Genomic DNA, 144,179 nt, shown 5'->3' with positions numbered 1-144,179 from the left:
TCTCTCTCTGTCTGTCTCTCTCTGTCTCTCTCGGTCTTTAGTCCAGACGCTGTCACCTTTGTGTAATTGTGGCAAGTGCCGGGTGCGGTATTTTCTGTGGATGGTGGAAGCCTGCTTCTGCATGTAAGGCTGCTCTCTTGCTTGAACGTCCTGGTAATCCTTGGTTACCAACCTTGGCATGAGATTTTTTGACAGGATTGGAAGTTGTGTGTGGAGTTTCCTGCCCAGCAGGAGTTCGGATGGTGACAGGCCGCACTGTAACCGACCTGTAAGTTAGCATTGCCGTGGGGAAGCCCTCACTCTTTTTTTAGGAGTGTTTTTACTGCATGGACCCCTCTTTCAGCCTCCCCATTTGACTGGGGGTATCTCGGGGAGCTGGTGATGGAAGTGATGGCCAAGTGCGCGAAGCACTCGTCTGAAAACTGTGGGCCGTTATTGGACACGGTCTCGTCTGGGCTGCTGTGGCTCATGGACATCTCTTTTAGTGCCTTAGTTACTGCCTCTGTGGTCGTCATATATGGTTGTTTCACCTCAACCTATCTGGAGAAGTAGTCCACCACCATAAGGAATGATTTGCTGTTGAAGATGAACAGGTCAACACCCAGCCTCTCTCCTTGCCTGCTAGGGGATTGTGTGGGGATGAGGGGCTCTCTTTGGTCCTGTCTGTGCAGCACACACACCTGACAATTTGTCTTCCATCACCTTGGAAATGCCTGGCCTCCAGACCGCAGACTGGGCCCATGCTCTGCACGTGGTGATGCCCAGCTGGCCCTGGTGTACTTTTTGAAGGATCTCCGGCCACAGGGAGACTGGGCTGGCCAGTCACTCATCACAGACCAGGAGGTCGTCTGTAATTGTAAAGTGTGTTTGCTGTTCGAACCAGGTTTTCATGGTCCCTCCGTTTGGCCTCTGCTGAGGCCATCCTTGTCGGCAGTATCTGTGGATGTGGGCACGCTCCTCCTCACACATTTGTTCCTGGCAAATCTGTTGGAGTTCACTTGTGGTCGCTGGCAGGTGTCTCCTGGTCAAGTGGGAGTTCGCTTCCAGTTCCTCGATGAGATTGACATCCTGTTTTGTCGGGAGGCCCACTGTGAACTTTGAAAGTGCGCTTGCTGTTGTCTGGTCTTTACCTTGCATGTACAGCATCTCACAGGTGAAACTCATGAGGCACAGGCAAAACCTCTGGATTCTGGGAGGCATCTTTGCTAGGCCCCCTTCATCCAATAAGGAGACTAGTGGCTTCTAGTCCATTTGTAACCTTGAGGCTGACGATGTGGTTTGAAAACTTCTAGCATGCCCACCTGACTGTAAGGTCTTCCTTTTCTATGATGGCGTACATTGTCTCCGTGTCTGACAGCCTTCTGGATGTGTAGTATACTGGTCAGCAACTTCCATCCAACTGTCCCTGGAACAGGACCACTCCCAGGCCTGTGAACGAAGCATCCACTGCTATGGTGGCAGGCAGGGCTGGGTCATAGTGGGCCAGAGTGTCCATGGAGAGCACCATCACCTTGATGCGAGTGAATGCTTGCTCTTGATATGAGTCCCTGCACCGTGCCTGGTCTGTTAAATAGGTCCCTCAAAGGACTCTGTGATCTATGTTAAACCCGGTAAAAATTTTGCTAGCTGATTCGCCGTCCCCAAGAATCACTGGAGGCCTGGAATTGAGGATGGGGTTGGGAAGTCGCTGATAGCCTTGGTGTTTTTGTGGGTCGGGCATGATACCTATATTTCTGACCATGTGGCCCAGGAATCAAAATGATGTTTCGGGAAACTCACATTTGTTATTCAGCATCAGCCCTGTTTCCAGCAGGTACTCCAAGACTGCTGGAGGGCGGGGAGGGGCGGGTGATTCTCTTGTCATGCTCGCCCCACAATTGCACTGTGAACCAATACATCATCCATGTAGCAAATGACCCACTGTAGGCCCTGCAAAATGGCCGACACCGTACGGTTGGAATATTTCTGGCGCTGAAGTGATTCCAAGCGGCAGGCAGTTAAAGCAGGATCTGCCGAAGAGGGTAATAAATGTTGCCAGAAGCCTGGACTCTTCCACTTTTGAAAATAGGTGCTCTTCGAGGGTTTAGTTAGGCTTTCGCCCAACGGGGACATGGGATGTACGTCTCTGGCTACAACATTATTGAGCTGTGTCAGGTCGACGGAGATGCCGATGGGCCCGTCCGGTTTTGGGACTGGGACCGTCCCAGAATACCATGGAGTTGGTCGTGTGACTGGGGAGGTGACTCCCATGTTTATCATCTGGTCCAGCTGCTGCTCCTCATTAGTGGGTGGGGGACCTGATGTGGTGGAAATAGGCACTTAGGCTTGGCATCCTCTCCCAGTGCGATTCTTGGATATGTTCTTCAGTCGCCCCGGTTCTGTGAAGAGTTTCGGGAACTCGCTTCTATCCTTGGAGCCAGGCCCTTGCTGGCTGACCTCGTCAATCTTCTGCAACAGGGTTAAGTTCAACACGGGCTTTGCGGCTTAGTAATGAATGGAGCTGGTTGTGGAAAACAAAGAGGGTCTCACAGGTTGTCTTATGCTTGTATCTCAGTGTCACCTGCAGGGGGCCTTTTACCAGGAGCTTTAAGCCTGTGTGTGTTTCAGAGTTTTTGTCTTGCGCAGTTTGCCCTAGTGCCCAATCCTGTTGCACTGAAAGCATTGGGCAGAAGTTGCAGGTCATTGATCTCGCCTACGGGGTGGCTTTGCTCCACAGCACTGGTATGGTCGCTCTGCTGGCCAGTTTGGGTATTGCTTTCCCTGGGCTGCAGCATCCCTGTCTCTTTGTTGCTTAACTAGCTGAACTGTAAGTTGGCATCTGCACCACAGTTTATTTTCTCCCCTTAAAATGGGTCTGTGCTGCTCACAGAGCTCTGACCGCCTAACTCTCTGGACTGCCTTTTCTAGAGTTAGATCTTCCTCTGTTTGCATGAGGTCAGAGAGTGCATCGTCCGCTACTCCTACCACTATTCTGTCTCTGAGGAATTCAGAAGTTAAGTCTCCATTTTTGCAACCTCCTGCCCTCCCGTACAGATCTTTGAGGGATGAATCAACGGGTTCTCCAGGATGCTAGACTCGCTTGTTAAATTTACCTCTTTTGAGTATTTTAGATTAAAATATAGGTCCAATAATTTTAGTACTTCTTTAAATTTAGCAGATGATTCATTGATTCCCTGTTTTGCAATAACATGATCTGCAATCGGGCATCACCATTCACTTGGAGACAAAGGGGGTTTCCCACGCTTGCCAGTTTTGCTGGGCTTTTGTTACAACGGTGATAGTGCTTAGCATGAAAAGAAAATTCAACAATGGCTTCCTGGATTGGCTGCCCGCAGAGTTTTCTTGCTCAGCGTTTTACTTTAAAGTCGCGAATTTGTTGAATCCTGGCTTTTGCTTTTTCTCAGCTGAGTTTAAAAGTCGCAATTCTCCTCGATTATTTCATTAATTTTTTTTCTGATTTGGAGCGAGCTCAGGGATTAGGTTTTACAGACAGATTTTTTTCAAACTGCACTTCTAACTCTGAATTATTGAAAGATTTTTCAGGACATGCTGTAGCCTGGAGCTTTAAAAGATTTAGTTCACCCATGCTCGGTCTCAATGGAGCCTTCTGATGCAGTAAGGAATTTTACATTTCTGCCTCCAGTTTCCAGGCCTTTCTTTGGAGCCTTTTTCTGGCAATTATTTTCTCAGAGCCTCTGCTGCTGGAGCCTCCTTTCCAGTCAGGCTGCATTGCTGAATTTTTTCCTCAGTCTTCAAGCATTTCTGTTTGTCTCTGCGTTTTCTGTATCAACGGGATTAGACAAAGTTAACATGGGTTTAAGAAAGGGAAATCATGTTTGACAAATCTACAGGAGATTTTTGGGGGCGTAACTTGCATAGGATTGGAGGTAATATATTGGATTGAGAATTGGTTAGCAGACAAGAAACAGAAAGTAGGAAAAATTGGGTCTTTTTCGGAATGGCAGGCAATGACTAGTGGGATACCGCAGGGATCAGTGCCTGGGCCCCAGCTATGCACAATATATATATCAATGACTTGGATGAGGGAACCAAATGTAATATTTCCAAGTTCACTGATGACACGAAACTTGGCGAGAATGTGAGCGATGAGCAGTGCGTTAAGAGGCTTCAAGGCGATTTAGACAGGTTGAGTGAGTGGACAAATGCATGGCAGATGCGGTAAAATGAGGATAAGTGTGAAATTATCCACTTTGGTCAGAAAAACAGAATAGCAAAGTGTTATTTAAATGGTGATACATTGGGAAACGTTGATGTACAAAGGGACCTGGGTGTCCTTGTACACCAATCACTGAAAGCAAGCATGCAGGAGCAGCAAGCAGTTAAAAAGGCAAATGGTATGTTGGCCTTCATTGAGAGAGGACTTGAGTACAGGAATAAGGATGTCTTACTGCAGCTGTACTAGACCTTTGTGAGACCACACTGGAGTATTATGTACAGTTTTGGTCTCCTTACCTAAGAAAGGATATACTTGCCATAGAGGGAGTGCAGAGAAGGTTCACCAGACTGATTCCTGGGATGGCAGGATTGTCGTATGAGGAGAGATTGGGTTGACTAGGCCTGCATTCACTGGAGCTTAGAAGAATGAGTAGGGATCTCACTGAAACATATAAAATTCTGACAGGGCTGGACAGACTGGATGCAAGGATGATGTTTCCTCTGGCTGGGGTGTCTGGAACAAGGGGTCACAGTCTGAAGATATGGAGTAGGCCATTTAGGACTGAGATGATGAGAAACTTCTTCATTCAGGGGGTGGTGAACCTGTGGAATTCTCTACCACAGAGGCTGTGGAGGCCAAGTCACTGAATATATTTAAGAAGGAAATAGATTTCTGGACTCTGAAGGCGTCAAGGGGTATGGGGAGAGAGCGGGAGCATGGCATTGGGATAGAGGATCAGCCATGATCATACTGAATGGTGGAGCAGGCTCGAAGGGCCGAATTACCTACACCTGCTCCTATTTTCTATGTTTCTATGTTTCTGCGAGGTCTTGGGTTTTTCCACAAGCTGCCACCATGTTGTAGGGTGTTGGTTGCCACTCAGTATGGCTGAAGAAGTCTTCGTAGACATATGTAGGTTAACTGTAAGTCTTCATTGACTCTTGGAACTAGTTACAAACATACTGTAAAGGGTACAAGCTAGGATCTGCTTCTTACTTGCTGGTACACATGGCTCTGTCCAATACTCGACTGACCCTGGGTGTGTGTCATGTGCGTTCTTACATCACTAGATCACTGTGTGGACAGTATTATACTCAACCCCACATTAACCCTATGTGTGCCAGGCATTTATACTACACACAGGAGGACAATTGGCCCAGCCTGCTTCTGCTGTTTCTTCAAAAGAGCCATCCAATTAGTTGCACACCTCTCTTCACTTTCCTCATAACCCCGAAATATTCTCCCCTTCAAGTATTAATCCAATTCCCTTTTGAAAATTACTAATGAATCCGCTTCACCAACATTTCAGAGTTCAACAACTCACTACTATCTTCCCAATAATCTTGGAAATATGCTGAGTTTTGGCAACATGATATAATTTCACCCATTCCCAAGCAGCAACATCCTGCAAGGAACTATAAGAAGGGCTTTTCTTTCTCTCACCCCTCCTCCGTCTCCTCAGTTCCAGAATTACATTGTCTCATCATGATGTATTTTCGTCTCCTTTGGCCAAGTTTCTACAGGCTAACTTTCCCAAGACACCCACAGTCCCAAGCATTTTTTCTTTGCTCTTCACATCAGCAATCATAGAAAGTTCTGGATGAACCAAACCGCTCCTTGGAGAGGACGGAGGGGGGAACTAAGGTCAAAACTGCTTGATCCTTGATCCAATCAATCTGTGGCTGTTACAAAATAATCCTTGGGAACAAACGACCTTGCACAAGTCTGTTCGCTGGCTTTGTGCCTCCCACCCTGAAGCTCTGCTGAAACTCTCAACTCCAGCAGGGGTGCAGGTCAATGATTAAAAGAAAGAATTTGTATTTGTATCGCATCTTTCATGGCCTCAGGACATTTTGCAGCCAATGAGGTACTTTTTTTTCATTGTAATCAAATGTTGTAAAGTAGGGAGCATGGCAGCCAATGCATGCACAGCAAGCTCCCATGAATATTAATGAGATAATGCCTGGATAATATATTTTTTTGTGATGTTGGTTGAGGAATAGCTATTAGCCAAGAGACTGTCGAGTGTACATTGCTGAGTAGCCACTGTTCCTGCATGATAGTTAGATAGCTTCACTACAATGGGAGGGTGAGGAGGCCAGAATCCAAATTGAAGTTATCATCACTTTGTGTCCACTGTCTGGTTGGGGACTACATGATGTTCAGGAGCAGGAAACACTGATCTGATTCTCCTTCCCTAGCCCAGAGCAATTGAGTTCAGCTGGAGCACCCCAGATGCTCCTCCACATGAAGCCAGCAATTGGCACATAATTGGACCTGGAGCCTTATACTGCACAGATTATCCATCAGCGCATTGACCCTCTTGTGAATTTTAATGAGATTAGTGATGTAAATAAATGACTTTATAACTTGTAACATGTGAAAATAGCGAAGCGCGATCCAAAAAGCATATGGGAGGAACTATTAGAAATTTTTTTATCCACTTTTGAAATGTGAACATCGCTGACTAGCCCAACATTTGTTGCCCATCTCGAAATACCCTTGAGAAGGTGGTGGTGAGCTGCCTTTTTGAACCGCTGCAGTCCACATGGTGTGGGTACACCCACAGTGCTGTTAGGAAGGGATTTCCATGATTTTGATCCAGCGACAGTGAAGGAACAGCGATATATTTCCAAGTCAGGATGGTGAGTGGCTTGGAGGGGAACTTGCACATGGTGGCGTTAACACAAAGGTAAAATACTGCAGATGCTGGGAATCTGAAATATGAACAGAAAATGGTGGAAACACTCAGCAGGTCAGGCAGTAGAGAAAGAAAAACAGAGTTAATATTAACTCTAGATCCTGCTCTACAGTTGCTTCCAGGTTTGTTGAGTATTTTCAGGTTTTTCGATTTTTATTTTATGTTAGAAATGAATTTTGCATTGAGCGTCTAATGAAGATGGAGGACAATGGGAGTCAAGGGTACCTTGTGAAGACACACCTACTTAACCCAGAGAGCTTAAGCGCAGGCTAGTACCAATGATTGAACTGCAAGTGTGGGATGAGTGTAACAAAGACCATTAACACTTATTGCTGAACGACAGTAGAATGTGTGGACTGAGATAGCCTTTTAACTGTGACTAGGAATGCAAAGAGGGTGCAATGCCAACAGTGAGAAACTTACAGAAAACGCAGTACTTTTCTCAATAAAAGCGAAATACTGCGGCTGTTGGAAATCGGAAATAAAAACATAAAATACTGGAAAAACTCAGCAGGTCTGGCAGCATCTGTGAAGAGGAAACTAGAGTTAATCGGCGGGATTTTCCACACCCACCCACTGCCGCGATCTTCCGGTCCCGCTACAAGTCAATGGACTTCTCGCTGGGGCACTGCCTCGCCCGCAGTGGGTCCCGACCGTGATGGGGCCGCAAAACCCCAGCCAACGTCCCAAGTCCAATATGACTCTTCTTCAGAACTGGAGAGAGGTGGAGAGGTAGAGCTACCTCTCTTCAGTTCTGAAGAAGAGTCATATTGGACTCGAAACGTTCTAACTTTTCTTTGTTAAATTCTGTCTCTCCCTTTCAGTTTACAATAGGAGTTATTTGTGAAAATTCATTCTCAAAATGTTGTCATCACTGGCATTTATTGCCCATCGCTATTTGCTCTTGAGAATGTGGTGGTGAGCTGCCCTCCTGAACCGCTGCAGTCCATGTGGTGTAGGTACACCCACAGTGCTGTTAGGGAGGGAGTTCCAGGATTTTGACCCAGTGACAGTGAAGGAACGGCGATGTATTTCCAAGTCAGGATGGTGAGGATGGTGAGTGGCTTGGAGGGGAACTTCCAGGTGGTGGTGTTCCCATCTATCTGCTGCCCTTGTCCATTCCAGGTGGTAATAGATTGAGGGTTTGAGAGGTGCTGCAACAAGTAGGAGGGAGCAACACCGCTGTGTTGACCAAACAGGATATTTAATTTGTTTAAACATGAGTGTAGATCACCTGAGCAAACAATTGTCTGCTCCCCAAACAGAATTTTAAAGAAATCTTTTCATATACAGCCAGGAAAGAAAAGTTATGGTGAAGTGATGGCTCTGGAATTTATCCTGTGGGTTGCATGGTACAAAAGGGTTCATTTGGACAGGAAAAAGCCATTTTAGGCCCAATAAGTTCAGTCCTCTTTTGAGTGAAAATATTTTAAGGGGGGCTTACCACTTCTGGTCTACTAGTACTAGCCGCGAATGTTAATGAGAGAATTGCAAACCTTCCCGGCCTGTGGCTTTTCCAATCTTCCACACTCCGTGAACTTGGAGCACATCCAAAACCGTTTTCTAACACTTGCTCATCCATCATTCCTGTGTTTGCTGACCTATATTAGCTGTCATTATGGCATTGCCTCAATTTTAATCCTTGTGTTCGAATCTCTCCACGGCCTCCTGCTTCCTTATATCTATAACGTTCTGCACCTGCCAGAGGCAGCCATGCCTTCACCAGCCTTGAAGCTTTGCAATTCTCTCCCTCAACCTCCATCTCACTACCTCAATTCTCCTTCAAGGCGCTCCTTAAAACCTACCTTTTTGACCAAGCTTTTGGTCACCTGACTTAATATCTCCTTCACAAAAACAAAAATACCTGGGAAAATCTCAGCAGGTCTGGCAGCATCTGTGAAAGGGAGCACAGTTGACGTTTCAAGTCCGAATGACCCTTCAACAGAACAAAGTAAAAATAGAAGAGAGGTGAAATATAAGCTGGTTTAAGGGGGTGGGGGGTTGGGACAAGAAGAGCTGGATAGAGGGCCAGTGATAGGTGGAGATAACCAAAAGATGTCACAAACAAAAGGACAAAGAGGTGTTGAAGGTGGTGATATTATCTAAAGGAATGTGCTAATTAAGGGTAGAAAGCAGGACAAGCAAGGTACAGATAGCCCTAGTGGGGGTGGGGTGGGGGGAAGGGATTGAAATAGGCTAAAAGGTAGAGATAAAACAATGGATGGAAATACACTTAAAAATAATGGAAGTAGGTGGGAAAAGAAAAATCTATATAAATTATTGGAAAAAACAAAAAGGAGGGGGAAAATTGGAAAGAGGGTGGGGATGGCTATCTGTACCTTGCACGTCCTGCTTTCAACCCTTAATTAGCACATCCCTTAGATAATATCACCACCTTCAACACCTCTTTGTCCTTTTGTCTGAGACATCTTTTGGTTATCTCCACCTATCACTGGCCCTCTATCCAGCTCTTCTTGTCCCAACACCCCCCTCCCACTCCCAAACCAACTTATATTTCACCTCTTTTCTATTTTTCCTTAGTTCTGGTGAAGAGTCATACGGACTCGAAACGTCAACTGTGCTCCTCTCCGCAGCTGCTGCCAGACCTGCTGAGTTTTTCCAGGTATTTTTGTTTTTATTTTGGATTTCCAGCATCCGCAGTTTTTTGCTTTTATCTTAATATCTCCTTCCGTGGTTTTGTGTCAATTTTTTTCCAGTAACCTATCTTGGCTCCCAGTCAATCAAGATCATGATTTTAAAATTCTCTCTTGGTTTCCAATCCCCCCATGGCCTCATCTCACACTATCTCCGTAATCTCCTCCAGCCTCACAATGCTCCGAGATATCTGTGGCTCCTCTAATTCTGGCCTCTCGTGCATCCCCAGCTTTAATTGCTCCACTGTTGGCGGCTGTGCCTTCAGTTGCCTGGGCCCCAAGCTCTGGCATTCCCTCCCCAAACCTCTCCACTTCCCTTTCCTCTGTTAAGAAGCCCCTTAAAACCTGCCTCTTTGACTAATCTTTTGGTCATCTGCCCGAATATCTTCTATGCGGCTTGATGTCAAATTTTGTTTTTGTGTGAAGCACCTTGAGAAGTTTTATTATGCTAAAGATGCCATATAAATGCAAGTTGTTGCTGATAAGTGTTCCTGTGAAGCATCTTGGGACTTTTTACTATATTAACTGTGCTAAAGAGATGCAAGTTGCTGTTGTTGGGGTGGAGAGGAGATCACAGGTTGGCGATGCAGTTATATTGGAAAAGTCTTCCCTTGCTTTTTCTGAACTGGAATCAAATCCATGAGCGTTCCGAGGATCTCCAGCTGTCTCCCTCACCCTTCCCAAGCTCTTTTTGCACGTGCTGGGATGGTGATGGTCAGCAGGGTTTAAAACCATGAAAGGCGTCACAACCTGAGTCCAATATCACCATCTGCCACATCCATGATTCAATCCATCTTTCCTTTCCATTTTTACCACATCAGATGATGCAGTTTCCAACTCAGGCATTTCAAAACACAAAACATTTTGGTAGTCATGGCTATAATTTGTGTCCTGGCCAACGTTTATCCCCTGAACAAAATCCAAACCATAGGATCTGGAATTTGATAAAGTGCTGCACAACAGACTTGTGAGCAAAGTTAGAACTCATGGAATAAAAGGGGCAGTAGCAACATGGATATGAAGTTAGCTGAGTGACAGGGAACAGAGTGGTGATGTTTTTTTACACTGAAGGAAGGTTTGTAGTGGAATTCCACAAGGGTCAGTGTTGGGACCCCTGCCCTTCCTGATATATATTAATGACCTAGACCTTGGCCGCAGGGCACTGTTTCAAAACTTGCAGATAATACGAATCTCGGAAGCATTGTGAACTCTGAAGAGGATAGTGTAGAACTTCAAAAGGATTTGGACTAGTTGGTGAAATGGGTTGACTGGTGGCCGACGAAGTTCAAGGCAGAGAAATGTGAAGTGATTCATTTTGGTAGAAAGAATGCAGAGAGACAATATGTATTAGAGTACAATTCTAAAGGGGGTGCAAGAGCAGAGGGACCTGGGTGTTTATGTGCATAAATCATTGAAGGTGGCAGGACAGGTGGAGAGAATGGTTAATAAAACATACAGTATCCTGGGCTTTATCAATAGAGGCACAGAGTACAAAAGGAAAGAAGTTATGATGAACCTGTATAAAACGCTAGTTCGGTCTCAGCTGGATTATTGCATTCAGTTCTGGGCACCACACTTTAGGAAGGATTTGAAAGCATTAGAGAGAGTGCAGAAAAGATTCATGAGAATGGTCCCAGTGATGAGAACTTCAGTTACATAGAGAGATTGGAGATGTTGGAACTGTTCTCCTTGGATAAAAGAAGATCTGAGAGGGCATTTGAAAGAGGTATTGAAAATCATGAGGGGTCTGGACAGAGTAGATAGGGAGAAACTGTTCCCATTGTGGAAGAATCGAAACCAGAGGACCCCAATTTAAGGTAGTTGGCAAAAGAAGCAATGGCAATATGAGGAAAAACTTTTTCACGCAGCGAGTGGTTAGGGTCTGGAATGCACTGCCTGAGAGTGTGGAGGAGGCAGGTTCAATTGAGGCATTCAAGAGGGAATTAGATAGTTATCTGAAAAGGGAGAGCATGCAGGGCTATGGGGAGAAGGCAGGGGAGTGCAACTAGATGAGTTTCTCCAATGGAGAGCTGGCACAGACACAATGGGCCAAATGACCTCCTTCAGTACAGCAAACATTCTATGATTCATCTCATTGCTATTCATGGGATCTTCCTGTGTGTAAAATCAGCTGTTATGCTTCCTATATTACAGAAGTGACTATATTTCATTGGCTCTAAAACGCTTTGGAACTTGTTTATATAAATGCAGACTTTTCTTTTCATGAGAATTGGTGTATGTTAAACCATGCCAGTTCCTTACAAGGTACCAATTTACTTGAAGAATGGCACATACCTTAAAAACCTGAGAGAATTATTTGTGGAATAAATTACATACCTACACCATTGGTACCTGACAGGAATTGTCCACTTTTACCACAAGTGTACTGGAATTATAAGATAATTGAGTGTTCATCATTTCATCATTGTATAGAAAAAACAGAGAGACAGTTCTGAGTTTTGAGTGAACAGCGAAACCAACTAATAGCATTGTGTAAATTACTTGTGTACATTATATTGTGTAAATTACTTGTGTACATTACATTGTGTATATTACTTGTGTATATTACATTGTGTATATTACTTGTGTACATTACATTGTGTACATTACTTGTGTACATTATATTGTGTACATTACTTGTGTACATTATATTGTGTAAATTACTTGTGTACATTACATTGTGTATATTACTTGTGTGCATTACATTGTGTATATTACTTGTGTACATTACATTGTGTATATTACATTTGTATATTACTTGTGTACATTACATTGTGTATATTATTTGACTTTTGTTCCTTCATAATTTCTAGTTGTATTGTTTTTCTACATGGACTTTGCTGATAAGTTGATCATGTGGCAACAGGTTTCCTTTAAACCATTTTTTCAACCAATAATGAGAAAATGATGGCTTTGCTCATTAATTAGTCACTGATTTCAGGGAATCTTGTCAAAAAACACTGAAGCATGGTTGGCTAAAGTAGCTTGTGGCTATCAACAGGAAATGATGACTCAGTGTTTATGTGGGATTAAGGAAACTCAGTCAACAAATGAAGAACAGATTATTTCTACAGTATAGTGAGAACAGAAATTATTGAAGGTGGCAGGGCAGGTTGAGAAAGCAGTTCATAAGGCACACAGGGTTCTGGGTTTTATAAATAGAGGCACTGAGTGCAAAAGCAAGGAAGTTACAATAAACCTCCATAAAACACTGATTCTGCCTCAGTTGGAGTACTGTGTCCAGTTGTGGGCAACACACTTTCTGGAGGATGTGACGTCGCTGGGAGGGTGCAGAAAAGATGAAAGGCTCCAGTGATGAGGAACTTCAGTTAGATTGACGAAGGTGGGATGCTTCTCCTTAGAGAAGAGGAGATTTGATAGAGGTGTTCAGAATCACGAGGGGTCGTGACAGGGTAGATAAGGAGAAACTGTTCCCATTGGCGGAAGGATCAAGAACCAGAGGGCGCGGATTTAAGAAGCAATGGCTACAAAAGAGGAAACTTTTTTACACAACAGATGGTTAGGATGTGGAATCATAGAATCACAGTGCAGAAAAGGCCCTTCGGCCCATCAAGTCTGCACCGACACGTGAGAAACACCTGACCTACCTACCTAATCCCATTTACCAGCACTTGGCCCATAGGCTTGAATGTTATAACATACCAAGTGCTCATCCAGGTACTTTTTAAAGGATGTGAGGCAACCCGCCTCCACCACCCTCCCAGGCAGTGCATTCCAGACCATCACCACCCTCTGGGTAAAAAAAAGTTTTTCCTCACATCCCCCCTAAACCTCCTGCCCCTCATCTTGAACTTATGTCCCCTTGTGACTGATCCTTCAACTAAGGGGAACAGCTGCTCCCTATCCATCCTGTCCATGACCTTCATAATCTTGTACACCTCGATCAGGTCGCCCCTCAGTCTTCTCTGCTCCAACGAAAACAACCCAAGTCTATCCAGCCTCTCTTCATAGCTTAAATGTTTCATCCCAGGCAACATCCTGGTGAATCTCCTCTGCACCCCCTCCAGCACAATCACATCCTTCCTATAATGTGGAAACCAGAACTGCACACAGTACTCCAGCTGTGGCCTCACCAAGGTTCTATACAACTCCAACATGACCTTGCTACTTTTGTAATCTATGCCTTGATTGATAATGGCCTTTTTCACTGCCCCACTAACATGCCCCTCTGCCTTCAGAGATCTATGGACACACACACGCCAAGGTCCCTTTGTTCCTCAGAACTTCCTAGTGTTATGCTGTTCATTGAATACTTCCTCGTCAAATTATGGAATGCACTGCCTGAGTGTGTGGTGGAGGCAGGTTCAATCAAAACTTTCCAAAGGGAATTGGATAATCATCTGAAGAGAAAATATTTGCAAGGCCACAGGGTAAAGATGGTGGTGGTGGGGGACACTGAGTTGCTCTCGCTATCCAGCCAGAGGGTACTAGCTTCAATCTGTTATTCACTCAGAATGCCAGTCTTGATTTCCATCTCAGAGCCCCTGTTGGTGGAGGTTGGGCTATAATGGCCCACATCAGGGGCAAGCAATCCACCATTACTCACCATCTAATTGCTCATTGGGAAAAGTCAATCCCTAATTGCCCTTGAAATGATTGACTTGCTCAGCCATTTCAGAGGGTAGTTAAGAGTCAACCACATTGCTGTGGGTCTGGAGTCACACTTGGGCCAGACCAGATAAGGAAGGCAGATTTCCTGCCCTAAAGGACATTAGTCAACCAGATGAGTTTTTATGACAATCGACAATAGTTGTCATGGTTACTATTACTGAAACTAGCTTTCAAACCTAGATTTTATTAACTGAATTTAAATTCCACCAGATGCCATGGTGGGATTTGAACATTAGCTCAGTGACATTACCACAGCGCCACTGTGTCCTCATAAAATAGTGGCCGCAGGATCTTTTAAGTCTACCTAAGAGGATAGACAGGGCCCCTCAGTTTAGCATTTCATCTGAGAGACAGCATTTCCAACAGTGCAGTAATCCCTGAGTACTCCAGCGGAATGGCAACCTTAATTATGTGTTTACATTCCCGGTGTGGGGTTTGAACCCACAACCTTGCGGCTCAAAGGCAAGGGAACTACCCACTGGAAGATAGTGCCCTCCTGTGGCAAAAATTAGTGTACAATTTAACCTGTTGGTGCTTTACTGCCAAAACACACCACAAATCGCACAAGTACAGCCTTATAATTGGGCCATTCCAGCAAAAATTGTCCACAAGCCTGTCCCCACCAACAACCCGCTTCCCCCACACTCACATTGGACAGGTCATCATGGCTAGACATGTTCTGCTTCCCAGCAGCTATGTAACCTACGGGAAAGACAAAATAAACTAAAGGAAAAAGCAAATGGCCAATAAGGAAATAAATATTCCTGAAAGTTGCTGCGCCGCACTTCTTCAGTTCTTCTCTTCCCACACTCCTCCCATTCACACTGATAACTTTCCCTCTTTTCCGCTCTAATCCATGCAGTTGGCATGAATGTTAGGCTGGCCCATTCCAATTACCGCTTTCTATGCCATCCTCTCAATGAAGGCTGAATAAAATTCTTTCTCATCAAGTTGCATGGTACCTGAGTGGATGCCTTGGTTTCACATCTGTCGGTACTTGCGCCGAGTGCCAACCTAGATTTATGTCCACAAACTCCTCACCCCAAGACAAGAGTATCACCAAGTGAGCCACAGCCAATTCTTTTGCGCTGAATGATCACAGGAAGCTGATACCGAGCTGCACTTGCAAAGAGCCACAAGACATTCGTCTCACCGCTGCTTTTGTACGTTTAGGATTTAAAAAAAATATCTTTTGGTTGACGTTTGTGCATTTTTTAAGATGGCAGAAACATCATAGGCAACAAGTTCCTCGGCAGCTAATACACAGAGCTTCATCATTCAGGGCAAGACGAGGCTCTGTCTGCAATTGGTTTACTTTGTGTGTCTTTTTTAAATCAATATGCAAAGTTTACCCTCAACAGTATTTGTTTTATCTTAAAATAAAAAAGTCTCATTAAAAAAGTACATGAGGTTCAGGTGACCATTTCTCCAATGTTCTTACCAGTTCCCTTTGAGATGTACACAACTCCCCCTACCCCAAAAAAACATACTGGCAACTGATGTGTACAGAAGAACAGACAAAAGTCAGTGATTCAATGGTTAAGATTTTCTTATTGTGGAAGTACTTGTTCAGCAACATCTTTGGGTTGTGCTGTCCATGACCAAGAGGAAGTCAAACAGATGTGGCACTTGCAAACGACAAGAGAATTGAGCAGGATGTCAACATTTGGATTGAAGAGTGAAGTGGGGAGGCAGGGCTGCGGCATTTGGAGTGGAGGGCCACATCGGTAACGTCAAAATCCGTAAGACTTGCAAATGGACAAACAAAAAGCCCAAGGCAAATATACGTTTTCAAAGGCTTTTCCCACGACAAATCCGGACTCATTCTATTCACTGCCCTTCAAGCAAAAAGTCAGTATTGAAACACAAGTCATTCAGCTCCTTATGTGGGCCATCTACAAGACAGCACCTTCCAAACCAATGACCACTACCATCTAGAAGGGCAAGGGCAGCAGGCACAATGGGAACACCACCACCTGGAAGTTCCCCTCCAAGCCCCTCACCATCCTGACTTGGGAATATATCGCCGTTCCTTCACTGTCGCTGGGTCAGAATCCTGAAACTCCCTCCCTAAACAGAACTGTGGGTGTACTTAAACCACAGGGACTGCAGTGATTCAAGAAGATGGCTCACCACCTCCTTCTCACGGGAAATACGGGTTGAGCAATAAATCTCGACTTTGCCATTGATGCCCATGTCCCCTCCATGAATAAAAAAAAATGATCTCATGGTATAATGTGTTGCCTGTTTTAAGGAAATGTAGTTCCCAGTCATAAGTCATTGGAGGATCAGTTCCAGCCAGATCGACAAACTACTCCAGCTGTGTTCTCATGGTTTATAACATCATTAAAACAAGTTCAACTGAACTCAGATTCCCTCTCAAGCAGCCATTGTTTTCAGTAGGATCTATCCCAGGGGGACAATGGGGAGGGACCTGAACAGTTATTTCCACCTTCTAGCATGAACAGCAAGTTTCTTCCTATATACATATTAACGAGAAATTTCTAAAAATGAATTTTCTTCCACCCTCCTGAGGTGAATAAGGAGCCAAATCTGTTCCATATCAAGGTCCTGGAAACAGTGAAAAAAAAATCTTTCCAGGCAGCGGACGAGACACTTTTAACGCAGCCACATTATATTCCTTTCTTGGGCTGATTTATTAGTTGTTTAAAGAAAATATGCAGAGTCTGAAAGCTCGAGGGGACATTCAAAAATCACTATTTATTCTTCTTCATTTCACTGTAATATTTCTGCATGATCTGTGTATTTAGTGAGTGGGGCGAATTGGAGGGGGTTGGGGGTGGTGGTGTCGAGGGCGGTGGGGGGGTCATATTCTTCCCTGATAATGAAAGAGAGAGTGTGTTGTAGCCTTTACTGCATTACCAGCCTCATCTGATGCTACAAGGAAAGGTAAAAGTCTTAGAGACTTTGTGACACAGCAGGAGGCCATTTTGGCCTATCCTGCCCGTGCTGATTGGTGGAGAGCTATCCTGCCCATGCTGATTGGTGGAGAGCTATCCTGCCCGTGTTGATTGGTGGAGAGCTATCCTGCCCGTGCTGATTGGTGGAGAGCTATCCTGTCCGTGCTGATTGGTGGAGAGCTATCCTGCCCGTGCTGATTGGTGGAGAGCTATCCAGCTGAAGCCCACCTCCATGCGCTCAGTCCGTAGCCTTGGAGTTCCCGACTCTTCAAGTAGACATCGAAATTTTTTTCTCAATGTGGTGAGGGTTTCTGCCTCTACTGTAAGTCCTAGGTCCTACTACCATCTGCATGAAAAATAGCTACACTAACAACAGGTTTAAGATAATCAGTTGAGCTCATAACATGGCTCATTTACACATGCTAGAAGTGACGTACATTAATACACAGGGACCCATTCTCTGCAAACAAAAGATACACGTTCAAGCCTTGCACCTTTTTTGAATTACCCAGGAGCTTGGGGAGCCTATAGGCCATAAGACCATAAGACATAGGAGCAGAAATTAGGCCATTCGGCCCATCGAGTCTGCTCCGCCATTCAATCATGGCTCATAAGTTTCTCAACCCCATTCTCCCGACTTCTCCCCGTAACCTTTGATCCCCTTACCAATCAAGAACCTATCTATCTCCGTTTTAAATACACTCAATGACCTGGCCTCCACAGCCTTCTGTGGCAATGAATTCCATAGATTCACCACTCTCTGGCTAAAGAAGTTTCTCCTCATCTCTGTTCTAAAAGGTCTTCCCTTTACTCTGAAGCTGTGCCCTTGGGTCCTAGTCTCTCCTACTAATGGAAACATCTTCCCCACGTCCACTCTATCCAGGCCTTTCAGTATTCTGTAAGTTTCAATCAGATCCCCCCCCATCCTTCTAAACTCCATCAAGTATAGACCCAGAATCCTCAAATGTTCCTCATATGTTAAGCCTTTCATTCCTGGATCATTCTCGTGAACCTCCTCTGGACCCTCTCCAGGGCCAGAACATCCTTCCTGAGATACGGGGCCCAAAATTGCTCACAATATTCTAAATGTAGTCTGACCAGAGCCTTATAAAGCCTCAGCAGCACATCCCTGCTTTTATAATCTAGTTCTCTCGAAATAAATGCCAACATTGCATTTGCCTTCCTAACTACCGACTCAACCTGCAAGTTAACCTTAAGAGAATGCTGGACTAGGACTCCCAAGTCCCTTTGCACTCCAGATTTCTGAATTCTCTCCCCATTTAGAAAATAGTCTATGCCTCTATTCTTCCTACCAAAGTGCATGACCTCACACTTCCCCACGTTGTATTCCATCTGCCACTTCTTTGCCCATTCTCCTAACCTGTCCAAATCCTTCTGCAGCCTCCCCGCCTCCTCAATACTACCTGTCCCTCCACCTATCTTTGTATCAGCTGCAAACTTAGCCAGGATGCCCTCAGTTCCTTCATCTAGATCATTAATGTATAAAGTGAAAAGGTGTGGTCCCAACACTGATCCCTGCGGAACTCTACTAGTCACCGGCCGCCATCCTGAGAAGGACCCCCTTATCCCCACTCTCTGCCTCCTGCCAGACAGCCAATCTTCTATCCATGCTAGTACCTTGTCTCTAATGGCATGGGCTCTTATCTTACTGAGCAGCCTCCTGTGCGACATCTTGTCAAAGGCCTTCTGGAAGTCCAAGTAGATAACATCCATTGGCTCTCCTTTGTCTAACCTACTCGTTACCTCCTCGAAGAATTCTAACAGATTTGTCAGGCATGACCTCCCCTTGATGAAACCATGCTGACTTTGCCCGATTTTACCATGCACTTCCAAGTATTCTGAAATCTCATCCTTAATAATGGACTCTAAAATCTTACCAACGACCGAGGTCAGGCTAGTCGGCCTGTAATTTCCCGTTTTTTGCCTCACTCCCTTCTTAAACAGGGGTTCCCCGTTGATTTCCCTATGGCCACGCCTCGGCCGATCAGAGTCATCTTGCTAACCAATCGCACCCTTTTCTCCTGTGGTATAAATTGTTGTGGTCGTTTGGAATTTGGCATTCTTGCATTTGTCCTGATGAGTGCAAGAGGAAAAGCTTCGACAACATGCCTCTCTTTTCAGCGATATTGCAAAAATGTCTTCTCATCTCCCTTTTAATCCTTCTGTCAACTACTTGAACTATGCTGCCTGATTTTTGACCCCCTACTAAGTTTGTCCCCCCATAAATTTACGCACCTCAATTAAGTCACTGCCTTCTTGTTGCAGCCTATCCAATCTTTCCTCTGGCAGGAATAAATGACTTTTTTTTCTTAAATTCAAATTAATTCTCAGGATGTGGCCATCACTGGCATTTATTACCCAGCCTCCGAGAAGGTAGTGGCTGACCTTCCTTTTGAACCACTGCAGGTTTAGCAGTTTGATACAACTGAGTGGCTTGGTAGAACACTTCAGAGGGCAGTTGAGTGTCAGCTGTGGGTCTGGAACCACATATGGCCCAGGCTGGCTAAAGGCAGAAGGTTTCTTCACTTAAGGGATATTGGTGAACTAGTTACATTTATATGGCAATCCAACACCTCCTTCTTCCCATACTTTAAGTATTATTCAAAATCCTGAAATAAGAGACATGCCAAAGCTTTTTGCCTTGCACTCATCAGGACACTTTGCAAGAATACCAATATAAGGGGGAAAACAACAATTTATACTGTATGAGAAGTGAATGCTGATTGGTTAATAAGTGGACTCTGATTGTTAGAGATGTTTCCATGAAGAATGCACCAATTGATGGTGACTGACAGTTAACTGCCAAGTATTGTTTGAAATTTAAACCAGACAGGCTGACCCTGATCGCTCAAGGCATTGCCCTGAGGAATGAGTCAGCAAATGGCTGCCATTTATTTTGTTTAGCTGAAACAGGCTCAACATGTGTACAGGTTCTTTCTCCCTGCAAAGAGCAGAGCCTTGTGTATTAATAAATGTAGCTTCCAGTACATGTAAATGCACCAGGGCAATGGCTTGACCAATCAGGGTCAAGCTGCCTGGTTTAAATTTCAAACAATGATTGGCAGTTAACTGTTAGTTAACATCAATTGGTGCATTCTCCATGGCAATGCCTTTACCAATCAGCGTTCACTTGCCAAACAGTCAGCACTCACTTCTCATACAGAATAAATTGTTGTTTTCCACTTATATCGGCATTCTTGCAAGGTGTCCTGATGAGTGCAAGATGAAAAGCATCAGCATGTATTTTTTTTCAGCAATACTCAAATTCTGCACTACCAAACGACTTTTAATATTCAAATTCTTGAATGGTCACAATGGAAATTGAAGTCAAGTTCTATGGATACCAGCACTCTGAACGAAAGGTTGAAACATTTGAAACACTAACACTGCTGCTTCTCTCCCAACAGATATAAACTGACCTGTTGAATATTTCCAGTGTTTTCTGTTCTTAATCATTAGTCAGGTTGTGGGGTGGGTGGGAGGGGGTGGTGTAGGGTAGGTAATCAACCATAGTCTGCGAGGGATCATAGGAATCTCTCTCTGTAAAAGGGAGACAATTGGTTATATATAGCTTGAGGGACACCACTCCGCAAGTGTGGTACAAGGCAAGGAGACAGCCTTCCATGAACTCCCACAGCTAGTAACTGGGATTGAACCCGCACCATTAGCTTAATTCCAGGTAGCACCACCCTATCCATGAACTGGCAAAAACATGAACAGTGAACATGACTCAAAAACCACCTTGAAACAGGAGACACCAATTTACAGTTGTTAACATGGCAATCTTTCAGTGAGCTGATTCTACGCACAAACTACCGAGATCTTATCACTCAGGTATGATGTACATTTTTCATCCTAAAGATAGAGTGAAGGGAAAAAATCTCTTTACTTTGGCACTGTAATCACCCTCAACCTTCGATAAGTGCCTCAGCCTCACTTAGAGCAATAAGAGCTCAAGGCGTCTGTGAAGAAAATTATAAACCATTGACAGTTTGTTGGCATTTGTTCATCACGGGAGACAATGGACTGCACCCAGAGTGTGTGTCACTTCTGTACTGGACACAGTCTGTTGTGGCTGTAGAGGCCGATTCGTGAGTACCAGTCCCTTCCGCAGCTGGCATAGGTGAATAGTGTTGGCCCAAGGTTGACTGATGTTCTTTCCTTCCAGTGGGCTCACTTTTCCGCCATCCGGTCAGTTATTTTGTCCTCTGTTTTCTTCATGTCCTTCCTGATGGTTTGTCTCCAGGCACCTCTGGTCAGCAGCGAGGGCTTCCCCCATGCATTGACTCTGACCCCGGTACAACTGAGATCTCACTTGCAGACATCCTTGTACAGCTGACGTGGGTGGCCTGTTGGTCTCGCGCCGATAGCCAGTTCGCCATAAGAGCATGTCTTTGAGGGTGCGGCCCTCACATCAGCTCACATGGCCCGGCCAACCGCTGACTCAAGAGGTCAAAGGTGCTGGGGATCCCTGCAGGCTGGTGTACTTCCATACTCGTCACTCTGTCCGGCCACGAGGTGAGAATTTACATCTCTCTTTAAAAGCACGAGTACACGTGTGGACACACCAGCCAGGATGTTGCAGCAGGAGCCTGCACGCCAGGGGCAGCCCCCACCTTGGCTGTTCGTGGGACCCCTGGCCACATTTTACCACCATCCAGCGACTAATTATTTGCCGTCGGGCTCCCAGCCCTTTAAAGTATGAGAGCCAGCCTTTTGAGAGCTGCCAGCCAATTAGAGGGGGAGAAAAGCTCTCTTGCAATGAGGTGAGTGGGGTGTGAGTTCACCGAGGCCAGTCAGGCAGGTCCCAGAGAGGGGTGGAGGATGGGTGAAGCAGTTGGTTCTGGCAGCAGGCAGCAGGGGAGGGGAGGGAGGGTGGGGAGGGGGGGGTTGTGGGGGGGTTGGGGGGGGGGGCATTTCCGGGGTACAGCCATGTCTGCCGGTACCCCTCCATGAGCCACAGAGTGCCCGATTAAGGCTGTCCTTTCCCTCCCCCACCCCCGAGTCCACCAGGGTTCACCAGGCAGTCTCCCTAGGTGGCAGAGGGCCCACCCAGTGTTGGTAAAATGCCAGTAGCAGTGGGGAAAGGCGCCTAATAGTGGCTCAATTGGCGGGAGGGCTGTCCTCCACCTTTCCTGCCCCTGGTAAAGTGCCATGGCAGTGGGAAGGCAATGAGCAATCCACCCCCACCTTCCTTCGACATTTTGCAGCCCCCCCCCAACCCCCGCCCCCCTGCTTCCCCTGTGGTCCCCAGGAGACTAGTAAAATGCAACCTATAGTATTACCCCACCCCTTGGTCTGCCCACTCATTCAGAGAATCATCCCTAAAGAGGCGATGATGGCACACACTTCCCAAAAATGGCCTTCTCACAGTGCAGTGCTTTGTTCCAAGGGAAGGGAGCTGACAGCCGTAGTTCAAGTGTAACAAGATTGGCAAAACACTCCAACAGCATTCCCATGGTTCACACAATCATCGGAAACCCTGACCAGTGTTTGATTTCCACATCCCACCCTAAGCATTCTCGGAAGTTCTCCAAGGGAGGCCGTTAATACTGTGCCAAGCTCTGGGTAGGTTTTTGTTGGCAACCCTTGCTCCATGCTGATTGGTCAAGAGATCCCCAAACTTCTACTTTGAATCCTTATCTGAAATTCCTAAACCAGCTTTTAGTACAGTTAAACTGCAGCAAATAGGCTGTACCAGTGGCAAGGGTGCAACACTGGATTTGAAGTCATTACGGATAACACCTAATTGTGAATTTTATGCGTTCCACAAGAGTGTAGTGAACTCTGTAACACATAGCAATAAGACCATAAGACCATAAGACATAGGAGCAGAAATTAGGCCATTCGGCCCATCGAGTCTGCTCCGCCATTCAATCATGGCTCATAAGTTTCTCAACCCCATTCTCCCGCCTTCTCCCCGTAACCTTTGATCCCCTTACCAATCAAGAACCTATCTATCTCGGTCTTAAATACACTCAATGACCTGGCCTCCACAGCCTTCTGTGGCAATGAATTCCATAGATTCACCACTCTCTGGCTAAAGAAGTTTCTCCTCATCTCTGTTCTAAAAGGTCTTCCCTTTACTCTGAAGCTGTGCCCTCGGGTCCTAGTCTCTCATACTAATGGAAACATCTTCCCTACATCCACTCTATCCAGGCCTTTCAGTATTCTGTAAGTTTCAATCAGATCCCCCCTCATCCTTCTAAACTCCATCGAGTATAGACCCAGAGTCCTCAAACGTTCCTCATATGTTAAGCCTTTCATTCCTGGGATCATTCTCATGAACCTCCTCTGGACCTTCTCCAGGGCCAGCACATCCTTCCTGAGATACGGAGCCCAAAATTGCTCACAATATTCTAAATGTAGTCTGACCACAGCCTTATAAAGCCTCAGCAGCACATCCCTGCTTTTATATTCTAGTTCTCTCGAAATAAATGCCAACATTGCATTTGCCTTCCTAACTACCGACTCAACCTGCAAGTTAATCTTAAGAGAATCCTGGACTAGGACTCCCAAGTCCCTTTGCACACCAGATTTCTGAATTCTCTCCCCATTTAGAAAATAGTCTATGCCTCTATTCTTCCTACCAAAGTGCATGCCCTCACACTTCCCCACGCTGTATTCCATCTGCCACTTCTTTGCCCATTCTCCTAACCTGTCCAAATCCTTCTGCAGCCTCCCCGCCTCCTCAATACTACCTGTCCCTCCACCTATCTTTGTATCATCTGAAAACTTAGCCAGGATGCCCTCAGTGCTTTCATCTAGATCATTAATGTATAAAGTGAAAAGTTGTGGTCCCAACACTGACCCCTGCTGAACTCCACTAGTCACCGGCCACCATCCTGAGAAGGACCCCCTTATCCCCACTCTCTGCCTCCTGTCAGACAGCCAATCTTCTATCCATGCTAGTACCTTGCCTCTAATACCATGGGCTCTTATCTTACTGAGCAGCCTCCTGTGCAGTGCCTTATCAAAGGCCTTCTGGAATTCCAAGTAGATAACATCCATTGGCTCTCCTTTGTCTAACCTACTCGTTACCTCCTCAAAGAATTCTAACAGATTTGTCAGGCATGACCTCCCCTTGATGAAACCATGCTGACTTTGCCCTATTTTACCATGCACTTCCAAGCATTCTGAAATCTCATCCTTAATAATGGACTGTAAAATCTTACCAACGACCGAGGTCAGGCTAATCGGCCTGTAATTTCCCGTCTTTTGCCTCACTCCCTTATTAAACAGGGGGGTTACATTAGCAATTTTCCAGTCCTCTGGGACCCTCCCTGACTCCAGTGATGCCTGAAAGATCACCACTAATGCCTCCACTATCTCTTCAGCCATCTCCTTCAGAACTCTGGAGTGTAATCCATCTGGTCCAGGTGATTTATCCACCTTCAGAACTTTCAGTTTTCCTAGCACCTTCTCCTTGGTTATGGCCACCATACTCACCTCTGCCCCCCGACTCTCTTGAACTTTGGGGATCTTACTCGTGTCTTCCACCGTGAAGACTGACGCAAAGTACCTATTCAATTCCTCTGCCATTTCTTTGTGCCCCACTACTACTTCTCCAGCATCATTTCCCAGCAGCCCAATGTCCACTTTTGCCTCTCTCTTACCCTTTATATATCTAAAAAACTCTTGTAATCTTCTTTTATATTACTGGCTAGTTTACCGTTATATTTAATCTTCTCCCTCATTATTTCTTTTTTAGTTGTCCTCTGTTGGTCTTTGTAGGCTTCCCAATCCCCTGGTTTCCCACTGCTCTTCGCCGCATTGTATGCTTTCTCTTTAGCTTTTATGCTGTCCCTGACTTCCCTTGTCAGCCATGGTTGCCTCGTCCTCCCTTTAGTATGCTTCTTCTTCCTAGGGATAAATTTTTGCTGTGTCTCCCAAATTACTCCCAGAAACTCCTGCCATTGCTGTTCCACTGTCTTTCCAGTTAGGCTCATCTCCCAGTCAATTCTGGCCAGCTCCTCCCTCATGCCTCTGTAGTTGCCCTTATTCAACAGTAATATCGTTACATCTGATTCCAGCTTTTTCCTCTCAAATTGCAGGGTAAATTCTATCATATTATGGTCACTTCCTCCTAAGGGTTCCTTCACCTTAAGCTCCCTTATCAAATCTACCTCATTACACATCACTAAATCTAGAATTGCCTGTTCCCTAGTGGGCTCCACCACAAGCTGCTCCAAAAAGCCATCTCGTAGACATTCCACAAATTCCTTTTCTTGGGATCCACTACCAACCTGGTTTTCCCAGTCTACCTGCATATTGAAATCCCCCATGATCACTGTAACCTTGCCTTTCTTACACGCCTTTTCTATCTCCTGGTGTATCTTGTGCCCCACATCTTGACTACTGTTCGGAGGCCTGTACATAACTCCCATTATGGTTTTTTTACCTTTGCGATTCCTCAACTCTACCCACACAGATTCTACATCATCTGACTCTACATTGTTTTTTGCTATCGATTTAATTTCATTTCTTACTAACAAAGCAACCCCACCCCCTCTGCCAACCTGCCTATCTTTTCGATAGGTTGTATATCCTTGGATATTTAGCTCCCAGTCCTGATCCCCTTGCAGCCATGTCTCCGTGATGCCCACCACATCATAACTGCCAATTTCAATCTGCGCCACAAGCTCATTTACCTTATTTCGTATACTGCGTGCATTCAGATACAACACCTTCAGTCCTGTATTTCCCGTCCCCTTTCTCATTGTTGTCCCTTTATCTGATGTGCTTGAAGTTAGATTCCTAGCCCTTTCCAGACACTCTGTCCTATTTTGTGTTCTGGGGACTTTAATAGCCTCTCCTGGGCTCTCCTTTCTTTTCAGTTTTTGCATAATTTTCCATGAAGTTGAATCCACCCCCCCTCATGCTAACCTGATGCTTTGTTTCCCATTAGTCATACTTCTTGAAGTTTTACCCTTCCCCCCCCCCCCCACTTTCTAGTTTGAAGTCCTGTTGACCACCCTATTTACCCTTTTCGCTAGAATATTGGTCCCAGATCGGTTCAGGTGGAGACCGTCCCAACGGTACAGATCCCTCCTGTTCCAATACTGATGCCAGTGCCCCACGAAATGGAACCCCTCTTTCTCGCACCACTCCTTTAGCCACGTGTTTACTTCCCTTATTCTCACGTCCCTATGCCAATTTGCACGTGGCTCGGGTAGTAATCCGGAGATTATATCCCTTGAGGACCTGTTCTTTAATTTAGTTCCTAGTTCTTGATAATCCCCAAACACGTCCTCTTTCCTAGTCTTAACTATGTTATTTGTCCTGACGTGGACCACAACAACTGGATCCTCCCCCTCCCTCTTCAATATCCTTTCAAGCCAGTCAGAGATGTCCCTCACCCTGGCACCGGGCAGGCAACATACCATGTGGGACTCTTGATCCTGCTTACAAAGGATGCTATCAATTCCCCTAATTATAGGATCCCCTACAACTACCACTTGTCTTTTTGCTCCCCCCTCTTGAATGGCCTCCTGTGCCACGGTGCTGTGGTCAGCTGGCTCATCCTCCCTACAGCCCTTCAGGTAACTCTGTAACGCATACCAAGGAGGTTGTTTGGTAGTACAGAGCTTGAGTGTTACTGAAAAAGAGTGCGTGTTGTCGAAGCTTTTCATCTTGCACTCACCAGGACAGGTGCAAGAATGCCACATTTCAAAGGAAGGGCAACAATTTTAACCGCATGAGAAAGGAATGTTGATTGGTTGGCAAGTCGCCTCCGATTGGTCAAGGTGTTGCCATGGCGAATGCAGCAGGGAGCCCAAAAGCATGGGTGATCTTGGCTCTCTGGTGCATTCCCCATTACAAGGCCTTGATCAATCAGAGTCAATTTGCCAACTAATCAGCACCCATTTCTCATGTGGTATAAATTATTGCACCCTTTAAAATTTGGCGTTCTTTCATCTGTCCTGATGAGTGCAAGGTATAAAACGTCGGCAGCATGACTCATTATTTCAGTAATACACAAGGAAGTTTATAGCAACAGGAGGCCATTCGGTCCCTCAAGCCTGTTCCATCATTCAGTTAGATCATGGCTGACCTGTATCTTGATTATATCAACTCATTTTTGTTCCATAACCCTCAATACCCTTGCCTAACAAGAATCTATCAATCACAGTCTTGAAATTTTCAACTGGCCACCTCGCCTTTTGAGGGAGAGAGTTCCAGATTTCCAATGCTCATTGTGCGAAGTCCTTCCTAACCTCAACCCCCAAAACATCGAGCTCTTGTCCTAGTCTCCACCACCTGAAGAAATGCAACCACTGAACCACCAGGGAGAGTTAAAAAATTAGAAAAGTTACACACTGAAAACGTTTACCGGCCAGTCCTGATAAAGGGTTCCCGGTTGAAATGTGAGCTACCTCTTCTCTCAGCTCCTCTGGCAATGCTGAGAGTATTTCTAGTACTTATTCTCTTACATACATCAGGAGCTTTATCATTCTTGCAATGGTGTAAATGCGGCAATTGTGTTACGCCAGAGGTGTAAGTGTCTCTTCCTCACCCTTAGCAATTGGAGGATTTTGTGACTGCATTTAATCTGTCGGTTTGGCTCAGCTGGGAGCACTCCCACTGCTGGGTCAGAGGCTTGTAAGTTTCGAGGAATGTACTAAAACCTTGCAGCTGCACATGAGGTGGAGGCGATGGCGTAGTGGTATTGTCACTGGACTGGTAATCCAGGAACCTGGGTTCAAATCGCACCACAGCAGATGGTGCAATTTCAATTCAATAAATATCTGGAATTAAAAGCCTAATGATGAGCATGAAACCATTGCCGATTGTTGTAAAAACCCATCTGGCTCACTAATACCCTTTAGGGAAGGAAATCTGCTGCTCTTACCTACATGTGACTCCAGACCCACAGCAATGTGGTTGACTCTTAATAAATGCCCTCTGAACAAGGGCAATTAGGGATGGGTGATGCCCACAAATGAATAAAAAAAACATCTTTATGCCAGCTTGTTTCCAGCAGTGCCACCACTGGCAAAAAGATGTAATTACAGCGTGACTAGTTTACATAGGCTGTTTCAATTATAAAGGTGAAATTTATCATGGATTTTTTTTTAAATGGACGGAATGCAAAGACTTTAGAATGGGTATGAATTAGATCCGAAAACCCTGGTTCCCTATTCTCTACCCTCACCCCGAGAATGAATTTGTATTTATATAGCACCTAACACATCATCATGATGTTACAAAGTGCTTTACAGCCAGTGACAGACTTCTGAAGTGTCGTCACTGGTATGAAGCAGGTACACATGACAGGAAATTTGTGCACAACAAGCTCCCACAAACAACGAGGTACATGACCAGATAATCTATTTTAGTGACATTGGTTGAGGAATAAATATTAGCCACGACACTGGGGAGAACTCCCCTACCCTTCATTGAAATAATAATTGAAATAATGGCCATCGGATCTTCTATAACCACAAGTTTAACATCTCATCTGAAAGACAGCACCTCTGGTAGTGCAACACTCCCTCAGTACTGCACTGTAGCATCAACTTAAATGATGTGCTGGCTCCTTCGACAGCACCTTCCAAACCCATGACCACTGCCATCTAGAAGGATAAGGGCAGCAGATAGATGGGAACACCACCACCTAGAAGTTCCCCTCCAAGTCACTCACCACCCTGACTTGGAAATATATTGCCGTTCCTTCACCGTCACTTTGTCAAAATCCTGGAATTCCCTTCCTAACAGTACTGTGGGTGTACCTACACCTCAGGGACTGCAGTGGTTCAAGAAGGCAGCTCACTACTACCTTCTCAAGGGAAACTAAGGGTGGGCAATAAATGCTGGCCCAGGCAGTGAAGCCCATATCCCATGAATGAATTTTTAAAAAAGTTTTGAATAGACAACTCAGATTTGGAGGCAAAAACCTTGGTGACTGCGCCAAGCTGACACGGTTTAAACTCTATGTGCGCAAGGTCATAGAAACATAGAAACTAGGAGCAGGAGTAGGCCATTCGGCCCTTCGAGCCTGCTCCGTCATTCATTATGATCATGGCTGATCATCCAACTCAATAGCCTGCTCCCGCTCTCTCCCCATATCCTTTGATCCCTTTCACCCCAAGAGCTATATCTAACTCCTTCTTGAAAACATACAATGTTTTGGCCTCAACTACTTTCTGTGGTAGCGAATTCCACAGGCTCACCACTCTCTGGGTGAAGAAATTTCTCCTCATCTCAGTCCTAAATGGTCTACCCCATATCCTCAGACCGTGACCCCTGGTTCTGGACTCCCCCACCATCGGGAACATCCTTCCTGCATCTACCCTGTCTAGTCCTGTTAGAATTTTATAGGACACAGGAGATCAACAAATAATAATAAACAGCAGAGACATTGGAAATATCCAAGTGGAAACATTAATGAGTGTGATGGTCACTGAGCAACAACAGCCAGCTTTATATTCTAAGCTGACAGAGCGATGGTGACTGATTCACACTATCAGCTAATCAATGGTCACTGCGCCAAATATAAATGCCACTGGCAAAACATCTCTTAAAACTTATGTTTTGCATTAATAGGTTTCCAAGGTGAACGTTTCTTTTTACAAAGGGTTCATGAAATATTAAGCAAGGTTTTCCCTTAAAAAAAAATCTAACCTTCAACTCCCCTGAGCTACTTATTCACAAAACTTTCCTTGGATTTATTTTTTTTGCTGTTAAATTACACCAAATCACAACTGCAAAGATTCCCTTTATTGGGTCTCGCCTGACAATTCATTTTTTTTTGGAAAGAAAAACACATATATTAACCTTTTGTAACTTTGTGTTGAACTATTAAAAGCATAAATCAAATCTCAGTGTAGCAATGTTCTGATTAGACTAAACATTCACTCACATTTCCCTTTTCAAACATTGATACCACATGCGAGCTCACTGGACATGTGTTTAATTTTGAAACAGGGGACGAAAAACATCAAAAAGGGCATTCATTTTCTGCTGCATCGATTTCCTTGTTGAATTATTTCTCATCTCCAACTGACTAGCTACAATACGCCTCCGATTGGAAACACCTCAAACCTGAAGCCCTCGCTTCAGGCCGCAGGCTGGCGATGTTACGATGTAACTTTCCTTCTGAGCCCTCGCACCATTCTCTACACCCCCCATGAGAAAACGGCCGTTCGTCAAACAGTGACCTTCCGATCTTTAACACTCATTCGAATCCATAGAGGGGCCCTCGGTTTATCATCTCATCTGGAGGTCGGCACTTCCAACAGTGCAGCACTCCCTTGGTGTTAATGCTCGAGTGTCAGCCTAGGCTATCAGCTCGAGTCGTGGCTCGAACCTACAACCTTCTCCCTCTGAGACAAGTGCGCAGCTACTAAGCTAACGGGTGCTTATTTCTGAAAAAGAAGCGCAGGCCAGAATTTTACGTTCGTGGGTCAGGCGCGCGACTGACCCGACCAAACGTCAAATATCGTCAAATGACATCGGGCGTGCTTCCCGACGTCATTGAGTACGTGCTCCAATTTCGTGGTCAGCAGCCGCGTGGATGAATCGGATCCACGCGCGCCGGTATTTAAAGGGCCAATTAAGGCCATCCACAAACCAATAGACAGCGATTTTATGCTGCCCATGCGATTTTTAGCTCGTCGCACGGGCGAAACTGGTGGGCAGGAATCACGTAATAATCATTTCCTCATCGACGGGTGGGATAAAAGGCCCCCGGGTCAGCAGCACTTTCCCTGTCTTTGCCAGTTCATTGCTGGGTGAGTACAGACTCACCCAGAGTTTCTTTGCATCTTGTCTGATTGTCAAGCCTGCCTTTCAGCATCTCAGGTCCCCATCTTCCCTGGAAGGTTCCCCTGAGTATTTCATCCCGTCTAATGGGGGTATTGAATTCCGCCAGTGGAACCTCCTCTGAAGAGGAAGGGGGTGGGGGGGCGGCAGGAGGGAGAGGAGGCCAGAAGAGCACGGGCAGTGCCTCAGGGACAGAGGAGGGGCACGGGCTCAGTGGGTGATGGGCCAGCAGGGAGTCCAAGGCGGGAGGGCGTGACCCAGCACCTAGAGTGTTCAGGGAGTGCTCCAACTACCTCCAGATGTCTGAGGTCCAGTGCCTCAGGAGACTCCGCCTCTCCAGGGTCACAGTGACAGCAACATGTCACATGACAGGTCCGGAAATCGCCTCCAACTGTGTGGGCGGACACCCCATGCCCCTAGCTTTGAATGTCACAGTGGCCCTGACCTTCTTTGCCTCCAGTTCCTTTCAGATCTCAGTGGGGGATCTGTGCAGCATTTCTCAAACAGCTGCAAACAGTTATGTCAAGCTCATCATTGATGCTATCTTGAGACACATCCGCACATTCATCCACTTCTGGACAGACGAGGGGAGCCAGGCGGAGAGAGCACGAGGCTTCACTGCGATGGCTGGGTTCCCTCGCGTCCAGGGGGTCATCGATTGCACTCACGGGGCTATCAAGGTCCCAGCAGGTGAGCTGGGAGCTTTCATTAACAGAAGGAGGTTCCACTCAATGAACGTTCAGATCGTCTGTGACCATAGGGCATAGATTCTCCAAGTTTGTGTCCGTTGCCCTGGGAGCTCACACGATGCTTACGTCTTGCGGCCCTCACAGGCACCAAGGCTGTTCCTGGCTCCTGGCTGACAAGGGCTATCCCTTGAAGAGATGGCTGGTGGCCCCACTCCGTCACCCAAGAACTGAGGCCGAGGAGAGATACAATGGGAGTCATACCTCCATAAGGGCGGTGGCGGAGAGGAAGGTTGGGCTGCTGAGGATGCGCTTCAGATGCCTGGACTGATCAGGTGGAGCATTACACTATCCTCCAGAGCGTGTCTCCCTCATAGATGTCGCATGCTGCGCCCTGCATAACCTGGTTCTGGCAAGGGGGGCCCACTGGAGGCTGAGGAAAGCGAGGCAGCTCCACCAGAAGTCAGTGCCTGTGTGAGGGTTTGCAGATCCGAGCACAGCCCCAGGAACCCCTGCGTCTGCTCCTGAAGCTCTCTCTCCATGAGGGTCGCCACTCTCTCCATGGAGGAGGCTGGGTGCTTGGTGTTAAGGGTCAACAAAGAATTCATGTTCCGCATGGACTCCTCCATGATGGAGGCCATGGCACGCAGACCCTCATGGATCTCCACCAGATCTCCTCACGCATCCTACTGGACATCCAGCATCTGCTACCTGATGGACGACTCCATAGGCTTGTCATCTGCCTCGGACGCGTGGTCCTGGTCTCCAGCTGTGCTCCCACTGTCAGCTCCCTGGGACCTCGCTGCCTCTGCCAGCTCCTCGTGCAAGTGTGACGTTCCCTCACCACTGTGCATTACCCGTGGAGCCGAAGAACTAATGCCCACCGACGTGTCAGTATCTGCGCTGCTGCCTGGTTCAGAGAGACGCTGTGAAACTAGTGCAGATGTGATGTCCTCCTCAGGGCTCAATGGTGGGTCCTCAGGGTCACCGGCGGCTCCTGTGGATGGTGCATCTGCGGGAGGAAGGCAAAATATCAGTACATTCAATCATCAAAGTCACATCGTACATGCTGGGTGGGCTGAGGAGACAGTGGAGACCTGTTGCATGGTGCCATCTGCATTGGAGCTTCAATGGGCTCTCTGGCTACAACAGTTCAGTTTCTGATGAGAGGAGACCCATTACGTTTCCAGTACCCACTGCACACAGATCCGTCACCTTCACCGTCACTCTTACCTTCATCCCGAGACACCACCTCATCGCGACCGGAGGAGCGAGCAGGCCACTGGCGTTCCAGCTCCAGTGCATTGCTTTTGTGCTTTGTGAGGGTGCACAGAGTTGGCACTCCTCCACCTGCTCTGCGGCGCTCCGCAGTGTCATTCTCCTGGCAGGGTAAAATAGAAAGCCTCATTATTGCTCCGTCTCCCTGAAGGTCCTTTCCAGGTTTCCCCCCCACCCCACCCACCTCCCACCCGGGCATTAGGCAGGCCTCGTCACTGTGGCACATCTCACCCTACAATGCGCAGAGGCCAGTGGTGCTGGCATCCCAGCCTTGGCAGGGCAGGTTTCAGTGCCAGTTGGCCTACACACTATTAGACCCCTGAACAATCTGAGCAACGGGCTCCCAGCTAAAGTTCTCCCCATGGGTCCATGCCATTTCTGCACTTACCCTCGCTGACCGCAGCAGATCACTGAACCTTGTGTGGCACTGAAGCCACTCGCGGCGCCACACATCGTACCCACTGCCTGAATGGCGACCTCTGTCCAGGCCTTCTTGATCAGGGTTGGGTGGCCTTCTCTCGCTGTCCCTGGGCATTAAGATATGCCGCCTGGCACTGACCACCTCGACCAGCACTCCCAGGAACTCGTCTCAGAAACGTTGGAGGGGGGGGGGGGGTTGGTAGAGTGCCCATCCAACTTGCCCTCCCGCCTTCCATGACCACCAGGTGTTGAGGCCGTGACTGCACACCAGGACACTTCTTGGATAGCTTCGAAACAGCTCCCTCAACCTCCCCCCACAGCTCCTGCCAGCCTTCAGGGAGCTGCCTCTTGTGTTTTTGAACGTGCCTCCGGGTCCCCACCGGACCAGGAGCCTGACGCATTTCCACCCCTTCACACGGAAAATCCAGCCGGTAGCTGCATTTGGCGCTGGGCGGGCCTTAATTGGCCACCCAGCGTAACATCGCATTCACCATGCAATCTCGGCCAGGAGCGGGATTTACACCCATTTCCAGCCGCGCTGACTTCGGGCGCGCCTCGGGGTGGGGGGGGTAAAATTCAGGCCGGAAAGTGCCGTAACACTCAGCAGGTCTGGCAGCACCTGCAGTGAGAGAAACAGAGTTAACGTCTCAGGTCTGTGACCTCTCTTCATTTCTATTTCGTCCTCCCACAGCCACACAAAAGTGCTTCCATCTGCACATCATCAAAAACAGCTCAGAAACCTTCAGCAATATATTTTAAAAGTATCGCGTTTCATTAGCACCATTACGTTTACGAGTTGCTTCGCTATTTTTAAACTCTACATATTTTTCAACTCATGCTTCTCGAGGTGAGCTTGTATTTAGGTAGCACTTCTTAAATCCTCAGGATGTCCAGGAACACTTCACAACCAATTAAAAATAAAATGCTACATTGAGTGTACAGAACAGAGACAGACCATTCAACCCATGTTCTATGTATTAATCCCCTACCCTTCTTCATCTCACCCTTCGATTTCTTTCTCCATCATGTGTTTATCTCATTTCCCCTTAACTGCACCTACACTATTCAGCTCAGCGATTCCTTGCAGCAATGAGTTCCACAATCTTACCACCTGTTGTGTAAAAGGAGTTTATCTTGAATTGCCTTTTGAATTATATTTATGGTCTCTATTTTTTAGCTTCCTTCACAAGTGGGGACATTTTCTCCAGGTCTACCCTATCAAACCTTTTCATTCTCTTAAAGGCTTCATCAGGTCAGCCTTCAGCCTACTCTTTTCCAGAGAAAAGAGCCCCAGCCTATTCAATCTTTAGGGATGGTCATAACCTCTCAGTTCTGGTATTAGACATGTCAATATTTTTGCACTTTTTTTCACTGATTCGTTATCCTTTTTGTTTCGTAGAGAAGAGAACTATGCACAGGTACTCCAACCGTGGTCTAACTCAGGTTCCAGTTTAACGTCGTCACTACCGAATTGTAGGAGATGCAACAGCCAATTTGTAAACTGCAAAGTCCCACAAAAAATGATGAAAAGTGAGGTGGTTAAATGTTGGGATGAGCAATTGTTTTGTGCAGGTACCAAACATTGGCCTGTTTTACTAGCAAAGTCCTGACACCTAACACTTTGCGGTTGCCAAACTCTTGGGGCAGGATTTTCCGCGCCCGCCCGCCGCCACGATCTTCCGGTCCCACCGCAAGTCAATGGACTTCTGGCTGGGGCACCGCCTCACCCACAGCAGGTCCCGCCCGCCATGAGACTGGAAAATCTCGGCCTTGATCTCAAAGTCCTTGAGGGCTTTGATTTGAACAATCAACTACTTTTTTTTTAGAAGAATTAAGACTCCAGAGATCAACTAAAGGTAGTAGAAAGACTACAAGGGAGTGTCAGGAAGATATAATAATGCTTTTGGAATTTATTGCAAAATAGTGGTATCTGTGTCTGTAATGTGTGTGCGTGAGACTTAATTGGATTAAAGGCAGCTGGCCTGAGATGAGATGAGCTAGGTTTGAAATGTTAAGGAGGTAAACATGGGTGTAAAAGAACATTTGCATTTTTAAATAAACCAAACTAGATTGATTTCAACGAAGGGGTGAAATGTGTCACCTAGCCAGGTGAAGTTCAGAAACAGTGTGTTTATTTTTCCCAAAGATTACTGGTAAAATTAGTGCTATGAGACAGTTTTATTATTAGAAAGTTAAAGTCCAAAGACATAGTGAAACAATAGGAATTTGCATTCAAAGGGCAAAGGGCATATGTGTAAAGGAGCGAAGGCTGTGTGAAAGGGTAGGCATTTTAAGTTCTAACAAGTGTGAAAAGCCTTCAGCATCTAAGCCTCAAGCTGCTGTCTACAACGAACTGAAGTTAAGGAACTTTGAATTCAACTGGTTCAGGGTATTGTGTGTCACCTTGTCTTGGTCTTTCAAAATCTACATGTTTTAATGTTGCCTTAACAAAAGTGTAACTCGGAGTCAGGTTAAGTAGGGGATTAAGAAATTATTATTGTAGTAATTTATAGACATATGTGTGTGCTTAAAAATCATTTCTTTTTGTTAATAAATGTTTCATCTAGTTTTGTAAAAACTTATAAAACTTGGTGCTATTATTACTACTGAATTCAAGGCCCATATCTCAAAATTTATACAATTGCAAAACAAGTTGTGGCAGCTGTTTCAAGTTTCCCTTTAGGATTTGAACAACTCAGCATTTACCATCAGCTGTGCCATAACAGGAGAAATAACAGCCTCTGCACCGTTAGTAATAATCACTTACATTTACAGAGCATCTTTAATATAGAACATCATAACGCCTAAACCATGAGTAATCAGTCAAAAATGGATGGAGAGCCAAAAAATACCAGGGGTTATAAGGGGGGTTGATCAGAAGTTTGGATCCATACTATCAGGTTAAGAGTTAAGGCAGGACGGGTGATGGGAAGTATACACAGGTGGGGAGGCTTCAGGTTTTGTTATCTGTAAGGCAATTTTCAGTCAAGTCATGAAGCCAATGTCCAGAGAAAAGTGGCAAAATGGCAAGGCCCTTGTTCAAGAGTGAAAGATCATCCCGGAGACCAACGCAGAGGGCAATGATGATGTCCATCTGTTAGTAAGAGTCTAAGGAGATGGTGATAGGGGCAAGCATATTGGGAAAGAGGTTGGGGAGATTAACCTCCAATGGGGGTTCTGGGCAGGAAGGTTGATGAAACTGGAAGATGGGGTAGTTGGAGATAACAGCTTGTAAGAAGGAAGTGCTAACAATGACAGGGGTCACTGTTTAAAAATAAGGGGTTGCTCATTTAAGACAGGGATGAGGAGGAATCTTTTCTCTCAGAGGGTTGAGTGTCTTTGAAACTCTCTTCCTTAAAAGGCAGTGGGAGCAGAGTCTTTGAATATCTTTAAGGCAGAGCTTGATAGATCCTCGATTAACAAGGGGGTGAAAGGTTATTGGGAATCAACAGGAATGTGGGGTTGAGGTTACATTCAGGTTAGTCATGATCTCATTGAATGGCGGAGCAGGCTCGAGGGGCCGAGTGGCCTACTCCTGCTCCTAACTCGTATGTTGGTATGTAACTGCCTCAGTAGGCTCTTCGGAGGATGCCAAACACAATACACACCTTTAGGGATGGTGAAACTAGAATTTTGAGGAAGCCATTAGCTATTACGTGATAGTATGTCACCCAGGAAGACCAAGATATTCCTATTTCCACTGTCTGGTGGAACAAGTTTCCAGCCTGAAATCTAGCTTTGGGAAACATTGCTCTAAAACACCTCTCACCAAGTGGAAAATACAGCACAGAAACAGGCCATTCAGCCCAACTGGTCTATGCTGGTTTTTACACCCCACAAAAGCCCACCCTATACTTATCCTATACTTCTCTTCCTTTCTCCCTCATGTACTTAACTAGCTCCCCACACTGAAAGCATCTATGCTATTCACTTCAACCACTCCATGTGGCAGTAAATCCCACATTCCCTGAAGAAAGAAGAATCTTCTGAATTCATTATCAGGTTTATTAGTGACCATCTTATAATGAGATCCCTAGTTTTGGACACTCCCACATGTAAAAACATTATTTCTACCCTACCGACCCTATTAAACTAAGATTTATAGTTTTAAAGATCTCTATCAAATCCATCACCTCTATCAAATAATAAAAAAGGACATTGTTTTTATCCAAGGCACCTATAAGTTGGACTAAAACAAAAACAGAAACAGAAATACCTGGAAAAACTCAGCAGGTCTGGCAGCATCGGCGGAGAAGAGTACAGTTGACGTTTCGAGTCCTCATGACCCTTCAACAGAACCTGCTGAGTTTTTCCAGGTATTTCTGTTTCTGCTTTTGTTTTGGATTTCCAGCATCCGCAGTTTTTTGTTTTTATAAGTTGGACTAGTCTCTATCACTGCATGCAGAGTTATTTACACATCTCATCCATGCAATGGCAAATGACCGTGGAGAGGAAAAGGACTATGAATAGCTCATCAATCACAGCCACATCCTCAGTTCCAACTAGAAACTAAGGAAATATATAATGTGCCAATTGCTGCTCAGTATTACGACTCTCATCTGAGTTAGAAGGTCATCGGTTCCAGACCCACTCCAGAGAAATGAGCATAAAAACCTAGGTTCACACTGGAGAAGGGAGTACTCCATTGTTGGAGGTGCAATCTTTCAGATGAAACATTAAATCGAGTCCCTGTCCACCCTCTTAAGTGGGCGTAAAACTTCCCTTTGCACTATTTTGAAACAAAGCAAGGGAGTTACCCCTGGTGTCTTGGCAAATATTTATCCCTCGACCAACATCACCAAACAGATTATCTGGTCATTATCATATTACTGTTTGTGGGAGCTTGCTGTGCACAACTTGGCTGCTGCATTTCTTACATGACAACAATGAACTCACTTCAAAAGTACTTCATTGGCTAAAACTGTTTTGAAACATAAGAACATAGGAGCAGGAGTAGGCCATTTAGCCCCTCGAGCCTGCTCTGCCATTCAACTAGATCATAGTGGATCTTCTACCTCAACGCCATCTTCCCACACTATCCCCGTATCCCTTAATGTCATTTGTATCTAGAAATCTATCGACCTCTGCTTTGAACATAATCAATGACTGAGCCTCCACAGCCCTCTGGGGTAGAGAATTCCAAGGATTCACCACCCTTTTTTAAAATTCGTTCACGGGATGTGGGCTTCGCTGGCTGGGCCAGCATTTATTGCCCATCCTCAGTTGCCCTTGAGAAGGTGATGGTGAGCAATCTTCTTGAACTGCTGCAGTCCATGTGTGTAGGTACACCCACAGTGCTGTTAGGAAGGGAGTTCCAGGATTTTGACCCAGCGGCAGTGAAGGAACGGCGATATATTTCCAAGTCAAGATGGTGAGTGACTTGAAGGGGAAATTCCAGGTGGTGGCGTTCCCATCTATCTGCTGCCCTTGTCCTTCTAGATGGTAGTAGTCATGAGTTTGGAAGGTGCTGTCTAAGGAACCTTGGTGATTTCCTGCACCGCATCTTGTAGATTGTACACACTGCTGCTACTGCGCGTCGGTGGTGGAGGGAGTGAATGCTTGTGGATGTGGTGCCAATCACATGGGCTGCTTTGTCCTGGACAGTGTCAAGCTTCTCGAGTGTTGTGGGAGATATACTCATCCAGGCAAGTGGAGGGTATCCCATCACGCTCCTCATTTGTATCATGTAGATGGTGGGCAGGCTTTGGGGAGTCAGGAGGCAAGTTACTCATTGCAGGATTCCTATCCTCTGGCTTGCTCTTGTATCCACAGTATTTAAATGGTTAGTCCAGTTCAGTTTCTGGTCAATGGTAACCCCCAGGATGTTGACATTGGGGGATTCAGTGATGGTAATATCATTGAACTCCAAGGGGTGATGGTTAGATTCTTTCTTGTTGGAGATGGTTGTTGCCTGGCATTTGTGTGGCACGAATGTTATTTGCCACTTGTCAGCCCAAGCCTGGATATTGTCCAGGTCTTGCTGCATTTGGACATGGACTGCTTCAGTATCTGAGGAGTCACGAATGGTGCTGAATGTTGTACAATCATCAGCGAACATTCCCACTTCTGACCTTATGATGGAAGGAAGGTCACTGGTGAAGCAGCTGAAGATGGCTGGGCCAAGGACACTACCCTGAGGAACTCCTGCAGCGATGTCCTGGAGCTGAGATGATTGACCTCCAACAATGCAACCATCGTCCTTTGTGCTAGATATGACTCCAACCAGTGGAGAGTTTTCCCCCCCAATTCCCATTGACTCCAATTTTACTAGGGCTCCTTGATGCCACACTCGGTCAAAAGTGGCCTTGATGTCAAGGGCAGTTACTGTCACCTCACCTTGGGAGTTTAGCTCTGTTGTCCATGTTTGAACCAAGACTGTAATGAGATCAGGAGCTGAGTGGCCTTGGCGGAACTCAAACTGGGCATCAGTGAGCAGGTTATTGATAAACAAGTGCTGCTAGATAGCACTGTTGATGATCCCTTCCATTACTTTACTGATGGAGAGTAGACTGATGGGCCAGTAATTGGCTGGATTGGATTTGTCCTGCTTTTTGTGTACATTACTTACCTGGGCAATTTTCCACATAGCTGGGTAGATGCCAGTGTTGTCGCTGTACTGGAACAGCCTGGCTTGGAGCACAGCAAGTTCCGGAGCACAAGTTCTGTAAGGTATGATTCCGTGAGGATGACGATGTCAGGCTGTTGCTTGATTAGCCTGTGAGACAGCTCTCCCAATTTTTGCACTAGCCCCCAGATGTTAGTCAGGAGGACTTTGCAGGGTCGACAGGGCTGAGTTTGCCGTTGTCATTTCCGGTGCCTAGGTCAATGCCGGGTGGTCCATCCGGTTTCAATCCTTTTTTGAGACTTCGTAGCAGTTTGATACAACCGAATGGCTTGCGAGGCTATTTCAGAGGGCATTTAAGAGTCAACCGCATTGCTGTGGGTCTGGAGTTTCTTGTCAGCCAGACCAGGTAAGGATGGCATATTTCGTTCCCTAAAAGACATTAGTGAACCCAGGTGGGTTTTTACAACAATCGACAATGGTTTCATGGTTGCCATTAGACATTTAGTGGCAGATTTTTATTGAATTCAAATTCCACCATGGTGCAGTAGTGGGATTTGAACCCAAAGCATTACCCTGGATCTCTGGATGACTAACCCAGCGACAATACCACTACATTATCGCCTCCCCTTCAAATGTGGAATTTGAAACACAAACTGATCAGCATTGATCTTATTGAATAGCGGAAAAGGCTCGAGGGGCCGAATGGCCTAATCCTGCTCCTTTGTTTGTACGTTCGCAGTTTACATTCACAAGACTATCCCTAAAGAGTACGAACAAGTCTGGAACGTGTTAGAAAGGTACAATGCACTGTATCAAGGAGCAGAGCTGAAACAATTTTGGTATCTTGCCGAGAATCAGTTCAATTACAGATTTTCTGCATTAGCTCACAGTTCCAGCATTCATGGGTAATTGTTCCATGCTGGCTAGTTGATTTCCACAGGTGACATTTCCATCTCCTCTGTAAAAAGAGAACAATGTAGTAGTACTGAAAAGGCCTCACTATACATATTTTTCCATCTATTACTGCTGTATGGGAAGCGTGGGCGAGCAACACGAACAGCTCAGTTTAAATGGTATAATTGGGCATGTAACTCAGGAATTTTTAAGCCCCAGACCTCAAGGCAACTGAGTTACAATTTGTAGTGGCGGATCAATTATCATTGGAGTTTGTGCAATTTTGGTCATTCCAAATTGTATATGTGTTAAAATTCACTTTTGCATCAAGTCAAGGAACTTTGACTCATTCCCTTAAAAAAGCTCATCAATCTTCATATTTCTTGAAACAAAATCTGCAGGAATAAACACAAAAGGATATAAGTCAGTGATCATGTCATGGGTTTTGAGACTCCATCTTTTGACAGGTTTTGACACTGCTGCCAGTGTTTAGCTCTGGTGTCCACAGAACATCAATATTTATATTTAATTAAATTTCACAAGCTTGAGAGAGCATTGTGGGATGTTCGGATTATAAGGCCCGGGTTTTGCAGTCAGTGGTAAAACAAGGGCGCTCGCCTCTGTCCTCAAAGAAAGATGCTCACGAAGATCTTTCACTCTCCGTGGTGTGGTTTTTCCCCTTTTCCTGGCATCAGTTTAAATCTGGCACCAAGTCAAGGTGATGTCTTGACATGCAGCCGCAGTGATGTCAGCCAGCAGATCGGCAGCCAAGTAAGACTGAAGTATTCACACACAGCAAAGCAGGAAATTAAAATCACTCACTTTTCTCTTGATCTAATTTTCAAATAGCGAAATAAATAATGATTGGATTAAGATGGAAACTTAAATGATAAACCAGTGCTTAAAAAGTGATTTCTTTTTTAAAAAGAAATTTTTTAAACTTTTTAACAGGAAGTTCATCATTTTTTAAAAATGTGGATTTTTAAAAAAAAATGATTACCAGGAAGTTCATCATTCCACAAATATAAAATTAGCTTTTCAGGGCCAATAAGGGGTTCTATATCCATTCATGGGATGTGGGCTTCACTGGCTGGGCTAGCATTTATTATCCATTGTCCACCTCTAATTGCCCCTTGAGAAGGTGGTGGTGAGCTGCCTTCTTGAACTGCTGCAGGAGGTGTCAGCTGTGGCTCAGTTCATAGCACCCTCGCCTTTGAATCAGAGGGTTGTGGGTTCATGTCCCACTCCCGGAAACCAAGAACTGTGATTGTGCTCGAAAGAGTTGCAATCTGTGACTGATAACTCGAAAGAGTTTGAACTGCTGCAGTCCATGTGGTGTAGGTACACCCACAGTGCTGTTAGGGAGGAAGTTCCAGGATTTTGATCCAGTGACAGTGAAGGAATGGCCGATATATTTCCAAGTCAGGATGGCGAGTGGCTTGGAAGGGAATTTCCAGGCGGTGGTGTTCCCATGTATCTGCTGCCCTTGTCCTTCTAGGTGACAGAGGTCGCGGTTTGGAAGGTGCTGTCAAAGGCGCCTTGGTGAGTTGCCGCAATGGATCTTGTAGAAGGTACACACAACTGCATCGGTGGTGAAAAGACCCCTGATCAAGCACGCTGGTGTCGAGCTGCACTCATCCAGGAAAGTGGAGAATATTCCAGCAGACTCCTGACTTGTGCCTTGTAGATGGTGCACAGGGTTTTGGGAAGTTGGAGGCGAGTTCCTCACAGGGTCTAAATTACTAGTCAATGGTGACCCCCCCAATCCTCTAGGATGTTGATGTTGGGACGTTCAGCAATGGTAATGCCATCGAATGTCAAGGGGAAGTGCTTAGATTCTCTCTTGCTGGAGACAACCTTTGTTTGGCTAGTGTCTCAAATCTTTCTTGCCACTTATCAGCCCAAGCCTGACTGTTGCGAGGTTTTGCTATATGGGGCCATGGGCTGCATCAGTATCTGAGGAGTTACGAATTTTGTTTGGCGGTAAGTTATTACGCCGTTAGAAAGCCCAGTCACAATTCACTCAACAAGCTGTAACTTTTCTCAAGGGCAGGATTTTATGGCTCCCAGGCAGCAGGTTTGCAGTTGAGGGGCCCTCTGGGTGGTCTTCACGCCACTCACCCCCAACCTGTCCGTAGTGGGAGAAAGAAGCTGGCAGATCACTCTGCTCAGGCCTCAGGTGAGAAAGGAGCAACTCGGTTGCCTTTGTTACTGGCTCCATTTGGAGATCAAGCATCCCTTCAAAGTTTGCCACACCACACCAACCACCCCACCCTCCACTGCACTCTCCCCACCTGGTCTTCCCATCACCACCCCCTCCCCCCAAGTTACCTCCATCCTGGGCTCAGGGACTTCTGGGGACTGTTTGTAGTCCCAGGAGTGACCACTGCTGCCAGTGGCGCTGCTGAGGCTACAGATCTGCCAGCAGCTCTCTCCGTGAAGAGAGAACTTCCTCCTGAGTGAGGGGCAGAAATCCTGTCTCTGGCCAATTAACTCTGCTTAGATTGTTAAATGGCTGCGGGGCAGCCGGCATCAGCGGTGATGCGTTCCCACCGGAGCGGACGCCGAGAGATTGTATCTACTGGTCAGGGGGCACGGTCTTAGGATAAGGGGGCCGATCATTTAGGACAGACATGAGGCGAAATTACTTCACGCAAAGGGTTGTGAATCTTTGGAATTCTCTACCCCAGAAGGTTGTGGATGCTTCATTGTTGAGTATGTTCAAGGCTGGGATGAATAGGTTTTTGGTCTCAGGGAATTAAGGGATATGGGGAGCAGGTGGAGAGTTGAAGCTCAAGGTCAGCCATGATCGTATTGAGTTGTGGAGCAGGCTCATTGAGCCACGTGATCTGCTCCAGCTCCTATTTCTTGTGTTCTTAGGGTGGCAGGGCAGGAAACTCCACCGCCATAATATTTTGCCCCAATTACAACAACCTAACAGCGTAAAAATGGAAGTTCTTGTAAATTCAATTAATTTCCAATGATAGCACAAGGTATAAGGAAGTGTAGTATCACCGACAGAAACTTCCAGATTTCTGCATTACTCTGCACAGGCGTAGACTCAGATATTGCTGAAAGTTTCAGTGGAGTACAGCGAACGCTGACCGTTGGGCCATCATTACCGCTGCAAAATTCAGGCCAAGAATTCTTGCAATAAATGGCAAATCAGGAGGACCTCTAGTCAATTTTCTTATTACTCAAGCTCATTTTCGCATCTCTGTAGCTATCTTGATGGGATTAAATCAGTCCAGGCTGAATCACTGGAATCATTTCTACCTGTAAGTGTAATGAGATGGAAGGGACTGGGTGCAGATAAGAACAAAAATATATAGCTTATCATGTGTCTCAAATGTCCGAAGCCAATTAATTACTTTTGAAGTTAGGGATGAGGAACTCAAAAACCTGTGGCACTTCTTCTTAGAGAAGGTTGAGAGGAGATTTGATAGATGTGTTCAAGATCATGAGGGGTCTAATCAGAATAGATAGGGAGAAACTGTTCCCATTGGTGTAAGGCTTGAGAACACCAGAGGACATTCATTCAAAGCCAAAGAAGCAATGGCAGCAGGGGGACAAACACTTATACTCAGCAAGTGGTTAGAATCTGGAATGCACTTCCTGAGTGTGTGGTGGAGGCAGATTCAATCATGGCTTTCAAAAGGCAATTGGATAATTATCTGAAAGGAATTGCAAGACTACACAGAAAAGAGTTGCTGTTATGCAGAGGCAGCATGAACATGACTGCTTTCTGCGCTGTAGCTATTCTATAATTCTTTGAAGTCATGTATAGTCAAATGTGGCAGCCAATATCCCACAATCAGATATGTATCCAGTTAATCAGTGTTGGTTAAGGGAGAAATGTTTAACAGGATACTAGAAATCTCTGATCTTCTTTGCCTGGGAGGGACGTGTAGCATTGGTTACATTCTGGAACAAAGTACCTTAGCCAGTTTTAGGTTTGCAATTCTGCTTTGATCTAATTTGATACATGCCTCCCCATACAGCCCTTCCAAACCCATGACCACCACCATCTAGAAGGACAAGGGCAACAGACACATGGGAACACGACCACCTGGAAACACGACCACCTGGAAGATCCCCTCCAAGTCACTCATTATCCTGACTTGGAAAAATATCGCCATTCCTTCACTGTCGCTGGGTCAAAATCCTGGAACTCCCTCCCTAATAGCACAATGAGTGTACCTATAACACATGGACAACAGCGGTTCAGGAAGGCAGCTCATCACCAGCTTCTCAAGGGCAATTAGGGATGGGCAATAAATCCTAGGTTAGCCAGCGACACCAACACCCCAAGAATGATTTTTTTAAAAACACATCAAGGACAAGAAAAGATGATTTTGTGCTTTGTATCAATTTTTGAGGGTGCAAGAGGTACAGCTTTTCCTCAATTAAAAATGAAAATTAACTCGAGGTTAAAAGGGATTTCAAATTATAAAGCTTTGGAATTAACAATTACCTTAATTTCATCACTCATTTGAATTAAGTTGCTTTTCTATTACAAAAAAGCATAAATTAATGTATAAACAAAGAAATTTGCACCATGTTAAGGAGTGCATGAGAATTGAGCTTTTGTTGTGAAATGCTGGAAACATTCAGCAGGTCAGGCAGCACCTGTGGAGACAGGTTCAGTCGATGACTTTTTCTGATGAGAGGTGTCTCCTTTGGTAAACAGGGAGAAAATGGGAAGCAGAGAAATGGTTGATGAACCTTCCTTTTCTGCAGATTGAAGCGCTGTCGAAATTGAGGGAGTTTAATAAAGCCTGATGAAACGTCTTTCATAATAACAAACACCTGCCTTGTAACAGATTACTGTAATTTAAACGGGCTGAGTCATTTCATGGCAAACTAATCAACTGTAATTGTTTTGGCTCCTCACAAAAATCACCTGACATTGACAGCAGTTAGATGAGCTGCCAAAGAAGAAGAAAAGCAGGAGGTCTTTCCTCCCAATCAGTCTGTGACAAAGTAGTAAAAGCAAAACTTCTGCTCTGGCTCCATCAGTTTATCATAACAAGGCTTAAGGAAATAATGTTTTTTGTTAGTTAATCATAACAGAGATGTCTGTGGTTTTATTTGGTGATGGCTGAAAGCCAAATGATCATTGGGATAAATGCATTGAGAGGAACATTGTCATCCTGAGGCTATGATAGCCTATATACTGGCACAATTAACATTAAATTTGCGCGCACTGCCTGCTTGACTGAGATATTATATGCACCTAGTGCCATTACAGAATGATTACAGCATAGGAGGCAATTCAGCCTATCATGTCCATGCCAGCTCTCTGCAAGACACTTAGCTGGTCCCATTCCCCTGCAAATCTTTTCCTTCAGATAATTATCCATTTCCTGCTTCCACCAAACTCTCACATAGTGTACTCCAGATCCTAACCACTTGCTGTGTAAAAAAAAGTTTCATGTCGCCATGGCGTCTTTTGCCAATCACCCTAAATCAGAGTCTGCTAGTTCGCAACCCTTCTGCCAATGGGAAGAGTTTCTCCCAATGGGAAGAGTTTCTCCCTACCCACTCATGATTTTGAACACCTCTATCAAACCCCCTTTCAATCTTCTCTGAAGAAAACAGTCCCATCTTCTTCTAATTTATCCACATACCTTAAGTCATTCATCCTGGAACCTTTCTCACCATCTCTAATGCCTTCACATTCTTCCTAAATAGTGGCGCTCAGAATTGGACACAATACTCCAGCTGAGGCCAAAACAATGTTTTGTAAAGGCTCACCTTAACCTCCTTGCTTTTGTACTCTATCCCTCTTATTCAGAAAGCCCAGCATTCCATATGTTTTATTAAAACTGCTTTCCCAATCTGCCCTTGGCTGATTTGTGCATACATACCACCTACTCCCACACAACCCCCCTTGGGCCTCTCTGTTTCTGTACCCCTTTTAGAATTGTACGCTTTATTTTATATTCCCTCTCCTCGTTCTTCCGACCAAAATATTCAACTTCACATTTTCTCTAGATTAAATTTCATCTGCCATGTGTCCACCCATTCCATAATTAGTGCTTCAGGAGCTGTTTGCCTTTATAAGCTGACATCTCCCAAGGGAAAAACGATGTTTACTGAAAACTGCATATGTACATTCTACACAGCATCTAGAAGTGAATGACAGGTCTCACCCGAAATATTAGTTTCTGAACTAGCTCACCTACAGGCCTGTAACAGCACAGTGCAACAACTTTAAAATAACAAACTTGCTTTTAATCAGTGCCTTTCACATCCTCATGTCACCTCACGGTACGTCACAGCCAAGAGGCAGCCAACTTGAAGTCAAGTTGTATTTATATAGTGCTTTTAATTTTTTAAAAAAACAAGGCACTTCACAAAAGTTTACAGAAAAAGGATGGTGTGCCAAAGGAGGCAAGAGGTGACTGAAAAGCTCGAACCAAAGGGATAGATTTTAAGGATGGTCTCAAGAGAGTCGGGGTGGAGGGAACTGGAGAGGAATGAACTGCGGAGAACTGAAGACGTGGCCATAAATGGCAGAAAAAAAGTGGAGAGAAATAAGATGCCAGGAGACCAGAGATTAGGGGAGTATAGTCTGAATGAGACCATGGAGTTATTAGAAGAGGACAAGAATGAGATTTGAACCTTGTGGTTCCAGGAGCTAATGTGGAACACTCAAAATGAGGCTGATAGGTGAGCAGAATGTGCTATGGTATAGAATACAAGCAGCAGTGTTTTGGAATACTCGCTAGATTTTGGTATGGAGTCAAAAACTTAGCACGTTGCCAAGGTTGTGAACAGTCTGGCAAGGAGGTGAAGTTATTAAAGGCAGCTAAAGATGATGGCTTCCATCTTCCCAATATTTACTTCAAGGTTGCTACCCATCAAAGACTGGCTGTCAGACAAGCAGCCTGACAGAAGAGAGACAATGAAACAGTCACAAAAATAAACGTTTACTGTTGACTTACAGGAAATTAGGATAACTCACCTCTTTGAATAGCACTGTTCTACCCGAATAGGCAGGGGTCTCAGTTTAACACCTCAATGAAAAGAAAAAGTGTTTTGGAATACGTTTTAGAATACAATAATTTGTTTGAGGCATTTTCTTTGCTCAGTGCTGGTAATTCACTGAAGCCTTACACTAGAACATGGAACAAGAACAGAAAGTGCTGGAAATACGCAGAAGGTTAGGCAACATCTGCAGAAGGAGAAACAGAGTTAAACATTAAATCTGTTTCTCTCTCTGCATATGCTGCCTAACCAGCTGAGTATGTTGAATATTTTGTTTTAATTTCAGCATTCGCAGTATTTTGCTTTTGTTTTGTGCTTGGGTAGTGGAGTGAGATTTAAACATCAACCATTACGTTTTATGTTTTATAGGAGTCACAGACACTGCTGTGCTTCTTTCAGGTATAGGGTATAAAACTTTTGCTTCACAATTATGCTATAACCTGTGGCATTGATTGGGAGTTTACAAGCTTAACTGATGATTTCAATCTTTAGTTGGTACATTATGTTACTATAAAGGCCTGGGCCAACTTTTTTAATACTGCACAGTGCCTTGTAGTTAATTACAAAACTGCAAAATGCAAACATTGTCAATTTGAATCCTGAACTTAGCTGCCAATTATTCTCCCCAAAGTCTTTTAATTAATGCTGTTCCTTATTATCCAATTATTTTCCCACATCCTAGGGAGATGGTAGCGTACTGGGAATGTTGCTGGACTAGTAATCCAGAAGCCCAGGCATTGGTTCAAATACCGTGGCAGCTGGCGGGATTTAAATTCAATTAATAAACCTGAAACTGAAAGCTAGTAGTAATGGTGACCATGAAACTATTTTGGTTGCTGTAAAAACCCAACTGGTTCACTAATGTCCTTTAGAGAAGAAAATCTGCCAATCTGATTGGCCAGCAGCTCTGTAGTCCAAGCAGCCAAACCAGTACCCAGATTTAAGTCCCGGTGTCCAGGACCAGGTAATTGCAGGAGCTGGGGGGAGTCTCACGGCAGGAGGGGAGGAGATGAAATGCCTGAGGGATGTCGAGAGAGGGGGTTTGGGGGCACACCCAATGTGGAAAGGGGGCCCTTGATAGACGCTCCCCCCACCTGAAGCCTGAGCAGGGTGACCTGCTAGGTTTCTCCCATCTCCCCACCCCAGCCCCTGCAAGGAGGCTGTAAAATTCTGCACTGGGAGCCATTTCTTTACACAAAGGAAGGTCAAGTAGGAGTGCACCATCAGGCAGTATGGTTGAGGCCATGCCACTGGATTAATTTAGATGTTGCAATGGAAAGATAGTTTTGGAAGGATGACATCAATTTTGCCAAACTAACAATGCAAAAAAAATTTGAGTACATTAAACAACTAGTGTCCTCAAGCGCATCTTGCCACACAACTCAAACAGCTGAGAGATCAAATTGTCAATCAGTAATGCAAATGTAAAAAGAAACAATGTACTCCGATATCCTAGAAACTCAGATTTATTGACGTTCATGAGTGTGGTCCTCCACCTAGAAGGTGCCGGAGGTTTGGAGGCAATAAAAAATATCTAATGAAGCATTTATGAAGTACTCAGTTTTAAATTTTTTTATAATAAACACCTCAAAAACACAAGTGTTCTTACTGTAAACAGTTGTCACAACTGCCCTGACTAATTACATTTAACCTAGAGGCATCTAACCTAGCTGCGCCAGTCACAGACTTACAGAAGGCAAGTACTGCAGTTTAAATTGGCAGCTACTAGAATACTACTGCTAATAACCTGATCAATAATTTTTCAAAAACTAATTAAAACAAAATTTCAAAAAGAACAGCACTCTTGCTACAAGGCCAGGGCCATTACTATTCAGCATGGGCAGGTTTCAGAATGTAACTGCACTCTCCTGCTCAAGAGATTGCCATTTTCTTGGAGGATATATGGTAGCTACGGGCTTATGACTGCATTGGTCAATGCAGCTGACTCCGGGGGGAAAAAAAAAGACAAAATCTGCTTGGTTAAGAATGCTTATCCAAAAACTCTAAAGGGAGGAAAAGGCTGAATGATGCAAACTGACATCTGGGTTCAAATTCAGCCCAATTGATGGGATGGAAATTATTTGTTCTGAGCACCGAGGATAAATCAGTTCAGGAACTCTCAACCCAGCTCTTAGTAATCAGTGATCCATAGCACAAAATTCACAATCTCTGCCTCCAACCACACTGTACCTGACATGGATGTCTATACCACATCATCAATATCCCTGAACTTCATAGCACAATTTTTTTTTTTTTAAAAGCCCCCCAGAAGGTATAACGTGCTCCAGAAATTTGGAACAGTTACTGTTTTATAATCCTTTCAAATCAAAATTTACCAAAGACAGCCTCAGTTCTGATCTCCATTTTGTTAATTAATCCCAGCCTGGGTGGGCAACTGGCACACTGCAAAGTGGGTTCGACTTTCCTGAGCCAGGTAAAGGGAATTGAAAATTAGATGAGGCCAGGAATGGGCTTGGCAGTGATAACCTGCCAAGAATGGACACTTGGGGTCTCTTTTGTACTACTCCCCATTGTTACAGATAATGCATAACATCAGCGATGCCAGGCTCATCCTGCTAGGTATTAAACAAACACAGTAAAGTGAATTTTGCTGCTTATCCAAACCCTCTGTAACAAACAAGGAGGGAAGCCTAAAAAAATCTCTGCTTTAAAATAAAATTGTAGCAGACATCCAAACATCCACAAAGAAAAGGCACCACCAGAATCTGTGGAAAAATAATAAAATTTGACATTTGAGCTGGCTACCATTTCTGAATTAAATTCCACATAAGTAAAAAAAGAATACAATTTCCTAGACAGGCTGAACCTAGTCAGACTAAACCAGCAGTAAGGACTTCAAGTGCTGATCAAAAATGAGAACGTGTCTCTAACAACTTGGTTGAATGATCTGCCGCCAGTGACAAAGCAAATGTAAATCCTATAGATCATTTAGGCAGTAAATGAGGGATGCATTCCTGGAATTTAGAAGGTTAAGGGGTGATTTGATTGATGTTTTTAAGATATTAAGGAGAACAGATCGGGTAGATTGTGAGAAACGCCTTCTGCCAGTTGGGGAACCTAGGACTGGGGGAATAATCGAAAAACCATTTTGAAGTCTTTCAGAAATGAAATTAGGAAACTCTTCCTCACAAAGGGTGATTGATAGGTTCCTGTCATCCATAGGTATTAAGGGATATCGGGCAAAGGCAGATATATATGGAGTTACGACACAGATCAACCATCATCACAATGAATAGCAAAACAGGGCAGAGGAGCTAAATGGCCTACTCCTGTCCCTAAGTTTCTAATCATAAATTGATCATTCAACCAAAGTGAAAGATTACAGTCAATACTGTATATAAAGGGGCAGGGCCACTTGTTTAAGGTGACCGCCCTCCCTCAGCTGATGAATCAGTGCTCCTCCATGTTGAACACCACTTGGAGGAAGCATTGAAGGTGGCACGGGTGCAGAATGTTCTCTGGGTGGGGGACTTCAATGTCCATCAGCAAGAGTGGCTCAGTAGCACCACTGCTGACCAAGCTGGCTGAGTCCTAAATGACATAGCTGCTAGACTGGGTCTACTGCAGGTGGTGAGGGAGCCAACAAGAGGGAAAAACATACTTGACCTCATCCTCACCAACCTGCCTCCTCATATGCATCTGTCTATGACACTATCGGTAGAAGTGACCACCACACAGTCTATGTGGAGAAGAAGTCCCGCATTCACATTGAGGATACTCTCCATCATGTTGTGTGGCACTACCACTGTGCTAAATGGGATACGTTTCGAACAGATCTAGCAACTCAAGACTGGCGTCCATGAGGCGCTGGGGGCCATCAGCAGGAGCAGAATTGTACTCGAACACAATCTGTAACCTCATGGCCCGGCATATACCCCACTCTACCATCACCACCAAGCCAGGGTATCAACCCTGGTTCAATGAAGAGGGCAGGAGGGCATGCCAGGAGCAGCACCAGGCATACCTAAAAATAAGGTGTCAACCTGGTGAAGCTATAAAACAGGACTACTTGCGTGCCAAACAGCATAAGCAGCAAGTGATAGACAGAGCTAACCGATCCTACAACCAACGGATCAGACCTAAGCTCTGCAGTCCTGCCACATCCAGTCATGAATGGTGGTGGACAATTAAACAACTCACTGGAGGAGGTAGCTCCACAAATATCCCCATCCTCAATGATGGAGGAGCCCAGCACAGCAGCGCAAAAGATAAGGCTGAAGCATTCGCAACAATCTTCCGCAAGAAGTGCCAAGTGGATGATCCATCTTGGCCTCCTCCGGAGGTCCCCAGCGTCACAGATACCAGTCTGCAGCCAATTCAATTCACTCCACATGATATCAAGAAAGGGCTGAAGGCACTGGATACTGCAAAGGCTATGGGCCCTGACAACATTCTGGCAATAGTGCTGAAGACATGTGCTCCAGAACTTGCTGCGCTCCTAGTCAAGCTGTTCCAGTACAGCTACAACACTGGCATCTACCCGGCTATGTAGTAAATTGCTCAGGTACATTCTGTACACAAAAAGCAGGACAAATCCAACTCGGCCAATTACCAGCCCATCAGTCTACTCTCCATCATCAAAGTAATGGAAAGGGTCATCAACAGTGCTATCAAGCGGCCCTTGCTTAGCAATAACCTGCTCACTGACAACCAGTTTGGGTTCCAACAGGGCCACTCAGCTCCTGACCTCATTACAGCCTTGGCTCAAACATGGAAATAAAGCTGAACTCCCGAGGTGAGGTGATAGTGACTGCCCTTGACATCAAGACAGCATTTAAGGATGTGATTGCACTATAGAGAGTGTAGAGGAAATTTACCAGGATGTTGCCTGGGCTGGAGAGTTTTAGTTATGAGGAGAGATTGGATAGACTGAGCAAAGGAGATTGAGGGAGGACATAATTGAGGTGTATAAAATTATGAGGAGCATAGATAGGGTAGACAGGAAGGAACTTTTCCCCTTGGTGGAAGGATCAATAACCAGGGGGCATAGATTTAAGGTAAGGGGCAGGAGGTTTACAGGGGATGTGAGGAAGAATTCTTTCACCCAGAGGGTGGTGGGAATCTGGAACTCTCTGCCTGAAAGGGTGGTAGAGGCAGAAACCCTAATAACATTTAAGAAGGATTTGGATGTGCACTTGCGATGCCATGGCATACAAGGCTATGGGCCTAGTGCTGGAAAATGGGATTAGAATGGCTAGGTACTTGTTTGACCGGTGCAGATTTGATGGGTTGAAGGGCCTTTTTCTGTGCTGTAGACCTCTATGACTACATGACTGACCGTGTGTGGCATCAAGGGGTCCTGGCAAAACTGGAGTCAATGGGAATCAGGGGGAAAGCTCTCCGCTGGTTGGAGTCATACTTAGAGCAAAGGAAGTGGTTGCTGGAGGTCAGTCATCTCAGCTCCAGGGCATCACTGCAGGAGTTCCTCAGGGTAGTGTCTTAGGCCCAACCATCTTCATCAATTACTTTCCTTCCATCATAAGGTCAGAAGTGGGGATGTTCGCTGATGATTGCACAATGTTCAGCACCATTTATGGCTCCTCAGATACTGAAGCAGTCCATGTCCAAATGCAGCAAGACGTGTACAATATCCAGGCTTGGGCTGACAAGTGGCAAGTAACATTTACGCCACACAAGTGTCAAGCAATGACCATCTCCAAGAGAGAATCCAACCATTGCCCCTTGTTGTTCAATGGCATTGCCATCACTGAATCCCCCACTATCAACATCCTGGGGGTTACCATTAACCAGAAACTGAACTGGACTGGCCATATAAATACTGCGGCTATAAGAGCAGGTCAGAGGCTAGGAATCGTGTGACGAGTAATTCGCCTCCTGACTCCCCAAAGCCTGCCCACCATCTACAAGGCACAAGTCAGGAGTATGATGGAATACTCCCCACTTGTCTGGGCGAATGCAGCTCCTATAACACTGAAGAAGCTTGACACCATCCAGGACAAAGCAACCCGCTTGATTGGCACCACATCCACAAACATTCAATCCCTCCACCACCGACGCACAGTAGCAGCAGTGTGTACCATCTACAAGATGCACTGCAGGAATTCACCAAGACTCCTTAGACAGCACCTTCCAAACCCACGACCACTGCCATCTAGAAGGACAAGGGCAGCAGATAGATGGGAACACCAACACCTGGATGTTCTCCTCCAAGTCACTCACCATCCTGACTTGGAAATATATCACCGTCCCTTCACTGTCGCTGGGTCAAAATCCTGGAACTCCCTTCCTAACAGCACTGTGGATGTACCTACACCACATGGACTGCAGAGGTTCAAGAAGGCAGCTCACCACCACCTTCTCAAGAGCAACTAGGGATGGGCAATAAATGCTGGCTCAGCCAGCGAAGCCCACATCCTGTGAATGAGTAAATAAAAAAATTGGTATCTATTACATGGTATTGTTAAGATGGGAACTATATTCCATATTTGCCTTTCTGTCATTGAAAACCACAAACCAATGCCCTGTTTCAAAAAATCTAGTATCCATCCTTGTCTGCCCCCTTTGATAGCCAGTCACCCTTTTCAAAGTTTCTGCTTACCATCTGGGTACTGGAATTCCCCCTCCCTTCAATAATTACAAAATAAATAATTTTAACTCTCTCAATTGTTAGCTCTGCAGGGCACGGCAAGTAATTACCCACACGTTATTTCCATGTTTTCAGGTGGTGAGTGATGTAATCCTGAGGAATCTCCCTGTTGCCACAGCTAGCCTTATGTATAGTAAAAATGGAATTTGTCTGAAAACAGGCAAATTTATGTGCCTATGTGTTTTAAATCTAAATGAATACTCTAGGGAAGACTGATAGATGCACACACGCACTAATCTGTTTAGCTGAGGGAAGGTACAATTCTATGTTTTAGGTTTCATTTTATAACTTAAACTGTTTCCATGTAGTGTGCTAACAATGCAATTATAACCTACTCATACATATTTCTGGAGTGTCAAGAATGACATGGCAGCAAATTACCCAAAATAAAACTATTATTTATTGTACACTACCTGCACTGCAGGCTGCACTTGAATAAATATTAAAAGGGCAGGCCGCCAGAATCGAAACAGGTCACTCGATTAAGAATTATTTCAGGCCAGTCGTGTGTCAGGGAGCACAGATTTTGTGTCCAGCAGCTCTGCGCCCTTGTCATCTATAGCAATCTGGAAATGCCCACAGGAGAAGCAGAATTGTTTCGATAATCAACACTACTGTGAGCTATAAAAAGTCTTTATAAGAAATGATAACTTATCTCTTTGCTTTCAGATGTCGATGGACTTGCAGTTATTAGGTTTTACCATAATTTCTTACCCAAGAATCAGAAACATGAAATGAGTTCTTAATAAATAAAATCAGTTTACATGTGCCTTCCCTCGGGCTAGTTTTTATTGAAGTAAGTAGGAATAATAATCTACTTACCGTGCATAGTACTTACCTATAGATTTTCCCATCTTTTCAACTTCTGGATAACCAACACCCCCATACGATTTGCATAAGACATGATATAATTGATGCTACTTGCTTAAACAAATGGATAAATAATCCTAATGCAACATTCTCCTGGCAAAACATAGCCATGTAAATCCAGGTCAATAGGTAAATCTTCTAGATGTCTCAGATTATCAAGGTGGGAACTTACTTCAGTGAGCTGAATTATAGAGATATGTTTTCTTTATTATTAATGGTACATGTGTCCAAACATGCCCCTCCCCCATCACCTTCCCCCACTCCCCAACCCAAGGAAAATTTCATCTCAAGTCCCGATCTGCTCCTATCACAACAATGCGTGATCTCTGAAAGCAGCTGGAAGGTCACAATAATGTGCCCAGAGTTCTAGTATTCCAATTGGGAATGCTGAGCAGAAGAATTCTTAGAGATATGGCCAATTTTTAGAAAGGTGGAAATGTTGGAAATTTCTCCAAATCGTACAGAAGAGCATTTTTTTTTACAAAAAAGGACTTCCCACACAAGTTTCACTTTTAAAAGTCTAATGTATACAGAACCTTCTTTACAGTGTTTTTTCCTTTTTAAAAAATGTTTTTATGTACATTTTTTAAAAAAAAATGTTCGTCTCCTTGTGGACAGATTTCTCCAGGCTTTGAGGACTGTCTGGGTACAAGTTTCGTTTTTCCCCTTTTCCTTTCAATGTGACTGTCCAGTGGTGCTTTCTGTTGAACAGGGTTCCGTACCCTCTTCATTACTACTGTCCACATCATGTTCCATGGCTGAATACTGTACAGACTCTTCATCGGCGATTCGCTGGCTGGTAAAGTTTGTGATGTCCAAGAGGCCACTGGGTTCGACCACTACATTTGAGCTGGATTGGCTGGGTATGGAATACTGAGGTATAGACTAGGAAAGAAAGAAAATAATCACAGAAATTACAACCTGGAAGGTGCCCATTTGACCCATTCTATCTGTGCAGGTGCTAGCTCTTCAATGGAGTTATCAGAGTTATCCTATTTTCTTGTATTTTTTAAATTATTGAATTCTCTTGCAAATAATGTTACACAAAATAGCCACATGCTCTAATAACCCAGTGCAGAAAAATATTCTAATAACTCTCCCCCTTTCATTCTTCTAGACTTAAATCAAAATCCATAAAGGAAAGAATTTATATAACATCTTTCTTGGCCTCAAGGCATACCAAAATATTTTACAGCCAATCTTGGTTATTTTGAAATTAGTCACTGCTGAAATGTGGGGAAATGCACCAGCCAATCTGGCAACAGCAAGGTCCCATAAACAGTAACGAATGCATAACCAGATAATCTGCTTCTTCAGTGATGTTAAGGGGTAACTATTAGTCAGGAAATCAGGGAGAACTCTCCTGTTCTTCAAATAGTGGCTGTGGGGCTTTTTGCATCCAGCTGAGAGGGCAGATAGAGGTTCAGTTTAATGTCTTATCTGAAAGACGGCAATCTCAGAAACTGCATTGAGGTGTCAATCTGGATTAATTGCCAAAGTTTCTGGAGTGGGGTTTAAACCCAAGACCTTCTGACTCAAGAGTAATTGATTTATAAACCAGTGAAAACGACTTTCCATTGCCTACTCTTCCAAATTTTGTGGCTTTCAAAGCCTCTATTAGATTTTCCCCCTTTAACTTCTTTGTTCCAAAAGGTTCCAGTTGTTCAAATGACTCCTCATAACTATAATCTCATTTCTAGTATCATTCTGTTGAACATGTGAAGTACCTAGTGCACATCCTCTAACTATAACAAATGTATGAAACCATATATATATATATTTATATATATATATATATATATAAAATGGAGTTGTATAGCATTGACATAATGTATATAATAATCATTTTCCCCAATACACCATCCCTTCTGATCTCTGGAAAGCTCCAACATAATCTATGAAAGTCACTAATTACGATGTGAAACTTTAAAAAAAAATGTCAAAAAGTATTGCGTATTAAAAATGAAACCACCCTATGAAGGACAAGGCTCATAGGTTAGAAATAAAAGTTTAGAAAGAAAATAACAGAAAAGAAGGTAAATCTTGAGTTGGTTGCATGAGACCAAGCTTGGGTTTCAAATTGAATGAAAAGGGAGAGGAAAGCTGTTTCCAATTTTCAGATCTGCAGAAATGACCAGTTCAAGCACTTCCTGATGAAAGATCATCAATCTGAAATTATAATCTATTTCTCTCACCTCAGATGCTGACTGACCTGATGTGAATTTTCAGCATTTTCTGTTTTTATTTCAGTCTGATTCAATTATGTAAAGTTTTTAATTCAATTCCCTACTCAAGCTATGTTAGCGATTCCCTTTGCCTTATTAGTTTAACTCACATCTTGTAGACTGATGGGGTGTGTCTTCTCTTACTAATTAATTCGTTGCACAGATTATTTGATTGCTAAATTAGCCATATAACTATGCTCTGTGACAGAATGCACGCACTTCAAACCCATACACCAGTTCTAGTAGTTTTCTATGTTCACGTCCACTTCCCAAACACAGCTAAAGTAACACCTGCGAATTTACTGATTTTAGATTGTAGGCAAAACAAATTAACTTTTCCTCAGAAATTTATAAAAGTCAATTCCCTAACAAAGACAATTAATTGTTGCAAGAGTTCTGTTATGGAGAACTATGAATTAAAGATAAATAAAATGGTCACCCTCTGATCTCCAACAAAAGGTAAAATTTGCAAACTTGGCTTCTAAGTTATCAACTCATACACGCATGCTAAAACAAGCACTAACGTTACTTAAAAATCCCCTCTGGTGTAAATGTTTCATTGCTGCATTAACCCTATATTAGTAAACCTAGTTTTCCCTCATTCTCCTTTTATCGTGACCTATTTTTACCTTTAGCTAATCTTTTTTGCTAATGCCAAATATCCTTTTCTTAATTTTTACATAAATGTGAATTTAGACTGTTGCATTTACCAATTTTCATTGCTGGCTCTCTCTTCCTGATTTTCCCCATTCCTATTGCTCCAGAAGTCAGTAACTACAGCTAAGTGCAGTCCCATGGTTATCGTTTGAAAGCCAACGTCGGCCTTAAATCATAAATCAGCCTCGAAGGTGAGCACCAGCAGTCTATTCAACCAATAGGTGCATCACAACCAAGTTCAATCCTGTCCTCAACTGGCATTCTTGCATGCGCATTTCCAGTGGGAGTTGCTGGATAGCAATCAGGAGCAGAAGACTGGCAGATTTCCCCCTCCATAACAGTCAACTGAGGCTAATTGTAATAGCTAAGTGACCGCCAGAGGCAAGATCAGCTAAGTTTGGACAGACCAAGCATCAAACTTGGGACCTACGTGCCTTGTATGGCTCAGCTGCTCACAGACTAAGTGGGTTTATTAACCTGGGTTGGAAGGCAAGGATTGGGGTGCAGGGGACCATTGCCACTCTCCTCCTATTCACTAAATAAATACATTTTGGGCTTTTTGTTAACCTGCTTTATCCTGGTTATCGAATGTCCATTTTAGGAGTGGCAGCGCTACCTACAAATACTGCATTTTCATTGACAGAGATTCATTTTCTCAGCTAGACTTTGGAAGACAGATGTAGGTGCATAACAGATTGGGAAATATCAAATGTTGGCACCTTTTAGTGTAAATTTGGAAGCGACACCAAGGACTGGCTAACCCATCAGTAGCCCCGCAGAGTTTGGCAACCAGATGAGTAAACTCATCTACACATCAACACTAGGAAATGTTTTTCTTGTTGTTATTTTACTTTAAAAAGTTTAAGTTAAAGTGTTACTCATCAATATCCTTGTATGCAGTAACATATTTTCAATGAAGCCAGGCGTCATAATGATTTAGAACTTATTTTTAAATTTGTAAGAGAATTTTGTCAGATGCAGATTACAGAAAAACATAACTGTGTGCATCTGTAACCCAAGCTCGGTGTTCAACAAAAAAGTACGAGCCACTTACAACTGCATCAGGAATGAAATTTCACCCTGGCATTGTTTTAGAAAAAATGTGGTTTAATCTGTCTTGGGATCATTTCTTTTTTTGGTGCTTGTTGACACGTGACAGGACAGAATGCCTGTGTTGCACGCACTTCCAGGCTGCGTCAAGATTTTAAACAGATACGCATGCTTACCTGAATAAGAATATCTGCAGATATTTCATCGGACTTCTCTTGTGTTACATTCTGAATTTGAAGAAAATGGCTTTGAACAGCCTTTCCAGATCCCTCAGCCTCCCTAGGTGGAAGGGTCTTCTCTGGGGGCTGTTTGTTTTGCTGTTCTTTTAGCACAGGGGTCACAGCTGGTTTCTGCAACTTATTTGAAGGGCCTGACTGCAGTGAGCTTACTTTCTGTGCAGTGGGCTTCCTCTCTTTGCTAGTGTCTACACTGGAGGCTTCCGCATTCATTTCGATCTGGGCCTCCATCATGGAAATCTTTAAAATGTCTGTTTCCATTGACTTTTTGGAAGATTGCACCGTGTAATAGTTTGTTGCCATTACTGAACTCTCTGAGCTGCCACTGGCCGTTTTCGTGATGGTAGTGGCTTGGTAATTTCCAAAGGTTATTTTGGTGACCGTTGTTCCTGGCGTTATGATGGGTGGCTGTGCCTGCAAACGTCAACAGAAGCCCTACAGTAACCATTAAACGACAACGGGAGAACAGAGCAGAACAGTCTGGGATGGTTTTAAGTTATTCTGAATCAGACCAGTTCTGATGAAGGATCTACAACTAAAACATTTTTTCCAGCTCTTCTTCAATTGAGTTGCTGCGCATTTCCAGAATTTTCTGTTTTTATTTCAGTTTCCAGCATTTGAAGTTTTTTTTTGCTCTATCTCTCTGAATCAGTCAAGAACTGGAATGTCACAGTAGGCTAATCTAGGGGCTGAGCCCTCCGTCACCTGCAGCCCCCCCTCGCCAATCCCATCAAACTCAGTCTTCCACCCATGAATCAGTTCTAAGTAAACTGCCCAGTGTCAAACGGAGTCATACAGACCAGGAAATTTCCAGGTTTGATTCCTGTCTGTACTGAGCGACTGGATCATTGGACAGGGCAGTGATAGGGATTCTAAAATTGGCCATGGTACTCTGGGATAGTGCTGGAGGTGAATCATAAATGCCATCCATTCCTGATTGCTATTCAGTGACCACTCCTGAAAATTGCTTGTGCGCAGATAGTCAGTGAACGCAGGATTAGGCTTGGCAGTGATGCTGTCCACAGTGAAATAGCCTCCCAACACTCCATCTAAGCTCACACCTGAAGATTGGCCAATTGCACAAGATATGAGAGGGCAGCCAGAATCCATGATCAGCATGGAGGGAGGGAAAAGCAAACTAGCTACGCAAGAAAATGAGAATATTCACAGTACTTATGAAATAAAATATTAAATTTGTAATACTTACAACTTAGACTGGCTAAAAAGGAAACATTACCTCCTTTTAAAAAATATTTAAATTTGACCTGCTTCATCAACAAGTCCATTCCTTTTTCTTATTTCTTCATGGGTAGTGGGCATCACTGGCTAGGCCAGCATTGTTCAGAGGGCATTTCAGAGTCAGCCACGTTGTAAGTAGGCCAGACTAGGTAAGGATGGCAGATTTCCTTCCCTAAAGGGCATTAATTAGTGAACCAGGTGGGTTTTTATAACAATCGGCATATGACAAATGGTCATCAGGCTTTTAATTCCATATTTTTATTGAATTCAAATTTCACCATCTGCCATGGTGAGATTCAAACCCTGGTCCCAAGATCATCTCTGGAATACTACTAGTCAGTGACAATACCACTATGCCACCACCGCTTGTGCACAATGCTGCAAAGAGGCTACAAACTAACAAGATGCAAGTCTTGCCTGCCTGATCACTGCAAAATGAATTCAGTCTCAATTCAGTTCCTGGTGAGCATCACCCACTGCACCAAACTGCTCTTATTTTGATACTACATTGGCAATCCGAGTCGTTGAGGCCACACAATGTCTGATCCAGGAAATAGGAAACTCTCACTATAATATGGGACACCTTTCTGAGTTTTTGGTTGAGATAGAAAAACAAGGCATACTAGAATCCAGAGGTAAAAGGCCAGTTTCCAAACCAATGACCCACAAGAACTTGCTGGCTAAGGGGAAAGTCAGTGGAGGCAATGGCTTAGTGGTAGTGTCACTGGATTAGTAATCCACAGGTTTAGGCTAATGATCTGGGGGCTTGGGTTCAAATCCCATTGTGGCAGCTGGTGGAATTTAAATTCAATTAATAAGTACGGAATATAAAAAAAAGCTAGTCGCAGTAATGGTGATCATGCCAACCATCATTGATTGTTGTAAAAACCCATCTGGGTCACTAAAGCCCTTTAGGGAAGGAAATCGGCCATCCTTACCCAGTGTGGTTGACTCTCAACTGCCCTCTGAAATGGCCTAGCAAGCCACTCAGTTCACAGGAAATTAGGGATGGGCAACAAATGCTGGCTTTGCCAGCAACGCTTACATCCCATGAAAGGGTGAAGGAAAAAAAAAAGCAGGCATCACATTGTAGTTAGAGTACAGAAACAGGCCATTCAGCTCAATGGTCTGTGCCACTGTCTCCACATGAGCCTCCTCACACTAACGAGTAGGTTAGACAAAGGAGAGCCAATGGATGTTATCTACTTGGACTTCCAGAAGGCCTTTGACAAGGCTGCTCAGTAAGGTAAGAGCCCATGGTGTTAGAGGCAAGGTACGAGCATGGATAGAAGATTGGCTGTCTGGCAGGAGGCAGAGAGTGAGGATAAGGGGGTCCTTCTCAGGATGGCGGCCGGTGACTAGTGGAGTTCCGCAGGCGTCAGTGTTGGGACCACAACTTTTCACTTTATACATTAATGATCTAGATGAAGGAACTGAGGGCATCCTGGCTAAGTTTGCAGATGATACAAATATAGGTGGAGGGACAGGTAGTATTGAGGAGGCAGGGAGGCTGCAGAAGGATTTGGACAGGTTAGGAGAATGGACAGAGAAGTGGCAGATGGAATACAATGTGGGGAAGTGTGAGGTCATGCACTTTGGTAGGAAGAGTAGAGGCATAGACTATTTTCTAAATGGGGAGAAAATTCAGAAATCTGGAGTGCAAAGGGACTTGGGAGTCCTAGTCCAGGATTCTCTTAATGTTAACTTGCAGGTTGAATCGGTAGCTAGGAAGGCAAATGCAATGTTGGCATTTATTTCGAGAGGACTAGAATATAAAAGCAGGGACGTGCTGCTGAAGCTTTATAAGTCTCTGGTCAGACCACATTTAGTATATTGTGAGTAATTTTGGGCCCTGCATCTCAGGAAGGATGTGCTGGCCCTGGAGAGGGTCCAGAGGTTGTTCACGAGAATGATCCCAGGAATGAAAGGCTTAACATATGAGGAACGTTTGAGGACTCTGGGTCTATACTCGATGAAGTTTAGAAGGATGAGGGGGGATCTGATTGAAACTTACAGAATACTGAAAGGCCTGGATAGAGTGGACGTGGGGAAGACGTTTCCATTAGTAGGAGAGACTAGAACCCGAGGGCACAGCCTCAGAGTAAAGGGAAGACCTTTTAGAACAGAGATGAGGAGAAACTTCTTTAGCCAGAGAGTGGTGAATCTATGGAATCCATTGCCGCAGAAGGCTGTGGAGGCCAGGTCATTGAGTGTATTTAAGACCGAGATAGGTTCTTGACTGGTAAGGGGGTCAAAGGTTACGGGGAGAAGGCGGGAGAATAGGGTTGAGAAACTTATCAGCCATGATTGAATGGCAGAGCAGACTTGATGGGCCGAATGGCCTAATTTCTGCTCCTATGTCTTATGGTCTTACCAAATTTCAACTAATCTCATCAGCACATCCTTCCACTCCTTTCTCTCTCATGTACTTATCCAGCTTCTCCTTAAATACATCAATGCCATTCACCTCAACTAAGCTGTGAGGAACTCTAGATGAGAAAATTCAATATTCTATATATCACGCTAGCCTTCCAAAGTGCTATGCTTCTTTATTTAAAGATGGTACTTTTGCTTCGACTCAAAGTTATCACACTTGGGAGGGTAATACTATTTCAAGTGAGCAGGCTCACTTCATCTACTGTTGACACCACAGTCTTAGCAAAGCAGGTCCTGCAATTCTCATGCTGCAACTGAAATTAATAAACATTCCAGTGTTTTTTTATACTGGAGAGAGGGAAGAAATACTGAGCTAATTAATGCAACATGCAGAGACCAAGTGTATTTATCATCTACATTCCTTCTGTGCAAAAATAGTGACAATTTTTTAGAATTAGAATGATGTTGGCAAACAGCAGATCCAGGAAAATCTTCTTCAAGATACAATGTCACAGGAGATCATCACAAGGAAGGACAGGTATTAAGGAATATGAAGAAAAAGTCAAGAAATTTGGAGTAAAAAGGTAAGACTCATCTACAGCTAACAAAATGGCAGAGCAGACTCACTGTCGTACAAATTGTTCCGAGAAGACCAAAATATTCATATTACGTTTAGTAGAAAGTACTGAGTATAAATTAATTGTGGCAACTTCTAGCAATCTCTAATCTAATCTCCTAAAATCATTCTAATTTTTACAGTGCATCCCTACTGATTTCATCTGCTAAATCATTCTTACCAGGAATAATGAGGCATGTTTAATGTATAAAATGAAGAATTATAATTAGTAATTAAACTTATACAAGTCCAATCCCTGTTTCGAAGAAAGTCAGCAGTTTTCAATAGGACAGTAGCAAGTTTCCTACTTTGGGCCTCATACTCCTGGTTTCGAGTGGGGAGGAGGAAAGGGGCACAAATAGTTTAAAACACACACAAGTACACACCAAGAACATCATGGTAATCAAGTCCAGATCACTTCCGAAAATTCCAGTGAGTACATCACAAACCCTCAGTATTAATGTTGCCAACCAATTTCGTGCAACATGCAGACTATTACTCACTCTGATCCTGCTATCTTTAGATCACAGTAATGAGCAACAACCTGTTGAAACTGCTGACAGGTATTATATGCTCCCAGCTATTATGCAATGGTGTTACCTGGCCAGGAAGAGGTTGTTCTAACGAGACAGACTGTTGTTTTACAGTTAGCTGGGTCTTATCCGGCTGATGCTGCAGATGTGTAGGGGGCTGTAGCTGTGGCTTCTGTTGTGCTTGGTGCAGCAGTTTAGGAAGTTGCTGTGGCTGCTGTGCTTTCACTGCGATCACCTGCAGCATGGTTTGTTGTGTCTGGGTCGTTGCTGCAGACACTTGCTGCAGTGTTGGGGATTTGGTCTGTGTCACCTCCTGAGGTTGTTGCAGTTGTTTCTGTTGCTGATGGGATGGCTGCATCGAGGTGTTGGACCTGTAGAAGAGGCCCGTTTGTGGGTCCAATGTGTCCCCTTCCTCTATTTCACTTTCTTCCGCCTCAGAGTCGTCTTGCTTGGCTATAGTACCTTGACCAGCAACTGCTTGTAATTTTATCGGGATCTGGATGCAGATTTTAGGAATAAAGTAACCAACAGAAAATGAATGCGAGACATATTTGAACTCATCAGTTTAAAGTTTTCCACTCTTTTGAGGTAGGGCAAAGAGAAACACAAACTACGTTATGTTGCTCAAAATTTTTAGTGCAATAGTAAAAATGATCAACTGTATTGAAATCCCTGTGCCAGAAGTGTGGGTTCAAGTCCCAATCCAGGATTTAAGCACATGATCTAGACCGGCCCCCACCAGTGCAGTACTGAGGGATTGTTGAAGGTGCACTACATCCTTCCAATGAGACATTAAAACAAAGCCATGTCGACCTGCTCCAAAGGGTAGGGTTGATCTTAAAGATCCCATAGCACTACTTAAAGAGCGGAGTTTGGCTAGCTTTATGCAAATACACATTCCTCGGTCAACACAACCATCAAAAATATGTTGTCATTTGTGAGAAATCATGCACAAAATGGGCTCAGTATTTGCCACATGACAAGTTACTACACTTCAAAGAAATTCTTTGCATGTGAAGCACTGAAATTTCTGGGACATAATAAAGCACCAACTCATCTTGTAAACATAAAGTTATGGTTGGTTTGCATATTTTTAAACGAGAAATTTGCTTTGACCCTTTTGTACTCTGAATTGCTTAACTTAAATCAATCATGCCTCAAAATGATTTTTTTCAATTCCATCTTTGCATCACTGCTAAGTACGTGGCCAATAAGCGTAATTGAAATTGGCAATTTTAAGTTCCCTAAAGTTTGTTCATGGGATGTTGTATTGGCTACATGTACAAAAATCTGAGCTATGGTCAATGTTTTTTAAGTAAACTAACTTAACAGAAACACACTATTTCACGTGTTCTCAATTTTCAGATGATTTGTTGACAAAGTAGCATTTATTACACATCTCCATAGTGGGCTTTCTTGCTGATTTTTACAACTGCATGGTTTATGCTAGTCCACTGCAGAGGATACCATGGTGCAATCGAATAGCACCAATCTGGAGTCACCTGTAGGCTAGGCAGGGTCAGGAGGTATGGCAGGTTCCCTTCACTGAATGACATTAGTGAACCAACTGGGCTCCAGCAGTTTTCACGGTTCTTTTCCCTGCTCAAGTCCACAAATTCAATTTCGCAATTTACCATGGTAGAATTGGAACCCAATCAGAATGACCAGAGCACATGGGGAAACGGGGATGGTGGTCTGTGCCTGTGATTTTCCTCCATGAAATTCCAGACCTCGCCTTCACTGGACGAAGACCAGGTTCTGCCCCAGAGGAGACACAAAGCTCCTTGATTTTGGTTGGCCCTCATGTGATGAGCTACTGTGTAACATTGCCAGGCACCTGGGGAAGGTAAATATGCAGTAAAACTATAGAAAGGGAAACATGGGGGGGGGCTGTTAGGGGCGGAGGGGGGGGCGGTTGGAGGAGGAAATATAAGCAAAACAGGAGAACTTGAGGTAAACAAGACAACAGCAGAATGGAGTTCTCACAAAGTTGAAAGCTTAGATTTTCATTGTAATTTATTAATTTCAAAACATCACGCTATTAAAAACAGGTTAATTGGTTATTGTTTAAATGCTGTTTGTGGGATCTTGATGTGTGTAAAATAGCTGTCGCATCAAGTTTTATTTATGTTTGAGACACACAGTTGGCACTATACAAATCAAACACTTCTTTATTCCAGTTACACTGTAAGCAAACTTTGGACACTTGGTTAACTTTTCATTTATGTTCAGACCTGCATTGCCAAAAATGACACACACAGTAAAATAACTGTATTCCCAACATTCTAACCTGTATATAACAAGCATAAAATGGGGCAAATATGCACTGTCATTAGGCAGTGCAGTCTCCTGCACAACCCTCCCCAACTGCTAGTAAGGCTAACTACCCAGACAAGGGGAAAAACCTGTGACCAATTTCAGGAAAAACCCAGGGAAATTCTCCTCAACTCTCTAAAGCCTTGTTTAAGCAAGCTCAAGAAGTGTGGAAAGTCAAATCAATTGACTGATGAAGCAAATGGCTCAATTTTCTTGTAGAAGGTTAAGTTTTTCTGAATGACTTATAATGGTACTGGCAAGTCTGGGCAGGTGCTTTGAATCTATTAACTCAACCTGGCCTTGGTCAACGCACTGAGAGATTCTGCAGTGTGAATGTAGTTCTGACGAATATACTAAAACGCAAAACAGTCTGACAAACCAAAATCACATCTCAAAGGGATTGCTCTCCTCGTATCAGTAACCATACTACTACCACTTCATCAATTCTAACCCCTTCTTACTGAGGTAAAGTACCAAAAGTACTGTACCAGATTCCCTCTGATACCTCACCCAGTGATCAATTATTTCTAACTGAGGCTCAATGCTTTAGATAGCTTTTTGATCCTGGGGTCACACCCAAACATGCCCTCACCTCACATCCACCTGCACAAGGCCAAAAAATTTGCTGACTAGCAATCAGGAGTGAAAAGTCTAGCTGATTTTCCTCTCTCTAAGAGGAGCAATTGTAGCAATCCAATGCCTTATGATTTTAAAGCCAGCAGCTCCTAAGTGCTAATTGCAAGGGAAGCTATGAAGAGATCATTGGAGCAGAGTGCACAATGTCCTGAACACTAACCTCTCCAGCTGGAGTGGCCAGGCTTGGATAAGGGGATATTTTTGGCCGACTCCTTCAAGCCTATGGCAGGTCCAATGACTGGAGCTGTAACCGGGAGAGCTGTGAGCCAACAGTGCAGCTGAGCAGCAGTTCTGGTACCAATTGATCAGTTCTGCTCCTGCAGCAAGAGCAACGGCAAGGAGTGCTGCTTGGAGAAGGGGGATGCAGGGAACGGTAAGAGCCAATACTTCCAAAATTCAGAACAGCAAGCCCTAGTGCAATTGTGGTACTCTATTATCTACCAGCCTTTCCACCCTAAGCAGCAAAGGGTGCCCTCTATTACAGCTAAAAAAAATCCCTATTTGTAATTTTCTAACTAATCCTGCTGGCAGCACTACTTGTACAAAGATTGTGCTAAGTAATTACCTGCTGTAGAATGTGTGTGACTGCAATCGCTGAGGATACTGGAACTGATTTCATCACCGCAGGAGGCTGTGCTGTCTGCTGCTGTTGACCACTTGGTAAAAGCGATGTCAGTGCTACTTCGCCAGAACCAACACTTGAACTGGACACTGTTGGTTTGATACTTTTCCCTACATTGAAAAGGAAGCCCAGTCATTAATAAAAATATGTACAAGAGGGGAATAATAAAATTGTGAAAGACAAAAACTGCATGAGTCGCAAATGCAAATGAAGCTCGGAGCAAATACAAAAACAAAAAGTGTAACACTTTCCCTTCCTGCCATCCTCCCCGCTTTTTGAGCTGTGGAGACCACCACCCTCCCTACCCTTAGCAACACGACACTGATGATGGACTGAACTTCCAAATGAGGCAGGCACCAGAAGAGCTTCCAGCTTACTTCTACTTTATTATATAATAGAGCTGACAAAAATAATGCAACTTCTGAGAAGCTAACAGGGCAATGTGCACGTTGTCGTTACTGGCACGATTCCCAACATCAGTGCCATTCGCCACCATATGTACACTTTCGGCCTCTCCCTCCAGCAGCACTGACTCTCCCTATCTCAAAGCTGTCCTTACCCCAAGCTCCTTTTATTCTTCATCTCATCCAACGCCTGAACAAGAAACTTTTTCTCTTCCTTTCAGGCGTTAAGGAACACAAGCTCCAACAACTTATTAATACCAACGCCTATCCAGGACCCTCCACCCCTTCCTGTCCCTCTGACCCCATCCCTTCTTCTAATCACAGCCCTTGTCATGTAGTCACTATAGCCTCTGACCTTCCCCTCTCTGATGCTAAATGTTCTGTACTCAGCAAAGGACTCAGTTTCATCCCCTTACGCCCTCACTTCAATGAATTTTGGGCTCAGCATGAAGCTGAACTCTTCTTCCGTCGCCTTCATCTCCATGCTCATTCCTTTGGGCAGGAGTCCTCCCCTTGCATTCAACGGATCCTTTCACCCGCTTCCAGTATTCTCCCTCTACCTGGGCCCCTCCCTCTGATCTCTTACCTGCTCTTAATGTTTTCATTGAGAACTGTCAGCGTGACATTGGCCATCTTAATTTCTCTGCTCCTCTCACCCACTCCATCCAGTCTCCTTCTGAACTTGCTGTACTCTGTTCACTTGGATCCAACTCTGACTGTGTTATCAAACCTGCTGACAAGGGTGGTGCTGTTGTTGTCTGGCGTACTGACCTCTATCTCTCAGAGGCTGAGTGCCAACTCTCAGATAATTCTTCCTACCTCCCCATGGACCATGACCCCACCACCAAACATCAAGCCATTGCTTCCAGGACTGTCACTGACCTCATCTCCTCTGAGATCTTCCTTCCAGAGTTTCCAACCTCAGTCTCCTAACCCTGGACAGCCCCTCCTTCCTAAAATCCACAAACAGGACTGGCCCGGTAGGCTTATCATGTCAGCCTGTTCCTGCCCTACGGAACTCAATCTTTTCCTAGCCTGACTCCATTCTCTTTCCCCTTGTCCAGTCTCTTCCCACCTAGTCGCGACTCCTGTGATGCCCTATGTCATATATACAATTTCCAGTTTCCTGACCCTAACCACCTCCCATTTCACCATGGACGTCCAATCCCTCTACACCTCCATCCCCCACTAGGATGGTCTGAGGGAACTCCGCTTCTTCCTTGGACAGAGGCCCGAACAATCCCCATCCACCACCTCTCTCCTCCGCCTGGCTGTACTTGTTTCCTCAATGAACAATTTCTCCTTTAACATATCTCACTTCCTCCAAATAAAAGGTGGGCCCCAGATATGCCTGTCTTTTTGAGGGTTGTGTGGAATATTCCTTGTTCCAGTCCTACCCAGGCCCCCTCCCACAACTCTTTTTTTCAGTATATCAATGACTGCATTGGTGCTGCTTCATGTTCTCATCTGGACCTGGAAAAACGTATTGATTTTGCTTCCAATTTCCACCCCTCTCTCACCTTCACATGGTCCATCTCTGACACTTGCTAAACCTTCCTTGACTTCTCTGTCTCCATTTCTGGTGATAGACTGTCTACCAATATTCATTACAAGCCCATCAACTCCCACAGCTACCTCAACTACAGCTCCTCACACCCTGCTTCCTATAAGGGCTCCATTCCATTCTCTCAATTCCTCCACCTCTGTCACATCTGTTCAACTGATGCCACCTTCCAAAATGACACTTCTGACATGTCTTCCTTTTTCCTTAACTGAGGGCTCCTCCACGCTGTGGTTGACAGGGCCCTCAACCGTGTCTCACACACTTCCCACACCATTGCCCTCACCCTTTCCCTCCCTCCCTCCCAGAACCATGCTAGGGTCCCCCTAGTCCTCACTTTTCACCCCACCAGCCTCTGCATTCAATGGATCCTCCTCTGCCATTTCCATGAACTCCAGCATGATGTCAGCACCAAACACATCTTTCCCTCACCACCCACGTCAGCATTCCACAGGGAAGGCTCCCTCCATGACATCCTGGTCCACTCCTCCAACACCCCCAACTTTCACCCCCTTCCCACCGCACTTTCCCATGCAATCGCAGAAGGTACAACGCGTGTCTTTACCACCTCACCATTCAAGGCCCCAAACACTCCTTTCAGATGAAGCAGTGCTTCACTTGCACCTCCTTCAATTTAGTCTACTGTATTCGCTGATCCCAACGTGGTCTCCTCTATACTGGAGAGACTAAATGCAGACTGGGTGACCGCTTTGCGGAACACCTTCACTAAGTCCACAAGCATGACCCAGACCTTCCTGTCACTTGCCATTTCAACACACCATCTTGCTCTCATGCCCACATGTCTGTCCTTGACCTGCTGCAATGTTCCAGTGAAGCCCAATGCAAACTTGAGGTACAGCACCTCATCTTCCGATTGGGCACCTTACAGACTTCCAGACTTAACACCAAGTTCAATAACTTCAGACCATGAACTTTCTCCTCTATCTTTACTCCTTTTTTTAATCCAATTGTTTGCTTTTGTTTTTTAATTTTACTTATTATTTTCATTTTTATTCATTTATTTGGTTTTTTTTTAATCCTTTTCCCCAACCTCCCACACGACCCCAACCCACAGGGCCTTCTGTCACCGGTTTCTATGTTGTACTTTCAGAGAGCAATGACTCTTGTTCTACTATTAACATGCTCTGCTCTTACCTTTATGCCACTATCAGCCCCTTCTTTAGTCCTCACCACTACCATTAACACTCCCTTTGATTTGTGTCCATAACATCTTTTGTCAATCTCCCCTTAGCTGCCACCTATCCCTGACCGTCTACCTTGCTCCACCTGCTCCATCACCTCTTAAACAGTATAAAATCCATCACTTTCTACTCCTCTTTAGCTCTGAGGAGGATTCATACAGGCTCAAAACGTTAACTCTGTTTCTCTCTCCACAGGTGCTGCCAGACCTGCTGAGTTTTTCCAGCATTTTCTGTTTTTGTTTCAGATTTCCAGTCTCCGCAGTATTTTGCTTTTATATCAGCACTTTGCGTTTCAAAACAGGCTTCAGAGAATAGTATTACCTGCTTCCTCATTTCATTGGTTGGTTTTGCAGACAAATACATTCTGCTGTTTCTGACTCAGGAAACTCTCTACCTCAATCTACACTTTAGGCTTCACAAATAATTTTTCACAAGGTAGGCTGCAGGAATTTAGTACTGAAATTATAGTCAATAGCACAGCATAGAGTGACTGCAGGCATTTGAAATCACCATCTGGTTTTGATGGTTGTTTGGTAGTACAGAACTTGAGTATTGCTGAAAAAAAGACACGTCTAAGCTTTTCGTCTTGCACTCATCCGGGCACTTGCAAGAATACCAACATAAGGGGAAAAGCAACAACTTATATTGTATGTAAAGAGTGCTGGTTGGTTGGCTAGTGGCGTTGCCAAGGAGAATGCACCACTGATGGTGACTGACAGTTAACAGCCAAGCATTATTTGTAACTTAAACCAGGCAGCTTGACCCTGATTGATCAGGGCATTGCCCTGAGGATTGAGTCTGTGAATGGCTGTCATTTAGTTTGTTTAGCTGAAACAGACGCAAAGAATAGGGCCCAGCGTATTAATATATGTAGCCTCCAGTACACGCAAATGTGCCACATTGCAAGCCCGACTGACAATCTTAAATTGGTTATTCGCGTAAGGCGTAGCACAGTGAGGATTATTTAGCAAATGCGGTCCAATCGTGGAATCACATCTCATGTTGAACATTGTGTTTTGAGTTTTGCAAGTACCAGCTGGTTGGGTATGCTCTGGGTATGTACCCTGCCCGTTGCGAACAGTGGCTCGGCCATCCTGTATGATATGATCGTTTATGCGAGGTGAGATTGAACAGATTGTTGTAGTGTTACTAACCTACACTGTGCCCTCTACTGCACTTGGTCTAAGGTGTGCAAATTTCTTTCATTTTTCGATTTGATACTTTTTATGCTGCTATATCCCTTCAATAGATGTCCGCACCATAAACAGTGCCTGTTTGAAACATGTCCGCAGCATAAACTCACTTAAGCGGAAGCGGTTTGGCAACGCAATGAATGATGCTACTAAAGACGTAACAAATCGCTCTGACCACGTATTCTCAGAAAGCAAGGACTTTGTTCTTGTGCATGGTTTCAATTTTGTTGCGCCTTCATCCCAAATCAAGCAGGAAGAGGTATTAGCTGAGTTTGAAGTCCTCTATTCCCAACTATACCGCCACAAGCTAACGTCCATTGAAGAAGCTGAATCCTTGAAAGTGCACCTAGCTGATCTAGTGCATGCATATTGCAGGGTTCCGAATGACCTGTCGGACTTTCACATACAACGTGAATGTCTTACAGCGTTGCGAGGCCTTAAGACCAATCCAGACATTAACATCAGCAAACCTGACAAAGGGACAGTAATAGTCATCCTTAACAAACATGACTATATCAACAAAATGCACATCATTCTTAATGACAGGTCCAAATTCGTATCCATTGGACCTGCTGCTCAACATGATCGGAAAGCCTTGCTCGAAAGCAAGCTTAAAAAATACTTGTTGGGCTTGTGTAAGAGTGATATATATGACAGGGTTTGTCCTCATGGTTCACTATGTCTGCATATGTATGGGCTGCCCAAGACACACAAAAGTGATGTCCCTCTACACCCCATCTTATCTATGACCGGTTCTGCACAACATGAAGTGGCCAAAAGGTTGGATGAATTGTTACAAACAGTTTTGACCAAGTTTTCCACATACACAGTGAAGGACTCCTTCACATTTGTGAATGCCATACAGATCTTGCATATCGATAGTAATGCTGTGTCCATGTGCTCATTTGACATTGCTAGCCTATTCACCAACATTCCACTGAAGAAAGCTATAGATATTTATGCTGCAGCAGTGCATCATGGTGACCTGGACCCGCCACCATTGCGTGAACCAGTATTCATTCAACTTATGAACCCGGCAACTTGCACAGTTGAGTTCAGTTCTAATGACGCCATGTATGCCCAAATAGATGGTGTTGCCATGGGATCCCCTCTAGGTCCAGCTCTCGCAAACATCCTTGAGAAACGTGTCTTTGACGGAAGGACATCTAGCTTCCTAACCCTCGCAGGTTTCCAATATGTGGATGATACATTGGTTATATTTAAATCCACAGCTGCACGTAACAATTTCCTTACATGTCTGAATGGGCTCCATCCTGCACTCAAATTCACCTATGAAATGGAGCAGTCAAATGAACTCCCCTTCCTTAACATTCTAGTTGAGAAATCTGCCAGGCGATTCTCTACCACAGTCTACCACAAGCCTACCTTCACTGGTCAATATACACATTGGGATTGGTCTTAGTGGCAACCTTGTAAATAGGGCCCAATCCATTTGCTCACCATGCAAACTTGATGCTGAAATAGTGCACAGCAAAGGCATTCTCCAGGATAATGGCTATCCTGATCTCATTTCGCGCTTTATATCATGCAAACTCATGAATGGGCCTAAGGCCCTCACTTTTGGCCCTGAAAAGTGCCCAGTCCATCTCAGATTACCCTGGAAGGGCAAGTTATCTCAAAGATTTGAGCAACAGGTGAAGCTAGCTGTTTCACGCTGCTACTATGCAGTAGCAACATGAGTGGTGCCGTCAAGCCAAAAAGACGTTCTGCCTATCAAATGAGTAATGTGATATATGAAGTTCAGTGCCAGTGTGATGCTACGTATGTAGGCCATACGTCCTAAAGACTGGCGGATAGTATCAAACAGCCACAGCCGCTGTTCGCAACAGGCAGGGTATAGACCGTACTCAGCCAGCCTGCGCTTGCAAAACTCAAAACACAGCATCCAACATTAGATGTGATTCCACGATTGGACAACATTGCTAAATAATCCTCAATGTGCTATGAATTACACTGATAAACAATTTAAGATTGTCAGTCAGGCTTGCAATGTGGCGCATTTGTGTTGTGGAGGAGGCTACATACATTAATACGCAGGGCCCTGTTCTTTGCAGACAGAAGGAACACGTACATACACTGCGCCTGTTTCAGCTCGACAAAATTAGTAACAGCCATTGACTGACTCATTCCTCAGGGCAATGCCTTGATCAATCAGGGTCAAGCTGCCTGGTTTAAATTTCAAACAATGCTTGGCTGTTAACTGTCAGTCACCATCAGTGGTGCATTCTCCAAGGCAACGCCACTCGCCAACCAATCAGCACTGTCTTCACATACAGTATAAATTGTTGTTTTCTCCCTTATCTTGGTATTCTTGCGAGTGTCCTGATGAGTGCAAGACAAAACGCTTAGACGTGTCTCTTTTTTCAGCAATAATCTGGTTTTGAATTGAACAAAAAGCTGGTCAGGCTACAGAGGCTAATCCATAGGGTCACCTGCGCTTGGCTATTCATGCTCCAGCCAAGTTCTGGTGCTCATCATAGACTACGGTGAAGAGAGAAGAATAAATGTTCTGGAAAACACTGGTTCACTTGAAGCTGCGCCATTACTGTCTTTGTAACAACACGGCTTAATTGCTAAAATAGGTGTGCAATTGAACTATAACCTAAACCTGCCCTGTTATTAAATAAAAGTTTCCCCTGAACTGCTTTTGCACACTTTGCAACAAGTTAGTGTGATGACCCAGGTGCCTCGTGAAAAGCTTGTATTTTATTTTTTTTGCAAGGTCCCCTTTCAGGCCATCAGTGAAATGGGGAGTTTCTGAAAGAGGGTTAATTAGTTTTCTGATTATGACATCATTAGATTCCAAGAAATGCCCACGCGACCCAAGGTTGCCATGGGGATGAACAGCTAAGAAGCAAATGGTAAAAAGAAAGCTAACTGCAGTGGTGTAGGGTTTCAGCTTGCGTTACTTTTTGGCAGTTCAGAACACACAGAATTTGAGAGGGAGGAAACAAGCAAGGTTCTCTCAGAATGGAACAGTTTTCCGTTTAGTAGTTTTCGACCAGATCCTTGTGTGAAACAGGTCTCTGAAAATAGAGCAGAGATTGTATTACTGTGTGTGTTAGATAATTGGAAAGAGCAGAGAGTGGAAGATAGGAAGGACAAGGGATTACGAAATGGACAAGACCCATTGCTGCTGTTTCAGTGATGCCAGCGCCCACCAGACAGTTTAAAGAGGTTGGAGAATGAAGTCTCTGGGGATTCTGCACCATCAGGACAGTCGTGACCAGAACGAGAGAGGGTCTGTAGACGTGCACCTTCTCAGTGGTAACCCTGTCCCGGTACTTTGGATGGAATATGGCTGCTGATGAATGCAGCTCAAGGGCCAAAATGACTGAGTTGGAAGTGAGAAATCCTACACAGTTTTTCCAACTCAGCCTCCGTTATGAGATTGTACGTGGTGCTCCATTTGTTTGGGGAAGTAATGCAAATGCTTGTAACAATGTGCAGCGTATCTTTGTTGTGTCAACTATTTAATGTGAAATTTACCTTTTTGTTTGAAATATCCTCACCTGTTAATGAATGTTTTAATTAGTTGGTTTCTTACAGTAAAAGTTTTAAAAAGTGAAATTTTGTCCAGTGGTTTTCTTTCCGTTGGCTGAGTGGGAATGGGAATCCCCATGCGGATTCCTTCTTTTCTAAAAAGTCATCAGTTTCTATAGAGATTGTAACATTAGTTTAGCAGATAGTTCCGCGTAGACAAAAGGCAGACTTCCAAAATCTGTCAGGTAGTAAAAAACTTGCTGGCCTTAGATCCCAATTACTCAAATAATGGAAACAAATCCTTCAAGTGTTTAAGTTCTGCTTGAACATACATATATCTATAGTTTGTCAGTTTGTTTAGGTAAGGACGACAGGCAGTGCCACAAAGGGAACATTCAACAAAAATTACAAACATCTGATGATGGCAAGTAAGAATTCAAGCCAAACAAGTACAGATCACTACATGCTGTAGTCAATTTTCCTTTTCATATGTAAAATTCCATTCAATACCCAATATGCAAAGCAATTATGTAATGACCCAATCCCGTTAAGTTTCTCACACTCTCACACACACACACACACACACACACACACACACACACACACACACACACACACACACACAGAGGACTGTCTAAAACTGCTGAAACGCTGTCACCTAGTGGCTTTTTAAAAAACTGACTGGGAAAATTATATTCAGAATTGTTAGACAAGTCACTGAGATGTACCAACTTAAACTTCAATTGTCTGAAAAAAAACTTCCATGACAATAAAAATATCTTCATGCAACTGTCTCTTTCCCACCACTGTTCATGTTAATTGTATACCATACGCTGCCTGCTTAAGACTCACACTACCCATATTGTAATGCTGGCATCTGTTTCTGGACAAGTCTCCTGTTTGTCTTTTCCGTTTGTTTCCCAGTAATCTTGTTTGGCGCTCATACATCTTCCTTTACTGATGTACTCAGTCTGTCCCATACCTTTTTTAAAAATAATACCCCATCTACTCCACTACCACATTGCACAAAATGTATCCCGATTCAGTCCAATGGGATTTTTTAAAAAAAACATACTGAGCAATTTGTCTGATTTCACTCACCAAAGACTGTTCCCCCAGAGGAAATGATCCAATTAGGATCAAATGCAGCAAGTAATAAAAGAGAAATAAAGAAAGTTTGGAAGTAGAAAGATAAAGACACTGGGGTTAGTTGCACGCTACTGAATTTCTTTTACCTTTATTGGAAATTGGAAAATAACTTGCCTCAAGCTAGCTGGTGACTACTTTACAACCCTAAGGAGTTGTAGAATCTTACTTACACATAGGAGTTGCTGCTAATAACTGCTGCAGAGAAGGTGGAAAAGAGAGTTTGGCGAAGGATTCAATGCCCTTTTCACACGCTACATAAAAGCGTCATCTCGGATAGCTATGGATACTGCATCCCTAAAAAGTGTTAAAGGTTCAACCAGCTCGCTACTCAGAAGAAATGCTCCTTCGGCAAAAGGAATCAAAGTCTGTGAGAATTCAGTGCTACAATGCTTCAGAACGCACAAGACAGGTGAGTTTGACAGCAACATGGATCAGTGCCACAATGAAATTGGATTCATTCTTCAATAAGTACAAATAAGCGGAGCTTGAAAATCACTTTTTTCCATTTGTTCTCACTCTGCAATTTTTCTCCTGAAGACAATGACATATATTGGTGTACTGCGACAAGGTTGCCGTTCAGCACTTCACCTTTATCACTGGGGATTTTAGACAGCAAGTGTTTGCAGGCTCTTTGACTATGGAAGCCATCACAGCTGAACCCAAATTTGTTAACCGATGCCTATATCCCCAAACCTTTTTAAATAAGAGCACCTGGTTGGCTCTCTTTCCACTGCTCCTCAACCTAGAGTAGCTAATTGTAGAACACTGCCTCAAATAAGCCTAAAAGGTAGCATAAATGGGCTAAAATTAGGTTTTGTAAAAAAGAACAGATATGAAGTGTCCACATTATCAGTTCTGCAGCAACTCCATTATAAATTGGCACCAGATCAGCTTACAAAGTTCCAAAGCCACTCAGGTTCTGTGACCTCCTGGCATGAAACTACTGAAGGTGATTGAAAGGGAATGCTATTTACATAGTGATTTCTTTATATAAGTCAGAAAAATAACAAATATTTCTGTAACATATATATATATATATAAACACATAACTTGAAATAAATAAACTTATCTTCTTTTAAACTCAAGCCACCTTGGAGGACACTTACCAGAGCTGAAGTACTCTGAAGCCAGCTCTGAGTCAAGTGCAGTGATGGCTGGACTTTCTGGTGACAGTCTCTTTTCCTGTGTCATTTGAATTGGTACTGCCATCTGACTGAGGTCAATGGTAGGCTGCCGAGATTTAGACTCCAGCTTTTCTTTACCTACACAGAATAAAAAGTAGTGTCCAAAATCATTTCCAATAGCCCACTTGGTTCCTATGTTTAATCGAAGGCTGCATACATAAACATTTTAGTGAAGTCTTGTCCAGTGGTTTTTTTCCATTGGCGCATGGGGATTCCTTCCTTTTTAAAAAGTAAACAGTCTCAGAAGTTACTGGATTGCTATCTCTATCAGGAACCCTGGCTGATTTCTTTGCACCAGAAGTGGTCAGCTGTGCCAGTGCAGACTGGAGACCACTACAGTTAGCTATCCATTACAGAAACAAAAATACATGGAAAAACTCAGCAAGTCTGGCAGCATCTGTGGAGAGGAACACAGTTAACATTTCGAGTCCGAATGACCCTTCAACAGAACTAAGTAAAAATAGAAAAGAGGTGAAATATAAGCTGGCTTAAGGGGGGATGGGACAAGTAGAGCCAGTGATAGGTGGAGATAACCAAAAGATGTCACAGACAAAAGGACAAGGAGGTGTTGAAGGTGGTGATATTATCTAAGGAATGTGCTAATTAAGGGTAGAAAGCAGGACGAGCAAGGTACAGATAGCCCTAGTGGGGGTGGGGTGAAGGAATCGAAAAAGGCTAAAAGGTAGAGATAAAACAATGGATGGAAATACATTTAAAAATAATGGAAATAAGTGGGAAAAGAAAAATCTATATAAATTATTGGAAAAAAAAGGGGGAGATCGGAAATGGAGTGGGGAGAGTTCATGATCTAAAATTGTTGAACTCAATATTCAGTCCGGAAGGCTGTAAAGTGCCTACTTGGAAGATGAGGTGCTGTTCCTCCAGTTTGCGTTGAGCTTCACTGGAACAATGCAGCAGGCCAAGGACGGACATGTGGGTGTGAGAGCAGGGTGGAGTGTTGAAATGGCAAGCGACAAGGAGGTCTGGGTAGTGCTTGCGGACAGACCGAAGGTGTTCTGCAAAGCGGTCACCCAGTCTGCGTTTGGTCTCTCCAATGTAGAGGAAACCGCATTGGGAGCAATGAATGTAGTAGACTAAACTGAGGGAAGTGCCAGTGAAATGCTGCTTCACTTGAAAGGAGTGTTTGGGCCCTTGGACGGTGAGGGGAGGGAGGAAGTGAAGGGGCAGGTGTTGCACCTTCTGATGTTGCATGGGAAGGTGCCGTGGGAGGGGGTTGAGGTGTAGGGGGCGATGGAGGAGCGGACCAGGGTGTCCCGGAGGGAACGGTCCCTGCGGAATGCCGCCGGGGGGGGTGAAGGGAAGATGTGTTTGGTGGTGGCATCATGCTGGAGTTGGCGGAAATGGCAGAGGATGATCCTTTGAATGCGGAGGCTGGTGGGGTGATAAGTGAGGACAAGGGGGACCCTATCATGTTTCTGGGAGGGAGAGGAAGGTGTGAGGGCGGATGCGCGGGAGATGGACCGGACACAGTTGAGGGCCCTGTCGACTACCGTGGGTGGAAAACCTCAGTTAAGGAAGAAGGAAGACATGTCAGAGGAACTGTTTTTGAAAGTGGCATCATCAGAGCAGATGCAACGGAGGCGAAGGAACTGAGAGAATAGGATGGAGTCCTTACAGGAAGCGAGGTGTGAGGAGCTGTAGTCGAGGTAGCTGTGGGAGTCGGTAGGCTTGTAATGCTTTTACCTTAGCTATCCATTCACTCCTGCTAGAGTGTGTGCACGTGCTTATGTGTGTGTATGGGCTTCATTAAACACATGCTAATAAAAATATAAGTAGATATAGTCATAGGGACAGAGTAAAAAAAAAGTAAATACGCAACAGTAAATTTGTATAAAGCAATGGGTAGAAGACAGTTGGTGTTTTGCATCCTTTAAGTCATCCTGTTAAGGACAGGACATTCAAAGCATAGAGATTGCAGAGGCGAGACTGGCCATGACAATGCTAGGGATGGGAAACTATATTCATAAAGGTCAGACTTGAGATACTGGGGCAATTTACACTGCAGCACAGAAGGCTAAGAGGAAATTTTATAAAGATTTTTAAATTAGAAAGGATTTTGGTACAGTGAATCAGGAGAGACTCTTTCCTCTGTTTGGGAAGTTAGCGACAAGGGATCGTCAATTTACAATTATCACCAAGAGGTGAGACATTAGGAGACGTTGCTTTACACAGAGGTCTGCCTGAGCTTTGTTATACGAAATGCTTCAGGCAGAAGCCACTGCATCTTTTAAGAAAAAAGCTAAATAAATTGTTTAAAACAGAAAAATACAAGGCCATGAAGAGAGAGCAAGAGGGGCAGCAGGATTATTTTTGGATTGCTGCAGGAAGAACAGGCACATACACAATGGACAAATTTCCTCCTGTGCTAAAAAAATAATTGAGATGATCCAACAAATTACTCACCAACCATCCCTACAATTACTGGCAATGGAGGTCAGGCTACTTGCTTGCAACAGAACAGAAGCTATCACTTATTCCCAAAATTCTGTCCTCCCCTTTTGCCAAAGTACAAACAATTCCTTCATTGGATAAAGGATTATATATAGCTCTAACAGTCTTATTTTTTTGGCAATTGGCACTAAATTATAGCGAGCTAAACGAGCTGTGAAGTGTCATTTTTAGGTAACTCCTTTTGGGCATGGTCAGAGTTACCAGCTCTTTCTTTTAGCTCCGTCCTTGCCATACAGCCAACTCTATGCCAGGGCAACCAAAGCATAAAATAGTAATTAGGCAATCCAGAGCTATTGCACATCACCGTCAGAATCGGATGGAAAGGAGCCTGGGAACATATTGCCAACCTAATATTTTCCTTGGAAAAAAGTGCCTAGCAATCCGACAGAGCTCAGAATTAGGAAGGGGGGAAAAGATGCAGACACTAGCCACCGCAAGTTCAAATAAAGCTTTAATTAAAGTGCTAGAGCACGGGGAAAATCAGGGCAAGTATTGAACGCAAATCCATCTGAAAACTTCCTCATGGTCAGAGAAGCAGAGAGAGAGACACACCTCCAGCATGTTAACGCACAACCATGATAACAAAGCGAGTGCTGACGAATGCAGAAACAGATGGAGAAAGGCTCTTTGAGAGCACAGCGAGTTGAACTGGATGGGAATGGTGGAGTAATTATTGGGGGCTTGGGACCTCTGGAGTTCCAATAATCCAGGACCTGACTTTACCGTAACATTCTATGATTAGTAGTAAGATAAAGGAGCTTTTTTTAGATACAAGTAGTTTGATCAAACCAGTTCACAACTTGGCTTGACTCCCTACTCCTCAGGTATTTTCTCCTCCTCTGAGCATCTCACCTTGTTCAACACCTCTCACTTCATTTGCAAAATTATCATTCTGTCACCCTCCCAAGAATGATAAAAATGTTATCACTGAGGTATCTTTCCTCAATCAGTCTCTGCACTGAATGACTTCACATCCTCAGTAATTCAACCTCCATCTCATCATGTTCTTTTCCTCAATGAGTTCACTGCCCTCTTATCCTCCCCAAATCTCTCCAATGTAAATGGATCTCCCTCCAGGCGACGTTGCTTTGTCCCTTAAATCTGTTGTCATCACTCCCTCCTCAAAAATCCAACCCCTGACCCCACCATCCTTACAAACTACCATTTCACCTCCAACCTCCCATTCTCCTCCAGTCCTCACTGTCCCCTCCCAAATCCATGCCCAATTTTCCTAGAAATCTATGTACGAGTCCCTCCAATCAGGTTTCCAGCACTGCCACAGTGCCACCGCTGCCATGGTAGTAGCTCTTATCAAAGTCACAAGTGACATCCTATGCGACTGTGACAAAGGTAAACTTTTCCTCTTCGCTCTTCTCAATCTGTCTGCAACCTTTGACATGTCGACCACATCATCCTCCAACGCCTCTCCACTGTCATCCAGCTGGATGGGACTTACCTAGCTCCATTCTTATACAGCTAATGGTAGCCAGAGAATCACTTGCAATGGCTCCTGTTCCTGCACTGTTACCTCTGGTGCTCCCCGAGGGTCTATCCTTAGTGAAGACACCCGAAGGCACAGCGTTAGTTTTCACATGTACGCTGATGACACCTAGCTCGACCTCACCAGCACCTCTCTCAACTCCTCCACTGCTAAATTATCAGGCTGCTTACCTGACATCAAGTACTGGATAAGTAGAAACCTCCCCCAGTTAAGTACTGGGACGAATGAAGTCATTGTTTTCAGTCCCCATTCCAAGCTCCGTTTCCTAGCTAGCAATTGCATCCCTCTCCCTGGCAGTGAGATTAAGCCAACCTGTTCACAACCATGGTGTCACATTTGACCCAAGATGAGCCTCTGATGTCATATTCGTGCCATCACAAAGAATGTCTATTTTTAACTTCATAACATCGCTCGACTTTGCCCCTGTCTCAGCTCATCTGCTGCTGAAACCCTCAAGTCATGATTTTGTTACCTCGAGACTTGACTATTTTAACACATTCCAGGCTAGGATCCCACATTCGACCTTCTGTAATCTTGAGGTCATCGAAAGCTCTGTTGCCCATATCTTAACTCACATCAAGTCCCGTTCTCAGATCACCCGCCATGCTCACTGACCTATATTAGCTCTCAGGCAAGCAACGTATTGATTTTAAAATTCTCATTCTTGTTGTCAAATCCCACCAAGGCCTCACCCCCTTCCTCCTCCAGCCCCACAGCCCTCAGATATCTCCATTCCTCTAATTGTAGCCTTTTGCACATACTATTTTAATTGCCCCATCATTGCTAAGTTGCTTAGGCCCCAAGCTTTGGAATTCCTTCCCTCCTCCTCTCTATTTCGCTTTCATGCTTTATGACACTGCGTGAAGCTTACCTCTTTGACCAAGCTTTTGGTCATCTGATCTAATATCTCCTACGTGGCTCAGTCTCATACTTTATAATGCTCCGGTGAAGTGACTTGCAACATTTTATTCGTTTAAAGGTGTTACATAAACGGTTGTTGTTTGTTACTGCATTGCTGTTTACTTCAACCTCCCTATGCAAGCTTTGCTGGCTGAGGGAAAATGGAGTTTCCTTAAATCTGTCAGTTCATAGAGCATAAACATTTGTCCACTCTTCCACCATCATACTACTTCTCCCCACTTAATAGGAAGATTAAATTAGCAGTTAAAAAAATTGCACACCTGTCTGCTGGAGTTCCAGCAATGCTTTAATGGTAGAGGTCGCTGACTGGGGTTCCCCAGAAACATCTTGGTAGATAATTGTGGGACTGGTATCCATGGCAACTTCATGTTCTGTCCAATCCTGGCTCCTTGATGAAATGACATGAACCACTTGCTGAGAGTCTGCAATTAAAAGCACAATTTTATCAAAACTGCAGGACATCACAATTTTAACTTTCACTTTGCCAAACAAGAAGTCAACATGGTTAGGACATCACATTGCAGCTGTAGCACTGAAAGTCAAGTTCTCCTGATGGCTCAGTTGATAACAATAGTGTGCAGTTGTGCTGTACAAACCAGGTTGAATTCCCAGCTTGTGCAAAGTTCATTGATCTCAGCTGGGCTAGCAGTGAGGGGACGACAATCCACCTCAGCACTCCTTGGCTGGAGTAAGCAAGCCTACTCATAGGTTCCTACTCATAATCTCCATTCAGGGATACTGGTTTTAATGACCAAATATCCCACAAACACACAACATTTTGGCTTAGCAAAAGGTTGTTCAATTCCCTTTGAATGAATCAATCTCTTCAAAGTGAAAAGGTGAGAAAATTAACACATTTGCTTAGGGAAAACAGCGATCTGATGCATAGGCACAGGAATAGGCCATTCAGTTCTTTGAGCTTGTTCTACAATTCAATCAAGCAATCAATCAATCCATGGCTAGTCTGTACCTCAACTCTCCATTTACCCACCTTGAACTGCTTCCTAATTTCATTCCAAAATGGTTTAGCTTAACTTTAAGGTTAAGCCCCCTTGTTCTGGATTTCCCACCAGAGGAAATGGCTTTTCAAAATCTACTCTTCTCAAATCTTACTACTTTAAATACCTCGGTTGGATTTTTTTTTTTACATTCATTGGATTTGATGTTGCTGGCCCGAGAAAGTGATGGTGATCAGCCAATCTTCACCCCTCAACCTTCTAAACTGAGGTGGACTAGGAGGCAAGTTTATGAAGTCTATCCTTGTAATTTAATCCTTTAAACCATGCTATAATTCTGGTGAATCTATAGCTGCATTTGTTTCAAGGTCAATATATCCTTCCATAATTGTGTGCCCAAAACTGAATACAGCACCCCAGGTGGGGTCTAAACAAGACTCCATACAACTAAGCATCACTTCCTTCCCTTTGCACTCCAGTACCATTGAGATGAAGTCCAACAGTCTATGAGTCTTTTTGATTACTTAATGTACACTAACCAAGAGTATTTTGCATGACAGTGCTCCTCTTATCACAATGTTCAACATCCCAATAAAAAAAGCAGTAATTCCGGGAACGTGCAAGTATTTTGTAAGGACTATTATGACTGGGAGCACAATGCAACAGTTACCAATATTGTCCTAATTTCATTTCCTGATGAAATTTACAACTTCTCTTAACACAAGATAATGCAACTAGATACAAGTAATCTGACTTTACCATACAAAACATTAATAGAGAATCGTTCACTTTTCAGGACAGCCTAAAGCCTCAACAGTTATTAAATTAGTCACTGTCATAACGTAAGGAAACACAGAAGCAAACATGCACCCACAAAGACTTACAAACAGCCATGAGAAAAGTAGCTAGATAAACCATTTTAGTTTTGTTGGTTGAGGGACAAATATTCATCAGTACACTGGAGAAAACACTCCTACATTTCTTTGAATAGTGTCATGGGATCTTTCACATCCACTTGAAAGGGCTGACAGTGCCTTGGTTTAAATCACCATCACTAGAGAAAAAAGTATTGAACTACCGGGATTAAAGGATGACAAGTCCCCAGGACCTGATGGCCTACATCTCAAGGTCTTAAATGAAGTGGCAGCAGAGAAAAGTGGATGCATTAGCTATAATATTCCAAAATTCCCTGGATTCTGGAAAGGTTCCAGAGGATTGGAAAAATGCTAATATAGTGCCCTATTCAAAAGGGGGGGGGGGGCGGGTGGGGGGAGGCAGAAAGTAGGAAACTATATGCCAGTTAGTTTAACATCTGTCGTTGGGAGATTGTTGGAATCCATTATTAAGGAAATAGTAATGGGGCATTTGGAAAGTCAAATGCAATCCATCAGAGTCAGCATGGTTTTATGAAGAGTAAATCATGTTTGGCTAATTTGCTAGAGTTCTTCGAAAATGTGATAAGCAAAGTGGATAATGCGGATCCTGTAGATGTAGTATATCTGGACTTCCAGAAGGCCTTTGATAAGGTGCCACACAAAAGATTAATACAAGATAACATCACACGGAGTTAGGGGTAATATATTAGCTTGGATAGAGGATTGGCTAACCAACAGAAAGCAGAGAGTCGGGATAAATGGGTCTTTTTCTGGATGGCAAGCTGTAACTAGTGGAGTGCCACAGGGTTCGGTCCTTGGGCCCCAACTATTTACAATCTATATTAATGACTTGGACTCAGGGACAGAAGGTACTATAGCTAAATTTGCAAGTGACACCAAAATAGGTGCAATGAAGTAAGCTGCAATGAAGAAATAAGAAATTTACAAATATGGACAGGTTAGGTGAATGGGCCAAAATTTGGCAGATGGAGTTTAACATGGATAAGTGAGAGGTTATCCATTTGGGTCAGAAGAATAAAAAGGCGACTTATTATTTAAATGGAGGGAAACTTCACAATGCTTCAGTGCCGAGGGATCTGGGTGTCCTCATGCATGAATCACTGAAAGCTAGTGTGCAGGTACAGCGGGTAATAAGGAAGGCAAATGGAATTTTGGTATTTATTGCTAAAGGAATAGAGCTAAAAATAGGGAAGTGTTGCTGCAACTGTACAAGGCATTGGTGAGAACGCACCTGGAGTACTGTGCACAGTTTTGGTCCCCTTACTTGAGGAAGGATGTAGTTGCGTTGGAGGCGGTTCAGAGGAGGTTCACTAGATTGATTCCAGAGATGCACGGCTTGTCTTATGAGGAGAGATTGAGCAGTTTAGGCCTATACTCGCTAGAGTTTAGAAGGATGGGAGGAGGTCTAATTGAGGTATATAAGATGTTAAAGGGGATAGACAAAGTAGACGTGGAGCGGATGTTTCCCCTTGTGGGGCATTCTAGTTTTAGGCTAAGGGGTGGTAGATTTAAATTAGGGATGAGGAGGAATTACTTTTCTCAAAAGGTTGTGAATCTGTGGAATTCACTACCTGAGTGCAGTGGATGCGGGGACGCTGAATAAATTTAAGGAGGAGATACAGATTTTTAATTAGTAACAGGTTGAAAGGTTATGGGGAGAGGGCGGGAAATTGGAGTTGAGGCCAAAATGAGATCAGCCATGATTGTATTGAATGGCGGGGCAGGCTCGAGGGGCTGAATTGCCTACTCCTGCTCTTAGTTCTTACGTTCTAACGAATAAGAAACAGCTAATGGAAGGCTTCTATTACAATGGAAATGTACCCAATCATGTTTCAATGTCTTCTGGGTAGTAGTGGAGATAGCTTGCAGGGTGGGGGGGGCGTTCAGATGGAAAGAGTGGTAGGAGAAGAAAATGTTCCAACCCTGGTGAATTTTTTTCTCTTTAAAAATTGGGTATTTTCCATCAAAACCCCTTGATATGTCATTTAGAACATTGATTTGTCATCACCTTTGAAGAATATCTTTCAGGGAGCAGAAACTTGCCCCAATTTGAGTGGAAAGTAAGCATTAGTACTTTTGAAATGTTGCAATTCAATCTGCACACTTATGCACCTGGACAAGATGTTCCTTAGGATGGTAACAATGCTTCAGCATTCAATGAAAAGTCGGTAACTCTGCACCTCAGCTCTTCTATTCCAACAACTGGAATTACTGTCATATAAATTCAAGTGACAAAAGAACTAGCAACTTAAACTGAAGTAGTGTCCAATAGACCCTGAGAGCTTTGTAAAACTCAGCTCAACAATCACACTGGGATACTACTCCACAGGTGCTGTTGTAGACAGCCTGCCTCAGGGATCTCGCATTGCTGCATCTCAGATCTAGACCTGACTCTGGAGTTTAACCTGCTACTTTTCTATTACTTCAAAGAATGAAACCACCTTGCAGGAATGAATAGGTGGTAGTATAACTGGCCTGTTACATCTACAGCACTTGTAGTTGAATTAAAAGCTAGATTTTGCACATCCATTTAATATCTAACTACTGGGAAGTTCAACCAAAGACAGAATTGTTTTTGTTCAATGAAACTGAATATACTATTCAACAAAGTGTCATGCCATTAAGGTTCAAAACCTTCAAGGAGATCAAATCTGGGTGGAAAAGTACTTACAACAGAAAAAAAAATCTTAGAAAGCAAAGAATAGGCAGGTGGGACCTATGGGATCCAGAGAGCCAGCAAAGAGCATGTCCGCCTTCATTAAAACCATCCGTCCATTTAAAGATAATATACAGAGATTATATGCATCCGGCACAAAATTAATTTAAACTAAATGTCAACAAGTTACTTACAACTCACGTGCACCACTTATGACTGATCTGACGGAAATCACTCGAGGTGTAATATTAAGGATAAAGCTCCTCTGCATCGCTTTAACTTAACCATATCCTTTTTCTGAAAGGTGTATTAATTTATATTTTCACGACAACTCATCCTGCCAGAATAGTTTAACCTACGTGTGTACATGTGCATACAGTTTGTTGTTTTCAGCACAGCCAGAATGTTGAACTACATCAGTTTAAACAGAACAATTCGATTGGAAGGTTAGTAAGGAATGAAAACAAAGCAATGTATGGGAATATTATGATAGTCTTATGATTTTAAAAAATGATTCCATATGAGCTGAAATGGACGACAACTTATAATCAAAAGGTAAAACTAAACAGAGGAAGCAGATACAAAATACATGATGTGAAACACATCCCATGTAGACTTACAAGTGGTGGGCAGTTTTAAAAAGTAACAGGGAGGGCACAATATCTGGACTTACTCAAATAATTATTTCGTGTTTTCTGTATCTCGATGTACGATCTGCTTTTGCCTAGTGTGACAATTAAGACAAAACAACAAGCAGGGGTTAGGGAAGACCACAAAGCTTTGTATTTAAAAATGCCACCTCAACAAAGTAAATTTGAAATCTATAATGCACTCTGTCCTCCACTTTATTCAATGAATACAAGTCTAAGTTCCCTACTGATCAATACTGAAAACTGTTCTGCATCATTAACAAAGAGCTCATCACATATCAGACTACAATGTACTCTGATCCACCAGAGCATATGTTTAGCCTGGTCCCATACTAATCCCTCATTTAGCTACAAGAACACCCTTTTAAAATTTTAAACTAATGCTTTCCTTTCACATGACCCTGTAACTCGCAGCATTCCCAGATGTGGTGAGAGGCAAACTTCTCCGATCCTGTTCTGCCATCAACCACAAGGTGGTGTGCAGGAGCAAAGATAGAAGCACTTGCATATACTTAGCATCCTAGAGGCCTTCACTCAGTGGAATTACTTCAGGTGTGAGGTGGTCACAGATCGCAGCAAGCAAAAAGTCTTGGCTCCACTCAGCATCTTTCACAATGGCAAGGCAGAGATGGGGAAATAGTCATGTGTGCCATCAACAACCACTCTGAGACACAGCTTGATGGAACACCAATGCACCAAGATTTATATAATCATGATGGATGTTCACCCAAATGAATTCATACAAGATACAACATGGGAAATATTCGACCCTGTATAATATATACTTATGAAAAGTCAGCCTTCATCTCTCCTAGAAGCACACAAAATATGCAGCCAACATTTGCAAATTAATACGAAAAAGACGGTAGAAAAGTAGATGCCAACTACAAAAATGCGGGACCCAATAATAAAAAGTATGAATTTACAATATCAGAGATATCTGATTTCCAAACCAACATCTAGCATGGTGTAACAGAAAATTAAGTTTGGCCATTTCATAATCTGCATGTTGGTTTAAAATTAAAAAGCATGCATTTTCCCTACTGGTTGAAACTTTTTTTTTGCAATCTGTAAATTTAGCACATTATTTATGGAATTAGGTTTATTGTTCACACACATGCATTGGTACATTCAAAGATAGACATGGAAATTTCCTATCTAGACAAGTGAAAACCAAAAGTCGCTATCCAATGTCAAAAGGAACATAGAATTCTGGAAATACGCAGGTGAGGCAGCATTTATGGATAGAGAAAGGGTTAATATTTCAGGTGTGTGTTCTAACAAAAGGTCTGTTTCTCTCTGCACAGATATTGCCAGCCCGGTTGAGTACTTCCATCATCTTCTGTTTTATTTCAGATTTCTAGTATCCACTTTTATATCTGATAATAGGAATTCCAGTTAATTGCGCCCTTGATTACAGACTACATGCACAAGCAGTTTTGTAGTTAGGCTAAAATTTTAATAAACCACAGTCTAACAGCAGATGTAGTTCTAAAAAAAATGGCTCAAATCACATAGTAGACTCAGGAAACCGTACAGAAAATTTGTAGGGAAATGCTGCACACTATTTCTTGATCAGAAAATAAGGTGTGGTCGGGGAGTGATCAGGAAGTTGATAAGGAGGGGAGGATGAAGCAGCCTCTTTCAAATCAGAAAGTGTGTTGAAGTTACTGAGTAACAAGTTCACCTAATAATAACTGGCTGTGGCTTACAGTGACTGAATAGTCAAATTACCTTTGTAAATCCATTATTTCTATTGGTGTTTTTGTGATTGCATCCCCCACCCCCCACACAACTCATTCCATGAAAAGGGTAAAGGGGTAGGATAGCAGCAATTTGCTTATATATGACTTAATTCAAATATACACTAAACAAGATAGCATTTTAAGTTATTAAAATACAACTGGTACCAATAGGAATACATTTTTTCCCTTTGCTTTCCCTTCCAGTAACTAGAGACTTATGCATGGCCTATATTGCTGCTTTGGGATTCGTACCCACCAAAGTAAAACACAAGGCAGTTAGGGGAGGAATAGTGAAATGGAGACACACAGACATAATTACTGTAACTGTATCCTTTTTTTTTATTATCCCATTCGACTATTAAATCTGTTGTTCACACTTTAGCTCCACATCTTCTGAAGTCTGATCTCCCTTCCTTATACAACCTGCTATATGCATGTACAAGCCTCAGAAGATATATTCAATCCCCACTTCCCCCAATAAAAAAATCCATAAAAGATAAAGCATTTTGTGAATTTGTACCATGCGAGATTTGTACGGCATCACTAGAGGAACCACTCCCACTGCTGCCCTCAGCGAAGGATTGTGCCTCTTCTTTCAGACTGCCTTCTTGTCCAGCCAAGCTACTTCCCTCCGTGACCCTTGAAACCTGCTGAAGAGTTTCACTCACCAGCTGGCGGGTCTGCTCACTCACCATCGTGGCCTGGAAAGCTACAGGCTTTGGTTTAATTAAAACCTGCAATGTAGATGAAAAGTATCCTTTATTACTATAGACGCTACAGGCTTCTAAAACCTAGCAAATAACAGGAAGACCTGGGAGGCGAAGGAAGATTTTAAACAGAGCATGCCCTGACAGCCTCACCTCAGTTTCCTCTTTAAAATTTTTTACTTCAATTTTCAAACTGGTTCTCAGTACTCAGTATACATCAGAATACATTGTGCTTAACTTTATCCACTTATTCAAAACAGCAAAACAAAAGGCATCTTTTACAATGCCCATCCAATATCCCAAATCATTTACCAGATGTGTTCCAAGGTCATAAAGTACCATCTCCAAAATTATTTGCTTTGTCGAATACAGGCAGTTCCAAAATGTGGGCAAACTCTCTTCCTCCATTCTCTTTTCTACCAGTCTCAGACATAGACGGCTGAGACAGCAGCATTCTCCCTGCTGATAGGGTGCCTGCCACCAAGCATTTGTTACCCTGACCCAGCTGCATAACCACAATTTGGGCATGGCTGTCCACTGCTGTTTGAGTATCTGTTCTCATAGCTCTCCCACTATGGCTGATCCAAGGAGGGTGTTCAGCGACATCCGAGTCTCGATTTTCCCCATACATGAATAAACATCCAGATTCCTCTCCTTGCTTTACCAACAACATGCCCAGGTTTGGGAACTCGCTAATGGAAACTCATCACTAATGCTAAGCAAACTAAGCACAGCTCATTGATGATGCTGCATGAAAAAATAAAGACCTCCTTCCTGCTTTCACCAGGAACTTTTACACATGCAGACCCATATTTGGGCTGGGGGTGGCGGGGGGGCGTGGAGGAAGAAGCAGGGAGTAAGGGAGAAGAGGAGGTGACTCCAGTTTTAGCTCAAAGCTTAATAAAGGAAATCCATCCTGCACGCTAAAAACTTGGCCACCTTCTGACATGTAAAAATCAACTTCTATAGTCAAAGCTTCCCAGTGAAGGGTGGTAGTAAAATGGAAAACAGGTGTGACAACAGATGTAGTTAAATACCACAGTTTAACAAAAAAAAAATGCTTACGCACGCACATGTCAATACTCTTCGGGGTGAAAAGTAAATGTGAGAGTGAAAAGAATGATGGGAGGGTACAAGTTAGATAGGATCTGAGAAAGACCAGGTTAAGAGAACAAGTTAAACATTTCAGGTGTCACCCTTCATTATTTTCTGCTTTTTACTTCTGCAACTTTAGAACCTACTCACCTGTGTTTTCCCTTGCTGTCCGTAGAGAATTTTGGTGGGGATGATTTTTGTGGTGGGTTGTACTGATGAACCTACCCCTTTTGGCTGAGCCACAATCATTTTAGTGATTGGCCTTGTTGCAGTGATAATTGCTGGTTTTGTCCCTGCAGGTACTGCCTGAATGGTCTTTTCACCCTGGCAGGCAGATTGAAAAAGGAGGTGGAGGAAAAATAGACAAGTAAATGCTTTGGAAGGCAGTACAATTTTTCAACCCAAATTCAGCATACGCACAGGTAAAAAAAGGCCTAAAGCTTGGTGTCTTTAATAATTATTTTGATAAATGTTATAGAACAGGCTTAACTATACATTTAAAGCATGCAAAAGTGTCTCAGTACTATAATTACTTGCTTAAAACACATTTCAACCCTGCCTTAGTCAAATGCCGCAATACAATTTTATGACTTGGTGTCACATTTGGTCCCGAAATAAGCTTCCAACCACATCCTCAACATCATCAAGACCTCCGTAACATCACAGGACTCCAACCCTGCCTCAGCTCATCTGCTATTGAAACACTCATTTATGCTTGTTATCTATAAGCTTGACTAACTGTCTGTTCTCCTATATTCTGCCCTTTGTAAAGTAGGCTTCATCCAAGCCTCTGTACAAGTAAAGACCCGGGCAGCAGAGTCCCATTCACCCATCACCCCTCTGCTCACTGACCTACATTGCCTCCCAGTTAAGTAATGCCTTGCTTTCAGATCTCTCCATAGCTTCCCCCTCCCTATTCTGTAATCTCCTCCAGCCCTACAACCCTTTAAGATCTTTATGCTTCTCTAATTCTGGTGGACATGCCTTCAGTTGCCTGGGCCCTAAGCTCTGGAATTCCATTCCTAAACCTCACCACTTCTCTCCCTCACTTTCTTCCTTTAAGAAGTTTCTTAAAACATACCTCTTTGACTAAGCTTTTGGTCAAGGGGCCCTAATAGCATCCTTATATGGCTCAGTGCTATATTTTGTTTAATAATATCCCTATGAAGCACTTTGGAATGTTTTATATTAAAGACACTACATAAATACAAGTTGCTGTGTTGACTTTATCATTGTTCTAGAAATGAGATATGGCCTATATATGATGGTCAGTTTCCAAGAAAATTTATGTATTTTTCATTCTGAACTCCAAGTTATTTTTTCCTCTCTCAACTGGATCAGCTCCCATCCCTCTTTCACCCTAAACCATCCAGACAAGCAAACCTGACCTATACCTTTGAAAGCGGCCACTAGGAACAACGACGACACTGGTTAGAATGACTTACTACTCCCTCCCCATTTATTTTTTCTCACTCCCTCTTTTGCTCAGGGTTAAGGTTGGGAGTCAGTAATGCTGGGGAATTATCAGTGCACATCCATATCCAACCATCTTCTGCCATAGCTAACTGCATGTGTTGGTGTTCCATTGTTGCTTGTTTCTTAATTTTGTGATACCTGAAACTTTTCAGCGACCTTTGCCTGGGAAATAAACAGTGGGTGAATGGAATTACTGTTGGGTGGGAGCTTGATATTAAATGTCTGAAGGCTAACTGTGAACTTACCCCAGCATTCAACAACGTCGTGACTACATTTTTACCCGGGATGCCCTGGATGGTTGTTCCCTTCCCTGCAGTCTTCTGTACAACAATGACATTTGGCTTCGACGTCATAGACGTCATTGGGATAGTAGTTATTTTTGTTGTTGTTCCTAGAAGAAATACATTAAAAAGGATTACATACTACTGCTATTAGACTGGCTGGAATATGAGCCCTAAATCAATGGTACTGCAGGCATTCATGCCCAAGATTCGCTCCATGAGACAGGCGAGTAGGGCAAGTAAGAGATTTAAAATAAAAGTAGTTATAAAACAAGGTACACTGACACATATACCTACTGATGATTATTGTTCCCACACCTTAAGGCCAAGAAGAATAAGAAAAGTGGTAAAAGAAAATAGGGGGAAAAGCAAGACAGAAAATCATTAACTTGGCCAAAAAAAGAAATGAAAGGAGCTTCAAAATTTGTCGTATAAACATTTTCTCCCATTCACATCTTTGCAGAAAAATATCTACACCTTGAGTCAAAATCAATTAGTAGATTAATTCTTTCAATTTTGGTGGCGGGGAGGGGTGGCATTCCCCTTCTGGATATTTAAAGTCAAATTAAAAATTAAAAAGAAGTAAATAAGGCAAGGGGAGTGATAGACTCTATATACAGAATACGGTCTGTTTCTGTGCTGTAAATACTTTGTAATTCTAAGAACCTGACCATGATTTGAACACTGATTAAGGGACCACATGCTTAGCTCAACGTCTAGACTAATCAATGCTGACTGACAGGAAAAGGTCAATTTCCCACCCTGATTAATTTAATCACAAACAATTCCCTATTAATCCCATCTTCCCCTGTACTCTTTTACAAGTTCAGTGGTGTCTTGCACTATGAACTGTGTTCCGTCGCAAAGGTTACCTACTTTTTGTTTAAAAAAAGGCAAATTACTGACGCACAGAGGAAAAAGGTAATTTGTTAGGAAGAGATATTTCAGCAACTCTGTTCCTAAACCTTCCCTCAGCTAAATTTCACTTCCTTCCCTCTGTCCTCATGTTCCTGCAGATCACGAAGGCAAAGACTGGCATAAGTATATAAACGAGACATCGGCCTGACGTCAATCTTAAATCAACAGCAGTAGAAAGATCATCAGAAAACTGTGCCAAGAGTAATAAGATGTACTGAAGCATTAATTACATAATTGTATTTGCTTAGTTTAAGTCAACAATTTTACCGAATGAACCAACAGTTCCTGCATAAATCAATTTAATTAATCTTAGAACAATTTATCTACAGAGGCAGGAAAATAGTTAGGCTCCAGAAAAAGCAATTCCTTAGGATTTAAATGTTGGGCTTAAAACGCTCCAACACCACAGAGCTGCAGGATGTATCAAATGTATACAGATGGATCAAAACTGCATAATTCTAAACCCTAGCCAAGTGATATTGCCATACGTACCCGTCTTTGGGAAATTTTCATTGTTAATAGTTGTACAAGTGAACACTAACCTGACATGATACTGCTGCTGATAATCTTTCCTCCAAGGGATGTGGCTAGTGACTTTGGTACTACAGTGATGATGCTCCCACTTGTAGTTTTCATGTAGGTAGTAGATCCTGTAGATGCTGCCATACGGGCACTGATGGTAGGATTCAATGTAGGACGTGTGTAGGTAGTTTGGGTACCTGTTACGTGCGAAGAAGCACTTATTTTAAATAACATACTTCATGGGCTCCACTACAATTTAAATTGCAATTAATTTTGACAAAAACAGAAAACATCGATCCCTCTAAAATTGCAAGAACAGAACCACTAATAAGATGACCTCTTTACATGTTTTTTAATGTTCTGTTATGCAAAGGCTTACCTGTTGGTGTGGTAACCAACTTGGTTGTCATGATGGCACCATTGCTGCTAACCACCATGATGGGCGAAGTGCTAGTACTAGGCATCGTAACTGGTTTTGGTAGGATTTTACTCGGCTGCATCTGCTGGGTTATAATCTTGACGCCTGTCAAAAACGTAAGCTACAATTGAGGTCATCAGTGACATGGTTTAACATAAACACCATTTCCTATCCCTAAGAAAATTACAGATTCAACAATGATGGCTAAACTGCAATGCAGTAAAAAGTATGGAGCAGAGGTGCAACTGATCTCTGTTGAAAAGGATTGTGCCATGAAGAACAAAGTACATTTTAAACATAATCTGACAAACAGAGTACAGCAGGAAGGCAGAGATTGCCATCCCCCAACCTGTAGCATCTGGACTGTTAACCAATAGGAAAGGTAGTAGGATGTGCCAAAAGTCACAGGACAAATGGCCAAAACATTTGCAGCAACAGGGGGTGCTTTGCCTACAATTCCAGTTAGTTTTCTCCCCATCCACTGTGCTATAAATTTAACAAGCAATTTGTCTTGAAGTACTGGTGTTCTGCTACTCTCAGGAAATTTACAATTAAAACAAGTTTCCAGCTGATTACTGACATGCAGATGACTTGGCTCAGTTGGTGGCATCATTTAAAATTAGAGTTTGAATGCGGAGCACATACAACTATATAAGAAGCAGTTAACGGTAACCATCTGGAAATTTCCTTCACTCTGAGGCTATAAAACATACTTGACAAAAATTCATGCAAGTAGCAAGACAGAAAAAGTTATGCAGTTGGGATAAAATTATAGGACTTGTTTTGATATGTTGATGATAATCTCTTCTATAAAATAGCACAGATGTATATTTGTTGTGTTTTCCTTCAATGACAGCATATATTCATTAACAAATCATCACAATTGGAACAGAAATCAGCATTGGAAGTAGGATTCCAAGAGGTGTGGGGTAAAGATCCTCTTATGCAATGCATAAAATCCAAGGCACCAAGTTGGAAAACTCTTTCGCAGGAGGGAATATGAGAGCAATAGAGGAGCTGAAGCAGGTGGGGTGGAGGCTTGTGTAAACCACCATCCCCTCTTTTCACTGTGTGCAGACCCGTCACCTCTTATGGCCCACCTGCAGGCCTCACTTTCCCCCACCTCCTCCATTTGTGGGCATCACAACACCAATGCCTCTCTGTTGAAGGTTATACACCTTCACTACCTCCACTTGTTCCCCGCTCATGAACCATACTAATATCCCACAGGCAAGGACATTAGGAACCTTGCAGTATCACTGGCAGGAGGTTGTCCGTTATAAACGTGCACATAGGAATTTGTAATGGAAATATTTTTTTAAAAGGATGTAATGAGAGGCTTTACAATGGAGAGGGAAATTACATCTGGATTCCACCATGCTCCAACCCTTGAAAGAATGAACTTGAAGTGCAGTCAGTGTCGTAATGTAAATTTCAGCAGCTAATTTGCACGCAGCAAAAACCCACAAACAACAAGATGAATGGTAAATAATCTGTTTTAGTAATGTTGATTAAAGGATAAATATTGATCAGGACACCAGGGTCAAATCCCTGTTGTTCTCTGAAATAGTGCCATGGAATTTTTTATATCCATTTGAGAATGTAGACCAGGCTTTGATTCAATATCTCATCCAACGGATGGCATCTCCAACAATGTAGCACTCCTTCAGTACTGCACTGGAGTGGAAGCCTAGACTATGTGCTCAAGTCTGTGGACTGGAGCTTGAACCCATGACCTACAAATTCAGAGGTAAGAATTCAACCCACTGACACCGGATCTCGGTGTAATTCTGTTTAAAATTCCAAGGTTGTTGTATCGCTTTTTATTTGCTTATCAGTATCAGGATAGTACCCGTGATATTGAGGTCTTATTTGGTACAATCCACATCTGCTGTGCACACCTGAAATAACAACGCCCTCCGGCATCATCTTGGGACCAGGGGCCGCAGGACGAACAACGCTAAAAGGTGCCCTTAGTACTGAATAAATCAAGAAAGAAAGAAGTTGCTTTACTTGCAATTTTGTTCCTCCCTACCCATGTTTGTGATTCTGCCCTGAAGGTATAGGCTTGTGCTGGACGGCCTGCTGTACCTCACCCCAAATAGACTCACCACCACCTTCTCAAAGGCAATTAGGAATGGGCATTAAATGATGGCCTTGCCAGTGATCCACACATCCCACAAAAGAATATGGCAAGAGTAGTTGTACAGGGCATTGCAGTCGAATCTTATCCTGTCTTTGCCCAATGACCACATGCATACACTCTCCAATAGGAATAACTGGACAACAATCAGAAAATGTGATGTTTTTTCATCTCATTCATTAATCAAAGGGTACTAATGCCTATGTGCTGCTCTGTCCAAGATGAGCTGACAATAGCTCATGACTGCAGCTAGGAGCTTCAGTGCATATGGTTTGGTACCATGCTGGGCGATAACTTTAACTACCAAGATCAGGGTGTCCAGGTTACAGCTCCTAGGTCACACGCAGCTTGCAAGCCCTGGCAATACAAACTTCAAAGCACAGGCATCATTGGTCCTTTCATACTTGTATTGCTTATTCATAGTTTTACAACTGAATTTCGTGAGTCTGACAGTTTGCGATGGGCTGTTATTAGTGCTGCTGATTTATCAGTAGTTAAACCTAAATCACAACACCAGGACGTGTTAGCACCAACAGCTTAGGATAGCAGTACACTAAAGGGATTAAGCTTTATTTATGCCCCATGTGGCTCTGTAATATGCATCTAAATGAGCCCCAAAGATCATTAAGCTGCAACATTCTTACATCAGATCATTAACTGAGCTTCTTTCAGCTTTGCATTCGCAATTACAGGCTTTTTTAATGCCGAAACAGTAGGAAGATGTTACTCAAGTCTCTAAAGGGGTGTCACAGCCTCTGTTTTATAACGTACTTCCTTTAGCAATTCTATACTTTAAAAAGATGCACCTATAAATTTTGCAAGTGTGGTCACTCTAGATTTCACATTCAAATGAGCTGCTGTTGTTGCCTATTTGGCTACAGATGAAGAGTACATAAACAGACAATGCAGTGAATTACCATGTTTACTCCAAACACAGGACAGCATCATGGTTAGTTAATTAAAGAAACTAAACTCAACCCTCTAATGCCTCCACATCATGCAGTCTGTCCATAACAGTTAAAACACAAACCAGGAGAAAATCAAATGGTTAACAAAAAAAATGACAAACTGGTCAACACTGAATTCCAGAGAGGACAAAACATGTTTTAAGTTGATACATCATATAGTTATGATATATATGTAAACACCCAGGTTAGATAGATTCATTTTTATAATGCACAGAAAAAAAACACACATTTCATCCGAGATGAATGCTACAAAATATATCATGCACTGAAGTAAGTATTTTTGTCACTGCTGGGCATCTCACGTTTTCCTCACAAACATAATGTATATAAAATCTTTACTGCATTTTCAACTTACCCGATTCCTGTTTGATTTGAATGGTGGGTTTGACACCAGGTGATGTTTGAGACTGTTGGGACTGCTGCTGTGGAGATTGTGACATTTGCTGCTGCTGCTGCTGTTTGGGAAACTGCGTCAAGATCTGGGTTGGGGAGCCCATAAGTGCTTTGGGGGATTGAAGCCTGGCTGCGGTAACTTTAACTGCAGTACCAGATGCACCTTTCATAAAGACAAAATAATCAGTTTTTTTTTTATATAAGTGCTTCGACTAAAGTTGTGTCTGGCATCTTGACTTAGGATTCCTTAAAATTACCAATAATATAATACTTGTAACACAAGTTCACTTCAGGGACTTGAACAATTGGTCTAGGTTGTAAGTACTGAGGGAATTCTACACTGTCAGTCCTTCAGGTGAGATGTTAAACCAAGGCTCCCTCTCAGATGAGTGCAAACTATCCCATGTCACTTTTTAAAAGAGGGACAGGGGAGTTCTCCCCGCTGTCCTGGCCAATATTTATCCCTTAAAGAATATGACTAAGATAGATTATCTGCCCATTATCTCATCGCTGTTTGTGGGACCTTGCTGTGTGCAAATTGGCTGCTGAGTTTCTCTACAGTGTAATAGTGGCTACGTTTCAAAAGTATTTCATTGATTGTAAGGCGCTTTGGGGCATTCTATGGTTGGAAAGGTGCTTTAAAAATTCATGAATTTTTCTTCCAACCTTCAAGATACTACCCAGTAATAAATTAGAGCAAAAAGAAATTTGATAGACTGTCGCTGAAATCACTAAGTGTAATCAGCTCATGTCACACCAATTTGATTGTGGAAGCCTATTCTTATTCACTACGAACCAGGTCAGTGCTATTGTGAAAAACTGAATAGAACAGCATTGCCATCCTAAAAATAACAGGTTGCAGTGTTTAACACATTTTGATTGTTGAGATAAAGAAACAGCCTCCGGAGTTGGAGTTCAAAACTTTCTAACTCAGAAGTGAGAGTGAACCACTCAGGCAAGGGTGACACCTTGCAGGATCTCAATAAAAAGCTCAAGCTTCATTCTTGTAGATTATGACATTACTTCAATCTGAAAAGTAATTATAGTTCTTTTATGTAATCATCACACATATCAACATTCTGCATAAAAGTAGAGAGGATTTCTTGAAAGGATGCACAATGTTGAGAGCAGATTTCTTAAATCAGTTCATTCTTTCCATTACCTTGGGCTATTGTTGACATCACAACAGAAGATGTTGACGAAATCATAGATGTGGCAGCGGCAGTGATGGACGTAGATGAAGGAGAAGGTGTACTGCCGGCTGTAAAAGGCGGCTGTGTGGCAGTAATGACCACTGGCTGTCTCTGAGTGGCAGTGGTGATAACAGACGTTGGCACAAGCTTGGTGACAGCTGCGTAATTGTGAGACTTGGACAAAATATTGGGTACAAACGTTGAGCTTGGCGACGTAGTTACGATTATCACCTATTTTTGAACAAACACATTTACGTGGTTAATTGCAGCTGCTGTTGGAGTAATGTCTCTGTAATAAAATTTATAATTGGTCATGACTTATTCAATTAACAGAACCGTGTAGTTAAAAACAAACAATTTTTATTCACAGGTATAAACCATGCAACACTCAAGAACATCAGTTAAAAAAAAACACACTGGGGACATCCTAGGACCAAAATAAAAGGTGCTCAATGGAAACATGCTTCCGGTAAAGTCTGTGCTCTTCAGGGTGCTGTACTTGTTACAGCATAAACTTCCAAAATCCTGTTTTCCAGGACACCTCTGCAAATTTGTTACCAATACCACCCCCTCCTAGAGGCACTGACTCTTGTAGCAGTTTGGTTCCTTGGACCCTGGTAGTCTTCTTACACAACCCTTGTGCCCATTCTTCAAGTGAGCATGGAGATAAACTGTGAAGATGAGGTAGCTTAGCCTGAGACAAAAGCAAAAGACTGCAAATACTTGAAATCTGAAATAAAAACAGAAAATTGTGGAAGTCCTCAGCAGGTCAGGCTATATCTGAGGAGACAGAAAAACAGTATTACCGTTTCAGGCCGTCAACCGTTTCTCAGACATATCTTAACTGTTCTGACAAACGCCACTGACCCTGCAACGTTAATGCCATTTCCCTCTCTGCATATGTTGCCTGATATGCTGAGTATTTCCAGCATTTTCTGTTTTTCTTTCAGCATAGCCCAATGCTGCTCTTTTCCAAAATCCACACATATGCAACTTCTAACCATGATCACCAGACAGCAAACATAAACAGGGGCTCTTGCTGATTTTTCTTTCCTTAGCCCAGGGGCACAAAGGTTAATTGTAATAACTCTAGCTGAATCTGGCTGACATCAGCTAATACAGCACAGACAAATGATCAAACAATGATCTGAATGGTTTAGTCCCACATTGAAACATGCAACTAACTAACTGAGCTATTGAAGGACAGTGACTTATTTTAAAACGACAGTTTTACCAAAGACCACAGCAGAGTCCTCACTCACCTTTTGAGTAGTTGTGTTTGTTGTTTGGGTGGTGGGTTTAGTAAAAGTAATTTTCACCGGTGACATGTGCGAGGGAATGGAGTTTGCGATGCTCTGCATAATGTTGCTTACTTTCGGGCTGCTTCCCATGGGGACTGCAATCGATTTGGCGACCGGCGTGACCGACTTGGGAACCTCTTTGAGCACTACAGGGGAAGAACTTGATGAATTTGTACGCCTGCGCTTGCGAGGTTTGTCATCTTCATCAGCACAGCTAACGCCTTGATTTAAAAGGAAGCACCATCATTAATGAGGTACGGAAGAAGCAATTTACTTTCATTGAAATAGTTATTAATTCCTCCAACCCAAGTCTGTCCGTTCCACCACTTCTTTGTCCAAATATCCGTTTCTCATTTTTGAGAGCCTGGGAGGTGAGTGCCAGCAAATCTTTCAACCATAAAGTGATCAAACCGAAGCACGATCTTGCCCTCACTTAGCATGCACACACAACACTTTCTCCTAAGCAGGGGTCTATGAATGGCAAACAGGGTTGGAAACTATTTTCACCTCCCAGCCCCCTCCCCAAGCCCTGGGGCATTGAGGTCAATTCTGATGCTTCAACTGGTGCCCTAGCTGAAATCAACTAATCTCAGCTCAGTCCAATGTTCAAACCACAAGTTTTTGTAACTACCAAAACATCCAACCCAGTTATTCACTAAAACTTCAGGAGTGTTTTTCCCATTGCATATATAAATCCTCTCTGATTCTCATTACCTGTGAGTGAAACCTAGCCAGGACACCTGGCAAACTCCCAGCTCTTCCTTGAATAGTGTAACATAATTTTTTCAATGTACCTATGCCAATGGAACAGGCAACAATGTGTTGATTTAATGTCCCATCCAAATTTCTGCCCCTCCGACAATGCAACAGTCCCACCATCTAGATTATGAGCATGTGAACTTCTTAGACCACTGCAATCTGAGAGGTGCCAGGAATTTTGACCTCTTATCGTACTCAGTTTTCAGTGTCATATTTCTTAAAATATCACCTGCAATGTACAGGAAAATTGCATGGCAATTAAAAAAAAGTGTCAGAACATCTGCAGCTATGATTTTATGTAAAAAGGATAAATAAAGTCTGGGTTGTGACCTGGAATTTGTGTAACTTCAGGATGTGTGTAATGAGGCAGGTTTAATAAATGATCTGAGAGTAAAAGATCCCCTGGGAAACAGTGACCATAACATGGCAGAATTTAGCATTCGGTTTGAGAGTGAGAAACTTGGGTCGGAAACAACTGTGCTAAACTTAAATAAGGGTAATTACAAAGGAATGAGGACAGAGTTGGCTGGAGTGGACTGGGAAAGGAGTTTAGCCGAAAAGACTGTTGATGAACAATGGCAGACGTTTACGAAAACAGTTCATGACTCACAACAGCAAAGGTACATCCCAGTGAGGAAGAAGGGTTCTAGGAAGGGGATAAACCAACCATGGTAACCAAGGAAGTTAAGGAGTGTATCAAATTGAAAGAAAAAACATACAATGTGGCAAAGATTAGTGGTAAGCCAGAGGATTGGGAAAGTTTTAAAAACCAACAAAAGATGACAAAAAAAATGAAGAGGAAGAAAATAAACTTTGAGGTTAAACTAGCAAGTAATATAAAAACGAACAGTGAAAGAAAGGCCAAAGTGAACATAGGCCCCTTAGAGAATGAGGCTGGGGGAAATAATAGTGGAGAGCCAGGGCATGACAGAGGAGTTCAATAAATACTTTGCATCAGTCATCACAGTAGAAGACACTAATAGCATTCCAAAAATACTAAATAATCAAGGGGCAATAGGGGGGAGGAAATAAATACAATAACTATCACTAGAGAAAAAGTACTAGGGAAACTAATGGGGTTAAAGGCCAATAAGTCGCCTGGACCCGATGGGTTGCATCCTAGGATATTAAAGGAAGTAGCTGCAGAGATAGTGGATGCAGTGGTAGCAATCTTCCAAGAATCCTTAGATTCTGGAAAAGTCCCAGAGGGTTGGAAAAACTGCCAATAAAACACCCTTATTCAAAAAGGGAGGGAGGCAAAAAGCAGGTAACCATAGGCCAATTAGCTTAACATCCGTCATTGGGAAAATGTTAGCGTCTATTATAAATGATGTAACAGCAGAGCATTTAGAAATGCATAACATAATCAAGCAGAGTCAGGGGAAATCATGAAGGGGAAATCATGCCTGACAAATTTATTAGAATTCTTTGACGAGGTAACAAATAGGATAAAGGGGAACCAGTAGATGTAATATATTTGGATTTCCAAAAGGCGTTCGATAAGTTACTGCACATAAGGCCACTTAATAATATAAGAGCCCATCATGTTAGGGTAGTATATTAGCATAGATTGGCTGACTAATAGAACACAGAGTTGGGATAAGGGGGGTATTTTCAGGATGGCAACCTGTAACAGGGATCAGTGCTGGGGCCACAATTATTTACAACATATACTAAGGACTTGGACGAGGAAAATGAATGTACTATCGCCAAGTTTGCGGATGCCTAAAATAGGTGGGGATGGGAAATAAATGCTGGCTTATCCCTCTGTAGACAAAGAGTCTACAGAGGATTATAGATGGGTTAAGTGAGCAAAAACTTGGCAGATGGAATATAATGTGGGAAAATGTGAGGGTATGTACTTTGGCAGGAAAAATAGAAGAGCTGAATATTATTTAAATGAAGAAAGACTGCAGAAATCTGCAGCAGAGAGGGATTTGGGAGTCCTCATGCATGAGTCCCAAAAAAGCATATATGTGCATACATATGAGTGCCATGTGACCCTTCGGATATCTTGACTAAAGCACACAGGAAACCGATAAAGTTTCAAAAAGCTGGACCTTGCTGATACTGATTAAGAGTTCTGAGTTCCTCCCCCGAAAGTATAACCCCTGCTTTTTCCCTACTCATGGGCCTGCTGTGTATTTCTGGCAATGGTTTTATTTTAGCATTTTTTTAATATTCGTTTGTGGGATGTAGGCGTCGCTGGCTAGGTCAGCATTTATTGCCCATCCCCAAATGCCCTTGTTCAGAGGGCATTTTTTAAAAATGAAGTCAACCACATTGCTGTGGGTCTGGAGTCATGCATCGGCCAGACTAGGTAAGGATGGCAGATTTCCTTCCCTAAAGGACATTTGTGAACCAGGTGAGTTTTTATGAAAATCGGCAATGGTTTTGTGGTCATCATCAGACTTTTAATGGATTCAAATTTCACCATCTGGCATGGTGGGATTCGAACTCAGGTCCCCAAAAAATTACCCTGGGTCTCTGGAATACTAGTCCAGTGATAATACCACTTTGCCACTGCCTCCCAGAATATCACACAGCAGGCAACCGGCTCTCTCACTCTGTGAAAGAAACGCGCAGTACAGCACAGAGTGTCTGATTTCATGCAATCTTAAACTCAGAACACAGCACAGTATTTTCAAACAAACAATCTCTATCGTTAAGAGTTGGACACAGGTGCTGGCCTTAAATATTTATTTTAAACAGAACAAACAGCACTTACTTTTGACATACACTGTGCTACCGCTTGGCAATACAACAACATTGGAGGCTGGACTGGCAGGCCTGGGAGATTTGACCGTTGCTACACTCCCACCAGGTACCGTAGTTGAAGCTGGTGTGGGAGTGGTACTCGTGTAGGAGTAACAGACAATCACTAGAAGAAAAATTGTGGGGGGTTTTTTAAACTCAAATTAAATCTTTTCTAGAAATCACTATCATTACAAAATTATATTTTGTCAACTTTACTAAAGTCTATCAGAGTAAAAGTTTTCACTTGGTTCCACCATGTGGTCAAAATCTGCACTGCGATCAGCACAATTACCATGCTACACATGAAAGGAAGCCAATTCAGTAAGGTGGGGGTCACTGAATCACTGTAACTGGCTGGAAATGCAAGTTATTTATCATCAGGAGAGAAAACATAACATCCCCGACAACAGACATTTTCATCTGCAGCCAAAACAGTGACAGGCAAACTTAGATTTTAAATCAGTTCCATATTAGGTCATCGGTCTCTTTCTTCCATAATATGAACCCTACTGTCATCCCATTACAAAATCCAGTTGAGGAATTGTCACCTTGCATTTTCAGTTACAGTTAAGTGTTGTGAACTGCTTTGGACATTGACTCTGGCATATATATATCAGCGGTTATCTACAGCAACCAACCATGCGTCCAGTCACCCTGATTATCTTGTCACTGAAATCTGCCACATGCTGGAGAAGTAAATGCCTATCATTTCCCTCCATTATCAATTTTCTTAATAGTCAAGTGCAGATTCCTGTCCAAGCTAATTGATATTATGATGAGCTAGGACAAAACAATAGGTGTAACTGACACTGGCAACTGGAGGTGCAAGAACAAGAACAGAAGAAATAGGAGGAGTAGACCACATGACCCATTGAGCCTGCTCCATCATTCACTACGATTATAGCTGATCCTAGGCTTCAACTACATTTTACCACCTGCTCCCCATATCCCATAATTCCCCAGGAGAACAAAAACCTGTCTCTCCCGGCCTTAAATGTATTCAACGCTGGAGCATCCACAATCCTCTGGGGTAGAGAATTTCAAACACTCAATAATTTCTCCACATCTCAGTCCTAAATGACCGGACCCTTATCTTGAGACTGTTTTAGATTTCCCTGGCCAGCGGAAAAAATCTCTCAGCACCCATCTTATCAAGCCCCTTCAGAATTTTATAGGTTTCAATGAGATCGCCTCTTTTTTTCTTCTCAACTCCAGAGAATATAAGCCCAATTTATTCAGCCTCTAGGAATAGGACAACCCCCTGGATGCCAAGAGATTTGGGTTGTTCTGCTACTGAACTACTGATGTTTCAATACATTGTTCTCAGTCTTCAATTGTGTCAAATGACCTTTGTGGTAATACATAACACTGGCACAAATGCTGTTACTCACAATGACCCTAACAGGAGAAAGTAGAATTATCATGGCTGCAGTACATTGTATTATATCAGTACTTGTGTCACAACATCAATCTTAAAGCAAGGCATTAGTTTCAGCGTCACCAGGATTTAAAAAGGTAAACTATAAACAAAACACCAACCTATCTAAATGCGGCTGTTATTAGAAGTCCTTAACAGTAAGAGAGCAAACCTTGTGAAAAAGCGCTTGATCACATAATGAAACACATTAAAGCACAGAAATGAAAAACAATGAATTTTACACAAAGATTTCTTTAATTACATTATCATGATTTTTTCTTCAGAGTTGCCAAAATACTTCAAAACGACAACAGAACAAATCATGCTAATCATCACAACTATGCTCAATACCTCATATAACACATTAACAATGGCACATGAGATCAGCTAGTAATATAAATACACAAATACAAGTTGTAGCTCTTTATCTCATAACTTTTTTTTTAAAAATTCATTCTGAGGAAGTGGGCTTCGCTGGCTGGGCGAGCATTTAATGCCCATCCCTAGTTGCCCTTGAGAAGGTGGTGGTGAGCTGCATTCTTGAACCTCTGCAGTCCATGTGGTGTAGGTACACCCACAGTGCTATTGCGAAGGGAGTTCCAGGGTTTTGACCCAGCGACAGTGAAGGAACAGTGATATATTTCCAAGTCAGGATGGTGAGTGACTTGGAGGGAAGTTCCAGATGGTGGTGTTCCCATCTATCTGCTGCCCTTGTCCTTCTAGATGGTAGTGGTCGTGGGTTTCGAAGGTGCTGTCTAAGGAGCCTTGGTGAATTCCTGCAGTGCATCTTGTAGATGGTACACACTGTTGCTACTGTGCGTCGATGGTGGAGGGAGAGAATGTTTGGATGGGGTGCCAATCAAGCGGACTGCTTTGTCCTGGATGGTGCTGAGTTTCTTGTGTTGTGGGGGTTGCACTCATCCCGGCAAGTGGGGAGCTTCTGATAACTGTTGCCTTCAATTTTTACTGTCACCCCTTAGAATTTTTTAATAAGAGAAAAAGGGAAAGGAGGGGAGGGGAAGAATGGAAGGATGCAGTAATTACAAGCAGCAAGTTCTGAATTGCTCTGTAACTGGCCAGCCTTAAATAAAATCCAGGTATGTGTGATATGACCTCCCTCATTCCAAAATGTGTCAACAATCTTAACCTGTATTTATCTTGTTCCAAGCACCAATAAGAGCAGTTTTCCTGGGGAGCCATTATAGAAAAGTTTTCAAAGATTAATGAAAATAACTGTACAGAGGAGATTTTAATCAATTTATTGCAAATTACTTCATGTGTTTTTCTTTACTCATTCATGGGAAGCGGGTATCGCTGGCTAGGCCAGTATTTATTGCCCATCCCTAATTGCCCTCGAGAGGGTGATGAGCTGCCTTCTTCAATCACTGCTACCAATACTATCATGGATAGATGCATCTGCGACAGGTGGATCGGTGAGGTTGAGGTTTTTCCCTTTTGTTGGTTCAGAGTCAATGTTGAGGACTTCCAGAGCAACTCCCTTCCGACTGTATGCCACTGTGCTGCCAACCCTGGCGGTGTCTGGAACATTGGCTATAAGGTATGATTCGGTGACTATGATTGTGTCAGGCTATAGCTTGAATAGTCTGTGGGACAGCTCTCTCAATTTTGGCACAAGGCCCCAGATGTTAGTCAGCAGGACTTTGCAGGGTGGACAGGACTGAGTTTGCCATTGTCTATTCCAGTGGCCCATCTGAATCATTCTCTTTTTAGACTTTGTAGCGGTTCCATACAACTGCTTGCTAGGTTATTTCAGAGGGCATTCAAGAGTCAACCATATCGCTGTGACTCTGGAGTCACATGTAGGCCAGACCAGGTATGGACAGCAGATTTCCTTCCCTCATGGACATCAGTGGACCAGATGGTTTTTTACGACAATTGACAATGGTTTCATAGTCACCATTACTGAGACTAGCTTTTAATTCCAGATTGATTAATTGAATTCTAATTCCACCAGCTATAGTGGTCCCCAGGGTATTAGCCTGGGCCTCTGGATTACTAGTCCAGTGACATTACAATCACCCCACCACCTCCCCATGTTTGGAATCAAAACATTTTTACAGTAGAACAAAGCTATTTGATCCATATTTTTGGTTCCAGCTGTCTGAAAGCAATCTCACTGTCCTGCTCTTTCCCCACACCTCTGTAGCTGCCTCTACTTCAAATATGTACCTACTTTTCCATTAAAAACAATCTCTTTCTTGAATACTATTTGTGACAAAGCATTCCATGCTCCAACAACACTGAATAAAGAACCACTCTCCTCACTCGGTGCAATGTTAAATCAATAACAGGCATCCATAGAGATTTTCCAGGGATTCGCAAAATGCAAACCCAGAGACGGGAACTGAGTGCGGGTGCCACCACATGTGTAGCGCAGAGTGGGCTCTGTCTCATCGCAATTGGGGTCATGCAAGGATAGAGTCTGCAGCAGGCAGAAGGCACACTTATCCCACCTGTATAAGTAAATGCTCGTTTTCTTAAAAGCACTTTCGACATGCAGCAGTTTTACATCGATTATCATCTAGCATTATAATTAGATGGGCGGGAAGGACAATAAGGATGAATCCATTTTAAAAGGGATCCTTCAACCAGAAAAGTTTGAGAACGGAGCTTGAAAAAGTCTTATCAAAGTCAAAATGTTATCAAAGTCAAAATGTTATCAAAGTCAAAATGTTATCAAAGTCAAAATGTTATCAAAGTCAAAATGTTATCAAAATGCTTCAAAATGTTAATAGCCGTGATTAATGATATGAAGCTTATCTTCAGCACTACGTACGCTAACTACTGAGCAATCAAGACGATCGCCAAAGTTTTTCCAAAAGTACTTGGGGGATTTCTTTGATTTTGTTTCTCATTTTAATGGTAGTTTGCTGACTGACCATTTCTGACTGCAACTCAATAGGCTGTAATGTATTAACTCATTGCTGCTTTATATGAAACTTAGGTAAGCAAGCACAAATGGATTGAAATTTTTGAGAGACAAATACACTGCCTGAAGTGCAATTTGTTCAGTTGTGACAGACATAGGCTTGCCAGATACAAAACTTTTTATGTATACAGATAAATTCTTGAAGCTGACAAGAGAAATGCTAATGCAGCCCAGCACTCTATACCTGTGAAGCATCTTTGTCAGAAGATGGTTACTACCCAAAAGAAATCAGAGCTAGAATGCTCTGGCGTTCTCCAAACAAAGAATTGCTCAGCATAGGAATGAGTAGAAATTTTAAGAAAAGAATTGTCAAGACTGATCTGGAGTGACTCGTACAGGGCTGAAACGTGGACCTTGGGACAAGCTGACATCCAAAGACTAGGAAATTGTGAAATGTGGTTCGGGAGAAGGACGAAGTGTGTCAGTTGGAGAGGACACAAGAGCGATGAAGCAGTTCTCAGGATGGCGGAGGAAGAAAGATTGCTAGTGAATATCATCAAGAAAAGGCAACAAGTTTAGACCAGCCATATTCTAAGGCACGAGAAGGGAATTAGTGGGTTTTTACAACAATCGACAATGGTTTCATGGTCATCATTAGACTTTTAATTCCAAATATTTATTAAATTCAAATTCCACCATCTGCCATGAAGGAGGTGATTGACAGGAGATTAGAGGGATGTAGGCCAAGAGGGAGAAAGAGAATTATGATGTGAGACAACTTGGGATTGAACATGGGAGGTTCCTAAGAGCACATGAAGAGGAAAACACAAGACTATGAGGCACGGAGAAATGAGCAAAAGACCAACCCTTAGGCAGATCAATACCACTATTAGTCTGAGCTGAATTACAATTAATTCGAAAACTAAATGGCCAATCCCCCATACCATTTATAACCATCCTTTCTAAATGGCAAGCTATATGTTCCTTAGTTTTAAAAAGAAATTGTAGAAAGAAAACTAATCCTGGGTCAATAGAAAAAAACTTACCTTCTTTGTTACCAGTTTCAGCTGGTGAAGGAAGAGTGGCATTATGCAGAGCTGCCACATTAGCTACTGCATTCGCCGTCACTGTGAATGCTGTCTGAGGAACCAGCCTGGGCATGAGAGGTACAAGTCGACGACCTTCAATGGACCATTCAGCTGAGCTGTTAGGCCCAGACATACTGTGGGTAACAGAAGAGTATTTGATATATTTGTCCAACACTTAACAACACTTTTTTTTAAAAACTGTTGATATTGCTCATCAGAAGAGAGAAATTTAATACAAATTTAAATTTTATTAAAATGAAATACATCTTTATATTATAGTTTTGTTTGTCAGGAGCAGAGCCCAAATAGTTCAAGCTGGTGAATTCCTTCTTCCTCATTTGTTAAGTGCTGAAGTACTTGCATTTTTCTTTTACCATTTTCCAATCACAATGTGTAAAATGTTTCTTCCTAAAACATTCCATGAAGAAAAATTCCAGCAAGAAATAACTATCCAAGATTCAATCAGCAACTTGTTCCAAAACACAAATTACTCCCAAAGTTGCCCCAGTAACTTTCTCAAGCTAAGCAGTGCATGCTGCAGGGAAACAATTACAGGATGTCTTAACTTCCCCAACGGCTCAGCTGTTAAAGGGAATCTGTAACTCAGCAATATTGACCAAGTCTGCAAGTCTTTCTTTTCTTTTAATCTCAGTTGGTGATAGGGGAGCCACAACTTGTCTCTGCACCCCAGAATCTTAAAGATAGCTTGTTAAGTATCAGATCGATACTGGTGTATATAAAAAAAATTATAATAAAGCATGAAGAGTGGGGATAATAGAGTGATTGATTAATAAATTTGATAAGATACGATAGCAATGGCAGGACAGGTGATTTGGTGTTGCTGCTGCAGCATGTTGGAGCTGCTGGACACCAAGATGATCCAGAGCGAACACATCTGTACCAAGTGTTTGCAGCTCAAGGAGCTTCAGATCCGAGTTAAGGAGCTGGAGTCCGAGCCACAGGCATTGCACCACATCTGGGAGGGGGGAAAGCTACCTGGACACTTTGCTCCAGGAGGTGGTCACACCCCTCAAATTAGGTAATTCAAATTTGGTCTGTGATTAGGGACAGGAGGGCGTGACTACAGGTGAAGCAGGTGTGGGGACCCAGGGAGTAGCGTTCGAGGAGCCTCGGCCCCTGCAACCGTCCAACAGTTACGAGGTTCTCGCAAGCAGTGTGGATGAGAGCAGGGGCTGTAGGGAGAATGAGCGAACTAACCATGGCACTGTGGTACAGGGAGACATTCAAGTGGGGGGAGGAAATGGGAGCATAGTAGTGGTAGGGGACAGTATAATTAGGGGGATAGATGCTGTTCTCTGCAGTCACGAGTGTGAGTTCCGAAAGCTGTGTTGCCTGCCCGGTGCCAGGGTTAAGGACATTTCCTCAGGGCTGGAGAGGAACTTGGACTGGGAGGGGAGGGATTCAGTTGTCGTCGTCCATGTTGGTACCAACAACATTGATAGGACTAGAAAGGAGGTTCTGCTGAAAGAACTAGAACAGTTAGGAGCTAAATTAAAAAGCAGAACCTCCAAGGTAATAATCTCGGGACTGCAAACTGGCATAGGGTAAATAAAAGCAAGGAGTTAAATGCGTGGCTCAGAGATTGGTGTGGGAGGAATAGGTTTCAGTTCATGGGGCACTGGTACCAGTAATGGGGTAGAAGGGAGCTGTTCCAGTGGGACGGGCTTCACTTGAACTGTGCAGGGACCAGTGTCCTGGCGAACCAAATAACTAGGGCTGTAGAAAGAGCGTTAAGCTAAAGGGGAGGGAGGGTTCTAAGCAAAAGGATATGGCAGCCTTCCAGGGCAGTTATTTAGGTAATGATACCCATAGTGTGACAGAAAGGCACAGATAAAAAAACAGCAGCAAATAGAGTCAAAGGGGGGAAAAATGGTAAAAAGGCAACATTAATGGCCCTTTACTTCGCAGTATTCGGAACAAAATAAATGAATCAATGGCAGAAATAGAGGTTAACGGGTATGATCCTTACAGAGACATGGTTACAAAGAGGTCAAAGCTGGGAACTAAATATTCAGGGTTTGTGACTTTTCAAAAGGACAGGCAGGAAGGAAAGGGTGGTGGGGTAGCTTTGTTAGTACGAGATGGAATAAGTATGACAGCAAGAAAGGATCTTGGATCAGAAGGTGTAGAGATAAGAAATAACATGGGGAAGAACACACTGGTGGGAGTAGTCTTTAAGCCCCCTGACAATAGCTATACCGTAGGACAGAAAATAAATCAGGAGATAATGAGGGCATGTAAAAAAGGCAGTACATTAATTGAGGGTGACTTTGATCTTCATGTAGATTGAGAAAATCAAATTGGCAGAGGTAGACATGAGCAAGAATTCATAAAATGTATTCGGGACAGTTTCTTAGAACAATATGTTGTGAATCCTATCAGGGATCGGGCTAATTTGGATCTGGTAATGTGTAATGAGGCAGGTTTAATAAATGATCTCAGAGCAAAAGATCCCCTAGCAAACAGTGACCATAACATGGTAGAATTTAGCATTCAGTTTGAGTGTGAGAAACCTGGGTTGGAAACAACTGCGCTAAATTTAAATAAGGGTAATTACAATGGAATGAGGACAGAATTGGCCAGGGTGGACTGGGAAAGCAGTTTAGCAGAAAGACGGTCGATGAACAATGGCAGATGTTTAAGAAAATAGTTGATGACTCGCAACAAAGATATATCCCAGTGAGGAAGAAGGATTCTAGGAAGGGGATAAACCAACTATGGTTAACCAAAGAAGGAGTGTATCAAATTGAAAGAAAAAACATAGAATGTGGCAAAGATTAGTAGTAAGCCAGAGGATTGGGAAAGTTTTAAAACCCAACAAAAGATGACCAAAAAATAAATAAAGAAGGAGAAAATAAACTTTGGCAGGAAGAACTGAGGAGCTGAATATTATTTAAATGGAGAACAACTGCAGAAAGCTGCAGCACAGAGGGGTTTGTGAGTCCTTGTGCATGAATCCCAAAAAGCTAACATACAAGTTCAATAGGTAATAGGGAAGGCAAATGGAATGTTGGCCTTTATTTCAATGGGAATGGAGTATAAAAATAGGAAGTCTTGCTAAAACTATACAAGACACTAGTTAGACTATACCTAGAATACTATGAACAATTTTGGTCCCCTTATCTAAGGAAAGATGTACTGGCATTAGAGGCAGCCCAGAGAAGGTTCACTAGGTTGATCCCGGGTATGGAGGGATTTTATGAGGAGAGGTTGAGTAGGTTGGGCCTGTACTCACTAGAGTTTAGAAGAACGAGAGGTAACCTTATTGAAACATATAAGATTCTTAGGGGGCTTGACAGGTTAGATGCTGAGAGGTTGTTTCCCCTTGTGGGAGAGTCTAGGACCAGAGGGCATGATCTCAGAGTAAGGGGGTGCCCACTTAAAACAGAGATGAGGAGGAATTTCTTCTCTCAGAGGGTAGTCAATCTGTGGAATTCTTTACCACAGAGGGCTGTAAAGGCTGGGTCGTTAAGTATATTCAAGGCTGAGATAGACAGATTTTTAATCAGCGAGAGAATCAAGGGTTATGGGGAAAAGGCAGGAAAGTGGAGTTGACTATTATCAGATCAGCCACGATCTCAATGAATGGCGGCGCAGGCTCAATGGGCCGAATGCTCCTACGTCTTATGGTCTTATACAATAGGATTAGTATTGACCTCGGCTGTGATAGCCTCTCTCATCAACCTCCCCTGCTCCTCTTCAATCTTACTGTCATCTTTCAAAGTCAGTCCTAACGGTGAAAGTCTAGATTATTTGAGTGAGGTGCAGAGGGCTGCCAGTTTCTGTAAAATAACACCCTAACAGCAGGTTCCTCAAAGAAGTGAAAAAAACTGGAAGGAATTTTTTTATTTTTGTTAAGTCTCATCCTTGAACGATGCAGATACATGCAAAATATCTGGCTTAGTTGGGCAGCTAAAGAGTCCACATCAGTTGATATCTGAGAGATTCAATATAGAAAATGACAACTCATTTACGGAGGGGACTGGGAATTAAGGAGTAAGATGATGCTGCTGCATACTTGCCAATGCCAAGTTGAAATGCTATGGAAAAGTTGCCTGCAGAGAAACTTATATGTTGTGCTGAACAATAGAAATGCTTTTAACTTTCCAAGCCAGGCAAATTGTAATAGAAAATTCTCCAGGGAAAATAAATAGAACCTTTGCAAGGGAACTTACTGATGTGCAATGGTCATCAGTCTTTCATCATTAACTGCTCTACGAACTTCTGCACGGTGACGCTCTGTTGAAATGCTATTAATGAAAGGAAAGAAAAATCTTCAATGTATCCATCTACAATAGACGTAATTTTTGCCTATCCCAACACACACTCACCTGGCCTCACATCTTCCACTCTATATAAATTTGTGCTCATCCAAAACTCTGCTGGCCCACATCTTAACTCACACCAAATCCAGTTGATCTGTATCCGTGCTTGCTGACCTACACTGGTTCCCGCTGCAGCAAATTTTCGTTCTGTTTTCGAATCTCTACGTGGCCTCGTCCCTCCCTATCTATGGAAACTCCTCCAGCCCTACATGCATTTGAGACTTCTGCATTCCTCCAATTCTGACACCTTGCACACCCTCAATTTTAACCATTCCTCTACTGGTGGCCATGCTTTCAGCTGCCTAGGCCCCAACCTCTGGAGTTTCCTACCAAAACCTTTCCAAATCTCCCGCGTGTGTTAAGACATTCCTTAAAATTCACATCTTTGATCAAGCTTTTGGCTACCTGTCCTGATAACTCCATTTGTGCCTCAGCGTGAAATTTTGAATAATGACACTCTTGTGACGCATCTTGGAATGTTATGCCATATTAAAGGCTGTACATATAAATGTAAGTGCAGTTGATTTTGTACTTCAGACTGCCACTTGCTTCTAAGCAGCCTTGCTAACTGCACAGGAGACAGGACATATATAATCACACCTTCTTCAATTCACTAGAAAGCATAGAGAAGATCCTTTCCAGTGCATCTAAGGTTCTTCCTTTTGACAGAACTAGCAAAAATAGTATTTCATGAATTTTACATACAAAATGGTTTCCCTACATAAATTACTTTTTTTTTGTTGCATAGTGACCTATGTGAAGGCCTTTGAGACATTTTAAAGTGATAAGGTGCTGCATAAATACAAACATTGTTGAGAGTCACAACAGAGGGCTAGGGATTTGTCCACTGGAAAACCGAAACAAGCAAAAGCCAAGTTAATACAAAAGTAAAGGCACTGTGGAATCACTGTAAATTACCTCACCGCAATAATTTCAAAACTGCTATTGGAAAGGCAGGAAGGAAGAAATACATTTCCATTGCATTTGAGATAGGGTGGGCGGGATAATATATAAACAAAAAGAAATTATAAGCATAAAACCAAAACAAAACTTAGCAAAACAGATTTTAATCTCCTTATAGGATTTACCTAAGAACCTTGGCCAATTCTCCAAGGAGGTCCTTCTTTTCTTTTGTAAGGTCCCCTTGTGCACGAAGTGCACTGATAGCACCAGCATAAGCTTCAAGTTCTAAAAAGCAAGAGAAAAGAATAGCAAAACACATCTCTAACCCACATGCTTCCTATCTATTCCAGGAAAAGATTAACATTTTGCTCCATAAAGGTATGCTTATCAATTTATTTCCTAATTATTTAAGATTTTTTCTCCCAAAATTTTTCACTCAACTTATGCCTCTAGAACATATTACTGTAAATCCACTACCCCAACTCATCCACACCAGTAAAGATCAGTTAACTCAGAACAGAATGAATCTGAAAAGTCAGTTATTCACGAAACAGAGTCTGATTGTAGCAGTAAAGGAAAGGAAAATAATCCCCAATGTTTTACCAAGTTTTCGAAGTATTCTCTTGCATTCATCCCTGCTGAGATCCAGAAGACTTGGCCAAACAGCAGGCATAGCGGTGGGAGGTGTCCTACAGGCTCAGCTTAACTCTGCAACTAAATTGAAAAGAGCGAGATTTAATTCCTGGCATCCACAGGAACTTTAAACCTTGCAGTCTAACCATCTCTTGTTTATATAATTAGCCACACACACACAGAACCATACATACACATAAGCCTGCTTTAAAGAATCCCACAACAATATTAGGAAAAATAGTTATTTGATAAAAATGTAAAGTTTACGATGCAAGGACAGGTAAACTGGCTTTTGAATGTATTACTTAACAGATGCTCAAAAATATTAGTTTCCAAAAAGTTTGGATTTTTATTTGGGTGAGTTTTCAAAATTGGCAAAGATTATCTGAAAATCTTAGATCTTCTTTAGGAATATTATAGCTTTTCCAATGTAGTGCAAAGACTGCAGCACCAAGGTAAAGATTTATTCAAACATCTTATTTCTTTACTTTAGTGTCTGTAGTGCCACTCCTGAAGCTTCTTTCAAACATAGAGGTGAGCATCTACTCCTTATTGCAATCAGCAATGCAGTACATGGTCATGGACATGTTTGTCTGTCCTGCATACTTTCTCCTAGTTTAAATAACTTTGCTGACTTTTCTCCTTCTCCATTCCATCATTTGAACCTTTGGGTTTTCTCTCATCACTTTGATTCTCAGCTCCACTTCCATGGGATACTTCCTCCCTCCAAAAAGAAGTCAGGACCTCTGGCCTTGAACTTCCATTCCATTAAAAGCAGCCATTTTAGCAATACCACTGCCACTGTTGCTCAGAAATTCCTTCACTTGTCCTGACTATACTTCAAAAACGCCATCCCCATGGATCTGCACGCTCAACTATCAAGGCTCAGCACACATTGTCGTACTTACTTTTTCCCATGATGTCTGAACTATGCAAGAGGAAGGGAGCTTTTGAACCTAAGCTAGACACCATGTAATCCTTCCTTGACCTCTCTGTCTCAATTTCTGGAGATAGACTGTCCACCAATATTCATTACAAGCCTACCGACTCCCACAGCTACTTCCACTACAGCTCCTCACACCCCGCTTCCTGTAAGGACTCCATCCCATTCTCTCAGTTCCTTCGCCTCCGTCACATCTGTTCTGATGATGCCACTTTCAAGAACAGTTACTCTGACATGTCTTTCTTCTTCCTTAACCGAGGTTTTCCACCCACGGTGGTTGACAGGGCCCTCAACCGTGTCCGGCCCATCTCCCGCACATCCGCCCTCACACCTTCCTCTCCCTCCCAGAACCATGATAGGGTCCCCCTTGCCCTCACTTATCACCCCACCAGCCTGCGCATTCAAAGGATCATCCTCCGCCATTTCCGCCAACTCCAGCATGATGCCACCACCAAATACATCTTCCCTTCACCCTCCCTGGCGGCATTCCGCAGGGATCGTTCCCTCCAGGACACCTTGGTCAACTCCTGCATCACCCCTTACACCTCAATACCCTCCCACGGCACCTTCCCATGCAACCGCAGAAGGTGCAACACCTGCCCCTTTACTTCCCCTCTCCTCACCGTCCAAGGGCCCAAACACTCCTTTCAAGTGAAGCAGCATTTCACTTGCACTTCCCTCAATTTAGTCTACTGTATTCGCTGCTCCCAATGCGGTTTCCTCTCCATTGGAGACACCAAACGCAGACTGGGTGACCACTTTGCGGAACACCTTCGGTCTGTCCGCAAGCATGACCCAGACCTCTCTGTCGCTTGCCATTTCAACTGCTCTCATGCCCACATGTCCGTCCTTGGCCTGCTGCATTGTTCCAGTGAAGCTCAACGCAAACTGGAGGAACAGCACCTCATCTTCCGACTAGGCACTTTACAGCCTTCTGGACTGAATATTGAGTTCAACAATTTTAGATCATGAACTCTCTCCTCCATTCCCACCCCCTTTCCGATCCCCCTTTTTTCCAATAATTTCTATAGATTTTTCTTTTCCCACCTATTTCCATTATTTTTAAATGTATTTCCATCCATTGTTTTATCTCTACCTTTTAGCCTATTTCGATCCCTTCCCCCCCACCCTACCCCCTCTAGGGCTATCTGTACCTTGCTCGTCCTGCTTTCTACCCTTAATGTCACCTATTAGCACATTCCTTAGATAATATCACCACCTTCAACACCTCTTTGTCCTTTTGTCTATGACATCTTTTGGCTATCTCGGCCTATCACTGGCCCTCTATCCAGCTCTACCTGTCCCACCCCCCCTTAAACCAGCTTATATTTCACCTCTTATCTATTTTTCCTTAGTTCTGTTGAAGAGTCATACGGACTCTAAACGTTAACTGTGTTCCTCTCCGCAGATGCTGTCAGACCTGCTGAGTTTTTCCAGGTATTTTTATTTTTATTTTGGATTTCCAGCATCTGCAGTATTTTGCTTTTACCATGTAACCCCTACTTCTTTATTCAACCTTTCAAGCTTTATTTTATCTTGCACTATGGGTCCTAACATTTTACCTCAGTTTCTCCATTTAAAAAAGCATATCTGTCCAAGTGCCACTCAATGCAAACTGCAGCAAAATCAAGGGAACATCATCATCTTCAAATTTCACACCATCTTCTGATCTGATACCACCATTTCTTCAACATCTCCAGGTCATAATCCTGGAACTTGCTACCTGACATTATCAGCACAAGTTCCAGAATGACCGTCATTACTTTCTCAAAGCAACTAGGGATGGGGATAATTATAGCTTTTCTAGTATCATACATATTCTAAGATTAAATTTTTAAAATCTGTTTATTCAATTTGCAATACAGCAGAGGTTGGTGGAGTACAAATACCAAGCCAATACTGCACCACTGTCAATCAACCAGATGTGTATAGGTACGAACTACAAGTTCCAATCTAAAAGCAGTCATCATAACCACAAGTTAGTGTCAAATGCAATACCAATAAGTTTATTACCATGGACTGCACAATGGGACTCACGGTGATGGGATCACTGGTGCATTGCCACAATTCCACATTTGCTGATCTCAAGAGAGGCAGCATCAATGAAAGGCACTTTGATAAGGGGAAATAGAAGGAAGAAACATCAACAGCTGCCATTTTCCCAGAGCACACGCAGACCATTGGAAGGTCAACCACCCTCAGAGGTACATGGTGTCCAAAGAGGAGAAAATAAACATATCTTAATAAGGAATTTCTTGATACCTACACTGTATTCAGTGAGCGGATTCCAGGCCAGGTAGCTGGATTCTCACTCCTAATTACTATCTAGCAACGTCCACTGAATGGATACATGAAGCAGCCATCAGATTATGGTCAGAATCAGCCTTAGCTGTGATACTCTCCATGCTGAATAGTCTGTCATCACTCACAATTAAGATTCTCCTCCGGAGGTCCCCAGCATCACAGATGCCAGACTTCAGCCAATTTGATTCACTCCATGTGAAACGACTGAAGGCACTGGAGAGTGCATAAGCCATTCCGGCAATAGCACTGAAGACTTGTGCTCCAGAACTTGCCGCAACCTGGGCTAAGCTGTTCCAGTACAACTACAACACCGGCATCTACCCGGCTATGCAGAAAGTTGCCCAGATATGTCTTGTACACAAAAAGCAGGACAAATCCAACCCAGCCAATTACCGCCCCATCAGTCTACTCTTGATCATCAGTTAAGTAATGGAATGGGTCATCAACACTGATATCAAGCGGCACTTGCTTAGCAATAACGTGCTCAGTGACACTCAATTTGGATTCCACCAGGGCCACCCAGCTCCTGACCTCATTACAGCCTTGATTCAAATATGGACAAAAGGGCTGAACTCCCAAGGTGAGGTGAGAGTGACTGCACTTGACATCAAGGCAGCATTTGACCGAGTGCAGCATCAAGGAGCCCTAGTAAAACTGGAGCCAAAGGGAATCAGGGGGAAATCTCTCCGGCTGGTTGGAGTCATACCTAGCACAAAGGAAGATGGTTGTGGTTGTTGGAGTCATCTCAGCTCCAGGGCATCACTGCAGCAGTTCCTCAGGATAGTGTCCTTGGCCCAGCCATCTTCAGCTGTTTCATCAATTACCTTCCTTCCATCATAAGGTCAGAAGTGGGAACGTACACTGATGATTGCACAATGTTCAGCACCACTCGTGACTCCTCAGGTACTGAAGCAGTCCATGTCCAAATGCAGCAAGACCTGGACAATATCCAGGCTTGGGCTGACAAGTGGCAAGTAACATTCAAGACACACAATTGCCAGGCAATGACCATCTCCATCAAGAGAGAATCCAACCATCGCCCCTTTATGTTCAATGGCATTATCATCACTGAATCCCTCATTGTCAACATCCTGGGGGTTATCATTGACAGAAATTGAACTGGACTAGCCAGATAAAAACTGTGGCTATAAGAGTAGGTCAGAGGCCAGGAATCCCACGATGCGTAACTCACCTCCTGACTCCCCAAAGCCTGTTCCCCATCTATAAGGCACAAGTCAGGAGTGTGATGGAATACTCTCCACTTGCCTGGATGAGTGCAGCTCCCACAACACTCAAGAAGCTTGACACTATTCAGAACAAAGTAGCCTGCTTGATAGGCACCACATCCACAAACATTCACTCACTCCAGCACCAACGCACAGTAGCAGCAGTGTGTACCATTTACAAGATGCATTGCAGGAATTCACCAAGCCTCCTTAGACAGCACCTTCCAAACCCACGACCACTAACATCTGGAAGGACAAAGGCAGCAGATAGATGGGAACACCACCACCTGGAAATTCCCTTCCAAGTCACTCACCATCCTGATTTGGAAATATATCGCCGTTCCTTCACTATCGCTGGATCAAAATCCTGGAACTCCCTTCCTAACAGCACTGAGGATGTACCTACACCACATGGACTGCAGCAGTTCAAGGAGGCAGCTCATCACCACCTTCTCAAGGGCAAATGGGGATGGGCAATAAATGCTGGCTCAGCCAGCGATGCTCACATCCCATGAATGAATTTACAAAAGCACCGTGGGTATACTTACGCCAGATGGACTGCTGTGGTTCAAGGCGGTAGCTCACTAGCACATCCTCAAAGGCAATTAAGGATGGCAAACAAATGCTGGCCTTTCTAGTGAGGCGCACATGTCAAAAACAAATGAATAAAAACAATTAACCATGGAAATCGAATTCAAACCTGGCGCTGTCCTGATGAGGAGGAATTTCTTCTCTCAGAGGGCACTGGATCTGTGGAATTGTGTACCACAGAGGGCTGTAGAGGCTGGGTCGTTAAGTATATTTAAGGCTGAGATAGATTTTTAATCAGTAAAGGAATCGAGGGTTACGGGGAAAAGGCAGGAAAATGGAGTTGAGGATTATCAGATCAGCCATGATCTCATTGAACGAAGGAGCAGACTCGATGGGCCGAATGGCCTACTTCTGCTCCTACATCTTATGGTCTGTCCTCACCTAAAGTGCGAACACATTCTAGTGGGAACTTGAAGAATTTTCCTCCATTCCTTAGCTAAGTTAACAGTGACCAACTTCAAACTGTTGCCCTGGCTGAAATCACAAGATTCATCCCATCCTATCCCATTCACCTAAGAAAGAACAAACTTTCATCCGTCCAAGAAACAGCCTTACAGTCAGCTCCAGGGGTGATTTCAGGACAGACTCTGGATCAAACATTCTTGCTTTGCATAGGCTTTGTAGCCACAGCCAGTGAAAGACACAGAGGCAGCTCACTTCACTGGTTGCCAAAAACCAAGCAGAAAATTGCACACACACAACACAGAATGGTAATTTAGTGATTATTTAAGCAGTAATCCAGAGGCTTGGACATGTTCAAATCCCACCACGGCAGTTAGGAAATGTAAACTCAGTTAATTAAACAAATCAGGAATATAAGGTTAGTATCAGTAATGGTGACCATGAAACTATCAAATTGTCATAAAAAGACATTTGTTCACTATTGCCCTTTAGGGAAGGAAATCTGCCACCCTCACCTAATTTGGTCTATATAGAAGCAAAAATACTGTGCATGTTGGAAATCTGAAATAAAAGCAAAGTGTTAGAAAAATTCAGCAGGTCTGGCAGCACTTGTGGACAGAGACTAAATAATCCAATATGACTCTTCATCGGAACACCAGTACAATGCTTTGTTTCTTTATTACACCCATTACCACCCCCTTTGCCTTTTGTTTCATGACATTCCTTTTTGTTCTACCTCCCCCCCCCTTTCAACAGCGTAAAGCCCATCACATTTCTACCTCCCTTCCGTTCTGAAGAAGTTTCATATTGGACTCAAAACATGAACTCCATTTCTCTCTCTCTGCAGATGCTGCCAGACTTGCTGAGGCTTTTTCCAGCACTTTGTTTTTATTTCATTCGGGCAGACACTTGGTTCCAGATGCACAGCAACGTGGCTGACACTTCCCTGCCCTCTGAAATGGCCTGGCAAGTCACTCAGCTGTATTCCAAGACAGCGGGCTCACCAGCATCTTCTCAAGGGCAGTGAGGGTTGGGAGAGACAATAAATGCTGGCCTTGCCAAGTGAATGTATTAAAACAAAAAATAAAACATGGTTTCTCCTTTCATGATAAAGACAGAAGGTGGAAAACTCAGCATGTCTGGCTGCATTTGTAGAGAGAGAGAGAAGCAGAGTTTACGTTGAGACCAATATAACTTCTTCAGATTGTATAAATCTCTCGCCTTTTACTGAAGGTTTCCGTGAAGAGGAGCACTCAAGAGCTTAAATTATTTTTTTGTGGTCCTGCTTTAGTGGGGCTTAAAAAAAACTACTTCATTCACTGCAAAAACAAAAATACCTGGAAAAACTCAGGTCTGACAGCATCTGCAGAGAGGAACGTTTCGAGTCCATATGACTCTTCAACAGAACAAAGGAAAAATAGAAAAGAGGTGAAATATAAGCTGGTTTAAGGGGGGGACGGGACAGGTAGAGCTGGATAGAGGGCCAGTGATAGATGGAGATAACCAAAGGATATCATAGACAAAAGGACAAAGAGGTGTTGAAGGTGGTGATATTGTCTAAGGGATGTGATAATAGGTGACATTAAGGGTAGAAAGCAGGACGAGCAAGATACAGATAGCCCTAGCAGGGGTGGGGTGGCAGGAAGGGATCGAAATAGGCTAATATGTAGAGATAAAACAATAAGACCATAAGACATAGGAGCAGAAATTAGGCCATTCGGCCCATCGAGTTTGCTCCGCCATTCAATCATGGCTGATAAATTTCTCAATCCCATTCTCCTGCCTTCTCCCCGTAACCTTTGATCCCCTCGCCAATCAAGAACCTATCTATCTCAGTCTTAAATACACTCAATGACCTGGCCTCCACAGCCTTCTGTGGTAATGAATTCCATAGATTCACCACTCTCTGGCTAAAGAAGTTTCTCCTCATCTCTGTTCTAAAAGGTTTTCCCTTTACTCTGAGGCTGTTCCCTTGGGTCCTAGTCTCTCCTACTAATGGAAACATCTTCCCCACGTCCACTCTATCCAGGCCTTTCAGTATTCTGTAAGTTTCAATCAGATCCCCCCTCATCCTTCTAAACTCCATCGAGTATAGACCCAGAGCCCTCAAACGTTCCTCATATGTTAAGCCTTTCATTCCTGGGATCATTCTCATGAACCTCCTCTGGACCCTCTCCAAGGCCAGCACAGCCTTCCTGAGATACGGGGCTTACAACATTCTAAATGTGGTCTGACCAGAGCCTTATAAGGCCTCAGCAGCACATCCCTGCTTTTATATTCCAGTCCTCGCGAAATAAATGTCAACATTGCATTTGCCTTCCTAACTACCGACTCAACCTGCAAGTTAACCTTAAAAGAATCCTGGACTAGGACTCCCAAGTCCCTTTGCACTCTAGATTTCTGAATTTTCTCCCCATTTAGAAAATAGTCTATGCCTCTATTCTTACTACCAAAGTGCATGACCTCACACTTCCCCACGTTGTATTCCATCTGCCACTTCTTCGCCTCCTCAATACTACCTGTCCCTCCACCTATCTTTGTATCATCTGCAAACTTAGCCAGAACGCCCTCAGTTCCTTCATCTAGATCACTAATGTATAAAATGAAAAGTTGTGGTCCCAACACTGACCCCTGCGGAACTCCACTAGTCACCGGCCACCATCCTGAGAAGGACCCCCTTATCCCCATTCTCTGCCTCCTGCCAGACAGCCAATCTTCATGCTAGTACCTTGCCTCTAACACCATGGGCTCTTATCTTACTGAGCAGCCTCAATGGATGGAAATACATTTAAAAATAATGGAAATAGGTGGGAAAAGAAAAATCTATATAAATTATTGGAAAAAAGGGGGATCGGAAAGGAGGTGGGGATGGAGGAGAGAGTTCATGATCTAGAATTGTTGAACTCAATATTCAGTCCGGAAGGCTGTAAAGTGCCTAGTCGGAAGACGAGGTGCTGTTCCTCCAGTTTGCGTTGAACTTCACTGGAACAATGCAGCAGGCCAAGGACGGACATGTGGGCATGAGAGCAGTTGAAATGGCAAGCGACAGAGAGGTCTGGGTCATGCTTGCGGACAGACCGAAGGTGTTCCGCAAAGTGGTCACCCAGTCTGCGTTTGATCTCTCCAATGGAGAGGAAACCACATTGGGAGCAGCGAATGCAGTAGACTAAATTGAGGGAAGTGCAAATGAAATGCTGCTTCACTTGAAAAGAATGTTTGGGCCCTTGGACAGGAAGGAGAGGTGAAGTAAAGGGGCAACCTTCTGCGGTTGCATGGGAAGGTGCCGTGGGAGGGGGTTGAGGTGTCCCGGAGGGAACGGTCCTTGCGGAATGCCGCCGGGGGGGTGAAGGGAAGATGTGTTTGGTGGTGGCATCATGCTGGAGTTGGCGGAAATGGCAGAGGATGAATGCGCAGGCTGGTGGGGTGATAAGTGAGGACAAGGGGGACCTTAACATGGTTCTGGGAGGGAGAGGAAGGCGTGAGGGCGGATGCACGGGAGATGGGCCGGACACAGTTGAGGGCCCTGTCAACCACCGTGGGTGGAAAACCTCGGTGAAGGAAGAAGGAAGACATGTCAGAGGAACTGTTTTTGAAAGTGGCATCATCAGAACAGATGCGACGGAGGCGAAGGAACTGAGGGAATGGGATGGAGTCCTTACAGGAAGCGGGGTGTGAGGAGCTGTAGTCGAGGTAGCTGTGGGAGTGGGTAGGCTTGTAATGAATATCTATCTCCAGAAATTGAGACAGAGAGGTCAAGGAAGGGAAGGGAACTGTCAGAGATGGACCATGTGAAAATGACGGAGTGGTGGAAATTGGAAGCAAAATGCATAAATTTTTCCAAGGTCCAGACCAGCAGCACCGAAGCAATCATCGATGTACCGGAGAAAGAGTTGTGGCAGGGGTCCAGAGTAGGACTGGAACAAGGAATGTTCCACATAACTTCATTCAGTGGTTTCTTCATTCAATGGGTTGCCTTGGCCGGGGTTCGCGCATGCGCGGTGGCCAATGTTTACCTCCTTCACTGGGTGGTTATGTGTGGGGGGGGGGCGGGAAGACGAACTGGGCGACGGTTAAACATAAAAAGCGGCTTCAATCAGTCACCCAGGAGCAGTGATTTCATTCCCCCTTTCTAGCACATTCTCTGAGGGTCCCCGGCCTCCAGCGAGAAAAGGAAAAAAAACAACCCACACATTAGCCGCCTCACCTCTCAGCGTCTCTGGGCAACGGAGCTCGGCGCTGATCCTGCTGCGGTTCAGGGGTCCTGCGAAGAGTCGGCATCCTTTACTTTGTTTTTGTCTTATTCTACTCCCCCACGCCACCGCCCCCCACCCAGGGAAAAGGAGAAAGAGCTTAGATCTTATTTCGTATGTTTTTTTTAGAAAAAAAAGAGAATTATCAAGCCGCTAAGGTTGGCTGCCGGCACCGCCAACAGCCCCCGCCATTAGCAACAGCGGCCGCCAACAGACGGTCAGGTCCTCCAGCATCCCATCGTGCACAGCGCCGACTCCCAAAAGGGCGGGGCTTAGGCGGGACAATCAGCTGCTTCGCACCTCACCTGCCAACCCCTCCGCCTTCAGGAGGGGATTTTTCCCCCTCGAGCCACTTGCAGAGAGGGAACCGTTTATTTTCTTTATTCTTTCATCCGCCGCCAAAGGCCAGCATTTGTTGCCCATCCCTAATTTGCCCTTGAGTTGAATGGCCTTGCTAGGCCATTTCAGAGGGGGTGGGGAGCAGTTGAGAGTCAACCACATTGCTGTGGGTCTGGAATCACCTGTAGGCCAGACTGGGCTAAGGATGGCAGCTTCTCCCACCCCCCCCCCGCTAAAGGATAAGAGTTACCAACCCACCAGGATTGGCCCGGAGTCTCCAGGAATTGAGGATCAACCTGCAGGACCCCGCCGCGCGCAACCCTGGAGAAAAATCATCGGGACGTTGGAAAAAAAATTCTGTGTCATTTTCTTTGAGCGTTTCTCTTTGCCAGATATAAAAATATTGCAAATGGAGGGGGAAGAAAGGCTGTTGGGCTGATAGTCAAGCATCATCCGATTGGGTAATGAGTCTTTTTGCTTTCCAGTTGACATAGGAAGGCAGTATGTCACAAGGATGGATGACGAATGGCTGGAGCATGGGGACAAGATATGTGATAAAACCTCCAGGAATATATATAATCACCATTGGCAACCCTACTTTGATGGATGTGTACATCACTGGCAAAGCCAGCATTTGTTGCCCATCCTTAATTGCCCTTTCACTGAGTGGCTTAATCAGCCATTTCAGAGAGCAGTTAAGAGTCAGCCACATTGCTGTAGATCTGAAATCATATGTAGGCCAGACTGGGTAAGGACGGCAGATTTCCTTCCCTAAAGGGACATTAGCAAACCAGATGGGTTTTTGTGACAATGATCATTTCATGGCACCATTACTGAGACTAGCTTTCAATTCCAGATTCTTAGTGATTGAATTTAAATTCCGTGGTGCGATTTGAACCCACGTCCACTGGGTTCTGAAGAAGGACTTGAAACATTAACTCTGTTTCTCTCTCCACAGATGCTGCTAGACCTGCTGAGTTTTTCCAGCATTTACTGTTTTAGTCCCCTGGGCATTAGCCTGGGCCTCTGTGACATTACCACTGTGCCATTACCACTGTGCCACCATCTTTCCCAAAATATATCTGAAATGCTAACAAAGGAGGAATTTGCTTTTCATGCTGTGCCTTTCAGAACTCCCAAGGCATTTTTACAGCCAAGGAAAAACTTGTTTTGAAGGGGATCCGCAGTTGCACAGCAATTTTCCATCATCAGCAATGAGATAATGACCAGGCGGCGTCATAAGATCAGAATAATATTATCTCATTGCTGCTTGTGGGAAATTGCTGGGCAACAACAGTGATGGGTGAAGGATATTGATGCGAGTTTGGATATGGGTGGCAGAGTTTTGAATGAGCTCAAGTTTATGGAGAGTGGAAAATGGGAGACCGACCTTGGGAGCATTGGAATAGTCCAAAGCAAATTACTGTGCATGCTAAAAATCTGAAATAAAATCAGAAAATAGGAGAAATACTCAGCCAGGTTTGGCAGCATCTGTAACCTGAAGAAAGGTCACAGACCTGAAACATTAACTCTGTTTCTCTGTCCGCAGATGCTGCCAGACCTGCTGAATATTTCCAGCATTTTCTGTTTTTATATTATTGAAATATTCAAGTCTAGAGGTAACAAAGGCAGCAGATGAGCTGAGGCAGAATTGGGGTTGAGCAATGTTACACATAAGAAATAGCTGAAGAGGGCCATTTGGCCTCGTCAAGCCTGCTCCGCCATTTAGTGCAATCATTGCTCGTCTTCTACCTCAACTCCATCTTCCTGCACTATCCCACACATCTTAATTCTCATAGGGCAGAATTTTCACCTCGGTGGGTGGGCGCGCGCCTGACCCGCTCAAGTGTGAAATGATGCGCGATGAGTCAGGCAAGCGTCCCAATGTCAACACGCAGTCGCACGATAGTTCAGTCGGCGGGCACTCACGCGGGAATCGGCAGCACACCTGTTGACAATTAAAAGGCCTATTAAGGCCATTAAAGTATCAATTAACTTAAACTTTTCACTGCCCATCTAACCTTATGGTTGGCAAGTGGGCGAAAAGGCCAAGCGGCCTTTGCATTTTTTTGGAGACCTCATCCACAGGCGGGATGAGGTTTCCAACATCAAATAAAAATAAAAATTTTAAATTGAATTTATAACACGTCCCTGAGGGGACATGTTTTATAATATTTTTAAATTCTTTATTTGTAATTTTTAAAGCTCTTCATCTCCCTGAGGCAGCTCTGTGCCTCAGGGAGATTTTCAAGCATTCACTCAGGCTCATGCGTGAATTTCCCTGCTCGCCCTCCTCCCCTGCCCCCGCAGGCAGCGCTGAGCACTGCTGGTCGCATTTCACGCTGGGCGGGCCTTAATTGGCCCACCAGCATGAAATCATGGCCCGGCCCCAATAGCGGGTGGTGGTCGGCTTCCTGACTGTCCCCACCGAGCCCGTCCGACAAGGGCAAAATTCTGCTCATAGTGTCCAAAAGTCCATCAACCTGAGTCTTAAATATACTCATCGAATGAGCATCCGCAGCCCTCTGGAACAGAAAATTCCAAAGATCCACAATTCTTTGAGTAAAGAAATTTCTCCTCTTTAAGGGTAGCACTTGGTCTATGTAATCTACTGGACTGAGTTTCAATCACCTGAGCAGTCACAGAAGAATCGTCACAGGGATAGAAGTCGGCAGTTTTGTGATGGAATGTATGTGTGGGTGAAAGTTCGGCTCAGGGTCAAATAGGATGACAAAGTTGTGAAATAGCTGGTTCAGGCTCTGACACCTTTAACTATGCCATGTTCCCTTGGTACTGCAATAAAAGTGTCAAGCCAGGTTATGTGCTCTTCACTAGTCTTGAATGACCATGTGGCTCAGTGGCAACAGTACTGCCACTGAACTGAGACTGACACATCAAATGTCATTATATTTTGTACATTTCTGAACTTTAAAATCCTATCATTTGTGAAGTATCAAAGTGCTTTTAAAATTAACCACAGTGCACCATTTAAATGCAAAAACTGAGATGATGCAAGACAGTACAGTCCAAGCTATAAAGATCCCACAATCGGTGGGCAACTTTATTATTGATTGCAACAGTGAAATTTTAATTTTATTTTACTTTGTGCTTATGGTGTTGGCTTCAGCCTCGATGACAGTAGGTAACCCAATACCAACATTTCTGGTCCAATTAAATTGGTCCAGGCCTCATAGAAAGGTACAAAGGCAACATTTGACAGGAGAGTATACAATTCTAAATTACTGCCCACAGCCCTGACTGGGATGATTTTCTTCTATGTCCAGCCTTAAGAAGTGTGCAGTTCCCAAGTGCAATGAAGAACAAACAGGGAGAAGACCCATTGTGCCAAATGCGGTAAGATGCACCTTAGGTAACAAGGGCATTGTAAGCCTTTCATCTCATCTTCTATGGTGTAAAACTGTTTGTCATAATTAAACATTGGGAAAACTATTTTCTTCAGCATCACCAACCCCTGCATAAACTCCATCTCCTTGCCACCAATTCCATCCCCCTCCATGGCTCAACGTAGTATCAACGTACACCAGAGATGACCAAGGCACCCTGTTTGACTCTGAGCTTCTGACCCCATGTCCTCACTGTCACAAAGACCACTTATTTCCAATTCCTTAGCATCGAACTCCTCTGCCTCAGATCCATTCCATTGACACCCCCAGACTTAACTATTCCACGTTCTCTTGGCTGGCCTTGCATCCCCCACTATTTATAAAATTCAGCTCATCCAAAACTTTGCTTGCTGTATCCTAACTTGCACCAAGTCCCACTCACGCATTGCTCACTGGCCTAGATTAACTTGTGGTCTCTCAACACTTCAAATTAAAAGTTTCCATCATCATGTTTAATTGCCTTCATGGCCTTGGCTCTCCCTAACTCCATAACCCTTTTCAGCCCTACACCCTCCAAGAACTCCAGCTCTCTTAGCCACCCGAATTTCTCCCATAGACCTCTGATATGCCACTTCTTTCTCCTCCTTTAAAAGAAAGATTTGCACTCCTGTAACACCTTTCATGACCTCTGGACATCCCAAATCACTTTACAACCATTAAAGCACTTTTGAAGAGTAATCACTGTTCTAATCTACAAAAAACAGGCAGCCAATTTGAGAAACTCACCAAGGTTCATTCTCCTTCCAAGCCTGGGATCTCCTGGGGGAATCTAGAACTAGGGGGCACAGTTTAAAGATGAGGGGTCTCCTATGTAAGATGGAGCTGAGGAAGAATTTTTTTCTCTCAGAGGATTGTTAGTATTGGAATTCTCTTCTCCAGAGAGCAGTGGAGGCTGGGTCATTGAATATATTCAGGGCTGAGTTAGACAGATTTTTGATTGGAAAGGAAGTCAATGATTATGAGGGGCAGGCAAGAGAGTGGTGTTAAGGTCACAATCAGATCAATGCCTTGAAGATGTGCTAAATGCCAAATAATGATTTTTAATCCAATGGCTGGAAACCTGAATTGAACTTTTAAAAACAGACTTAAGAAAAAACACAGAGCCTAAAGTGACTTGAACTCACAGCCCAAGACGGCTAGCCACAATTTGCATTACTGTACATTCCACATTCCAATTCACTGGAGTGGAGTCAGTCTGTCTGCAAAACTCACCAAAGGTAATGATTTCAGAGGAGTGTGAAGGACTCACATCACCTGTCTCATTAGGAAGGCATCTATAGAAATCACCTGAGGTTTCAACTGTTGGAGACAGGCCATTAAGACTAATTGCAGGGACAATAGAACCCTGATTATCACTGATTTGGCAAGTATATTCTTTCCACAAAAAAATATGTTGTGGTCAAGTGAGGGGAAGACAAAGAAGGAAGCCATTTGACCCCTCCTCAACTGGTTGTAACATCAGCCATGATCTTATTATGGACATGAGCTAATCCAGTAACCTTTGGAATACACAGGCAATGTCTTTTTTTGAATCCCCATAGTAGTTGGAGAAGGAGGGTCACGTGACAAGTCAACGCTTTGTATGTTTTAAGCATAAGTTTTCTCAGCAAAACTGAGGACAAGTAGGGAGAAGAGTTAAGTGTGGTTTCTCCTGCCTCCTTTTTTCTCCAACCCACCTGGTTATCTTCAAGCCCTGTTTGCTGACTGTGATCACCCATGGTATCTTGCTGCAGACAGAGATTTCTCACAAGAATCCAACCCAGCGCTACTGTCCCCCAAAGGACAACCAATTTGATCATCAACATCTTTAAATCGGAGGCATCAAGACCATCGAATTCAGCCTGAAGCCAGCCAAGTCACCAAACTACAGGCTGTTTTATGGACTCCAATTTGGCCAACCTATCCTTCCCCATTCTGTAATCTGTATTTGTGTGTGTGCATTTCGAATGTGTGTGTGAAAGTTTGAGCATATATTATTTTAATTGGGTCGCTTTAAGTATAATAAAGCTAAACTCTTTCTATGTTAAACTCAAGAAAACCTACCCTATTGGTTCCTTTATGATCACAGTGCGTAAACAGTTAAGTACTCACTAAATTGGCGAGTATACCCTTTTCAAACAAAAAAACTTATTAAGGTCAAGTGAGGAGAAGGCAAAGAGGGGAGCCATTCAACCCCTCCTCACCTGGTTGTAAATCACCCTTGATCTTATTGAATGGTGGAGCAGCCTCGATGGGCCAAATGGTCTATTCCTGCTCCTATTTGTTGTGTTCTTAATACAACTGACCACTTAAGAGTGCAGTTAACAGTTAATCACATTAATGCAGGACTGGAGTCACGTATAGGCCAATCTGGGTAAGGCTGAGAGTTTTCCTTCCCCTAAATGACGTTAGTTCTTCTTTGTAAGGATCCAACAATTTCACGGACATTTTTAGTTGAATTTTTAAAATTGGGATCAAATTCTTAAACTACCAAAATGGGATTTGATACTCCGTCTTTAGATTACTAATCTAGTAATGTAACCAATGCACTCCTATGCCCCAGAGCTCACAGAATCAGAACCACATAATTGGTACAGCACAGAAGAAGGCCATTCAGCCCATCATTTCTGCACCTACTGCCACACCCCATTTTTTTCCCTGTAACCCTGCGCATTTTTCCTTGTCAACTCATAATCTAATTCCCTTTTGAATGCCTCGATTGAACCCACCTCCACCACATTCTGAGGCAGCAATTCCAGATCTTAACCATTCACTGTGTGAAAAAGTTTCTCTTCATGTTGTCAGGAAATAGAGATAGTTCAAGTAAGTTATATGTGTATTTGGGTGCATGAAGAATAAAGTATATCTTTAAATTTAAGTTTAATTTATATTTTTTTCTATTTGTGAGTTAAAAGTTGAAACCTAGATTTAGTTCAATTTTTGAGGGATATAGCAGGTCTAAAGCTGTTTGTATACCTGCATTTCTAATGAGTTTTACGACTCTTGGGGAGAAGTTAAAGCAAACACAAGAGTAGAAAAAAACTGTGCTGTTGCCTGGGATCCAAAGGGGCAGGACTCACACACACACACACACAAAAAAAAACCTAGAAGAAGCAGTTTGAATGCAGTTGGAAGAAGGTGCCAGGACAGGCAGGACCTGAAAAGGGACAGATAGTAGGTTCCAAACTAAAGAGAAAGTCCCCAAAATCCAGGGGAGTGGAACAGGAGAAAGTCCCAAGAAGACCTTCTAGTCAAAGGAAGGACAGGAACCTGGAAAAGGCCCTGTTAAGTGAAGTTAAGAGTGAGGAACAGAGGAAGGCTTCGAGCTTAAAGGAAGAAAAGCTGCAGGAAGCAGATTCAAAGCAAGAGGCCAGAAGACCCAAAAAGATGGTTGAAGATCTGCAATTCTTTGCCATGGGCATGTGAAGGAGTGGTGTATGGTTGATGACTGAGTCAGTGAGGGAGAGCATGTGGATGAAAGCTTGAATGCATGAGGTTACCCAGGGGAGAGGAACATTGGAAGGAGAGTTCAAAATCCTGGAAGTGGACCCTTGTGGAAGGCATTTGAGAGAAAGCTTCGGTTTGGGAGAAAATTCCAAAGCGAGTTCTTGGAGAGTGGAGATTGGAAACTCATGTGAAAGATGGAGTCCAGTTAGACTGGTTGGCTCCCAGTGTGACAAGTGTCTGGGGGGGAGCTGATGAGAGATTCATAGCATCTGTTTGGAGTGGCATCTGTCACTTGGTTTTAGAGTGAGGTGTGCCTGACCACAGGTCGCCTATTGGTTTACATGGACTGTGTACTTACTGTGAGCATTAAAGTATATGATAGCTTTTGTAACTTATATCTGTAAAAGTATCGTTGTGGGTGAAGGAATATTATAATATAGTTCATCTTTTCTGGTTTAATAAATGTTTTATTCTTTTGTTAAAAGTTCATTAACTGACTCCAGTGACTGTTCAGGAGCCACTCTCCACGTATCTAAACAAACAAATAAAAGTTAGGATCTATCAAGCCAACTTCCACCCGGGGATCAGGCTTGTCCAGTAGTAACATCAGCTGGGATCATAACAATGTCTCCATTTCTTCTTTTGGACATTACCTTAAATCTGTGCCCTCTCGTTCTCACTCCTTTCACGAGTGGGAACAGTTTCTCCCTATCTCCTCTGTCCAGGCCCCTCATGATTTTGAATACCTCTATTAAATTTCCTCTCAGCCTTCTCTTCTCCAAGGAAAACAGTCTCAACTTCCCCAATCAATCTCTATAACTGAAGAACGTTTTGTGATTTTTATGTGGAGGATCTTCTCCATGCTAGGTTCCATTCCTTTAAGATGGCCCAAGATAATGAGTGGAACAGCATCATAAGTAATGCTCAAACTTAAGCCATTAATCCACATCTAAACCAAAGACAAAAGGGTTGCTGTAGCTGCATCTTAAGATTTTAAGATTCAAAAACATTCCACCGCAGAAAACCAGCTGCAAAGGTCCATACATTGTTTCTGCTGTTGTGTGGAACTCTCTCCCTCCCACGTAGCATTAGCAACTCAATCTCTTTCCTACACATTGAAACATAATATTAGAGGTGAATCAGAACCAGGATTATTGGGGTTGGTTATAGGCTGAAGGATGTCCATTATTACCTGTTGTACATTACAACAGTTACAAATGGGAGGTTGTTAAGTTTCAGTGTGTTTTTAATTTAGGGTAAAATGGTGGAATGAAGGAGGCCATGTGACCTGTTCTGAATTCTGCTGACGACAAGACTGGGTGGCTTGGGTGTGAAAGCTTAAAGGGAGACTGGGAAGAATGTGCAAGGTGTTATGTTACTTGGAAGAATGTGCAAGGTGTTCACAACTGTAAACAATGACAAAAGCATCTGTGTGTGGTGGATAGACTGATAGCCTCCAAAGTCCCAGGAAGGTTTTAGAAATGTCAGGTTTCGTAAATGGTTATACTTTAAACTGTCTATTTAGTTTCAAAATGAAATGAGCTTGGGAGTCTAAAGCATAGCTAATTTCCATTTCTTCCTAGATACAAGGTCATGTGATACATGTTGCCATGGAGATGAGCTTTGAGAGGGGGAGAGTGCATTGGGAGCCATTGTAGGAAGGGTTTGAGGTTGTTTTCTTAAAATATCACTGAACCTCACAGACAGTCTCAGTCTGCAAGAATCCAAAGAGAGCTCAGAGTTAGAAACAGAAAGTCTCTACTGTTCACAATGCAAGAATAAGCATGGGAGCTCATGCTCGAATTGAGGTGCTCGAGTTCATGAGAATTTACACAAGACTGGGAGATCCGCCTAGCTTTGGCTAGAGGCAGGAATCTCTAGGGTAACCCTAATTGTAAAAGGCAGTTCAAGGATTAGGAGTTACTTGGCTGAAAAAGGAAAAGAGGAGAAACAAGTCCTCAGGTGCTAAGAATCACTTTGAACTGGTTCGGGGAGAATACAATGTCCGCTTAAGGGACAGAGTAAAGTATAACCGTGGAGGGAGATTTTCAGTCATTTTAGAGCATAAACAAAGAAATTTTTCTGTAGTTTCGAGTACAAGTTGGATATGAAATGATGTTTAGTCCAATTGCTTTTAGTTTTTTTGTTACAATAAAAGTCTTAAAACTTGAAACCTTATTGTGCAATTGGCTAGCGTTCTCCCATTGTGATCTTGCTAGGCATTATCCCTAGACAATGCTATTCTCGCTGATTTATGTTTCCAAAAATCACTTTATTCGTATAATTATAAAAGTATATTACATAACAGCTCACATTCAACAGTACATAAAGTGCAAAACCTTTTAATTTCTTCAGTACTGTATGTGGCACTCTGTGGTACTATTACAGGTTACTTAAAATTACAGGTTATTTTTACAATATTCATTTCATGTGAAACATTCTCTGGTGCATACACAACAAGGAGTTTTACATGGGTTCCAGTTCTTTGGTAACCTATGGCGAGAGGGCCTTAGAGTGTGGCCTTTACCCCCGTTGACCCATTGCAGCAATTGCCCAAAGCTTTTCTGCATCCCTCAGCATGTAGTCCTGGACCAGTCTGCGACACTTGGCCGTTAACAGCTCTTTGTACATGAAGACCAGCAAGTTTTGGACAGACCAAAGAGTGTCTCGCCAAGTTAATGGTCCTCCAACAGCATTTTCAAAAATATACTTTATTCATAAAATATCTAAAAGAACATCTCAAATCAAAAAGGAAGAAACGCTCAGGGGGAGGGCGTGGAATGGCAGATTTGCTTGAAGATGGCATTACAGTACGGGAGAGACAAGATGTTCCAGAGGGGTCAAGGATTTCTCTGGCTAGAGGTAAGGAATGAAAAAGATGCAATAACGTTGATCAGTGTAGTATATAGACCACAAACTAGTGGAAGGGACGTAGAGAAAGAAATTACAGAGGGATACAAGAATTATAGAGTAATTATATAGGGGGACTTCAATTATCGAAATATGGACAGGGATATGAATCATGAAGAGGGGCAAGAGTTCCTGGAATGTGTTCAAGGTCATTCTCTGCAGCGGTATGTTTCCGGTCCAACACTGTTGGCCCAAGTGGATCAAATACCAGTGGGAGAGCATTTACAGGATAGTGACCATTGTAATCATAAGGGATAAGTTGACCATGGAAATGGACAAGGAACAATCCAGAGCAGGGATACTTAATTGGGAGAAAGCCAACTTCAGTGGGATGAGAATGCATCTGAGTCACGTGAGCTGGAATCAAACGTTGGCAGAAAAGGCGGTGACTGAACAATGGGCCACCTTCAAAGAAAAAGTATTTCAGGCAATGTCAAAGTATATTCCCTTGAAGGGGAAAGGTAGGACAAATAAATCCAGAGTGTCCTGGATGACGGGAGAGACAGAGGTGAAGCTGAAAAGGAAGAAGTGCATGTACAACAGATGTCAGGAAAAAATACAAAGGAGAATCAGGGTGAATATAGAAGGACCAGAGGGGAAGTGAAAAAACTAATCAGAAAAGCAAAGAAACAGCATGAGAAGAGACTGGCAGCTGATCTTAAAAGGGAATCCCAAGTCTTCTTTAAGCATATAAATAACGTAAGGGTGGTAAAAGAAAGAGTAGGGCCAATTAGGGATAAAAAAAAGGGGACTTGCACATGGAGGCAGGAGATATAGCAGCGGTATTGAATGAGTACTTTGCATCTGTCTTTACAAGGAATGAAGATGCTACCCAGGCCAAAGTGAGAGAGGAGGTAAAAAACAAAAACAGAATTACCTGGAAAAACTCAGCAGGTCTGGCAGCATCGGTGGAGAATAAAAGAGTCGACGTTTTGAGTCCTCACGACCCTTCAGCAGAAGGGTCAGTTCTGTTACACTCTTATTCATAAAGGGGTATAAGGATAAGGCCGGCAACTGCAGACCAGTCAGTTTGACTTCAGTGATAGGGAAACTTCTGGAAGCTATAGACTGTGCAGGATAATGAAGGAAAGCCAGAATGAATTCATTAAGCGAAAATCATGTTTAACTAACTTGCTGGACTTTTTTGAGGAGGAAACAGGGAAGGTTCATAAGGGCAACGCTGTTGAAGTGGTGTATGTGGATTTTCAAAAGGCATTTGATACAGTGCCACACAACAAATGTGTGGGCAAAATTCAAGCTCATGGAATAGAGGGAAAGTAGGCACTTGGATAAGAAATTGATTGAATGACAGGAAACAAAGAGCAGTGGTTAATGGATGTTTTTCAGATTGGAGGAAGGTTTGTAGTGGACTTCTCCAGGGGTCAGTGTTGGGACCCTTGCTCTTCCTGATATATATGAATGACCTAGAATGTGGAGTTAAGGGCATGATTTCAAAATTTGCAGATAATACAAAGATTGGAAATATTGTCAACTGTAATGAAGACAGTCTTGAACTTGAAAAGGACATAGACATGTTGGTGGATTGGGCAGACAGGTGGCACATGAGGTTCAATGCACAGAAGTATGAGCTGATTCATTTTGGCAGGAAGAATATGGAGAGATAATATAAAATAAAGGAAGATACTCAAAGGAGGTGCAGGAACAAAGGGACCTTTGTGTATATGTACATAAGTAATTGAAGATGGCAGGGCTCTTGAGAGAGTGGTTAATAAAGCATATAGTATCTTTAGCTTTATTAATAGGGCATTGAATACAAGGGTATGGAGGTTGAACTTGTATAAGGCACCAGTAAGGCCTCATCTGGAATGCTGCACCTAGTTCTAGGTGCCATTTGAAGGCACTGGAGAGAGTACAGAGGGGATTCACAAGAATGATTCCTGGGACAAGGAACTGTAGCTATGAGAATAGGTTGGAGAGCTTGGGACTGTTTTCCTTGGAGAAAAGAAGGCTGAGAGGAGGTATTCAAGACCCTGAGGGGTATGGACAGGGTAAATAGTGAGAAACTGTTTCCACTCAAGGGAGTATCAAGAACTGGAGGGCACATATTCAAAGTAATTGGAACAAGGAATAAATGTGATGTGAGGAAAAGTTTTTTCACCCTGAGGGTGGTTGAAGTCTGGAACAAACTTCTTGAAAGCTGCCTGGAGCTTAAGAAAGCAATTAGGAGAGCAAAGAGGGGATATGAGAAAGCTCTGGCTGGTAAAAGTAGGGAAAATCCCAAGATATTCTATAAGTATATCAATGGGAAGAGGATAACCATGGAAAGAGTAGGCCCCATAAGGGACCAAGGGGGCAATCTGTGGGTGGAACCAGAGGACATCGCTAGAGTGTTGAATGAATACTTCACATCCGTCTTCACCCAAGAGAATGAGGATGAAGGTATCGAACTCGGGGAGAGAGACTGCGAGGTTCTTGAACAAATTGATATAGGGAGTGACAAGGTATTGGAGGTGTTGGCAGGCTTAAAAATGGACAAATCTCCAGGTCCGGATGATTTGTGTCCCAGACTGCTGAGGGAGGCAAGGGAGGAGATCGCAGGGGCTCTGACCCAAATTTTTACTTCCTCTCTGGCCATGGGGGAGGTACCAGAGGACTGGAGAACAGCTAATGTGGTTCCGCTATTTAAGAAAGGTTGTAGAGAGAAGCCAGGGAACTACAGGCCAGTGAGTCTCACATCAATGGTAGGGAAATTATTGGAGAAAATTCTGAAGGAGAGAATCTATCTCCACTTGGAAAGGCAAGGTTTGATCAGGGATCGTCAGCATGGCTTTGTCAGAGGGAGGTCATGCCTAACAAATTTGATTGAATTTTTTGAGGAGGTGAACAGATGTGTAGATGAGGGTAGTGCAGTTGATGTAGTTTATATGGATTTCAGCAAAGCCTTTAACAAGTTCCCACAGGGGAGACTTATAAAGAAGGCAAATGCACATGGGATACAGGGTAATTTGATAAGGTGGATTCAAAATTGGCTTAGTTGTAGGAGACAGAGGATGATGACAGAAGGATACTTGAGTAACTGGAAGCCAGTGTCCAGTGGCGTACCACAGGGATCTGTGCTCAGTCCCCTATTATTTGTCATTTATATAAACGACATAGATGACTATGTGGGGGGTAGGATTAGTAAGTTTGCGGATGACACAAAGATTGGCCGGGTGGTTAATAGTGAGGTTGAGTGTCTTGGGCTACAGGAAAATATAGACGGGATGGTCAAATGGGCAGATAAGTGGAAGATGGAATTTAACCCACACTTTGGAAGGAGTAATTTGACAAGGAAGTATTCAATGAACGGCATGACACTAGGAAGTTCTGAGGAAGAAAGGGACCTTGGCGTGTGTGTCCATAGATCTCTGAAGGCGGAGGGGCATGTTAGTGGGGTGGTGAAAAAGGCTTACGGGACACTTGCCTTTATCAATCTAGGCATAGATTACAAAAGTAGGGAGGTCATGTTGGAGTTGTATAGAACTTTGGTGAGGCCACAGCTGAAATACTGTGTGCAGTTCTGGTCACCACACTATAGGAAGGATGTGATTGCACTGGAGGGGGTGCAGAGGAGATTCACCAGGATGTTGCCTGGGATGAAACATTTAAGTTATGAGGAGAGGTTGGATAGACTTGGGTTGTTTTCGTTGGAGCAGAGAAGACTGAGGGGCGACCTGATCGTGGTGTACAAGATTATGAGGGGCATGGACAGTGTTGATAGGGAGCAGCTGTTCCCCTTAGTTGAAGGGTCAGTCACAAGGGGACAGAAGTTCAAGGTGAGGGGCAGGAGGTTTATGGGGGATGTGAGGAAAAACTTTTTTTACCCAGAGGGTGGTGACGGTCTGGAATGCACTGCCTAGCAGGGTGGTGGAGGCGTGTTGCCTCACATCCTTTAAAAAGTACCTGGATGAGCACTTGGCATGTCATAACATTCAAGGCTATGGACCGAGTGCTGGTAAATGGGGTTAGATAGGTAGGTCAGGTGCTTCTCACGTGTCGGTGCGGACTCAATGCGCCGAAGGGCCTCTTCTACGCTTTGAGATTCTGTGAAAGAGTGATGGAGGCAGGTTCAATCAAGAAGGATTGCTATCTGAAAAGAAAGAACATGCAAGATATAAAAACAAAAAACTGCGGATGCTGGAAATCCAAAACAAAAACAGAAACAGAAATACCTGGAAAAACTCAGCAGGTCTGGCAGCATCGGCGGAGAAGAGCACAGTTGACATTTCGAGTCCTCATGACCCTTCAACAGAACTAAGTAAAAATAGGAAAGGGGTGAAATATAAGCTGGTTTAAGGGGGGGAGTGGGTGGGAGTTGGGACAAGCAGCCAGTGATAGGAGGAGACAACCAAAAGATGTCACAGACAAAACAACAAAGAGGTGTTATTATCTAAAGGAATGTGCTAATTAAGAGTAGAGAGCAGGACAAGCAAGGTACAGATATCTCTAGTGGGGGTGGGGTGAAATAATACTAAAAGGGCATAAAAGGTATAGATAAACAATGGGTGGAAATACATTTAAAAATAATGGAAATAAGTGGGAAAAGAAAAATCTATATAAATTATTGGAAAAAGCAAAAAGGAGGGGGAAGAAACGGAAAGGGGGTGGGGATGGAGGAGAGAGTTCAAGATCTAAAATTGTTGAACTCAATATTCAGTCCGGAAGGCTGTAAAGTGCCTAGTCGGAAGATGAGGTGCTGTTCCTCCAGTTTGTGTTGAGCTTCACTGGAACAATGCAGCAAGCCAAGGACAGACATGTGGGCAAGAGAGCAGGGTGGAGTGTTGAAATGGCAAGCGACAGGGAGGTCTGGGTAATGCTTGTGGACAGACCGAAGGTGTTCTGCAAAGCGGTCACCCAGTCTGCGTTTGGTCTCTCCAATGTAGAGGAAACCGCATTGGGAGCAACGAATGCAGTAGACTAAGTTGAGGGAAGTGCAAGTGAAATGCTGCTTCACTTGAAAGGAGTGTTTGGGCCCTTGGACGGTGAGGAGAGAGGAAGTGAAGGGGCAGGTGTTGCATCTTCTGCGTTTGCATGGGGAGGTGCCGTGGGAGGGGGTTGAGGAGTAGGGGGTGATGAAGGAGTGGACCAGGGTGTCACAGAGGGAACGATCCCTACGGAATGCCGCCAGGGGGGTGAAGGGAAGATGTGTTTGGTGGTGGCATCATGCTGGAGTTGGCGGAAATGGCGGAGGATGATCCTTTGAATGCGGAGGCTGGTGGGGTGATAAGTGAGGACAAGGGGGACCCTATCATGTTTCTGGGAGGGAGGAGAAGGCGTGAGGGCAGATGCGCGGGAGATGGGCCGGACACGGTTGAGGGCCCTGTCAACTACCGTGGGTGGAAAATCTCGGTTAAGGAAGAAGGAGGACATGTCAGAGGAACTGTTTTTGAAAATAACATCATCAGAACAGATGCAACGGGGCGAAGGAACTGAGAGAATGGGATGGAGTCCTTACAGGAAGCGGGGTGTGAGGAGCTGTAGTCGAGGTAGCTGTGGGAGTCGGTAGGCTTGTAATGGATATTGGTGGACAGTCTATCACCAGAAATTGAGACAGAGAGGTCAAGGAAGGGGAGGGAAGTGTCAGAGATGGACCATGTGAAAATGATGGAGGGGTGGAGATTGGAAGCAAAATTAATAAATTTTTCCAGGTCCCGACGATGCATGAAGCAGCACCGAAGTAATCACCGATGTACCGGAGAAAGAGTTGTGGGAGGGGGCCGGAGTAGGACTGGAACAAGGAATGTTCCACATACCCCATAAAGAGACAGGCATAGCTGGGGCCCATGCGGGTACCCATAGCCACATCTTTTATTTGGAGGAAGTGAGAGGAGTTAAAGGAGAAATTGTTCAGTGTGAGAACAAGTTCAGCCAGACGGAGGAGAGTAGTGGTGGATGGGGATTGTTCGGGCCTCTGTTCAAGGAAGAAGCAGAAAGCCCTCAGACCATCCCGGTAGGGGATGGGGGTGTAGAGGGATTGGACGTCCATGGTGAAGAGGAGGCGGTTGGGGCCAGGGAACTGGAAATTGTTGATGTGACGTAAGGTGTCAGAGGAATCACGGATGTAGGTGGGAAGGGACTGGACAAGGGGAGAGAGAAGGGTGTCAAGATAGCGAGAAATGAATTCCATGGGGGCAGGAACAGGCTGACACGATCAGTTGCCGGGATAGTCCTGTTTGTGGATTTTGGGTAGGAGGTAGAAGCGGGCCGTCCGAGGTTGGGCGACTATCAGGTTGGAGGTTGTGGAAGGAAGATCTCCAGAGGAGATGAGGTCAGTGACAGTCCTGGAAACAATGGCTTGATGTTCAGTGGTGGGGTCATAGTCCAGAGAGAGGTAGGAGGAAGTGTCTGCGAGTTGACGCTCAGCCTCCGCGAGGTAGAGGTCAAGGTTACTGCGAGTGGGGTTAGGTACGATGACCTTTCAGAGAGCCAGTGCAAATTCATTGGACTGAATGGCCTCCTTCTGCACTGTAAAGATTTTGTGACTCTATGATTTCAAAATGGTCATTATGAAAAGTGAAATAATATTCAACTTCTCTTCATGGAGCATGGTTGCAGTCTGAAGTGCCTCAATACAATTGTGATACATATGACATTTACTGTATACATTCAATGTCTGGCATACAGCCTGAGGGATTCTACACAGTTTCCAGCCCCTCAGTGCACTCTGGCTGAAAGGCCTTAGACAGTAACCTTTCCCCGTTGTGCATTTGAGTTAGCTGATTTAACCCAATGTAGTTGTGAGGGCACAATCGGACCCTGCAGTTTTGCAGCAGAAAACACAGCGGGAACTCCCCTTCCTGTACTCTTTCTATTGAACCTGGCTATTAGCGGCATGTGTGGGTGTATAGCAGGTGACCAAAGGATCAGCTTAGTCTTGTGGTTTCTGCAGTTGAAATGCACAAAGGCATTTACTATTCAGACTCACATACATAGCATGGCCACATGAACAAACCAGCAGCAGCTTATGGCATTTACTTTGAGGTAAATTGGGAAAATGAGAACAGTCAGCAACAATAAAAAATGATCTGTTCCAACTTAATACACAAGGTACGGGGAAAAAGCAGGGAAGTGCGACTAATTGAACAACTCTTTCAGAGAGCTAGCATAAGCCCAATGGGCCGAATGGCCTCTTGCTATGCTGTATGATTTTATTTTCTGAGATTCTATCATTTTGAATTTGATTATAGTAATCTCTTTGTTTTTTTAAAGGGTCACTGATTGCAAAACTTTTCTTCTTTAAGATGTCTTTCATTCACAGAATAAGGCACAGCTAATGACTAATTCATTGTTTGTCAGAATTTCCAGTAGAATGTACAAAGTTTTTTTTAAAAAAATTAAATGCAAATATACAGCCCACACAAGCATATTTACATTTGCCACAACTTCCTGTATGGTAGTCAGTGTATTTTGACAGGGATAATGTGAAGCTGTATAATGGAGAGGAATTTGCACTGGTAGAACATAGCACACATTGGGGGATAGTAAAATCATAGAAAGTCTTTTTTTATTTATTCTTTCAAGGAATGCAGGATTTGTTGCCCACCTTTAATTGCCCTTAAACTGAGTGGCTTGACCATTGAGTGTGAGTCTGGAGTCACATGTATGCCAGATTCCCTTCCATAAAGGGCATTTGTAAAGCAGATGGGTTTTTAATGTCAAAAGACAATGGTTCAGGGTCACCATTACAGAGACTAGCTTTTCAATCCCAGATTATTAATTAAATTCAAATTCCACCAGCTGATGTGGTAGGATTTGAACTCTTGTACCCAGAACATTAGCTTGGGCCTAGGGGTTACTGGTCTAGTGACATAAACACTACACCACCATCTCCTCATAAGTCTATATACAATTCAGTTTGAAAGTTGCTATTCAATCTGCTTCCAGCCCTCTTTCAGGCAGCACATTCCAATTTATAGAAGGATAATTAATGTGCAAGCACAAACAACGACAATTATACAAAAAAATACTCTACTGCAAAAGATAGCGATAAATAGCAGAAAGATATTGATGCAAAAATAAATATCACTCAGATTAGAGAATGACTGAAAAGGGACTCTCAGAACTTAAGCTCCCCTGCTGAAGATGCCACACTAAAATGGGAGAGTGTGGCATGTTCTTTAATTTGTATAATTTTGTAATGTCATACTATTTAAATGAAATTAACTTGAATATGACTGACGCTCTGTACTTTATTGTGGAATAAAGTAGTATAATGTTTCAAATCTAGTGTTAAATCAGTCCATCTTTGAAGGTATTAAGAAAAAAACATGTGTGATAAGACATAAGCAGTTCAGATTTTAATAAGATGCTATTAAAAGATCCATGGCACATGCTACAAGGAGGTAAGGGCAGTGTCTCAACTCTCATAAAGCTGCACAGACAGCTTCAAGGAGTGATCACTCCATTAATAAGTCCAGATGTAGGAGCAGAAGTAGGCCATTTGGCCCATTGAGTTTGCTCCGCCATTCAACG

At 43.5% G+C, this 144,179-nt stretch overlaps 1 protein-coding gene and 1 non-coding gene across 15 annotated transcripts; one reads left to right on the top strand and one right to left on the bottom strand.

Moving 5' to 3' along the window:
- Positions 1 to 55,708: 55,708 nt before the first annotated feature.
- On the bottom strand, positions 55,709 to 125,874 carry emsy (EMSY transcriptional repressor, BRCA2 interacting). Of its 14 annotated transcripts, XM_078545022.1 has the most exons (22): positions 125,583 to 125,874; positions 115,883 to 115,993; positions 115,465 to 115,564; positions 114,227 to 114,301; positions 109,989 to 110,164; positions 104,607 to 104,759; positions 101,081 to 101,340; positions 99,788 to 100,049; positions 98,588 to 98,788; positions 97,023 to 97,100; positions 95,083 to 95,226; positions 94,724 to 94,900; positions 93,228 to 93,373; positions 91,657 to 91,830; positions 90,225 to 90,438; positions 87,983 to 88,033; positions 83,062 to 83,223; positions 77,830 to 77,985; positions 67,654 to 67,820; positions 64,204 to 64,632; positions 59,313 to 59,786; positions 55,709 to 56,089 (listed from the first exon to the last, which is right to left on the bottom strand). In XM_078545022.1, exons 2-22 carry the CDS (start codon positions 115,950 to 115,952, stop codon positions 55,880 to 55,882), a joined length of 3,879 nt encoding a protein of 1,292 aa, XP_078401148.1. In that variant the 5' UTR covers positions 115,953 to 115,993; positions 125,583 to 125,874; the 3' UTR covers positions 55,709 to 55,879. The 14 variants fall into 14 exon arrangements, with proteins under 14 accessions (XP_078401148.1, XP_078401156.1, XP_078401153.1 ...); XM_078545030.1 differs by lacking the exon at positions 59,313 to 59,786; XM_078545027.1 differs by lacking the exon at positions 77,830 to 77,985.
- Positions 122,563 to 122,676, top strand: LOC144683134 (U5 spliceosomal RNA). The gene has a single exon (XR_013577182.1). It is a non-coding gene; the product is annotated as a U5 spliceosomal RNA (small nuclear RNA).
- Positions 125,875 to 144,179: the final 18,305 nt, after the last annotated feature.

Source organism: Cetorhinus maximus, chromosome 7 (genome assembly GCF_964194155.1).
Source record: "Cetorhinus maximus chromosome 7, sCetMax3.hap1.1, whole genome shotgun sequence".
NCBI lineage: Eukaryota > Metazoa > Chordata > Chondrichthyes > Lamniformes > Cetorhinidae > Cetorhinus > Cetorhinus maximus.
The sequence above is the reverse complement of the archived record's forward strand: the minus strand, read 5'-3'. Positions and strand labels throughout refer to the sequence as shown.

Excerpts from the sequence above, each read along its gene's own strand:
- emsy (XM_078545022.1), bottom strand. The coding sequence starts at position 115,952 with ATGCCTGCTGTTTGGCCAAGTCTTCTGGATCTCAGCAGGGATGAATGC. Across the intron at positions 95,227-97,022 it reads GGAGGGCGTTGTTATTTCAG|GCGTCAAGATTATAACCCAG; the intron begins GTGTGCACAGCA and ends CGTTTTTGACAG. Across the intron at positions 94,901-95,082 it reads GTTGGTTACCACACCAACAG|GTACCCAAACTACCTACACA; the intron begins GTAAGCCTTTGC and ends CGCACGTAACAG.